The sequence below is a fragment of the Panthera leo genome, chromosome A3, assembly GCF_018350215.1.
Source record: "Panthera leo isolate Ple1 chromosome A3, P.leo_Ple1_pat1.1, whole genome shotgun sequence".
Classification (NCBI taxonomy): Eukaryota; Metazoa; Chordata; class Mammalia; order Carnivora; family Felidae; genus Panthera; species Panthera leo.
Genome location: NC_056681.1, coordinates 6,808,526 through 6,952,704, shown reverse-complemented (window position 1 = coordinate 6,952,704; position 144,179 = coordinate 6,808,526). Strand labels below are relative to the sequence as shown.

The 144,179-nt window shown below is 44.0% G+C and overlaps 1 protein-coding gene across 2 annotated transcripts; it reads right to left on the bottom strand.

Moving 5' to 3' along the window:
- Window positions 1–68,943: 68,943 nt before the first annotated feature.
- On the bottom strand, window positions 68,944–143,868 carry CBLN4 (cerebellin 4 precursor). 2 transcript variants are annotated; one of them, XM_042930622.1, is made up of 5 exons: window positions 143,578–143,868; window positions 140,367–140,483; window positions 138,402–138,537; window positions 81,999–82,106; window positions 68,944–69,025 (listed from the first exon to the last, which is right to left on the bottom strand). In XM_042930622.1, exons 1-4 carry the CDS (start codon window positions 143,866–143,868, stop codon window positions 82,021–82,023), a joined length of 630 nt encoding a protein of 209 aa, XP_042786556.1. In that variant the 3' UTR covers window positions 68,944–69,025; window positions 81,999–82,020. The 2 variants fall into 2 exon arrangements, with proteins under 2 accessions (XP_042786556.1, XP_042786557.1); XM_042930623.1 differs by lacking the exons at window positions 68,944–69,025; window positions 81,999–82,106 and having other exon boundaries at window positions 137,109–138,537.
- Between the last annotated feature and the right edge of the window lie 311 nt (window positions 143,869–144,179).

The window sequence follows — 144,179 nt, the reverse complement described above, 5'->3', positions numbered from 1 at the left end:
TCCCTTGACACCTTCAACAAATACCTAGGCGTTCTATACCACCCACTTGCCTTCCCATCCAATGACCTGAATGCACATGAGAGACAGCAGTGTCCTCTGTCCCCCACCCCCTTCAGTCATGCATGGTATAGTCACATGCTGAACTTTGTATCACCAGCAACTGCACCATCTTGAAAATAATCTCAATCCCCTGGGCCCCATTTTCTGACCATTTCCACCAGTCTTTCCAGCCCTGTTTCTCTAGTACTGCCACTACAACAATTCCCCAACCTACTGGGACATCAGCCCACCCACTCTGTCACTTTTTCATCATCCACCTTCACGTTCTCACTTCTCTCTTTGTCTAGGTGAGCTTCAACTGCCCCTCCCATGGCCTGTGGTCACTCACTTGCCACTTGCCAGACAAAGCCATACACAGGTTGGGATCCGCTCTGCACCTGAACCTGATCATTTAAGCAGGGCCACCACTCTGTGCCTCTCTCTCCTCACTCTGCACTCTGGCCGCCCCCATCCCTGGTCCTCTGAGAGTCACTCAAGTATCCCAAGCTTGTCCAGATAACAATCTTCACTCTTTCTGTTCCCTCTGCCTGGAGCATTCCAGCGTCCCAGCAGTTGTCCTCCTTTCCCTGGCTCAGCTTTGCATCCTTCAGGTCTCTGCTTTAATATCCTCCCTCTCTTTTAGTTCAACTTTATTGAGATGAAATTCACATAACATAAAACTAACCATTTTAAAGTGAATAATTCAGTGACACTTAGCTGACTGCATTCATAATGCTGTGCAACCACCACCTCTATGTAGTTGAAAAACATTTCCATCACTTCAAAAGGAAACCTTAATGTGCCATTAAGCATTCCCTCCTCATTTCTCCCAACCCCCTAGTCCCTGGCAAACCACCAATCTGTTCTCTGTCTCTGTGGGTTTGCCTATTCTGGAACACCTTTCCTTTTGATAGGCTTTCTCTAAAGATCTTTAGAAAACCACCCTCATACTTCTAGTCTCTGACATTCACTGTTTATCCTCAATAGAATATATCATTGTACAAAACTCTATTATTTACATACATGGCTGTCGTCCTCTCTAGGATGTGAGTTCCATGAAACAAACATTCTGCTTTGTTTACTTCTCTGTTCTCAATGCCTGTAACAGTGCTTAGCACATAGTAGGCTCTCAATAAATATTTGTCAAGTGAATAAAGACAATCCTATGAGGTAGTCTAGTAGTAACATTCTTTAGGCAGCAAATGGCAAAATTAAATTCAAACTAATTCAGGCCAAAAATAATTAAATAAATGAGTTAGTTATTGGCTCATTTACCAATTGTGAGAGTGTCTCATATAGGAGCAGATCATCCAGCAGAATAAAAGACTGAATACCCCCAGGAGTTTAGCAGTGTCTCTGTTTCTCTGTCTCTGTCTCTGCCTCTCTCACTTATCATCTCATCATCTCAGACAACTCTCTTCCCATGGATGGCATCCCAATGAATAGGGTATGCATTACCATTTACCATTATTATCCATCCATCCATCCATCCATCCATCCATCCAACTATTCACCCATTTATCATCCCATCAACTTATCCATCCATCCATCCATCCATCTTTCTATCCACTCAACAATTTATCAAAACCCACATCTATCTTTCAGCACTATTTTAAGTAATGTATGTGAAGCAATGACCAAGACTAAATCAGATGAGATGCTTTTCCTCCTACCACTAACATAAAATATGACAAACAAGGGGATGGGTGGGGGGGGGGAAGTGGATTCTGGGAAGGGGAGATAATGAAAACAGAGGACCCAGGGAAAAGCTTTGCTGTGTGTTTAAGGAACAGTGAGAAGGCAAGTGTGCCTAAAGTAACATCAGTAAGAGGGAGCCGGGTAGAGCATGTGGCCAGAGAAAAGGCATGGCGTAAGGTCACATAGGGCCATTTGGCTACTGTAAATATGCTGGATTTTATTTGGACTGAAATAAGAAGCCGGGGTAGGGTTTTAAGCAGAGTTATGACATTACCTGATTCACGTGTCAGGAGTTTTGTTCCAGCTGCTTTGATGAGAATGACACCACAGGTGGGCAAGAGTAGAAGTGAGAAGATCCACTAGGGGATGAAGGGAATGGTCCAGGGCAGATACAATGCCGCCTGGATGGATGCAGTACAAGCCACTAGTTGTGGATTTTTAACTCATTCAGACTGTACAGCCCATGAGATAGGTTGATGGACTGTCTACAAGGAATGGGATGGGGTCTGGGGCTAGAATAAAGAATTCCCTCAAGGTTTGTGCCTATGCAATGGAAAGGGGAAAAAATGTCACTTACTAAGAAGGGGTATCTGGGGAAGGAGGCTATTTGGTGGGGAATCCAGAGTTTAGATTCAGCCCCATTAAGTCTGAGATGCCTGATAATATCTAGAAGGCAGCTGAGGTCTAAATCTGGAACTCTGAGGACAGGCCAGGCCTTGGGACAGAAATTGGCTTTTTCAATAAAATGAAACAATATGTAGGGTAATTTTATACATGTAGGTCAGATCCTCTCATGTTTTAGCTCAACTTTGCAGTAGTTTCCCCTCTGACAGGGAATCCTGAGTCCTTAGAATGGCCTCCAGAGCCTGGCCCTTCTGAGACCCCATCTCCTCCACTCTCCCTCCACCCGAGTACCCAGACCTTCTGGATGTGTCAGAACCCCACCAGCCATGTTCCTGGCTCAGGCCTTCCCCTGGCCTCTTCCACCTGCCAAGTTCTCTCCTAGATAGCCTCTTGTTTCACCTCAGCAACACCTTTAAGTCTTTACCCTTTTCAATGAGGTCTATCAAGATCATTCTACCCCAGTTTGCAAACCACCCACTCCACCTACTCCAAAGCACTTACCATACCCTTCGTGCTAGCCTCCATCATTATTTATCAACCACCTATCTCTCCCCTTATATATTTCTTAACTCCACCCAGACAGAGACTTAGTTGGTTGTTCCACTGACCACTGTGTTGCCAATGCCTAGAATCAGGAACACTGGATGAATGTTTGGTGAATGAATGAGTGAAAGCACTGCTCTCTGAGTGTGACCTAGTTTGGCAAGGGCCTCATTTCCCTAAAGTTTTGGCCTCTTTCTAACCTGAGACGTCAGACTCAATAGTCCCTCCCAACTTGGACTTCCAAACTTAAGATTCAGAAGAGCAAAAGAGGAAAGGGAGTTTGGTGCTGGAGGCAAACCACCTTAGTTCAAACACGGTCTCCATCCATTAGCTATGTCTCCCTTTCTGAGCATGTATCTTTACCTGAAAGGTGGGGGAAATAATAATACCCAATTACATCAGGCAGGAACCAGTTAGAAAGACAGAAGCCATTCCAGGTACTTCCGTTGTAGGGATTTATCACAGGGAGTTGGTTATACTCCAGATCCACTAGGTCTTTTTGATGATAACACAATTGTCAAGGTCCCGACACATAGTCAGCACTCAAAAAACATAAGCTATGAATGCAAAAGTAAAAATAAAACATTGTCCCTTTCAGCTGGGGGGGGGGGTCTTTTGGTCATTTCTATTGTTGGACGCCTAAAAGAGCATTCTTTATAAAGTAAGGAAAGGGGAATAATAAGAATCCAATTAGAAATTGAAAGGGCCTATATTTATAAGAAGAAAGTTGAGGTGTGGAGTAGGGTAACAGTTGGTTGACTCATCCATTCTTTGTTTCCAAAAGAACACTAGTGAGAATTTCTACTTAAGACAGAAGAAAAAGAAAAGCCAATTTATGCTGTCAGAGTTAGCCATTATTTTAGTCCCACAGCCCCCCGGTGAGCATACGGTATTTTTATTGCTGGAGTTCATCACTAGTGCTTACTCAATAATTAGATAATCCCTATAGCAATCTATTGTAGTCATGTCTGAAAAGGGTTCCTTATTGCATCTCCACATATGTCAATAGCTTTCATAACCCATAAATCAGTAAGATATTGCTGGCATTAGAATTTTAAGCAATTAATGTTAATCAATATGAAAGCCCAAAAGATGGATGTGGTTGGGCTTTTTTCTTTCTCCATACAATGAAGACGCTGAAACTCTATTTATTTGAATTAGTTCATCAGCCTTTGAGATTTGTCATTAGCTGAAATGACAATGACTATCAAATCATCATCATCATTATCTGATAATTTTTCTACAAACCTAACTTTGCATAGCACTGTGAGAGACTTTGAGCACACCTGACATTGGAGTTCATGTTCATGTTAAATGCTAGTACAGAATGAAGTCTCAAGGGTGGGGATGGCTCCAAAACACCTTTTGGTATGCCAGTGTGGGAGACACTTGAAAGCACAGTGATTAGAGAGGCACCTGGGTGGCTCCGTTGGTTAAGCGTCTGACTTCAGATCAGGTCATGATCTCACAGTTGGTAGGTTCGAGCCCCACATTGGTCTCCACACTGATGGTGCAGAGCCTGCAAGGGGATTCTCTCTTCCTCTCTCTCTCTGCTCCTTCCCTACGTACACTCATGCTCTCTCCCTCTCAAAATAAATAAATAAACTTAAAAAAAATAAAAGCACAGTAATTAGCATTACTGCTTTGCACAGTCCTTTGGATTAAAATATAGATAAGAGTATAGAGAGATACCTTAGGCAGCGACTTGGTCCTGATCATGGAGGTGGGGAAAAGAAAATATAACCTACTACCGTTAAGTGATCTTGCAGATGGCAGTACCCTCTTATACAGATCTTCTGGAACAGGCATTGTGGTTTGCCTCCTGAGCATCTCCTGCATATTCTCCCTTCCTGTTAGGATCCTGACTTTGTTCAGATGTCCACCTCTCCTCCACGCAGGCCCTGTGCTCTGGGGCCAGATGATAACACTCAGCCTTCCAGGTGGACTTGATTGGTATAAGAGTTCCTCACTGGGGATTGGCTTAGAAATTGGCATGTGACCCAAATCTGGCCAATAAGACATGGAGTAGCATCTCTTGAGAGGCTTCTGTGTAGGGTTTTCTTGCTCCTAAGAAGTCATCAGAAGGGAGGAGAAAAGGTTCCCCTCTCCTAGATACTGTTTATCTAGATGTAATGCCTAAAGTTTGTGCAGCCACTTGCTGACAGTCTGTGCATAAATTCAGAAGGGAAGATGGCGAAAACAGAGCAATGGCAAGAAATGAGTTAACAAGCCATTTCTTTATTGTTTAAGCTGATTGGAGTTGGAGTTTATTTGCAGCCAGAGTGTCATTAGCCAAACTCTAAACTTCAGGGACAACTGTCACTTTATTAACCAGCATACCTTCTTGCTTTGTTTCTCCTATACTCGTTTTAGCCTCCCAATGAGAGCACAGACTTGATTTATTCAACTGAAAATATTAAAGCCAATTCAAACTTCAGGTCTTCCTTGAAAATGTCTTCAGATCTGCAAAACAATTGGCTCCTTCTGTGTTTTTAGAACAATAGTACCCACTTCAACCATAGCATAGTACGAATCACTATGTACTGAAATTATCCATCACCTGCCCCCAATACCAAAATACATTATATTTTGACATTTTTTGGAGGTCAGACATTGTCTCCCAGTCTCTGTTAGGCTATCAGGTATTCTCGCGGTCCCCATCACTTAGAAGGTTTTCAATAATCATTCATTAATGAGTAAATGAATGACAAACTTCTCACAGATATCTATAACTCTCTACAGACTCTCCCTCACCCTTGCTTTTCTTCTTACTTTACCTAGCACAACACCTACTATTTCTAATTATGCTTCCCTTCTCTACATAAAAAAGAGTTATTTTTACTTACATTTATTTAAATTTCCCTAAAACATCATGAAACGACACCCAAAATGTATGTGCTTCATTAAGTAAGCATCATTAGACCTCAAAAAACCCAGTGAAGGCCACCAATGTGCCCCCCAAAATTAAAACTGAGATGACTTAGGTCAGCATTTCTAATATTGCATCCCTCAGAAGAATTATCCTTTACGATGTGAACAGGAGCTTACAGAGCTCTATGGTCAGGTAATTTAGAAAATACTGTTTAAAAAATGTAAATAGTTTCTAAAGTGCAGAATTGCTCAGAGCTTCCTGTTTGCCAACATGCTCTGTGAATCTCTAAGACAGAGCTACGGTATGAGATTTCCCCAAAATGTATTTGAATACAGAATCAATGTTCCAAGCTACAGTTATTAAAATATCACCATGATTGTTAAAAACACACTTTGACATACATTGTTCTAGATTGAGTGAGCCCTGAATATTACATTCAGTCATTTTGTTATTTGAAGGAAGGTGAAAAATAAAAAAGAAATTGGAGGTAAGGTATATCTTTACACACAAAAACATCTTATATATTTTACATAGCTTCTTACTGTTATATGATTAAGCTTTAGTTGCACCTTTGAGAGAATCACAGAATCTTAGATCTGGGAGGGCATCTTAAGGATTGAACAGAAGACCGACTAGGACTATGTTGCATTCATGAACCCCTTTGAGAATCTAATGAAAACAGCAACCTTCATCCCAGAGAGATGTATCTACACACAAATAGTCACATAGAGTTCACAAACCTCTTGACAAATTCGTGGACCCAAGTACTAAACACCCTACCACCTAATCTGCCATGACCACTGTACTTATTGAAGAAACTATGGCCCCAAAGTCATATAGCTTTTGAGGTCAAAGCCAAGGTAAGAATTTAGGAATTCCAACAACCTCTTTGTTCATTTTTTAATTCTATCAGGCCCCAAGTCAGTTTTATATCATCATTGTTAGACTCTACCAGGCATACCTGATCTTCAAAACCTACCAATGGAGTTGACTAAATCTAGGTCAGGCGACACTGAAAACAGTGGGGCTGACTAGTGTTTTCCAAATACTTCGGACAGTTGCTCCCAGACTAACGTTCTACGAGTGCCATATTATGATTATGCCACCATTGCCATAATTCAAGTATTTTATACTCATTTCCAGCTAGCAAAGTAAATTAACAAGCATGTTCTGGACCTCCTATGGAATGCAAAGTACAAATGCATAAGGATTCAGAAACCTGACTTGGCTCGTAAATTCCAGAAAAGAAAAAACTAAGAAGTGTTCTTAGCATGCTTCTTTTTAAACAACTTCGATGACTTTCGCTGAAAAGAAATGCCTCATAAGCAGAAAATATTGCTGGTGATAATTACTACCAAAACTTTATTTATGTATATATAAAATAAATATATTTATATATATATTTATATATTTATATAATTATCATGTGTAGACATTAAGTGCTTTGATGTTTATGAAATGTTAGAGCTATGGACAATGTTATGAATGCAAATGAATGAAAATTGCATGCATTTACTCAAAATTTAAACCATAAAATTAATTTATTGAGCAGAACATAAGATGGCATTTTCCCATCATGGGCCGATATTCTGGTATTATCCTGGAATCCCAGCGCAGGGGGGAACTTCCCATGTAAATGCAATACCCTTTAAATGGAACTCAGTCCTGAGCTCACCTTGGCCGTGGCAACCTACATTTGCCTGTATACTGTGAACATCTATTAATGACTAACCATATGCCAGGCACCCAACTAACCACTGTACATCGAACCTTTCCACTGAATCTTCCAAACACCCAAAGGAAGTAGATATTTACCCGTCTGCTCTTACAGATATGAAAATGGAGATTCAGAAGGGTTCAACAACTTGCTTATGGCCACATGGCTAGTAAGTGTTGGAGCTGCGATTTGAACCCTTAGATGGCTCTAGATCCTAAGCTCCCAGCCATTACATACCTTGCCCTTTGGTAACCACTGGCAGTTCTATAACCAATGTTGCTAGGGCCAAATGCAAACCTTTGCTTCACATTTTTATTCCTCCTATCTTTGTTAGTATAATCAGGCATTTTAGCTGAAAGATTCTTTTCAAAAGCCAGCTATTACTGAATCTCCACTTTATTCAAATTCTTCATCCAATATTCATCAACCTCCGGGTTTTCTTCTATCATCCTCCCCTTCACCATACATTCGCATATATTATGAAGGACACCAAGCAAAGCAAAGTTGAGCAACATATGGCCCCTGCCCTCTAGAAACTTGGAATTCAGAGGAGAAAAAACAATTAAACTAATTAGGACAGCACAGCCTAAGATATCAGCACGTGGGCGCCGGATGACAGACGAGACTTAGCCACATCACACTGGTCTGTAGGACTGGGATCCTGGAGAAAGCGCTGCTGCCTGAGCAGAACTCTGAAAGATTCTGGGAATTTTCTGGATCAAGAACGGGTTGGGCCTGGGGGTGGGGAGGACAGGCACTGTAGGCAGAGGGACCAGTATATGTGGAGTTTAAACTAGCATGATGATTTCTCAAATTTTCAATAGTTCAGAATCTAGAGCAAACTGTTCTGTGACGCTTGGGGACCCTGGAAGTGTGGCTTGTATGCAGGAATAAGCCATCACCAAAGCCCTAAGGTGCTGCCCAGAAGTTCATGCTGAGTTCCAGCTTCCTTGGGAATGTCCTCTCTTTCTCTCTCTGTCTCTCTCTCTCTCTGTCTCTCTGACTTCTCTTTGTGTGTATGTGTGTGTATGTGTGTTGTGAGTGTGTGTGTGTGTGTGTGTGTGTGTGTGTGTGTGTGTGTGTTGTATGGGCTGGGAGGGAGGCAGTATATGTGTTGCTAAAAACTCTCCTGACCCTGTATCTTGCAGAGGACTCTGCACTATCCCATAAACTTCTGACATTTTCTTCCTTGTTAAGGAAAACCCAGGAAACCACTTTCATGGCACTCCATCCACCCTTTCAGCCATCACCTGTTCTCTTCTCCCTTCTGAAGAGAAACAGAAGGGATGAATGGAGCGTGACTATTACCAAATAAAGTATCCTAGGATCCAGAGGTCCCTTCCCGGACAGTACACGGAAAAGATTTCTCTAATATCCCTGTTCAAAATCCCTCTTTGTTGAGAAAGTACCTTCCCTTCTTTAATTTCAAATTTCTCCCAAAGGTCAGAGGGAAGCTGGCTCTTCAATGTCCCCAGTGAGACAAATGACTTGAAATTAGAAGTCGCTTGACATTAGAAGGTGTGCTACCAAAATAACACGAGCAGGTACAACACTCTGCCCACCCCCGTCCCCTTGGCTCCAACAGTTGTGACCCATCCCCAGGAATTTGGACACGCACGTTGGGTCCAGTCCCACGGACAAGCCGGCCACCCGCCCTGTGGGCAAGATCCAACAGACCACTGAAGAAACTCACACTCTGAAGGGCATTGTGGCACGTGTGTGTAACTTGCATGTATGAAAATGTGCATGTGGCACCTTCCATGTTCTGTCTCCATGTAGTCGACAATTTCTCTCTGTAGCTCTAACGAGATTGAGTTGGGCAAGCCCTCTTCCTACACATTCAGCCTTCTGGAAATGAAGCCTTCTATGGGGATAGAACAAAACACAGTTGCCCGCTTGAATGATTAAAAAAAAAAAAGTCAGGGCGCCTGAGTGGCTCCTTCAGTTAAGTGTTGGGCTCTTGGTTTCAGCTCAGGTCATGATCTCACATTTTGTAAGTTCAAGCCCCACATAGGGCTCTATGCTGACAGCACGGAGCCTGCTTGAAATTCTTTCTCTCCCTCTCTCTCTGTCCCACCCTCAAAAATAAATAAATAAACTTAAAAAAAAAAAAAAGGCCAAAAGGAAGGGAGGGTGGTCAAAATCTCATTCAGTCACACATGCCTATGGAAATTCTTCTGAGCATGGGCTCCCACTTTTCATGAGAATCTCAAAGGATTGGGTGTTCTCTACAAGGTTTAGAATCCCTGATTAAGAGATCTCTTTAGCGATGGGGAAAAAAAATTCTGCTACTTCAGAAGAAAGTGGATGTGCATATGTCCTCTCCCCTCGGATAGGCTCGATGCTAATTGCTCATTCAGGTATGAATCCCTTCCATCTGACACGGCGGCTGCTTTCTGATGTACCTGCAACTTTTGTGATTTTACTACCCATGCAAAGTGGCACTTGCCGCCTCCAGCAAAAGACACGAGCTATTTATTGCCTCATTTTACAGATGCTTCTGGAGATCGCATTTACCAATACAAATATCACAGCACTGTCTTTGGGTGTCACAAGCTGCCAAAGTGTAGCTCAAGCCAGAGCCTGATAACTCCATGCTAATGATGTGACGCGCATTCTGGGCTTCATTAGATGGGCCGAAGTGGAAGCTTGCGTGTAGCGGCCACGCCCTTTTGTCAATCTCTAAACAGGAATGTTTTAACTCCTGGTTTGCGATTTACGTCATAGTGTAGACAAGTGCAGCATTTTATTGCTGGAAACAAACTTCAACATCTACCCCTACAGTATGCAAAAAATTGCATAAGCAATTCTCTTTGGGATGGTGATGCACCCCGGAATAAACGTAATTTAGTCTTACCTGGGCATTCATCTCTCATTCCTTGGCAAAACGCGCGCGCCCGCGCACACACACGCACACGCACGCACACACTTGTAACTCTTGCTTTGTGCTGAGTTAGCTCTAGAAATACCTAACACTTTCCAGGGTTGCATGGCGCAGTCTGCCAGATGGGAGAATTAATGTAGCAACAAGCAGATATGCCGGGACCAGGCTACCTGGGAAATTGTGGCAAGCTACCTCACCTCCCTGTGCCTCAGTGTCCTCAGCTTTAAAATGGGGTAATCATGACTTCAGAGCGTTACATGAGGATTAAATTGAATTAATAGGTGTAGCTTCCTCAGACCAGAGCTTGCCACTCACATGGCTGTTTACAGGAAATCTCATAATTCTCTCTAAAATGGACAAAGACCAGTACGTACGTGACAGAGTGGCTGTGCAGGTAGGTGAGTTAGTACAAGCACATCATCTAGAAGGCTGTCCACACACGGGGAACACTGTGCAGCTCTGTGCTTTTACCACTGCACCTCCCCCAGGAGAGACACTGCTGTAAAACCCATGTTGAGGGGCGCCTGGGTGGCTCAGGATGTTGAGCGTCCGACCCTTGATTTTGGCTCAGGTCGTGATCTCACAGCTCATGAGACTGAGCCCTGAATCGGGCTCTGCGCTGACAGTAAAAAGCTTGCTTGGGATTCTCTCTCTGCCTTCCTCTCTCTTTCTCTCTCTCAAAATAAATAAGTAAGCTTAAAAAACAGTGTTGAAACTCATCTATCGTATGCACTCATAGATGCTGACGTTGTGGACTTATGTGCATTTTGGACTTTCATTTGTGGGGCGAAATATGACGCAGAGCGAAGGGGGAAAAGACGAAAGCTACGGAAAAGGGGTGAGAAAGAGGAAATATCAATAGAAGGGATGCTTTCTGAACTATCTTACGACTCATTAGTGAAAGTACTTTTTTCTGCTTTTCTGTTTTCTCCCTTCAGGGAGCTTGCTGTCCCTTAAGGCTGGTTTAAACTGTGCCCATAACCAAGCTTAATAACTATAACCAAGCTTAATAAAGAGATAGGAGATTCTCTTTTTATTATTTCTGGCCAGTGATGCCCAGGTTTAAACTAATTACCAGGAGGCCCAAGGTGCTCGTTCACTCACTTTTAAATAAAACTGCAACACTTCTACGTTCAGTTGGGAAGAAGTTTAAGGCATCTGGATTTGAAGAAGTGCTTCTAGCTAGGACCTGTCTTCGTCCGTAATTGTGCCGAAGTCTTATAATAATGATGATGGCAACAGCAACAGTGCAGCCAAGAGTCACTTGGAGTCCCCATCCCTCCAGGCTTAGGCAGGATTGTCAGATCCCAATCACAGCCCAGGGAAGCCCAAGGGAGCCTTGGTCTCCCCGATATGACTGCTAATGCCCATGGGATTTTGCTGTCCCGACCAGACTCCTGAGTCCATATGAGCCACCTCTAGTGAACCCAGAAGTCCATGCAGCATGTGGCCTCCACCAAAGGGCTCCTCCCTCTTCCTCAACCCTCCCAGACTCATACTCTCCTCTCTCTCTTTCAGGACCTCGTGTTTTCCATATCTCCTGCTAAGTGATATTGACCCCTTCTTAGCAGATTTGGTACTAGCTAAAACCCACCTTGAGCCGATGGCTACAACTTAGAGAATAAAAATACCCCTGATTTATTACAACACTGATAGATCTTATTCTTCAAGTTCTTACTACTAAGGTTTTCAGGTATTTGTCTAACCATCTGGTTTAAAGCTTCCAACAAAGCCACGGAATAGGTATTATTACTATTATCGTCCCCACTAACCTTTAGACCAACGGTTCTCAAGTGGGGGCAATTTTGCCCCTGACCAGGGGACATTTGGCAATGTCTGGATACATTTTTAGTTGTCACAAATGGGGGAGGGTGCTACTGGCATCAAATGGGTAGAGACCAGGGAAGCTTGAACATTCTACAGTGCATAGGATGGCCTCCCAGCTCCAAATGTCAAGTGCGAAGGTTGAGAAACCTTGCTTTATTCCAGCTACAAAGCCAAGCCTTAGGTTAGCTAATTTGCTCAAAGATGCGAGCATCAAAGGGCAAAGGCGGGGCTCTACCAGTCCAAAAGGTGTGTCAAAACTAGGCTTTCATCTAGGACACAAGCTTCCTCTTTTAGTTATCTATTGCTAAGTAACAATATCAGCAGAAACCTAACAGCTTAAAACAACACACATTTATTATTTCACAGTTTCTGTGGGCCAAGGGTGTGTACACAGCTTAGCTGGGTCCTCTGCTTTGGGTCTCAAGACTGTAATTCAGGTATCACCTAGGGCTGTGGTCCCATCTGAGGCTCGCCTGGGGAAAGATCAGCCTCCAAAGTCACTCAGTTTCTTATCAAAATTTATTTCCTTGCAGTTGTAGGGCTGAAGGCTACAGTTTATTGCCAGCCTTCAGGTGGAAGCCACCTTCAGTGTCCAGAGGCCACCCAAGTTCCTTGTCACATGGGGTCCCCCAACATGACCTCTTGCTTTCTCAAAGCTAGCAAGAGAGAGACCCCAGCATGGCAGACACTATAACCTTATATAATATAATCGTGAGCATTTCCAACCATGAACCACCTTTGCTGCACTCTGTTAGCTAGAAGCAACTCACGGGTCCCACACATACTAAAGGGGAGGAGCAGGAGGTGAGTATAGGACCATATTAAGAGTCTGACATTCATACCACTAATGGATTCATTACCTTGAAGGTAGTTTCTTTCAAGGGTAGTAATTTCATGGGCCATATCCCTGCAAATATCTCTATATCCATCTCATCCTTACATATGTGAACAAATATTTACACAGGCCTACTATGAGTGTGAGCGTCCAGCACTGGGGGCAGTGAGCATTCCTGATATCAGGTTAAGGCAAACACTACAAAGGTATTTCTGAAAGTCAACCTGATATGGCTTTTGGAGCACATCACTGAAATCCATACCCCCCCCCCCCACCACATTATGAAGGAGAAGGTCAATAGACTCTACTCTAAAAGGTGGTGGGGAGGGGGGGAGGAGAATTCAGACTATTCCATGATAGAAAAAACAATTGTGGTATCTCCTTAACTTTGAATGGCACTCAACTGTTCTCTCCTTTCAACCCTATTCTTCTGTCTGTCCTCCAAAACTTATCCCTCCATTCTACCTCTTACTTTTCCACCCAGACCCTTGCTGCACACCCATGCTGGGTTTCAGATACAGAGAGATCAGAAAACTCAAAACTAAAATTATTCCAATATTTGTCATATATATTAGAGCGTTTGGTTGCCAGCAGGAGAAATGCATTCTGGAAAAGCTTAACAAATAAGGAACGAAGGAAAAGAAGGCACCATCCCCAGCTCTGAGCAATACAGCAATGTAAGAAAAAAATCCTAGCACAATATAGGGTTTTGAAAGCTTCCCTTAGCCAATGTGGGGTAGGGGTGGCAGTGAAGGGTTATCCAAGACCTATCTCAGACTACTGTTTCACATGTTGGATTAACAACAAATCTTCACATCCCTTTGCTAGAGAGGTTACAGGCAAAATGTGTTTTGGTTCATTGTTTGTTTTATACCATACGGTTCTGTTTTGTTTCCCAATTTAGTTCTGGCTTTCTTATTAATGCTACTTGATCAAGACCTGTGGTAATTAACCTACCCTGTAGATCGGGTTTAATTTTAATTAAACAATCCTCTAACTCTCAACAGGCTAAATGTTTGTTTCTTCTGCAATTCTTATCACAAGGCAATTTTGTAGACCTTTATAGATTTTCCGAGAAATTGCTTTATCAATTTTTCCCTGCAGCCATACACCCAAGCTGACTTGTATTGCTAGCTGTTGCTTTAAATTAATTTTCTGTTTTTTTTCCACTTCTTTCTGTTGGGCTACTTAATCCCTACGTTAATTTCTTCACCTTCTGATTAACAATTAACCATGGTTATGGTCGGTTCCACGACTACAAAATTGGCCTTGTTGGCGTCCACATTTATCTTGCCTTAATGATCAAATGGGTTCTGTGTAAGATGTCTTATGATTTTTTTTTCTACACATCGGCTTTTCTATATTCAACCTGGGATCTAAAACTCAAGCTGTGCTCTCTTGCCTCTTACATCATCACCAGTAATAAAGATTTTACTGTCAGAACTTGGCTGACAAATTTGCAGGCTCTTTATTACTAGCAATGATGGACTATAAGAAGCAGAAAAAACACAGCTTGAATTTCATTCCCAGCTCAAATCTGCAAGGCTGGCATTTAGAAAAATTATCCTGTGATTTCATAAACCAAAATTTGTGGGTGAAAGTCAGAGAATTAATATAAAACTCCCCCCCCCCCCAATCTCCTTCCTAGATGGCTCTGGTAAAGTCATTGCACAGTGTGGATTTGGTCAAGCCTGCACCGAGAAAATAATACGTAGATAATGTGTGTGACTCCCTTTTATTTCAGTTACCTAGATAATTTAAGCTGGAGGAATTGGAAGGACAGAGCTATTGTCCTCTATGACAAGAATCGGTGCTGTTGTGTTCTAAGAGTACACATTACAGTGGAACGTTGGTGCTTCAGTGTAAACCCTTGCATTCTCTAGGCTAGAGGGTTCTATAGGAGTCCTTTTCCATCTCTGTAAATTATAGGTAACTAACAGCAAAGCAGAAAAACCCTTGTCTATATACATCACAATTCTGCCCTGTCCAGTAGAAGTTCGATTGACTTCCCTCCATTATGGAAGAAGCTCGTTTTGCCTCCCTTTACACATTCATTTCAACATTACTTTATTCCATTTGAATGCGTGCCTTTTAGACTACTCCACTGTGCCAATGATAAGATCCACCTAGTTTCCTCATTGATTGAGTTAAAAAGTTGCTAACGCATGTTCGTCTTATAGCTGACAATTGTGGTTTACTTTAATAGCTTTTTTTTTAATGTTTATTTTTGAGAGAGAGAGTACACGCAGGGGAGGGCCAGAGAGGGGGGACAGAGGATCTAAAGCAGGCTCTGTGCTAACAGCACACCCAAAATGGGGCTCGAACTCATGAGCCCCAAGGTCATTACCCAAGCCAAAGTCAGACGCTCACCTGACTGAGCCATCCAGGTGCCCCGTTTTTTAACGGCATTGAATCTCCATTGATAAACTCCCAAATTAGGGTGTATTCAAGTGGTAGGGTGAAGTACTTCTGTGAAATACTGTTGTAAAATAACATTGTGAAGGACTACTGTGAAATACTGTAAAACCTTGGATTGAGAATAACTTGTTCTGTAGGTGTCCCACAAGACAAGCAAACATTTCTAGTAAATTTTAACTTGATACATGAGCCATGTCTTGCAATACGCATAGTACAGGACACCAAAGGTCACATGATCCCAACTGAGCCAATGGTTCTTCTCTCTCTCGCTCGCTGCAGGATTGTGGGTGACCATCAATGCCAGGTCACATTTCCACGAAATCTTCAAAAGGAGGCAAAAGCAAGCGTCATCAGATAGGTTCCTTGTCAAAGTTGCGCGAAAAGAGAAAGATTCCATTGAGCCAACAGATCGCCGCGATTGGGTTAGTGATCGTGAAAGTCGTCCCACACAATAGCCCTCCTCTCTCTCGTCTCCTTCACACCAGCAGCAAAGATTTTCAATGGTAAGTGCAGGTTAATTTGTTTATTTTTTTCTCTATGGTTTATATTTTCTTTATTATCTTGCAGGATTCTGAAGTAGCACCATGAAGTGGTCCCTTGAGATAGTACTGTGATCTAATGCTATCAAGTAGTACCATTATGTAGCCCCATAAAGTAGTCTTGTGAAGTAACGCCAGAAGTGAGAGTCATATTCACATGGTTTCTAATTCCGGGTTTGTTCTTTGCTCTCTGCATAGTTTCTTAGGTGGATTATTTCCATTTTTCTAGTTTCATTACCTCGTGTGGAAAATGTGACTAGTAATGATACCCACTCTGTGGGTTCTCCTAGAGAATGATACAAATTATTACATATTTTGAGTGGGATTATTTATTGTGTTTATAATATCGATTATTCCCATATAGGCTTTCAAATATATTGACGTATTGCTTACACATAATCTCCAAAAATTGGCGCATTGCTTGAAAGTTCCAGTTGGACTTCTTGGACCCCATTCTTGAGTTTCTAATGTAGGGCCTCCGTCCCCTCAAAATAGTAACAACAATCTTCAGGAGTGATTTTTTTTTTTCATGAATGTGATGTCATAAAGACATAAATTTGTTGGCCCATTTTAATTGTTTACCTACATAAAATACATGTGTATATATGTAAAATTCTAGAATCAGACCAAGTTTTCTTCATCCTGTTTCTGACAAAGTAACAAGAATCCAAATATATTTTGTCAGCAAACTTAGAAGATATGACTGGAATCTTCACAGGAGGGAAAAACACAGAGAAAGGCTGCTGCCACGACACTTACTCAGCTCCCCCCTGGGGTAACACTTTCTGACGATGCAGCATAACCCACATCAAAAAGGCAAAAAAAGGGGGGGGGGGTACCAAAATATACCCCACAGTGTGGACATTGTTCATTCTGGCAATCCATATCTAGAGCCTCAAGGTTGTTTCTATGCTTTGAAGCTGGCATTCCTCTTTCAGGAAAATAGCCTTAAAAAAAAAAAATAGTCAGATACACAGACTTAGGTATAAGGGTATTTACCACAGAACAGTTTCTGGATGAAAAATCAGAGACAACCTTAATACCCAATATTATCCAGCTATCATAAGCCATCTTTTTCAAGAACTCTTTTTAATTTGGAAAATGCTCAGAATATAATATTACTTTTAAAAAGAATATCAAATCCTATGTGTTCTATGCTGCCAATTCGATAACATTTCACACGGATACACACCCCGAGCGTACGCACACGCATGTGTACATAAGCAGACAGAATGAAAGACTGGAAGAAACTGTCCAAAATATTTTTATAACGCTTATCTCTCAGTGGTGAGATCATGGGTGATGTTTCCATTTTTCCTTAAGCTATTACAGATTTCCCAAATTTTCAACAATGGGAATGTGCTACTATTACAGTCGGTAAAATAACCGTTACAACAACAGCAACAAGCTGCTAAATTGCAGAAGTTATACTTCTAAATTGCAGAAGTTTCCGTTGATAGCTGAGGACATCAGCTAAAAAGAGCAAGGAGAAGGTGGTCGCTATCATTATTGTGGCCGCCGGCATCACTGGGAGAGCCCCCATGAGCCATGTCACCAATGAGAGTTCACTTTTTGACTTTCGTTGGCCCGGGACTGACTTCAGGCAGGAGATTGGAATTAGGTAAAAACCGATTGTGACCCACTATTATTTTATTTGAATAGCCAGTACTCTGCCTTGTTCCCACCGTGATCATACTGTTCTTTCAACCTTGAGCCACCTTTAAAGGTGGACAGGTGCAAAATAGTCATTCTGCAACCATCAAAATGGTGTTAGAGGGGCGCCTGGGTGGCTCAGTCGGTTGAGCATCTGACTTCGGCTCAGGTCATGATCTCACGGTCCATGAGTTCGAGCCCCGCGTTGGTGAGTTCGAGCCCCGCGTCGGGCTCTGTGCTGACAGCTCAGAGCCTGGAGCCTGCTTCGGATTCTGTGTCTCCCTCTCTCTGCCCCTTCCCTGCTCATGCTCTGTCTCTATCTCTCAAAAATGAATACATGTTAAAAAAATTTTTTTAATGGTATTAGATTTTTGCATTCATATTTTAGTCTTACTTCTGATTTCTGACAAGACTGATGTTGACAGCTTTTAGGAGTTCATGTGCCTTCTCTCTCTCTCTCTCTCTCTCTCTCTCTCTCTCCACACACACACACACACACACACACACTACTACTACTACCAAGAATCCATTCTCAGAAAGCTAAAGTTTGCACATTTTAGGGGATTAATACAGTAAACTTGAAATTTTTATTAAACATCCTTCCTGCTAAAATGTACATTTATGTACAAAATAATTTTAATTGAGAAACTAATATTTTTTGCTGTGATAATAAAAATCATTTGGAAATAGAGATTTTCTTATGCCTATCACCACTACCAAGTAGAGCTATTATGTGTTCAGAAAGAAACAGAGCTTATTTGAAATATATACATGTATATTCATAGACATGTGTATATATATGTATATATATATTCATAGACACGTGTATATATATGTGTATATATATATATATACATATATATTTCCTTTTAGAAAGTCATTACTTTATTTACATAAATGAAAATATCCTTGTCATTGATAACTGTGATTAAGGATCCTTTTTCAGAGAAATAGTCTAACTCTTCCCACAAAGTGGTTCATCCAGTTCGACACACCTAATTGAACCTGACGTTTCCCACGTTCTGCGAGATGATATTAATCTAGTAGCTTCCTTCATCTCCTAGCTTGGTTTAAGGCAAAGAGTTTATTGACAGAGGCTGTGATTGGCATGCCTTTTGCTGACCAATTGCAATTTCCTCTCCTTGTAAACTCCATTTAGTGTTACAAAAACAATTCGAAGGTAGATTGTAGGTGCCAGCCTTTTCCTCTGACCTTTAAATCAAATTTAGAATTTCACAGGGTAGTATGCCTTCAAGAAAAATCTGTCAGCTTAATAAAGTGGAAATTTTCTGCAATGAATCTGCAATAAATTTCCACCATTCACAAAGAAAGGCAAGCTTTACTTATTGTTCTACAGTTCTGAACCACGTTAGGACAACTCTGAATAATGCAAGAAAGAAGGGGAGTGGCAGAAATCTAATGAGGGAAGAAAGACACACAGAGGGGAATAAGCGATAAAAGAAAAAAGAAGTATAAAGAGGCAAGACCAAAAAATGAATGAAAAGGGGGGGGGGGGAAGGGGGGGGTAAGGAAAAGCATTATTACGTTTTGTCTAGCTCTACCAAGGAGGACGAAATCATTAAAATCCTAAGACCTCCTGCTGGACATATGGAGAATTACAACTGCTCTAATCCCGGCTGGGTCTCTTTGTGTGTTTGTTGCAGCACACAATGACCTGATGGCTTATTCCACTTTCCAAACAAGTAAAGTTTCAAGCATTTGCTGAGCAAATCGAGACTATATAGTGTCTCTGTTATCAGAGGAAATCCTGGTGATTCCCATCAAAGAGGGTAATTACTTCTGGAGACATAAAGGCAGTAAGAAGTATTCCCTGATGTCAAAGTCTGGCTCATTCCGTTTTACCAAATCAATTGTCCCCTAGAACATGTTTCAACAAAGTGTTTTCTTCAGACTGAAGCATTCTTCCACTCTGAGAACAAGTTTCTAGACCAAATCGTTTACCTAACTATTAATGGAAGATGCATGAAAATCATGCCTGTTACCTCTTCTCTTTTTCATTTTCCACCACTGCTAATGATCATAATAATTAACCTTTTAGTGGACACTGATGATGACTTAAGTGCTGTCCACTTGACAGGAAGCATCTCATCTAATCTTCCAAGATGGGAGTTTCATTTACAGATGAAAGTCAGGCCCCCAAACCATTAATGGACTTGCCCAGACTCACACAGTAATTAAACTCATCTGTGGCTTGACCTTAGCTACTCTTTGCCACCCATTTATAACATCTGATTTATGATACCAACTTCTCATGCTTTGATCAACTACCCTAATATTCTCATTTGAAAATGTCTGTACTGGATACAAAAGTTAAATGAAAAATTAAGAGAAGGAACGAGAATTTCTTAAATTATTCACAAAAAAATAGTAAAACCGTAAAATCAACTTCCTCCTAACTATTGGTTATTGGACAATAACCTGAGAGTGCTGCTTTGGAAAATGGAAATAGCTTGAGTATAGGGCTTTGGAGAAAGGGGAGACATATATTTCGCTTAAGGCAGGACTTTAAATCAAATCCATTTGAGGTTATGAAGGAGAATGAATTAAAGAACGTGACAGTGAGATGTTTATAGTGCTGGTCGGTGACAGGTGAAAGGTGATTCCTTGATATACTTTTGCCAGTCTGTTTGCATTTTCCTTGACCATATTCTCTCCATGACCTTGAGCCGGCCACGTGGCCTCCAGTCTTGATGTTTTTGGTTATGCATCTGTCAAATAAAAATTAGTGCTCTATCCCTCTTTGCCCTATGTGGGGGCTAGAGTAATAATCCGAAAATAGCTCATAAATGAAAATCTTGATCTAAAAAAGCATTTGGAAAATCATTCCAAGTATATCTCTGCTCCTTGCCTACATCACCACCTCCTTAATCAAACCTGTCATCACCTCTCACTTGCTCTGTGCTGTAGCCTCCTAAATGCTCTTGATGACTCCATTCTTGTCTCCACCAAATGTGCTCTCCGTACTGTCACCGTGGTAATCTTTTTAAAGCACACCCACTGGACCCTCCAACTTAAAACACTCTAGTAGCAGGGTGCCTGGGTGGCTCAGTCAGTTGAGCGTCCGACTTCAGCTCAGGTCATGATCTCACAGTTCGTGAGTTCGAGCCCCGCGTCGGGCTCTGTGCTGACAGCTCGGAGCCTGGAGCCTGCTTTGGATTCTGTGTCTCCCTCTCTCTCTGCCCCCCACCCCTACCCTGCTCACACTCAGTCTATCTCTCTCAAAAATAAACATTAAAAAAAAAGAGCCAGAGTAACAGAACTCACAGGTTGATCCAGCCCCTCCTTGCCCCCTCTGATTTCTCTCCTATCTTGGGGGCCTTCTGGGTTTCTTTCCTTCTCCAACCTTCTCAGAGGCATTTGTCTCAGGGATGCTCTTCATCAGCCTTAGCACCTGGACAAACTGCCACTCATTCTTCAATACTGGGATGTTCACACATGAGGCTTAAAAAGAAATCCTGGCAGCACACCTGGGTGGCTCAGTTAAGCATCTGACTTCAGATCATGTCGTGATCTCACGGTTCATGAATCCGAGCCCCACATTGGGTTCCATGAGGACAGCTTAGAACCTGGAGCCTGCTTCAGATTCTATGTCTTCCTCTCTCTCTCTACCCCTCCCCTGCTCATTCTCTCTCTCTCTCTCTCTCTCTCTCTCTCTCTCAAAAGTAAATAAACATTTTTTAAAAATCATTAAAATAAAAAAGAAATCCTGACAAAGAAACATCACCTTAGGCTTTCTACACTAGCCCAATACTTAACCTTCCATAGCACTTGGCAAATAACCCTTAGTCATTTCCATTTATCCAACCTCAAACTCTGGACCATGAATGTATTTATGTAAATGAAAGAGTCTCAACATTGGGTGCAATCACTTGGGGGACATTATTAAAAACCAACAATAACCAAAAGCTCTACTCCCAAGGATTCTGACCCAATTAGCCTAGGATGGTGTCCAGATGTTTGCCTGAAGTTCACAGGTGAATGTACTGTGAAATCAGGACTGAGATCTCCCGACCAATAAGGAGAAAAAAAATCCAGGAAGAAACTGAATACACAAGTTGTTCTCTCCGAGAGGTCATCATTTCATGAGGTTGAATTATCAGCAAACATGGGATATATATATATTTGGTTCTACTGGGTACTTAGTCATATAATGGTCTACACTTAGTTGTATACCTTGTCCTATAAGATGAACTTAGAATAGATGAAGGAGTACAGCACAGACCAAACTGTAATCATCAGGTATCTCAGCCCACACAATAAGTTCATAAACACTGTAATTACAGTACTCCTGGAGAGCCAGGTTGATGAAGGAGTCCTGCTTAAAGGCGGTAGAGCAGGTGGGTGAGGCAAGCTCAACGCTACAAATAGTAAAAAGTTTACTTAAGCCCCAGGAAGATGGTGGTAAGACCACCTTGCCCTGCAGGGTCAACTAAAAGGCTCTGTATCCCATTTCTCTGACAAAGACAGCTCTGATCTGTTTTAAGTAATGCTCTTCGTGAAAATGCCAACTTGTATATTCACATGGAAAGCCATCCTTTTGAAGGCAGAAAAATTAGAAATATAGACAAATAGAAAGTTGGTAAAAGAAAGTATTGATGCAACGTGGCTATTGCAGTTAATTCCCTTCTCTGTGTAAATGCACGCTGTATGAATTTGAGTTAACACAGTACATAAAGCTTTATACCCTTTTGGAAAAATAAATCTAAATTGTATCAGGAGTATCTTCTTATCTCATCATATGTTTTAAGTAATATGGTTCTGTTAGATATATAATATCTGTTACATACACCTACACTTTTTATTGAACTATACTGATCATTGCCCATTTGGGTGGATTTCAATTTTTCACTTTTATAAGAATATAAAAATGTATGTAATTATTATTACACAGAATGACTGGGTTTGGGGAAACTAGTCATTCCAACATGATTTTCTGTAAACTTCATTTTTGTGTTCTCGATGTACCTGCAAACGACAGATCCACCTGTCACTCCAGGTGTTTTGATACATTAGGTCTGAGGTGGCGCCAGATAATCCGTAGTTTTTTGGTTAAGCGCCACAGGCGATTCTTATGCAGGTGACTCATAGCTTCTACTTGAGAAACATGTATCAGCCTTTTTAAAATTCTCACACATGTTGGCAAACGGTCTGTCAGAAAGATAACAACTTTTATTTCCTTGAGCAACGTACAATCTTTTAAAATTTCTGTGCTGATTTGATAAGCAATAAATGTGTGTGTTACTCTTTAATTTCCAGTGTCTTTGAATGCTAGCGAAGATAAAGGTTTTTATTTATTTTCTGGTCATTGTGTATATTCTTTTGTGAAATTCGATTTCTTTTCATAACCTTTGCCCGTTTTTTTCATTCAGATTTTCTTTACTTGTTTGTAGGAACTCTTTCCATATTAAAACCACTCCTGGGCTGAAAATATATTTTCCAGTTTCTCGTCTGAGCTTTAACTTTATGGTGTTTATTTCTTGCCCTACAGAAGTTCCAGGAGTCTACACAGGTATACTTCTGTACCTTTTGCTAAGCATTCATCAGATCTTCCTTCTGGTTTTCGATGTCATTGTTTTCACATGTTTTTATGTTGCTTTTTTGTTTTCGTTGTTATTATCGTTTGGGGTTTTTTTACTTAAAAAAATTTTTTTTTATTTTAAAGAGAGAGAGTGTGCATGCATGAGCAGGGGAGACGGACGGGGGAGACAGAGAGAGATCATCTTAAGCAGGTCTCCACCCTCAATGCAGGGCTCAATCCCCTGACCCTGGGAGCATGACCTGAGCTGAAGTCAAGAGTTGGACGCTCAACTGACTGAGCCACCCAGGCACCCCTTACTTTAACTTTTTACATCGTCTGGAATTTATTTTCATATAGAATATAAGGAAATAAACTTGTTTTTCAAGAGTTTCTGTTTTTTGCTAAGTATCCTTTTCATTTCTTGATATTGTAGGAGCCAAGGGCAGGCCACCTCAAAATGTGCCACTCTGGAAGACGGATTATTCGAAATAGAAGTTACAGCCTGTGTCATAAAAGAGACACCCTATGCAAGTAGAACACTCAGACTGTCCTCTGTCCCCCTGGGGGGGGGGGGGACATAATTAAATTTATATTAAATAAATATGTATGTATTTTATGTATATATTTTATGTATGTACATTTTAAATATGTATGTATTTGTATATACATTAAATAAAATAATAAATTATTTTATTTAATAAAATAAAAAAATTTATTTTTTATTGTGAAATTAAAAAAAAATAGGGAAAAATTTTGTGAAATAAATGTCCCATATGAAAAGTACCCTCCCTGTACCAGTAGGTAAGGAGCTATCCTTATAACCAAAAATAGGAAATTTAGAGCCAGGAAGGCTATCTAAACCATCTCTGTTACTTTTTGCTAATTTACTATCCCCAGCCCAAGTTCGATCTGGAATTTCTTACTAATTGAAGCTCCCAAAGTTAAGTTGTCACTGCCCTGTCAATTCCTCACAGATTTATTGTCTCCTTGTCTAAAAAGTAGAAAACCTAAGGGCACCTGGGTGGCTCAGTTGGTTAAAAGTAGAAAAGCTGCCTGCCTGGGTCATTTCTGTAGGTCTCAGTTTCATTATTGGGCCACAGGGCACATGGAATGAAACTTGCTGACTTTTATTCCTGTTAATCTGTCTCCTGTCAATTTAACTCTTAGTCCAGCTGGAAGAGTCTGAAGGGTGGAGGAAGAATTTTTCCTTCCCCGCACTAGCATATGGCACAGTCTTCTCTGACCAATACACCTTGTCATGTTCTTAGATGGGATGCAGTCAAAAGAAATCATACGATATTCAGAGGGAAGTCATGCTAATTCTCTTATCACGATTTTCCCCAACAGCACTAGGAAGGGATGACTCTTTACCTAATTCTGTCTCATGTCTCATTAACATTCATGAAAATACATCTTTAATTTTAGATGAACAACACATTTTCTTAGGGGAAAAAAAGCCTTCTTCCCAAATATGTGTCTGACAGCAAAAAACCTAAACTTGCCAAATTAAAAGGAACTCACTACTGTCTGGTGTAAAACATAGTCACTCTCTCGACACAGCACTGACTGCACAAGGAGGAAGCCAAGGAAGGACTAGAGATACCAGTGGTGGACCCAGTGGTGACAAGCCACAATGTGGAAGCTCAGCAGGCTGAGGAGAGTCCTGACAGAGACCACATGCCCTTCCCCAGAGGCCAGGGTGGAACATAACTAAACACCGATGTCCCCTCTACACACCCAGAGCTCAGGTCATCCAAGAGAGAAGGTGTGGATCATACACATGCTGACAGTGACTAAGCTTTACATCACACAGAGAAATAAGAAACTAAGAGTTGAGAAAGCATCGTTTACGAAAAAATTAAGGAAGTTACATGTTTCAACACCTGAATTGTATGATAGGTAAACGTTCCCAACAACCAGAGATATATGCTTCAGGTTGTTTTTCTACGTACAAGCAAAAATAACTTAAAAAAAAAAAAAATCCCACTTGTAAGAGCACTTGAAATGGCCCCTTCATCACTTATCTAATAATTGAGTCTATTTCTCTGATTTCCTTTCTTATCCATTGATCTCTGCATATCCTCTTGGTTCACAATCGCACTGTGTTAATTGCTATCATTTTATAAACACTTAAATAACTGGTAATGAATCTCCACCTAATTATGCTTCTTTTTTTAAGAAAATTTTTAAAATTTATTTATTTTGAGAGAGAATGAGTGGGGGAAGGGCAGAGAGAGAGAGAATCCCAAGTAGGCTCCGTGCTGTCAGCTTAGAGTCCAATTCAGGGCTCAAACTCATGAACCATGAGATCACGACCTGAGCCGAAACTAAGAGTCGGAAACTTAACCGAGCCACCCACGCACCCCTAACTTTGTTTATTTTTAAAAATCTCATCAATCTTCTGTATCACTTATTTTTTCAAGTGAACATTAGATTCTACTCTGTCAACTACAGAGGAAAAAAAGACATGAATTCCTCTGAGACTTTGATTAAAATTCTTTTAAAGCTACAAATTAATTTGGGAAGACTTCACATCTTTAGAAGACCGATATTTACCATCAAAAATATGGTTTGTTATGTGATAGTTAACTATATATGTCTCCATAAGGTTTTTCTTTATCTTGATTTTAAAAGTACACTTTTCTTTGAGGTGCTTTTGGGGGGGGGGACGGGGGTTGTAGTTTATTGCTAATGCAATTTAGTAAATTTTATTCTACATTTTACTGTTATATACAAAGATATTGACTTACATGTAATTACTTTATATTTAATCCTTTTTACTAAATACTCCTAATTCTTCTAATAATTTTTACATAGTTCTCAGAAGTTGTTTCTGTAGGCAAACAATAATACTTCATTTCTTGTTGTGGTACTAAGAGTCAAAAGTACATAGTTCATTGAAAAGAATGCAAACGACCCTTAAACAGATGAGGAATAAAAGGTTAACTTTGCTCGTGATAATGAGCTTATGTGTTATGCTACCATCCGCTCTTCACCTATCAGATAGGCAGAAAGTCAACCACTGACAATACAGGCTGTTGGTGAGGCTGTGGGGAGGAGGCTCTTTGAAAGGTGGGTAGTGAGATTATAAATGATTCGATCCCTCCAGCAAGGAATGTGGCAATATCTAGGAAGGGTGTGATTTTATCCTGTAACACAGAAATCCCACTTCTTAGAATCTATCTCAATTCATTGCCAAAACTGTGAAAAGAGTATGCAAAACTAGATAGATAGATAGATAGATAGATAGATAGATGATAGATAGACACATACATACATATGCACACACAAGACTATTCATTACTTTTGTTCTTGGACGCTTTCTAAAAATTACTTTTCAATTTGGTCAACAATTTCTTTTCTTCTCTCCTAATAATAAAAGCATGTAGAGAAAGAGACTGTTCTTGAAGAACAGCATTAGCTGTATCCCCCGAAATGTTTATCTCTTGTTTTATTGTCATTTTGTTCAGAGTCTTCAATTTCTTTGCAGGATCTTTCTTCATTTTTGCTAACCTGTGTATTTGAAAGTCTTCACATGTGAAATGTTATTTCTTCATTTTTGAAATTCAAATATTGTATTACCATTTGTCTAAATGACTTCATTTGATTCGGCATGATAACTGTAGATCCTTTTTTGATTTGAAAATTTTATAATTTTTTAGCTTAGTGAAGTTTCTGTCTTTTGTGTCTGACATTTGTATGCACCATGTTTGCGCTCTCTCTTCCCCTGGGGGGCTCAGGGCAGGCTGCCCCAGAATGTGCCATTTTGCCACTCAGATTATGTCTAAGCTGAAGATAATCAAGGTCCAACAGACTCAAGAAGAGCTTTTTATCTCCCCCTTAACTGCCTAAAAAAATTTAGATACAGAGTCTATACCAGGAGGAGAGCTATTACCAAACATAACCATTTTTTACATAAGAAAATAACTTTTTTTACATGGTGTGGCAAACACTGGTTCACCAAGCACTTCCTTTTTCCAACTTCCTGTGATTTGTCTTCATCGCTCTGAGACCCAGATCACTCCCTGCTTCTTCTTAGCTCCCACGACGGCTTCTCAGCTTCAATTCCCGGCTGTGGGGAGGCTCTCGTGACTTTGCAGGGCTCCCCGTTGGTATGTAATTAACTTCATTTTTTCCCCTGCTAATCTGTCTTATGTCAATTTAATTAGAAGGCCAGCCAAAGAATCTGAAAGGGAAGAAGGAAAAGTTTCCGTCTCCTCTACCTACAACTCTTGGTTCACAAATTTCCTCAAACTACCCTCCATACCTTGTTGTTTTGCTCAGCCTTTTTAAGTCTTGTTCTTTCTATTCAGAATTATGGGTGGATTTCTTGATTTGCTTTCTATGGGACAAATTCTCCTTTTGCAGTACACTGTCTCCATCTGAGTGCAATCTTTTTTTTTTTTTTTTTTTTTTTTTTAATTTTAGAGAGCAAGAGAGTGCACACAAGCAGGGGAGAAGAGCAGAGACAGAGAGAGAGAATCTTAAGCAGGCTCCACGCTCAGCATAGAGCCCACTGCGGGGCTCGATCCCACGACCTAGGGATTATAACCCGAGCCAAAATCAAGAGTTGGATTCTCTAACTGACTGAGCCACCCAGACACCCCAAACCTCGGTCATTATTTAAATGTCCAGGCAGACTTTTCCGGGGCAGATCAGTCCTTCTACCTGCTTATTATAACAGTGTAAATGTACTATTCTAGTGAATCTCCTTGAGAATGCAGCATTTTTCCCCAAAACTTCCTCCATTCTTATAGCCAATCTATGTCTTAAAGGGGCTTTTCCTCTGATGCTTCAGGGCTGTTCGTCGCTTAAAACTGGAAGATCTCATGTCCTCTTGAAAGACAAAGCTGTACCAGCTCTTAGTTTCCCCTAAAGGTCTTTTTCTGTCTCACCTACACCTTCTGAAGCATAAGCCTGTAGTTCTGTGTAACTGTCAGCTACTTATTTCCTGGAAACTGTATGATAGTTCTCTCAAGTATTTAAGTTCATTTCACCTGCACACTGTGCGGCTAAACGTATTCAAAATGTCTGACACACGTAGGGCCCTTTTCCAAGTTACCACACTGTTCCTATTTCTATCTTCAGTCAGTCAGATCCAGGGGACTCTAGAAGGACTGGAATTAAATTTCTTTTGTCACATGCTACCCAGAAGTTGACGGATGATGGGTAGTAATTTTGTATTTCAGAATCCACCACTGTATGTATATCCAATAAACGTATCAGCAATCACAAATTAAGAAAGAAGCAAACCCTTTGGGGACACAAGGACTGCGGAAGGAAGAGCACCCAGGCAGTCTCAGAACACACACCATCACGGAATTTTTAGGGTGATTTTAAAAGGAAGACTTTAGGGGCACGGGTGGCTCAGTCAGTTAAGCACTCGACTCTTGGTTTCAGCTTGGGTCATGATCTCACAGCTTGTGAGTCTGAGCCCCACATTAGGCTCTGTGCTGATAGCTCGGAGCCTGCTTCAAATTCTCCGTATCTCTCTCGTGCTGCCTCTGCCCCCTCCCCTCTTAAAATAAATAAAATAAAACATTTTTTAACTTAAAATAAAAGGAAGTTTCTATCATGGAGGTGGACTTTTCCCAATATGGAGCTTATTAAAATTTTTTCTTGCTACAGTCCATGAGAAAGAGGGAGAGAGAGAAGAGAAAAAGGAGAGGAAAGGAAAAGTCTGGAGAGGGTCTTTTTCAGAGCAGGTGCACAAGCAAGCCTCATCCTGTAAAGTGCTACAACTGTATGGATCCTAACAGCAGCCTGTGTTCATGGTAAAATTAACACAGTGGTATCATAATGATCGTTAACATTGCTAAGTTAGCCTCACCATGTGCCAACACCTGTTTTTAGGTATCATAAAATGCCTATAAGAATTTGTGTTCTTTGGGGCACCTGGGTGGCTCATTTGGTTAAGCCTGCCAACTCTTTCGGCTCAGGTCATGATCTTGTGGTCTGTAGGACTGACCCCTGAGCCAGGCTCTGCACTGTCAGCACAGAGCCTGCTTGGGATTCTCTCTCTCCCTCTCTCTCTCTGCCCCTCCCCTGCTCTCTCTCTCAAAATAAATGAATAAACTTAAAAAAAAATAATTTGTGTTCTTTGTCAATCCTTGAAATTCTCAGCCATCATCACTACTCTTCACATCCTCCCTCTGCTTTATAGTCTATGCATTTTTTCAAAATCCTGTGTCTTTTTTTTTTAATTTTTTTTTACCATTTATTTATTTTTGAGACAGAGAGAGACAGAGCATGAACGGGGGAGGGTCAGAGAGAGGGAGACACAGAATCTGAAACAGGCTCTAGGCTCTGAGCTGTCAGCACAGAGCCCGACGCGGGGCTTGAACTCACGGAGCGCGAGATCATGACCTGAGGTGAAGTCGGCCGCCTAACTGACTGAGCCACCCAGGCGCCCCCAAAATCCTGTGTCTTAAACCTTCTCTCTCCTTTTTCTCTCCCTCCTTACTATTATTATCAACGTCATCACCTGATCTTCTTTTTCTGGTCATCTTGTTCTTACCTCAGGTTTTTAAAATTTTTTTTCTTTAATGTCTCTAAATATTTTAAGTGCTGTTTCCTCATCTTTTTCCAATAATTCCATTATCTGAATGTATCAAGGCTATCATTTTGCTGATTCCTGCTGATGATGGCTTATTTCCTCATATATCTTATAATTTTGGATTGTGAGGTAATGTGTGGTAGGACTTTATCTAGGGTAGTGACTCTCAGCTGGGAACTTCTCCCCCCCACCCAGGGCATTTGGCATTTCTAGAGACAGTCTTGCTTATCAAAACTAGGTGCTAACAGGGGTGCCTGAGTGGCTCAGTCAGTTAACCATCCAACTTCGGCTCAGGTCATGATTTCATAGTTCGTGGGTTCGAGTCCCACATTGGGCTCTGTGCTGACAGCTCGGAACCTGGAGCCTGCTTCGGATTCTGTGTCTCCCTCTCTCTGCCCCTCCCCTCCCCTGTTCTCTCTCTCTCTCTCCCTCTCTCTCAAAAATAAAAAAAAAAATTTTAAAAAATGGGTGCTAATAGCATCTAGTAGGGGTAAAGACCAAGAATGCTGCTAAACACACTGTTTACCTAAGTCATGGACGAGGAGGAGAGACAAACAGGGGAAACAATCCAGAGGTTTTCAACAGCAGGAAGTTGCTGGCACACAAAGGATAGACCCTTGGAGGAGGTAGTGTTACCACAACCCAGAAGCTAGAACCATTAGGTAAAGGCCAGAAACACAAGAGGCACTGTTCTGGGGGGAACTCAGGCAACAGAGAGAGGGCTTCCCAGCCAGAAGCTGGAGTCATGGAAAATGGGAAAACTATCGTCTGAAAATGCCCCCTTGAGCAGGAGAGGGAGAGAAACACACTGGTTTCTCCTTTCTGCCCTCCAATTTTCTTTTAACTTTTTAAAAAAAAATTTAATGCTTTTTTAACTTATTTTTGAGGGAGAGAAAGACAGAGTGGGAGAAGGGGAGGGGCAGAAATAGAGGGAGACACAGAATCCAAAGCAGGCTCCAGGCCCTGAGCTGTCAGCACAGAGCCCAACGTGGGGCTTGAACTCATAAACTGCAAGATCATGACCTACCCGAAGTCAGAGGCTTAACTGACTGAGCCACCCAGGTACCCGTCTGCCCTCCAATTTTCTATAGATGCCTCTCATTGGTCAGACTAGCCACAAACCAGCTTTTAAGGGATCCCAAAGAAATGATTTTGAAGAGAAGCTTGGAGGAAATAGAGCCCAGAGCAACAGGTGATACCTACACAGTTGCCATAGCAACAGGGCCTGTGTCCATCTCTGTGGGGAACCCGCCTCTGGTTTTCAGATCCCTCTTTAGGGATTTCCTTTCTTCTTTTTTTTTTTCTAGTTCAGCCCAACATTAATAAGATGCTTGTTGCATATGTTTATCTACCTTTTCCAGTTGTCTCATAACAGGAGATTTTTTAAAATATCTTTTCTGCACTATTGTTAGAAGTTACAATAATGTTTTTTGACCTTTTAAGGGCAAAAGGTTTGCTAATATCTTAGGGAAAGACAGCTGATAATTTTTTTTTAATTTTTTTTTTTTTTAACATTTATTTATTTTTGAGACAGAGCATGAACGGGGGAGGGTCAGAGAGAGGGAGACACAGAATCTGAAACAGGCTCCAGGCTCTGAGCTAAGACAGCTGATAATTTAGAACAAAACTAAACTCTAGTCATTCCGGTATATAGTCAACAAATATTTATGTTATGCCTACCAGGTACCAGTTACTTTTCTAAGTTCTACTGAAATAATGAGGAACAAGATCCAATGTCTGACATCTATATGATAGATATAGATAGATAGATAGATCCACAGACACATGTATTTTTAGAATTGAATCAGCGTGCACTATCTCCTTACTTAGATGCAGCTAGGTATACAATATTCATCAACATACAGATATTCACACATTGAAGTGAATGTGTGAATCTGTATGTGGGTCTACATATGTGTGTATGTGGAAGTAAATAAGCAACTTGGTAGTAAATCGGGAGTAAACGGGTAGTAAATGATATAGAGCACATTGCCTATGGCAACACATCCTTTGTTTCTTCTCAAAACATTTTTTTATCATTTCATAAAGTCCTAGGTTTAATAAAAATTAGATATCATTAAGGGAATAGAGCTGAACTTCAGGAGTCGAGCGTTGGTTTACCAAACATCAGCTCTTACAAGACAAAAGCAAGTTTACATTTGTATCAAAATAAAAAGTAGCAACAAGCACATCAACAAACAACAAGACTAGGTTCTCTAGAGTTTTCCATGACTTCTGCCTGTTGACTGCCTTCCTGCCTTTCTACAATGGGTAACATTTCAGATTTCAAGTGACAAAGAAGTGATGGTTCAGGCCCTGGAGAATTTTAGGTTTAAAAAAAAGTCTAGGTTATTCACATTTGTATCTGTGTTTTTTTTTGGGGGGGGGAGGGGGTGTCTATTTTTAATCTCCTAACCAATCTCTAGAGAAAGGAGAAATGTCCAGAGATGAGGCTTCAAGGAGCAAGAAAAGCAAAGTGAGAAAACACCAAGGTAATTACCAATTGTGATTATCCAAATCTAACCTTAGAACCTTATTTCAAGTCATTTTTATCTTTAGCCATTGCAGTAAATGTGTTGTTGATATCAAAATAGCCTTTGAACCTCTAGCTAAGGTGTCCTAAGATGAGTAAGAACTCATCTCAAAGAAAAGGCATTGGTTCTCTCTTCGTGGAAAGGGGAGGGCAGCTCAGGCTTCAGGCTTTAATCAAGACCCATTATATTTATATTGAGGTCAATTTATTTCCTAACTAAGATGCAGACACACAAATAAACTCCCACTATTCTCATTCTTACGAACTTGGATTATGTTAAAGTTTTGCCAATGGGAGTGCGTGACCTACTTTGTAATTCGGTTACATACTTTTTATTCTCTCATAATGCGTATAGTTTTGGGGGGCTCAATTTAGGTGAAATGCAGTAACTCCTCCTTCAATTGTAAGACACAGGTAAAAATACACACAAAGTATTTTTAGATATCATTATGGATATTAGACAAAGTAACAAGTTAAAAGTGGAATTATTTTATGGTGGTGTTTGGATGATGTCTTGACAAGTATTCAATAGTTCAGATATCTTCAAAATCTTCCCTACATACTAAACAAATGTGAAGTCTTTGGTTATTTAATAGCTCACCATGGGATATTTTTTTCTTGTTATTTACCAGGTCTGGGGGAGACAGATAGTGACGGCAGAGATTTTGTCTTCATCTAAAACATTATCCATCAAAGACCAACATACTCTCTGAGAAAAGATGGAATTTCACACTGGCCCTGTATTTTAATAGAAAATGAGCTGGCATTTGCTCCTGTCAGCTAATGAAACAACTGGGGGCTTTTGGAGAATGAAAAATGGGTGATTAACAACTTCATCTGGAGACAAAGAAGATCTGCTCATCTCTTAAAGATGAGTTGACAATTCCTTATTTGGGAACTTTGTTCTGAATGCTCTGGAAGGAGCAGCGAGGAGAACCGCAAGTTTGTATGTCAGGGTGTTGTTATTGCTACTAGTAATTTTCCTTCGATAGATGGGAAAGACTAATGCCAGCGTCATGGAGAAATCGCTTTCATTCTCTTTCATATCATCATAAGAGTATTTCTATAAAATTCTTAGGGAGGGAGAAAAAAAAGAAAGTTTAAAGCCTGGCCATTCTGAAATGAAGCAGAGGAATTGGACTCGAAGGGGTAGACCAGTCGTCTTTCTGGATGGTATCCTGTCTCCAGAGTTAGATAATTGAATGTGATAAAGATTTTACCAGCCATGCTAAATAAATTATGAGACATAACACAACGGATTGTAAACCAGTCTTTAAAAATCATCATGTAGACAGTAAAACATAATGTTTAAGGTCACAGACAATGGTATCAGATAAACCAGGGTTCAAGTCCCCATCCTACTATTTAGCAGCTGCATTACCTTGAACAAGTTCACCTCTCCAGAAGTAATCATCTCAGAGTTGTTGTAGAAATTACAGGAGATAATGCACTTAAAAAGCTTGTCATAAGCCTGATAGTTGCTCAAAAATATTTATCACATGAATGAATGAATACTTAATAGATGTTTGTTCTTTTCATAATATTTTGAGCTAGAAATATATCCATGATATTGCTGAATTTTGTTTAAAAAATCATTTGCAGAACCACATATAATCTATAATTTCACATACACGAGTTCCCTGCATGTTTCTCTACATGTCTGTGTGCGCATGAGCTAAATGGAAGGATGTTAATGAAAACAACTGTTATTTTCATGCAATGATATTTCCAGTGCTTATCACTCACCACTTTGTATTTTTCTCTATATGCCATCTTATAGAAACTATTAAGCCGTATGTAAAAAATCAATATGCACCAGACAGGTTTAAACATTTATCTAAATATTCAGTAGATGAGGCTGAAGTCTTACTGGAGAAAGAGATTAGGAAGAAAAGAACATCGGGAGCAATTTATCTTTAGAGACCTCTTCCAAAGGTGAAAGATACAAAGGAGTGATCTCCCTGCTCATTGGGGCACAAAAGAAATTGTTTCACCATTCCTTTGCTGCCATACAACTGTCTTTTGAAGAGTGTCTCAGAGACTCCCATGTAATAAAGAAACATTTATTACCCATTTCAAATGACCTCTTAGAAAATCTCTGCTACTAGATAGCTGGGACAACTTAAACAAGAAAAATGAAGAGAGATCAGTTCCTCTTTGGCTTCTTATCAAACTGCGCCCTATCACTAAACAGCTTACTCACAAAGGGAATTCACAAGGGATAACCTGACATGCAATTCTGTGATGTAGGAAAAATCCACTGCCTGGACTGACATCCAGGTGAAACGGCTGTATGTTATATTCATGCATGTGAAGTCATTCATTGCCATTCACGTGATGATGAAACGTCCCCAGAGAGCCTTTCTGCTTTGGATTTTGTTGAATAAATTTCTTAGGATAGATCCAGGAAGGCATTAGAGGGAAAAGACTGACCAAGGAGGCTGGCATTGCCTGGTCTGGGACAGTGAGGGAGTTGGCCACCCCCCAGGAATCCATGGCCCTTACTGTGTGTCCATGATTCTCTACAAGCCTAAGTTTATGGGCTCAATCAGAGAGGCAGGATCCTCCCCAGCAGACCCATATTGACTTAGCTTCCATGCATCAGGATCACACCATGGGGGGGGGGGGGGGGGGGAGGGCAAAGGAAAACAATTTTCATAAAATAAGCATACATGTGTACAAGCGTGTAGAGTACCCATGCGAGAATATATAAAACCTGGAAACAGAACTAGCTTGGCAAAAGAAAGTCTTAACGGCAAGAATTGTGTTGTCCAATATCACAGCTACAGGAAGTTTTAAAATTAAAATTAATTAAAATTAAGAATTCAGTTCTTTAGTTGTACTAACCACATTCCGAATGTTCGGTTGTCTCCTGTGGCTCGTGGTGACTGTATTAAACAGCACCGAAATAGAACATTTCCATCACTCTGAAAAGTTCTATTAAACAGTACTGGGCAAGAGCCTACAGTATACTCTTTGACCTTTTAAATGATGTACTATGTGCATGTATTACTTATTCAAAAATTAAAATTATTACATATTTCAAAATTTCGAAGTAATAATGTTTTAATTGTTTTACATAATTTGTATTGAAAAGTTCAGAAGGACTTCTCCATTTTTCATTAGGGGCTACTAGGATTGCAAGCACATAACACCCTTAAATGGCCAAATTCAAAAATCCTATTATAGGTTGTTTTCCCTAGAGCAAATATAACAACTAAAAAAGAACTTAAGGCAAGCGTTAATTAAAATCATGAAGTACAAAGCCCTAGTTTTATTTCCAAGACTAATAATAAGCTGCTCTTTTAAAATTGATTTTTTTTTCTCCCGGGTACAGGAATCATATCACAGATGGAGGGTATAATGAGACAAGTGTCAGATGGTCTATGTTGAAGCTTCAGGTCCAACTGTGCACAGCATGGCTGCGGCAGTGACACTCACAGGTATGTGACACCCAGCTCTCTCCTCCCTGTTGTCTATATTAAGCAGAAAAGCCAAGTATTGGGTGAATAATGGCATTTGAAGTTTTGGTCTTTGTCAGCATTTACAGAAGCCCCAAATAGAAATACTGTGAAATCATCTTTGATGCTGCTTATGTTTGGGGGGGATGACATACTGATGAACAAAATTACTTTAAAAAATATATATTCAAAAAATATATTGAATGCTTAATACCTGTGAGGTTCTGTTCCAGGCCCCAGAGATGTAGCAGATAAAATCCCAGGCCTCAAGTTGCTTACTTTCTAAGCTACTCGACAGTCGATAAGCAAATAAGTAAAATAATAATAATAAACAAAAAAGAAACGCATGACAGATGGAAGGGACTGAGTGTGTTCTCAGAAGCATGCTAATTTACATAGGGTGGCTGTGGTGGGCAGAATACTGGTCTCCCAGAAACGGCTCACATCCTAATCCCAGAAATCTGTGAGTATGTGACCTGATAACAGTAAAAGAAACTTTGCAGGTGTGATTCGTTAAGGATCTGGCGGCTGAGGAGATTATCCTGGATGATCTGGGCTGACCTAACGTAATCACAGACGTCCAAAGAAGACGTGGAGAGACAGGATGTTGAGCTGATGTGATCGCAGGAAGGAACCGTGACAAAGGAATGTGAACAGTCTCTAGAAGCTGGAAAAAGGCAAGGCAACTAATTCTCCACCAGAGCCTCCGGAGGAAACAAAGATCTGCTGACACTTTGACTTGAGCCCAGTGAAAACCATTTTGCACTTTGACCTCCAGAAAGGGAAGATAATACACTTGTGTAGTTTTAGGTCACAAAACACTAATTTAGTGGCGATTTTCTAGGGCAGAAGAGGAAAGTAACACGGTGGCCATGGGTGGCTTCACTGAAAAGTTGACCTTTGGAAGAAGATCTAAGGAGGGTAGGGAGAGTCATGCAGAGGTCTGAGCAGAAAGCATTCCAGGCGGAGAGTCAGGAAGTGAAAATTCCCTGAGGCAAGGGCACATCTGGCATGTTGGAGGAGACTGGACTGCAGGGGGCAAGGGCAGAAGCAAGTCGGCCAGTTAGGGGGCTACTTTCATAATGCAAATGAGAGATGATGATGGCTTGGACAGGGGCAATGCAGAACGGTGGGTCTCTAGGTGTGTCTTACAAAGATCATTCCATTTATAAGGTCGAGAAGAGATTGTAAAGGGGACGAGTGAAGGGACCATGAGACAGTCAGGAAATTACTGCAATAATTTAGGCAAGACGTTAAGGTCCCTTGGACTTCCATCCAAGAGTTGATGGTTGACACTAGAATCTATTTTCAAAGGGGAGGGGGGCGGACAGAGTTTTCTGACACCTGTTAAGAATGAAAGTTATCCAGAGAGAAGTCTCACTCACAGTTTTGCCTTTTTCTTTATCACTTTCTGTAATCCTACACCCCAGGCTGGGAGACTCACTTTCAGGATCCATTTAAACAATCTACTAGATTACTTATAAAAAGGAAAGAGAAAGCTTGGATCAGTAAAATCAAGTCAGGTCCTCAAGTGGTATCCACAACCCCCTTTTCTTGTCACCTTTTGTCAGAACAATGGAAGAATAGAATTACAAGAGCCTGGGGGGTCAGCAGCTACAACAGAAAGGCCCCAAAACATACAAGTTATCTAGACCAGGCATGTCAAGCATGGGTTCCAGATACCTAAGAGATCATTGGGTTACAGGAACTGCCTTCAATATTTTAAAAATTCTTTTAGGAACTTTAAATAGAAGTCACATCTTGCACTGGTTGTCTGGTTTGGGTTACGTTATAGCCACTCCGTGTGGTCCAAATTATACGAATCAGTAAACAATTAACAAAAATAGGAAAATCAACTATTACTTAAGAAATTCAATGTGTTTTGAAAATTTTCTTTAAAACCATTGGGACTATAGGGAAATTAATACAGAGGGCACCCAGAGGGAATCTTTGGGACATACAGAGTTAGTTATTTTTGGCCCAGGTGATTATCCTGGCCCCCCACCCCCATAGCTTTTGTTCAGATGATAATTTCATACCCTTATCTCCTACCCACTGATCTAGCATAGTGGGCAATTGTGATTTGCCTTACCAGAATTCTCTCTAATTTTTTGAGGATCCTCTATATGGTTTCTCACAGGGGCTGTACATATACACAATGAAATATTATGCAGCCATAAAAAGGATGAGATCTTATCATTTGCAACAACATGGATGGAGCAAGAGGGTATTATACTAAGTGAAATGCATAGACTGAGAAAGGTAAAAACACCATATGATTCCACTCATGTGTAAAATCTAAAAATCAAAATCAGTGAACACATAAACAACAAAAAGCAGAATCAGATAAATACAGAGAACAAAATGATGGTTGCCCGAGAAAAGGGGGTCGGGGATGAGCAAAACAGGTGAAGCAGAGTGGGAGATACAGGCTTCCAATTATAGAATAAACAAGTCACAGGAATAAGAGGCACAGCATAGGGAACACCATCAACGATATTGTAATAGTGTTGTACGATGACAGATGGAAGCTACACTTATGGTGAGTAGAGCATAAGTAAATAGAAGTTGAATGACTGGTGCACACATGAAACTAATGTAACATTGTCAACTATACTCAAATAAAAGTTTGAGTATATAAAATGCATACCTTATATAGACTCGTATATATAAAAATACTAGTAGGAACTAGTACTAGGAATTACATGACCAGTTTTGGGTCCTTTTTCTTTAACTTACTTGCTGTGGAGTAAGCCACTTAGTGTTGGCAATTACATAAAAACTAATTTACTATCAAGGCTGTTAAGAGGAATAATTATATAAAGTCTCTGAGAACAATTTGAAATGTATAATCACACTATACAGAAACAAAGGAGCAAACTGAGATTATTATTGTCGGCTATTTTCCCGGTCCACTCTCTAATGAAAGCAAGTAGTGAAATTGAGTGCAAGAGTCAGCAAGGCGAGGTCCTTAAATAATTGAGAATTGTTGACTATAAATAATTATTTTGCTATTAAACCTTTAGACTATGTTTGGTGCATATACTCTAAAAGATGCGTGTCTTCCACCAACACTTTTTACCTCTGTGTACTGTGACCAACCCCGAAGAAATTCTGGGTGTGTGTGTGTGTGTGTGTTTCTCCTCCATTAAATTTGAACAGGACACAAGTCATTATGGACTCTCATCCATTATAGGACTATGTGAGCCTTTCAACATTTGCATATGAATAACTAAAAGAGATTTATGACTTTATCTTTGAACATAAAAAAGGTTTTGTTGCATAAATTACACTATTTCTAAGCCCATTCGGCTTTCTGTACTGCCTATCCATCTAGTATGCATGAGTTGGTCCCATGTTCCCATTGGGAAGGTGTTAAGTGAGTTACATGCTTTTTGGGGTGTTTGAATTACTGTATTCCTCAACTGGAGTTTGCTGACACAGTGTGAATAGGCAGGGCTCCCAAGACAGCAAGAGGAGCCTTGCTGAGTTCAGCATAACTTGGTTCCTTAAAAGCTGTAACCCAGGCCAATGATCTCCAACCACATAGTTGTAGTTCAAATGAAACGCAAATCACAAACATGCTTCCTGAACAACATGGGAGATGATGTATCACGGAGAGCTAGAGTAAAGTGTTATACTACATAAGGAGTTATGATTATTATCTCCATTTGCAAAAGTCACACCGAGTCCAAAATACCAATCTAGTTGTATGTGCCTCCAAAGACCACACGTTAAGCCATATTGTATGTTGCAAACTGCCCAAACTCTGAGACCTAATATTTGAAATAATTCTGTCCACAAGTACCCATCTTTCCCCCATCTCATTCATTCATATCTATTGGCACTGTTCTTTTTTTTTAATGTGGATTTATTTTAAATGTTTATCTTTTGAGAGAGACAAAGAGAGAGACAGACAGACAGACAGAATGCGAGCAAGGCAGGGGCAGAAAGAGAGGGAAGACACTGAATCTGAAGCAGGCTCCAGGCTCTGAGCTGTCAGCACAGAGCCCGATGTGGGGCTTGAACTTGTGAACACAAAATCATAACCTGAACTGAAGTCGGATGCTTAACCAACTGAGTCATGCAGCTGCCCTAATGTTGATTTATTTATTTTAAGAGGGGGTGGGGGGAGAGAGAGAATCCCAAGCAGGTTCCATGTTATCTGTGCAGAGCTCCTGGTTTGATCTCACAAACCATGAGATCATGATCTGAGCCGAAATCAAGAGTCAGAGGCTCAGCTAACTGAGCGATCCAGGAGCCCCTGGCACTGTTCCTTAAACACATCTTGATATCTAGAACCTTGAAAACTTGCCAGGTGTTCTGGTCCCTCTCCCAGTTATGACTTACCTGCTTCTTCCCTAAGCCTGGATCCAATGGTCCTGGTGAACTGCTTCCAATGCAGATACCACTCTACAGCTCTCCAGGTCCTTGAACCCCTGCCAGTCCTCCTGAGTCCAGCCCCAGCTGTGAGTAACATCATGTATGTGCTTGCATCCCATTTCTGAGCTAGCAAATATGGGCAAAGAATATGAAAAAATTGGGCTGAACAGGTCCCCTACAAATCTTTTTTCTCAGCAAGACCCACACGGGGCCACGGAAGTGGTGAAATACAATCCAGGTAATGACTAGAATGACCAGTCATTTTCAAACAAAATGACATCGTCTGAAACAAATGGCAAGTGTCATGGGACACTAGGACTGGCCTGGGCAAACAAACTATATGGTCACTGTAATGCTAACACCCTCAGCCATAGAGATTGGAGGTTGAAAGCAAGGATTTTGGACTCTGATCTCAGATTAGATCCCAGCAAGGCCATAGTATAAGTATGCGACCTTGACCATCTTGCTTACCCATTCTAAGACTCAATTTCCTTAACCATAAACTCTGGATAAAACAATACCAAGTCCTAGTATTGCAGTAAGGATTTTAAACATTAAAGAATATTTTATCATCCTATTTTATTTAACTGGCCTCCCTAGCATTGTTCAGGATAGTAACAAGTGAATCTATGTGCTGTTTCTTACCCTGGACATACACAGAGTTCCACATGGTCTTATGTAAAGTTTCTCTGTTGTAAACCAATCCTTGCATTGTTCTGAAGGGTAACTGCCCTTGTCCTGGTCTTATCTCCCAGAGTCCTGTGGAAGTGATCGCCCAGCCCATGACAGACAGCCTATAATAAAAGTACAACCATCCCTAAGACACTTCCAAATTTCTTTTCTTTTTAAGTTAAAGTATAGTGTTATATCAGCTAACATATAGGTTATATCAGTTTCAGGTGTACAATATAATGATTCAACAATTCTATATATTACTCAGGGCTCATCAAGGTAAGTGTATTCTTAATGTTCTTTATCTATTTCACTCATCCCCCCACTGCCCTCCCCTCTAACAACACCGGTTTGTCCTCTGTATTTAAGAGTGTTTTTGTTTCGGGGCACCTGGGCTTCTCAGTCGGTTAAGTGTCCAACTTCAGCTCAGATCTCACGGTTCATGGGTTCGAGCCCCGCGTCGGGCTCTGTGCTGATAGCTCCGAGCCTGGAGCCCGTGTCTGATTCTGTGTCTCCCTCTCTCTCTGCCCCTCCCCTGCTCACGCTGTCTCTCTCTGTCTCTCAAAAATAAATAAATGCAAAAAAAAATTTTTTTAAGTGTTCTTGTTTCTTTTTATCTTTGCTCATTTGCTTTGATTCTTAAATTCCCTCTGTGAGTGAAATCATAAAGTATTTGTCTTTCTCTGACTGACTTATTTCACTTAGCATAACACCCTCTAGATCCACCCAAGTTATTGCAAATGGCAAGATCTCATCCTTTTTATGGCTGAGTAATATTTCGCTGTGTGTGTGTGTGTGTGTGTGTGTGTGTGTGTGTGTGTCACACCTTCCTTATCCATTCATCTATCAATGAACATTTGGGTTGCTTCCATATCTTGGTTATTATAAATAATTCTGCAATAAACATAGGGATGCATACTATATATCTTTTTGAATTAGTGTTTGTTTTCTTTGAGTAAATACCTAGTAGTAGAATTGCTGGATCATATGGTAATTGTATTTTTAATTTTTTGAGGAAACTCCAAACTCTTTTGCCCAGTTGCTGTGCCAATTTGCATTCCCACCAACAGTGTACAAGAATTCCTTTTTCTCTACATCGTCACCAACACTTGTTACTTCTAGTCTGTTTGATTCTACCATTCTGACTTCCAAATCTTATGCAAATTCATCCAGTCATTGCTTTATAATACTGTAAAAGATAACAGGGATAAGAAACTGTATAATAATGGAATAACTTACGAAGAAAAGCTAACATGACTCTCAGCATACCATAAACGCTTAATACATAGTCACTTATCTAAGCATCACTCCAGTCACCTAACTTACAGAATGCACCAAGCTAAGAACTCGAGCTAAATATCTCTCTAAGATTTGGAAATATTGGCCACACTAAAAAGGATCAAGTTTACTAGAAATAAGTGTAAATTCCTTGAATAGTGTTCAAAAATTATCTATACCAGTATAAGATCTAGAGATTCAGCTTAGCAATGATTCACGGGAAGAAATCTTAAGCATCCTTATAGACCAACAGGGGAGGCAGGGAGCATGGTTGAATATAATGCATCACTGGTGCGTTCCTGCACATCTGTAGATTTCAACAGAGCAAAAAAGTAGTGTGGTCCATGAGCCATCAAAGCACACGGAATTTTATTCACTAGGTACAACACACCTTTGCAACAATTGAAGGTTTATTCATGCAACTGCAAAGAAATCTATGACATAGAAACAAATTTGGTGGGTCATCTGGATGGTGTAGAGTAAGGTATAGTTTGCTGAAAGTAGAGAAGTAAGAGAGACACTACCTTAATGTCATGCACAAATAAAAAATAAAAGATCATTTGGAAATGCAAAAAGCACTCTGCTTCTCAATTATGTAAGAGTATTTTCAGATTAGCAACAATTTCTATTCAGTCTGAGAAACAAAGAATAGGTCCCTTACAAATCTTTCCATGTGCAAGACCCATGTACTAGAGTGGCTGCTGATGGTGTGAGGCATCTTTCTGGGGTGATGAAATGTTCTGGAATCAGTTGGTGGTGATGATTGCACAACCTTGTAAATACCAGAAAAACCACTGAACCGTCCATGTCAAAGGGTGAGTTTCATGGTGTGTGGATTATAGGTCAATAAAATGATAATAATAATAATAATTAGTGGACAAAGAATGATCAGGAACAGGATACTTACAGGAGACTTCATAGGATCTCACCACAAGATGAGCATTTGCAAAAGAAAATTAGTAACAACAGTGGAGAAACCTACAGGAAACTATCTTAACTGAGTAATCAAAGTGCATATGACCAGTAATGGGAAGAAGTGATGCCATGTACCTCCTGATTCAAAGCTCTTGAGCCATAAGATGATTTACGTTGTTTTTCCAAAAACGCATAACCTGAGCCATCATGAGGAAATGTCAGAATGTCCCAAGTTGAGGGACATTCTACAAATAGCTTGTCAGCACATTTCAAAAGCATCACGATCAGGGTGCCTAGTGGCTCAGTCAGTTGAGCTTCTGACTCGGTTTTGGCTCAGGTCATGATCTCACGGTTCGTGAGTTCAAGCCCCACATTGGATTCTGTGCTGACAGTAGGGGGCCTGCTTGGGATTCTCTTTCTCTCCCTCACTCTGCACCTCCCTGGCCCACGCTCTCTCTCTCTCTCTCTTTCTCTCCCTCCATTTGCCACCCCCCCATTTGCTCATGTGCACACTCCCTCTCTCTCAAAATAATAAATAAACTTAAAAAAAAAAAGAAGTTAAAAATAATTGAAATTGTACAGCCAACCCCAAATATAAGAATTGCTACTATGGGGTTAAGTTCTGAGAGAATCCTGGACACGCTGTATTTTTTTAAGCAGATTCTGAACAACTAAATTTTGTTGCAATGACTCAAAGTAGAAGGGTCCGGGGTCACATGAGATCCCTATTTACTTACATATGTGTTCTTGAACACATTTCTTAATCTTTATTGGCCTCAGTGTCTTCATGTGTAAATTGGGAATGAGCAGACTATTTACCACTTAGAGTCGTTTTGAGGGTAATTTAGGTAACCTATACAGAGTGCTTAGCACAACAATAAGAGTTTGTAACCATTAGCTACCTCTACTATATCGATCAGTGAATACATCCAGCCTTATGCTAGTCACACAGAATTAAGAAAAAAATAATGCGACTTTCTCTTTTAAGAAACACTCATGTATTGAGGCATTCATAAACCCCAGTAGAGGGGAGGCGTAGTGCCAGACCCATGAGGGAAGTACTCATTGGCGTGCAGTTTCTTCTCCAGAAGATTATGGTCCTGGCTGCAAGTCAGGGGAAACCCCTACAGGGGAAAAGAGTATTTGCAAGAAAGAGAAGCTCAGTGAATGTTGCTGAACACAACCGGCGACTGGCTCACAACTGGACGTGGCGTCGCAAAGACTAAGCTTGGGATCACTAAAAGTACTCAAGCCACGGGTACTGTGCTCTTAGGGTTACAAACTGGGAATTCCTGCGGTAAGCAGGAGATTTGAAAATAGGACTGCTGAAAGTCTGTGTCTTGGGCAGCTTGAATGAAACATCCCAGACTGGGTGGCTTGTAAATAACAGAAATTTATTTCTCACGGTTGTGAAGGCTGGAGTCCCCGATCAGGGTACCAGCCAGGATCCAGTGAAGGTCCTCTTCTCAGCTCACAGCCAGTGCCTTCTCACGGTGTCCTGGTGTGGTGGAAGGACCCAGGGAGCTCCAAGCCTGTGCACGAGGGCTCCGCTCTCATGACCTAAGCACCTCCCAGAGGCTCCAACCGCAAATACCCTCAGACTGGGGGTTAGGATTTCAACATAAGAACTGGGGGAGGCAGACATTCAGACAGTCGCAGTCTGGAAGTGTACATCCTCTGTTCTTCTTCCGTCCTCATGGCCCCTCCCCGTGTCTTTCCATTCCTCCCTCCGCGTGGGCTGGAAAGACATACTCATCTCTAAGAATGAAATCTGATTAAATGTTCGTTGGGATCATCAGTGGAAACCAAGCAACATGGCCAAGACTGAGGCCCTACGTCCTCTCTCTGTTCTTGCCAACTTCATCCAGAGACCATCACTGTCTCTTTCAAGTGACTTTGGGCCCTGCAGGGGCTGGGTACATTACCCTATTCCCTGCCAGCTCTGCAGAGGGCCGGCGCTGTGCCTCCCTTCCGCCAACCACGCAGTTTGCCAGCAAATCTCCAAGCTGGGAAAAAGCACACACATCAAAAGACCCGCTGGGAGGTTTAGGAGCCAGACACAGACCAGAGGCACGATTGTAATTCAAGTCAAGACCACCAGCTCTATGCAAAGCTTTTGTGAGTGGCAACTGGCACACTCCTCGGGAGCATTTTGTGGTCTCTCCAAATGACACAGCCGCCAGGAGGTACCAAAGGCACTTCTGTGGACTTTCCCTTCACAGCAACCAGGAGGAGGGAACGTATTTCACTTACCCCCAAACCCAAACAGGTTTCCCCTCATTCTCCACTTCCTTTAGGGTTTCCTCCTACCCTGAGAAGCAGCAGGAGAATCCTGTCTGCTGGCATCTCCCCAAGGAGGGCACACACAATTAACAGTCTTGAGAAAACCCTCACTTCAAAGGCCTCATCCTCAAGAGGATCAGAGATGGAAATGCTTATGAGCAGAAGCTGGAACTGGGTGCCAGGGGCACTTGTTCCACAAATGGTTCCTTCTCCTGCAAACATGCCACCTGACTCCAAGGAGCCCATGGAGAGGACAGGCTGCAAAGAAAATTAACCCCTGAGCTCCCGGCTCCCCACCTAACTCCCCCCAACAAAGAGAGAGGATTCCGTGGACAAAGAGGAAACCACTTCAATGCCTTTTAGCTTCTTTAAAGGTTTTGTTTGCTTCTTTGTTTTTTTAATCAAGGAACCGGCTGGCCTCCAATTTGTGGAGATTTTATTTGCCATTTGGCATGCAATTTCTCCATTTATACTGATCTTTTGCCTATCCAAAAGGCAGGAACAGCTCAAGACACTCGCCGGACCATTCTGGGTTATTCCTTTACAAGAAGAAGTGGCTTCACTAAAATGTGGATGATCTGCCAGCACGATACTGCGTGGGGCACTTGAGTTACAGCAGATAGTACCTTTTTTCTCTTATTCTTGGGCAGGGTGAGTTAGTATTTGTTCATATAAACTAGGTAGCCTCCCTTAACATACAAGACATAAATCTTGGGTGAAGTATAATGCTATCCTTAAGCAGTTGGGAGGGTAGGAAAATACACATGTCATAAATCAATAATAACTCACTTAATTCTAATAACTCATTAAGTGAGTCATCATCTCTTTTATACTGCAGAAACTCTGTAAGGTGCCTATTATTCCCAAATGACGGGTGAAGAAGCTGGGCTTAAAAGATATTAAGCAACCTACCTATAAGGTGACACCAAGAATATGCAAAGAAAGCAGTCATCTAATTTTTAAAAAAATTTTTTAAATGTTTATTTACTTTTGAAAGAGAGACAGAGCACAAGTGGGAGAGGGGCAGAGAAAGAGGGAGACACAGAATCTGAAGCAGGCCCCAGGCTCTGAGCTGTCAGCACAGAGCCTGACGCGGGGCTCAAACTCACAGACTGCAAGATCACGACCTGAGCCGATCGGACACTTAACCAACTGAGCCACCTAGGTGCCTCAAGGTCCTCTAATTTTTTTTTTTTTTAATTTTTTTTAACGTTTATTTATTTTTGAGACAGAGAGAGACAGAGCATGAACAGGGGAGGTGCAGAGAGAGAGGGAGACACAGAATCTGAAACAGGCTCCAGGCTCTGAGCTGACAGCACAGAGCCCGACGCGGGGCTCGAACTCACGGACCGCGAGATCGTGACCTGAGCCGAAATCGGACGCTTAACCGACTGAGCCACCTAGGTGCCCCAAGGTCCTCTAATTTTTTTTTTTAATTTTTTTTAAATGTTTATTTATTTTTGAGACAGAGAGAGACAGAGCATGAACAGGGGAGGGGCAGAGAGAGAGGGAGACACAGAATCTGAAACAGGCTCCAGGCTCTGAGCGGTCAGCCCAGAGCCCGACGCGGGGCTCGAACTCACGGACCGTGAGATCATGACCTGAGCCGAAATCGGCCACTTAACCGACTGAGCCAACCAGGCGCCCCAAGGTCCTCTAATTTTTAAGCCAAAGAGAAAATACTCCCCAGATTAATACAGTTGACCCTTAAACAACATGGGTTTGAACTGCACAGATCCACTTATATGTGGATTTTTTTGCATAGATACAGTGTAGTACTGAAATGTTTTTTCTCTTTATTTTCTTAGTAACATTTTCTTTTCTCTAGCTTGCTTTATCATAAGAAATATATAATACACATAGCATACAAAATATGTGTCAATTGACTATGTTATCGGTAAGGCTTCCAGTCAACACTAGGCTATTAGTAGTAAAGTTTTGGGGGAGTCAAAAGTTTTACTGGGGTTTTCAACGGCACGGGGGGTTGGTGCCCCAACCCTTGCATTGTTCAAGGGTCAAGTGTAAAGTACAGTGAGAACCACAAAGAATAGAACCCAGAAACATGACTTTTCTAAAGTTTACAAGAGACCATTCTAGCCACTGAGACGTGGGAGATTTGCTGTACAACATCATCCCATCATTTCCACACCCACACCCAGTGTCCTAAGCTTCACAGAACCTGGTGTCAATTCACATTTTCTTTTCAAACATCCAAACGCTTGTTCTCCCCCTTCTTAGACCGTGAACCTCAGCCACAAAGGTTATCCTTCGACCCTGGAGGCGATCATCAAAGTCCACGTTGACGAATGTGACGATGATTGTGCCACCTCTGTTATCTCTTCAAATGGACTTCCCAGCCTTCCTAAAAATAAGTATTTGTGCAAATGCCTAGCAAATATATGTATTTGGCCACGGTGATTATTTCCAAGACGGCGGGATTTGGAGAAGAGAGAGACACAGGATGGTGAAGAACAAGGAGGTAAAGAGAGATTTTAACATTTTACTCTGAACCCTTTTTTTTGAGCCTCCTTTCTCATAAAAAATATTCCTATGATTTTGGGGTGCCCAGGTGGCTCAGTTGGTTGAGCACCCAACTTTTGATTTCGGCTCAGGTCATGATCTCACGGTTCGTGGGATCAGACACTACACCGGGCTCTGCGCTGTCAGCTTGAAGCCTGCTTGAGATTCTCTCTCCGCCCCGCTCTGCCCCTCCCAGTTCTCTTGCTCTCTCCCTCTCTCAAAATAAATAGATAAACATTTAAAACATATTCCTATGTTTTAATGTCACTTTTTAAATAAAGTAGAATAATTGATGGTAATCAGCAGTATAGAGAATAAGAATTTGTTGGGAGGGATTTAATCGAATATGCTCCAAATTCTGTCATGGGAAAAACTGTCTTCAGGAAGACAGTGAATCTCAGTAGTCCAGGTGTCAAAGGGTTTTTACCCCTGCAGTCGGTGTCACTGATCCAGAGTCCCTCCACTGGGCCTGGACACCTAACCTCCAGAGGCTTAGAGTGTTGGCTGCTAAATTATAGTTATTCCCTTTTCCGGAGAATTGCTCCCTGCCCAGGGGGAGCCTCCTGCCTTTCCAAGGAGGTTATTTTTATACCCATATCCCAGTCCCTGAAAGAGTAGATGCTGCTTAAAGCAGCAGAGAGCAGCCAATGCTTGAGTGACATGGGGGTTTGAATGTCCAGCCACCTAGTCTCAAGAAGACTAAGCCTGTGATGTGGTTCATCCTCCAAGCTGGGATCAGGTCGAGGCTCCAGTCCAGTTGTGACCAGCAGGGGAAATCCTTCCCCTGCTCCATCCTGCTTCCCTTGTTCCCCTTCTCCTTTGAGCACTCCCTCAAAAAGCCTTTCATGAGAATCCTTGTCTCAGGCTCTGCTTCTAAGGAATACAACCCAAGATGTCCCCATTCCCCCCACCAAATGGGGCCACACAGGCCAGAGAGTTTCACAAATGAATTCAATACACCTCAATGAACAGATAACTCCAAACCTATTTAAATTGTTCTAGAATGTACAGAAGGGGAAAAAACTACACATTCAAATCATTTTGTGAGGCCTTGACATCATTGATACCTACCTTTGACAAAGCACAATAAAACAACCAATTGATCTGACATATAAATATTAATGCCGAAGTTTTAAATGTAATTTTAACTACAAAGACAAAATTACCTATTGGAAGAATGTCTCACTATGCTCAAGTGAGATCATAACCTATTTCATTACCCCATTAGGTGGTCGGTGGCCACAAAACCTATGATATTCTAAACATTATAAAAAGATATTTGAGGAGCACCTGGGTGCCTCAGTGGTTAAGCAACCAACTCTTGGTTTTGGCTCAGGTCATGATCTCATGGTCTGAGACTGAGCCCCACATGGGGCTCTGTGCTGACAGCACGGAGCCTGCTTGGGATTCTCTCTCAATCCCTCTCTCTCTGCCCCTCCCCTACTTGCTCTCTCTTTCAAAATAAATAAATAAACATTAAAAAAAAGATATGTGAGTTCCATATTTATTCATTGTTTTAGGAACAGTGGACACTTAATAGAGATATGTAATGTAGATATAATAAAAACATCTAGAAAGTATAAAGGAAAAATAGACTTCATTTTAAAAGCAAAAAAAAAAAAAAAAGAAAGAAAAGATTTTTAAATACCAGCAAATAAATTTAATAAGAAATATATAGGATCTTTATAGAATATAGAAGGTATTAACTAATATAGAAGGTACTAATAAATAGAAAGATATTTGCTACTCTTTTCTAAAATAGTTCAATCTTATTTTAAAAAGTGAAATCTCAGGGGCGCCTGGGTGGCGCAGTCGGTTAAGCGTCCGACTTCAGCCAGGTCACGATCTCGCGGTCCATGAGTTCGAGCCCCGCGTCAGGCTCTGGGCTGATGGCTCGGAGCCTGGAGTCTGTTTCTGATTCTGTGTCTCCCTCTCTCTCTGCCCCTCCCCCGTTCATGCTCTGTCTCTCTCTGTCCCAAAAAAAAATAAAAATTAAAAAAAAAGTGAAATCTCCCTAAATTAAAGTATGAAAGTAATGTGGTCTCTATTAGAATCCCAAGAAGTCTATTTCACTGAGCTGTTTGAGGTTTTTTTAAGGAAGGGAACAAGGTCTCAGGGAAAAATAATGATACAAAAATAACCAGAAAAGCCCTGAAACGCAGAGAAAGTAGGTTGGCAGTATAAGACTCAAAAGACGAAACATTATAAAGTTAGAGTAGTTTAATGAGATAATGAATGCAAATTGCTTAACACAATGCCTGACACAAGAATGGAGAGAAAGATTAATGGAACAAAATTGAATGAAAAAAAAGAAACAAATACAGATGGAGATTTCGTTTACCATAAAGTTTGCATTTTAAATCAGTGGGGGAAGATGAATTATTCGATGAACAGATTTAGGATTCTTGCAAAGTTTTCTAAATATAAAATAAAATAAAACTGAATCTCGACATCATTTCTTTTATCAAAAGTCATCTCAGGGATATGAACAGTAAGAAATAAAATCTTAAAAGCGCTAGAAGAAAACACAGGAGTTTAAGAAATGAATTTTAGTTTCTAAGCAAGATCTTTCTAGTCTTGAAATAAGGACACTCTCCCTAATAAGTGGGTTTAGATGTGACTATTTAATTTCTTTCCTGTATTATCAAAAAGCAAATGACCAACAGAGTAGAAGTGTTTAAAATCCATATGACAAAATATTAGTTTCCCTACTATAAAAAGAACACAACTTAATTCATCAGCCCAATGTACAAAAGGGAGACAAAGCGGTAAACTGTTGTTTATGTGGGGGACAATATGACTTTTGAACACATATAAAGATACCCACATTCGTAACTTTAAAGATAATAGAAACGATCAATACATGCTGCCTGGGGAGCATACCAAATTAACAGACATTTTCAAAGCCTATTGCGCGAGTGAAGATCAGGGCAATCTCTCTGGAGGGAAGCTTTTGGCAACATTGATAAAAATATCGAATGCATTTACTGATGGTTCCAGAAATCCTTCTGCTGCGTATTTATCCTATAGACACAGCCCCTTTTTTGGCCAAAACACTTATGTACAAGGATGCTTATTTGTGGCACTGATTGTAAAAGACTGTGAACAATCTAAATGCCTCCTGGTAAGAAAACAGTTAAAACAAAAACAATCCATGTAAAGTTTACTTATTTAATCCACGCAGACAAAGGTTAAATAATTAAATGAATAAACCATACGCCATATAAGGGTTGTCAAAAAAGTTGCTGCAAAAGGTCCGGGAGTAAATATTTTAGGCTTTTCATGCAACATAGGCTCTGTCACAACTACTCCACTCTGCCATCACGTGAACAAATAGATGTGTCTGTGTGCGAATAAAACTTTATTCACAAAACTAGGTAGGAGACTGAATTTGGCCCTGGGGCCATAGTTTTCCTATTCCTGACTTAATGGATTTGTAGGTAAATAAATTATCTGTATTTTATGGATTTATTTATAAATCAATAAATCATCTATATTTGTTTATGGATCTATGGATACAAATATATAGATTACGTGTGCATTTATTTCTGAAAAGATATTCTGGAATTGTTTAAGTATACAAAATATATTATGTTGTATAGAGATGTTATGTATATGTGCCACATCACATATTTATTATATAATATACATATATGATTAAATAAGTAAATTATCCCTGCACAATAACACTCCGTAGCTGTGGGAAAGAATGAGGAAAGCTATGTACTGTGGTATAGAAAATCGCAAACATCAATTAAGGAGAAAAGGCAAGTGGCAGACTCATGAGAATAGTACGGTCCCATTTGTATTTAACAATTTATTTGTTTCATGCGATGTTTTGCAAATGATACAGAAGAAGCTGTGATTGTCTCTAGGGAGGGGACTGAGGGACTGGCTTTCTGGGGAAATAGAGAAAAATTCACTTCCCTTTTATATTCTTTCACACTGTTGGGTTTTTTTTCACCATATGTATATACAATTTTTGAACATAGAAAGGTATTTTTAAAAAAGAAAATACAATTTATGGAATGAGGCAGCAGAGTTTAGTAACATCACCTGGTTTGAAAGTTGGGCAGCTGGGATGGCCAGGATGGCCACGACAGTTATTTAAGTGTTGAAATATATCTAGGGGCGCCTGGGTGGCTCAGTCAGTTGAGCATCAACTCTTGATTTCGGCTCGTCATGACCTCACGGTTTGTGAAATGGAGCCCTGTATCAGGCTCTGTGCTGACAGCACAGAGCCTGCTTAACATTCTCTCTCCCCCGCTCTCTGCCCCTCCTCAGCTCACACTCTCTTGCTCTTTCAAAATAAACAAATAAACTTTCAAAGGAGTGGGGGGTGGGGGGGCGGGATATATCTAGGCCAGTTGATAAGTAACCATTGCTCTGAACACAAAGTTTCCCCTGCCAGCCAGGCCATCCTGGCCCTTCTTCAGGAACCACTCCTCCTAAACTCCCCATGATTCAGCAACTGTAAGTTCTTAGCAAAACTCATAACTTCCCCACATTTCTTTTCATTCATCAGTGAAATGTCTCCAGTAATACTTGGCCTACCGGGCCCTGGAGTATGAAATGAAGTAACATATCTAAAAGCACAGTACAAAATACAGAGCTCTAAGCTAACATAAGATAACTAACATCATTTTTTTGCACTTAGAGCCTGTCGGCAAAGATAATGTAAAGTATTTGTTCTAGGGACACAATCATTTTCTGCCATCCTGGCTCAAAACATCACCTTTCATTCATGCCTCTATTACAACGAGAATAATACCATTGTCTAGTTTTTTGAATATGTGTCAATTTCCTTTGCTATCTAGAATTCCGTGAGGACAGAAAATATGGCTCCTTTATTTGCACATGCTCAGGACCCAATACAATGGCTGATGTAGACTCGAGGTATGTTTGATGAATAAATACGTAGAACGGGAGCAAAGGAGCAAAATGAGAGAGACCTACAAAAAAGAAATTTGGTTTAGGTGTTAGGACTCTACTTCCCAATTGGTTCCTGAATAACTCAGTGACTTCATTCATAACAGCACTCTCAGGGTAAGAACGTGATGGGTGAAGCATCGTGTGAATCCGTTGATGGGATGCTAACGCATTTTTTTTTATTTGACAAATAATTGAGTGGCTACAGGAATCGAGGTGGGTACTAGGAATTCGATATGAGCAAAGCAGGCATTTCCCCATCGGTGTTTTGGAACTTGTGGTCTACGGGGTAAGTAGAATTTATGAAAACTATGGCACACGTGAGGGCATTTTTTTTTTTAATGGAAATAAGTCGTGTAAAGGAAATGAACACGGTTCTGTAAATGCATATAACAAAGAAGAGTCTTGTCAATGGCAGTGTATCTGGGGGGATTGTCAGGGAAGTCTCCCCTGGGGAAATCACACACGGGCTGAAGGCTGAAAAGAAGTGGTGACTAGGTCAGGAGAGGGTTCCATCTCTCTGTCCACAGGAAGTCCATGCAAAGGCCCTGTGGAGAAATAACGGTGCCTTTAAAGATACGGTGGGGCAGCATGGCCATGGCACATAGAGAGAAGATAAAGTCATGATGGGTTGATCTAGTAAGACACACCAAGGTCCACATCTTCCTGTTCTGGAGGCACACAGCCAGACTACATTCTCCAGCTTCCCTTGCAGTTGGGTGTGGCCAATGGGATGTGAAGGCAATGAGGTACCCCTAACCCTAAAGGAGCTACTGTCCTTCTTCCACATTTTTTCTCTCAACTGACCTGAGGGATGAAGATGATGAAGAAGCCCCACAGGAACAAGGAGCCTACCTTGGGTCCTCTAGGAAAACCATGAACCACCCTGTAATGTTTGCTTGGGCTTCTGTGTAAGTGAGAAACACACTTCTTTTGTGTTTGAACCATTATATATTTTTGAATCGATTTATTTCTTCTGCCCAGCCTACACTGCAAGAGAGAAGGCTGTGGACAAGATCATGCAGGGCTTTGTGGGTCACATTTAAGATGTCAGATCCCCTAAGAAATGAGGAGTCACTGAAGAGTTTTATCCAAGATGGCAAGCCTTGATGAAATGTATGTTTGAAAAAGATGGTTCTGGTCGCGCTATGAAGTGGTGCATTTCTCCAGTTTTCCATTTTACTTTGCCTGGCCAGCCCTGCGGTATATTGGGCAAGGAGGTGGAAAATAATCAGATACTTCAGAGCAAGACAGCATGTTGGAAATAATGGAATAAAAGTCATGAGTATGAGAAGACAGGTAGTATTGACGAAGGTCAGAACTGGCAAAAAAAAAAAAACCCTGGCATTTTCCAAGACAAAAAATTGAAACAAGAATGGTCACAACAGGCAAACAAGGCATAAAGCACTGATAGTAGGCTGTGGGGTTTGGAGGCAGGACACAGCGGGAACGTTCACGGCTTTATGATCTCAGGCATATCACCTCTACTGGGCCTTCAAGTTCCCCCATCTATGGAACAGGATGACAGAATTTGTGTTGCAGAATCGCCATGACAACACAATGAGGCAGTGACGTGGGTCGTTCCGTCCAGGTCCTGGCGTGGGGTCAGTGCTCATTCCTGCCGGCTGTCAGCAACATCCAGAGCCAGGTTGGGAGTGAAAGAGTTAAAAGGCCCAAACATTCAGATGGATTCCGAAGATTGAAATTGGAGGCAGATGATTAAATATTTTAGAAAACTGTCATCAAGAACTTGGTAGCCATGGAAACGAGAAGGATCATGATAGGGAAGTAGGAGAAAAGTCCATCCCACTCAGAAGTAAAGATCCTCTAACTTAGAAGCTCTTCCCTTCAGCACCACTGACTTTTTCCACCAGATAATCCTTGGCTGTGTGTGTTGAGAGGGTGGGTGTACTGTGCGTTGTGGGGTGTTCAGCAGCATCCCTGGCCTCTACCTGCCAGACACTAGGAGCACCCCCCTCCGTTGTGGCAACCAACAGTGGCTCTAGACATTGACATGCGTCCCCCCCCCTTTTGCTCATTCATTCGGTGAACGCTTTTCACTGAGGATATAAGAGGAATTACATGGATACATCCCACCGTCGTAGAACTCACATCCAAGAGTTTGCATTTTCTTTTCCCCGCAACTCAGCCACTGAGCTCGTAGATATAGTGTCACCAAAATATTTAGAGATAGGTGAGACGGATAGCCTACTTGAACAGAGTACTATTAGGTTTTGATTTTTCTTTCACCTCCTCATTGAAAAAAATACATTTTAAAAACTATTGCGGCACAAGTACCCAGACATATGTGATGTCAATTGCATTCCGGTTTTGTGTACATTTAAGACTGATCTCAAAATCAGAGATCTATGTCTGAGTCTTGGTGTCCAATTACTTCTGTGTGGCCTGATGTATCTGTCTTTTAAACTCCTGAATTTGTTTTCTATCCTGTATAACAAATTGCCACAAACTCAGCTGATTAAAACAACACCCACTTATTATCTTGTGGCTTTGTAGGTGCATGAGTCAGAAGTCTGGGCAAGTTCCACTGGGTTCTCTGCTTAGGGTCTTACCAGGCTGAGTTCCAGGTATTGACTGCCTGGGTTGTGCTCCCAGCGGGAGGCTCTGGGGGAGAATGCGCTTTTGGCTCATTCAGGTGGTTGGTGGCGCTCAGTTCCTTGTGGTTTAAGGACCTGAGATTCCATCAAACAGTTAGTAAGGGCTAAGTGTTGGCCAGGAGCTGTTCTCAGCTTCCAGCTGGTGCTTTCTGGTCATTACATGTGGTCCCTCCATCTCCAAAACAGGGTTGTGGTGGTGCCTTGAGTCCTCTTGGAGACTCTTGAGTATCTCTGACTTCCGCCATCAGCCAGTGAAAACACTCTAATTTTAGAGAACACACCTGATTGGCCAGACCTACCCAAACAATCTCATTATCTGCAGGGCAGCTGACTTGGGACCTTAATTCCATCTGCAAAATCTCTTCACAGCAGCATCTAGATTCATACTTGACCAGAGAACCTGGACATCGACTCCGGAAGCATCTTTGGAATTCTGCCTTCCACAGCCCTCTATAAAGTGGAGAGCGGGGCCCAGAAGAAGGCCCTGGGATTTCATAGTTTTCTTTTATGCCATCCCTTGCTTGAGGCTGGGGACCTGCCTGTTTCACTTCTGTGGGGACCTGCAGGCCACAAGAAGGGAGTGAGTGCTGTGCCTGGTAAAGACAACTTATTTTTGTATTTTTTATTTTAGAGAGAAACAGAGCGCCCAAGTGGAGGGGAGGGACAGAGGGAGAGAGAGAGAATCCCAAGCAGGCTCCACACTCAGCACAGGGCCCAACCCAGGGCTCAATCTCATGACCATAAGATCATGACCTGAGCCGAAATCAAGAGTTGGGACACTCAACCCACTGAACCACCCAGGCACCCTGGTAAAGAAAATTTAATCCTGACACCCATTTGTCCGAGAATCCTGAAAAGACTAAAGGTGTTGAATGGGGAGGGGAATTTACATATAATCAAATTTCATCATTCTTGTAACATGATTTAATATTCGTTTCCTCTTACTGGGGTTTGAATTTAGTTGCAACAGGTAGTGAAGTCTCCATGCTCTGCATTTGATTGTGACATCCCAGTTGTCACCAGGAGTTGGATTACAGGCTTCACAAAAGTGAGGGGGCAGAGATATTCTAATTTCATTTTTAATTATACAATAACAAAAGCTATTACGAACCAGGAAAGAATACCTTAAAATTAATTATCAGCCAAAATAAGATCCTCAGGAAGGCCTTTCAAAGCTTAATCAAGATAAAATGAAACGAACATAAAATTAAATTTAAAAAAAAAATCCTCTAAAAGATGAAGGAATTCAGAGAAGAACACGAAAAAAAAATAATTTATGGGAGACTAAGGGCTCTAAATTAGATACCTCTCTTGAAACATTGTCAAGGACATGTCTTACTTGAATTATGATCAAAAACCCATATCAATCTCCCTCCACTAGAAAAATAGGAAAGAATGACTCGAGTTCTCATCTACCTTCCAGGTATGACTCAATTCCCAATTCTATGACAATTTTCATGCTGTTTTTATAGAACACCAGAACAAATGAATGTCAACTTAGAAACAGAGAGCACAGCTCTCTTCACTCCAATCTTAGGAAGAGTCAAACATTTGAAGATTCTCTAGCTTTTAGGAAACACCACCAATCTCAAGGATAAAAATGCAGATGGGTTGTTCCAAACAGAAGAGTCCCTTCATGTCTTTAAAATGAAACTGGCATATGTCCCAAGGTGACATCACAACTCGTTTCTTTTGAATCAAGAGGGCATCTCTTAAAATGAAGGGACTCCTCCCAGGCTCACCAAATTACTCATTTTAGCACGTGATATAGCAAACATGTGTATTATTTGTTTGGTAATTCAGCTTTTGGGTGTATGTTTTGTCTTCTTCTCATAACAGCATTCTCCTTTCCAGTGGAGAAAATTTCCTCCTTTCTCTCAATCGTTTGGCTTGGGGGAGGGGACAGTGGACCCATTCCCAGTTAAAAAAAAAAAAAAAAAAAGGAAAAAGAAAAAAATACATATATAAAATCCACAATCAGAGCATTGGATGTCCTGGCCTCAGTGATTGGTTCAAGGATGAGTATGTGACATCAGTTAGGCCAATAAGACAGATATCTCCAACCTTTGCTAAAACTGTTTGTTCTACTATCTAGGTTTCTAATTGGCAGGTAAGTCTAGATCAGCTGGTATCACCCTTCCTCCAGGAAGAAGCATTTTTGGGAATGAAACCAATTAAAAAAAAAAAGGCAGAGTCAAGAGCTAGAAGGAGAAAAGGTCTTGGCACTATTATTTGGGCACCTGGATCCGGCTTTACCTGAAGCTATTCACACGTGTAATTTTCATTTACATCAGCAAGTAAATTTACTTTTTGCATTGGGCCAGTTTGAGCTGGTTTTCTGCCATGAAATCAAGAGTCATGACTAATCACTTTGTCTGGAAAGACTATCACAGCTGCTGTGTACTCTCAGCATTTTTTTGTTGTTATTTTGCCGCCTCTGCTTCCTCTATACTATGCAAATTCCCTTCCCGATGACTTTGTTTACTTTCTCCCACCAACCTGAAATGTCCTGTGCATTTCTCCTTTCTTACCTTTTTCATGGCCCAAATGAAGTCCCAACCTCCACAAGCCATCCTGATCTGCTCCTAACTCCTATTTCAAAAGTCTTCTACATTCTGTTGAAACCATCTTCTGTTGTTTACATGCCAGTCTGTCTGTTCTGTCCCCAGCTACCTTACAGGATCCTAGAATAAAACATTTCTCCATCAGTCTTCACAGTTTCAACACAATGTTCACCGCAAGCCTGCAGCATCTCTCATTTGGGTTGCTGATAACGCCTCTGGACTGAAGTCTCCATACCCTCTCCATCCTGCCCCTTTACCCTGTGCTCCCCCACAGCTGACAGACGCCCCCACTGAAAACCCTTTGGTGCATTTTGAATGCTCTGAGAGTCGTAGCCAAAGTCCTGAGAGTGATCTGCAAAGCTCTACAGGGTCTGGCCTCTGCCTAGCTCTCCACTTGCCCTCCCCACCCTCTCCTACCTTCTCTCTGCTCCAGTCACACTCAAAGTGCTCAGTGTCACCTCCCCACCATTGCTCCCCCATCACAGGGCAGAGCACGCTGTCCCCTTTTCCCTGAACACACACACCTCCCTTCTTTCCTAATTAACTCTTACTTATTCTTTAGACCTCAGCGCAATCTCCATTCCCTTGGGAAGAATGTCTATGACCCTGCTGATTAAATTACCTTTCACCATTACCATTATAAGCTCTCGTGACTCCGTGGCCTTTCCTTCACTGCATTTATCAAATTTGTCATTATCACATTAATATGTATATTCACATATATGACCACTTTGTCAGTGTCTTTCTCCTGCTCAAACATGAGCCCTATGAGATTAGGAACAATCTCACCATTATATCGCCAGCACCTGGCAAATACAACATCCTAATAGGCGCTTAATAAACACTGGCTTAATGAATGGAAGAATCACATGGTTGAGGCACGATAAATATTGCTGGCTGGATGGAAGGATAGACGGAAGGACATAGGAGGGGTGGACGCATGAAATTACTGTTAAGAGCACTTTTCTCCTCCAACTGTGACTGTTGTTTACATTTGGAAAGCTTAATAAAAATAAATAAAGCTCTTAAGAAATGATTGCTGACTCGTCTGGAAATACAAGCTCTTGGATGAGGCATGGCAGTCACAGAGCCCTAAACTGAGAGCGGGCCAACCTCTAAGACAATAGAAAACGTGCGAACCATGGGGAAGCTTTGAACAGTTGATAATTTTGCCCTGTGAGTGGCAGGCACCAAACATGTAATTTCGATGCCTTAGCACCCCGATTCTGTAACTGAGCTCCATGTTTGCTTTGGGCCAAAAGAACAGCTAGGCGGAGACTATTTATATATAATCACAGAGCCTTTTTTTGATGTAGATTTCTAGGGCACTAGAGTCATATTTTATTAATACAGGTTTCCTTTGTGTGAAGACTGGGAGGGTTTCACAGACACAAGGTATTTAAAGACTTTTTTATCATGCCTGTCTCTACCCAGGTGAGTCGGGCTATTGAAAAAAATAAAAGAAATAAGCAAAAGTAAAGCAAATTTCATTCTTACGTGTCATATCACCTGCTGATGGGTTTATGTGTATTAAAACACGCATCGATGATAACGATTTTGATGTCTTCAAATAAGTTTTTAGTTTCCCAGACAAAATGGAATGTAAGAAGGATGATAAGGAAAATAATTTAGCCGGTAAGAACTGTGGCAGGTACTTTCTGAGAGCTTTGTATGTATGGCTATATCATGGAATCTGCAAAACACCCCCAGAAGCCAGGTATTATGTTCTCAATTTAAGAGATAAGGAAAAAAAAAAAGGGTTAGAGAGGTTTAGAGATCTGTTCAAGGGCATTCAATAAGCAAGATGCAGAGCCAGGATTTGAACCCATTTTTGCATGTTTGAGCAAATCTCTGAGTATCTTGCCCTACTACATTGCCTCTCCGTCAAAGAGAGTCCCCAGGGGATCTCTGCCTGCCCTATCTAGGAGTCTAGAGTTTTATGGTTTCTGGAGAAATATTCACCAAACTAAAGGAAGCTATGAATTGCTGTTTCCCTGATGATAATAACCAGCTCTATGCTAACTGCTGTGGATAAATATATAGGACAAATCTTTGCCTTTGAGAAGCTCATAATCTAGAAGGTTCTGTTCCTAATGCAAGAGGAAGAATAACTTTGGGTTCATTGGATGGGGAGGGGGTGAAGGGGTAATCTAGAAGGTGACACAGGGCAGGCAGTATTGGGACGTCTTGGGGACCCTTCAGGAAATGGTGGTCCCAACACAAAACACTCTGAGAGCCACAGGGAGAAAATGCACCCTCCAAGTGAAAATTAACTGTGTGCATCCACTTTCCAGATGAGGTTGCCATGCACAAGGTCAGTTATAAAAACCATATCCTAGGTCACTGCAAGCCTTCCCTACCCACAAACATACAACCACTATGGTTCCCACCTATGGACTACACCAGAATCAACCAGGCACAACATCAAAAATAGATTCCTGGGGCTCCTCCCCCATAGGATTTTGTTGGTTAGATCTGAAGTGAAATCCTCGAACCTACACTTTTAACAAATATTCCCAAAAGATGGCCATACTAATGGACTGAATTTGGAATAAACGTTAAATTGGTAGAAGCTGACCATTATAAACCACCATAATATTTTGATTTAATTTTAAAAATCTCTTTGATTCTGGTCTTCCTAGCTTTCATTGATTTCATGTTATAGGTGTTATGTGGCTTCATGGAAGATTCCGGTCTCAAACAAACTGGACTGCACCACTTACTATCACAACTTTAGGGCAGGATACTTATCCTCTGGTTCTTTGTTTCATAGAAAGTGAGGGTAATAATGCCAGCCTCAAAGGGTTGCTTTGGAGTATTTAGTAAAACAAAGTTTATAAAGTGCCTAGAGCCCAGAAAATGTTCAATGAGAGCTTGCCAGATTTCAGACACTGTGCTCGGCATTGGGAAAACGGGAACAATAAGACATGGCCTTCATCTTAAAATATGCTCACAAGTCCACAGTGTGGATTCTTGGGATGTAATCCTCGTAAATCCACTGTGGGTGACAAGCAAGAGAAAGATTCTATTAGGAGGATAAAGCAGGAGCTAAACGAAAGCAAAAGCTTAACAACCAGACCTCAGACAGGAGGGAAAACAGAGAAACCTTGGGACTCTGAGAGCAGGAACCAATGGCCACTCATCTGGAGGATGCCAAACTCAACTTCTGTCCCGGTCCTTGCCTTCACTTGCTTAAGATTCAAATTCCGGAGAGACACTGATTGGCTGGGTTTGGGTAACATGCATGTTAAGCGACAGTACCACCAAGAACGCGTCGGTGGCAGAGAAAGACAGAGAGGCAGTTACCAGGAGAAGGAGATCTAGCTTCCAGGCAGACAAACCCACGTGTCCACCACAGACAGAGAGGGGGAGCGTGCACCAGTTGTTTTTGAATGAATTCTTTTCTCCAAACCCAGTGAAATCTTTTCTTTCAGCCACGTGCATGCAAAGCATGGAAGATTCACCTCATCAAAGAAGATGTACAGATGGCAAATACACATATGAAAAACCACTCCACAGCAGATGCCATCAGGGAATTGCATATGAAATCAACGAGATACCACCACACACCTATTAGAACAGCCAAAATCCAAAGCAGTGACACCACTAAAGGCTGGTGAAGCTGAGCAAACAGGAACTCTTGGTGGGCTGGTGGGAATGCAAAATGGCAGCCGCTTTGGAAGACAGTTGGCAGTTTGATACGGAGCTCACCACAGTCTCATCACGGGGTGCGGCAGTTGTGTTTCTTGGTACTTACCCAGATGAGCTGAAAAGCTATCTCCCTACAAAATTCTGCACACAAATGTTTACTGCAACTTTATCCATCATGGTCAAAACTTGGAAGCAACCAAGAAGTCCTTCAGTAGGCGAATGGAGGCACAAACCGTGATATAGCCGCACAATGCAGTATTATTCAGACACAAAAAAAGGAATGAGGTAAAGCCATGGAAACACATGGAGGAAGCTTAAATGCATATTTCTAGGTAAGGAAGTCAGAGTGCTATATGATTCCAAGTCTATGGCATTTGAGAAAAGCAAAACTGTAGAGCCAGTGCAAAGATCGTTGGTTGCCAGTGGTTAGAGGAGAAGGGAAAAAGAGAGGGATAATGAGCACAGCTCAGAGGATTTTTAGGGCAGTGAAAGTATTCTGTGATACTGTAATGGTGGATAGATGTCATTATACATTTGTCAAAATAGAATGTACAACTCTAAAAGTGAACCCTAATGTAAGCTATGGGCTTGAGTTAATAGTGATGGATCGATATTGGCTCACTGGTTTTAACAAATGCACCACATTAATGCAAGAGGCTAATAATAAAAGGGAAACTGAGGCAGGGAGAGGCAATATATGGAACTCACTTTCTGCTCAATTTTTTTTGTAACCCTAAAACTGCCTTACAAAATCCATTAATGTTTTAAAGAAGAGTAATACTTAAAATCTGTCCTGTCAGGGTCTGGGTGGCTCAGTCAGTTGGGCGTCGGACTTCGGCTTAGATCATGATCTCATGATCTCATGAGCCCACGATCATGATCTCATGATCTCATGAGCCCACGTAGGGCTCTGTGCTGACAGCTCAGGTCCTGGAGCCTGCTTCAGATTCTGTGTCTCCCTTTCCCTCTGCCCTTTCCCTGCTCGTGCTCTGTCTCTCTCTCTCTCTTTCAAAAATAAAACATTAAACATTAAAAAAATAAAATAAAATAAACTCTGTTATAGCAGACTATATGCTACATAAAACAAAATATGCATCACTGTTGTAGTGCTGTGGCCTAGAACACTACTCGGCTCACAGTAGGTGCTCAATGACTAAAGGCATGGCATATAAATGAATAAATGAGTCGAGGAATACTCATTCGGCGTTTCTGATAAGACCATTCTCAAAACTATAGATCCCCAATTCCTTAATATCCAGGAACAGGTTACAAAATTGCACAAGAGAAATACAGAAACTCAGCAAATTGTGAAAAAGTTGCCTCAAAACAAAACATGTCAAGCGAATATAGTGATGAGTTTTAACTACATTTGAAAATTATGCACAAATAAATATCTATGATCTAATTCTATTAAACTGTATCTATAGAGATTATATAGAAAATTGGAAATATGTGTAAATTATTTTCTGAAATTCCTTTTCTCTTTGGCACACTTTATAGCAATACATTTAATATACGTTGAGTAAATAGAGAAACCACAAACAGATTTTTGCCACTATAGCAGGTTAATATTATGTTAGAAAGCAGCTAATATAATATTAACTTGCATAGAGGTAAACATCTTTAGTTTTGCTGAGCACTTAGTATGAGAGATACAAAAGAGACAAAGACCAAGTCCTTTGTAGTGGGCAGGACTGGCCAGCGACATGGGTGGCTCAGATTCAGGGAGAAGAGAGACTCCAGGATAGGTTCTAGAAAATTCTTCAAGTGGTGACCATGGGTTTTGCTGATGGTCTGGCTGCAGCCGTGAGGGGAAGTGTTTTAGTTCCCTACCTGGACCAAGAGAACTCTTTTTGAACAGGTGCAGTTCACCTGGGGACCTCGGACTGTGGCTCGCAGAAAATTATCATCATACAACTTTTACCCACCATAATATTTTCAACTCCTGAAAACTACTGTCTCCTAAAAACAGGGATGTGCATCTATTGAGCACCTACTGTACGCCAGGCACTCAGCTGAACATGTTACATGTGAAACCAAACAAAAGGCTTCTGAAGGAGCTCCCAACTGGACAATGTTCAGCAAAAATGTAACAGTTATAAAGTAAACCAACCTAGTTCAAGTGTGAGCTGTCTATGCAATGGTATACCTTGGAGCCATTTTGAAAATAATGTGAAAGCTGTATGTAGGCTGATGTGCACAGAAGCTGCCACAGTGGCTGAATAAAAAAAGATGACAATACGTAATGATTTCACTTTTGTTAGACGTTTTGCACAATATAAATATACGCGTATATACGTACTCCTTGCATGTGTAGAAAAGCACTGGGAGGTGGCGTGTGACAAGGGAATTAACGGCGGCTATCTCTAGAGAGGCTTTTTAGTCTTTAATTTTTTGCTTGACGACAGTTTCTGAGTTTTAGATAATGAGCATGATTGTGTTATAATAAGGGGGTAAGTAAATGTGAAGAAACCCCTTACGGGAGAAATCAGTCAATCCAATCAAACTGTTAGCCAATTCATCATGGGGGAAAATTAAAGCAGCCAAATCAATGGGCATCATTTAGAGATAATGGGCTGCTCACTGATTTGACCAAATATTTTAAAGGTATTCCTTTGACATTTCATTCCAGTTGTGATGGATTATTTTTGTCACATTTTAACAAGCGCGTATGTATGTATTCAGCTTGTGTGCCAAGCACCATGCTAGAAAACAAGGGGACATGGCCTTCAGAATTCATGTGTTAGAGCGGACGTGTGCGTGTGTCCCCTCCCACTACTCGAATAGACAGGCAAACAGACCCATCTCCCACAGATGGCAACCAAATCACATATGAGAAATGAATGATGTGTTTAACATGCCTACATTTTCGTGAATGTGTCAGCAGAGATTCCTTTTTAATGAAAATGTTTTTTCTCAAATGTAAAATTATTTAATAAAATGCAAATAATACTTCGAAAATCCTAACAAAATCCGTAACAAAGAAAGTTGAGCTGCCTTGAAATCTACCATCCCCAGGCAACTATTGTTAATTAACTTTTTGGTGACCGTCTTGTTAGCTGGTTTTCGATATGGATTTGTTAACAACCAGCCATCTGTATTCACCTGGGACTGAGAGGTTTCCCTGGACGCGACAGGGCGTTCGGTACAAAAACAGGGACTATCCCAGGTAAAGTGGAACAGTCAGTCACCCTAGATGAGTGGGTGGATTTATAGTATCATCTCCACGTCGGCATAATAAAGCGTTTCATCTCATGGATTTGCCATGACTCATCTAAACAGTGCGTCGCTAATGGAGATTTAGATTGTTTCTAATTATAAGCCATTGTTTCTATTATAAACCATCTGTGATGAACATCCTTACACATCTATCTTTGCATCCTTGACAATGATCTGTTTGGGATTAATTTCTGGAAATGAAGTTGGTGAGTCCAAGAGGATGTACCTTTACAAAGTGATCCATACTACTAAACCCTTCTGTTCGAACATTTGACTAACTCCTACTTTTAACCAGTTGAACATGAGACTATTTCCCCCATATCCTTGTCAAATCTTGTTTTGCCCATCTTAAATCCTTTCCAATTTGATGGGCGATCTAGTTCAAATTCTTTTTTTTATGTTTATTTATTGATTTTTGAGAAAGAAGGGGAGAGAGCACAAGCAGGGGAGGGGCAGAGACAGAGGGAGACACAGAATCCGAAGCAGGCTCCGGGCTCTGAGCTGTCAGCACAGAGCCCGAAGCGGGGCTCGAACCCACAAACCGTGAGATCATGACCTGAGCCGAAGTTGGAAGCTTAACCCACTGAGCCAGCCTGGCGCCCCTCCGCTCAAATTTTTCATGCACGCATTCATCATATGGAGAAAGTATATTTTTCCATCAAAATAATCAAATGCTTTATTATGAAATATAATTTCACATTTGGTTTTAAAAAGGTCTATGGTGATATAATTTACATAGCACAAAAGTCACCTGTTTCACGAGTCCAAGTTGGTGAATTTTAGTACACTTAGAGTTGTCAGCCATCACCACGACCTCCTTTTAGGGCATTTCCGTCACCCTGAAAAGAAACTGTGTGCCGGTTTAACAGTCACTCCCCATTCCCTGTGTAACCAGAATCAGTCTCTGACTGCCTGTCTCAGAATTAGAATTGCCTAGTATAGCGTAGGGTGACCTGCCCTGGTTTACCCAGGACTGATGGATTCCCAGGGTCACAGGCTGTGCAGCTAAAACCAGGACAGTCCCACCCAAACCTGAAGTCAGTCACTCAACCACAGTGTTTTCCATAAACCCAATGTTCTGGCCTCCCTTCTCCTTCCCACGTTTCATCTGACCTCTGCCAACTGGAGTGGCATGATTTGGTGAGTCAGGGCAAAAACATCACTCAAAGGGAGAACCCAGGGAAATCAAGCTCTATGAAACATTCCGAGCCGAAGAGAATACAGCAACGAAGCACTCCGCAAAGAGCTCCTTCTGACTCAGAAACAACTGGCCGTCCCAGTGAAATCACTAGGACACAATGGTGATGCTTGTTATTGGATGTCCCTCACACGCAACCCGTTCGATGCAGCCATAATGTTGGGAAAGAGTCAGTACTGCAGCCGTACCAAGAACCGTGGAGAGGCAAGACGGGTATTGCAGGACTCTGGGAGAAGTAACTGCTGCATAATATGTGCCACGGGACTGCCCCGCATCCTCTCGTCTCCTCCTTTACCACCCCCAGCGGGTGGGTACCATTACTCCCATTTTACCAATAAGGAAACTCAGACCCGGGCAGATGAAATCCCCTGTCCAGGGCACAAAGCTGGGATCAGAGGCAGGATTCCACCCAAGTCCCAGCCCAGCACCAAAGCCTAGCTTCCCACCGTTACCCCACGGTCTCCCGGAAGCAGGGAGGACTAAAAAACCTAATTCGGAATGTAGGTAGGAATAACTCTCTCTGAATTTACATCCGTTTCTCAACAAAGACAGAAACATAAAACCACTGTGATTTTTGTACCCCCCAAATGTCTTCTCTCCATGAAAGAGTATTAAGTTGAAGGAGGGGAAGTGGGGGTGGGGGCTCAGGGATTTGCAAGTAATAGGGACGCCGATATAATTCAAAGTAAAACTGATTTAAATTTTTGCTAACATTTTTTATGTTTGCATATTTCACACTTACAGCATAACTTTAGTCTTATTTACAGTTTTGATTAAACCTATACTTTGGTACTTTACATAGTATATAAAAATATAGTTTTATGTAAATATTTCTCAGGGAGATCTGTAAAAGTGTCTCCTATAATTGATATGACATTTCAAAATACAGTCGGTGTTCCAGAATCAGATACATTTCCTGGGCCTAATGCTAGAAGGCACCTCACATTTATATTTACTAGTTTTTAATTACCTCATTATCTATAGTTGTGAGTATCTCTGATTTACCCAGACAAGAGATCTGGGGAGTAATATATTTGAAGTTACTGGATAATTTCCATTTATCTTTGCCTAAAACTTTTCTCCTTCTTAGAATAATGGGAGGGGAGAGAGAGAAAATCTCAGCCTTGTGCTCGTACCTCCAGTGGAGACAGATCCCTGTGAAACCTGCAAAACCTGGCTTGGCTGCAAAGTTGGAAACTATAGTTAATGTTAGGACTTACGGATTTAAAACCTACACCACTGAAAATAAATGCAAAGACATCCAATATGTCCAATGTAGCATTAGTAGATTTCACCGGTAACTATCACCATTTAAATGGTGGTGTGGGAGAACCACTTGAACATGGCTTACGTCTACTTTACCGGTATCTGAGAATGAGGAGGTGAGTCTACCGGCCATAAACAATCTGTGTTTCCTGGCATCATATGTTGTTGTCTTCTGAATGCTCTGGATTGCGGGCGGATAACTAGCAAATCATACGTTTCCGTTTTTTAAAGCCACAACGTTTGTAGTGAGTTGTTACAGCAGATGATCAGATTTGTGAAAGCAGAGAGACTGCTCGGGGACTACTGAAGTGGCTTGGCTGGAGATGCGATTAGTTTGGGCCAGAAAGTTGGTAGTGGGTTTACAGTCGGGCTTCTCAACCTTGGCACGTTGACATTTTGAGCCAGAATGCTGTCGTTGTAGGGAACTAACTGTCCTGTATCCTGCCAATCTTAAATCTTTTCCAATTTGAGAGGCAGTTTGGCTCAAATTCTCAACGCATGCACTCATCTTGTGGACAACGGATTCTTTTTCCTGGTTCCCACCTATTATAGCACCTCCCCACGGGGGTGAGAACCTAAAATGTCTCCAGATGTTGCTGAATATCCTCTGGTGGGCAAAACTGCCCTGGTTGAAGACTTCTGAGTTAGAACTGGACGGAACACAGAAAGATAGAATATGGTGGAATTAACAGGATGCGTTTTGTTTAACACCATGTTTTCAAAAATAAACAAAGAGTAGGGGCACCTGAGTGGCTCAGTGGGTTGAGCGCTGGACCTCAGCTCAGGGCACGATCTCAGGGTTTGTGAGTTCGAGCCCCACATCCTCTCGCTGTCAGCACAGAGCCTGCTTCGGATCTTCTGTCCCCCTCTGTTTGACCCTCCCCACTTGTGCTCTCCCCAAAATAAATAAGTATCAAAAATAAACAAAAGCAACTCTGTAATCAAGTTCTATTTTTTTTAAGTTCTAGAATCATTCTCCAAGACGTAATCAAGAGCCGTCTTCCTCTAACCTGCCCCATTCCTCATCGGCCCTTTCCCTCAGTCATAGCAACTGTTCTCACTGTCAGTTCTGCAACTACAGGGCAGCTTGTGTCCAGGGCACGCATGCGTTCACAGAGCATTTGCATGGGTCTCTCTAGGACCGAGAATGAAGAGTCCCGGAATGCGGGAAACAAAAAGAAAATTTCACAGGCTCAGATCAACCGTGATCTTCCCTTTGGTTCTCCTTTTATTTTTTCCTAAATAATAGCTTTATTGAGATGTAATTCACATATCATAAAATTCATCCTTTTAAAATATACAGCTGAGCAGTTTTTAGTACATCCACAAGGCCGTGCATCTATCACCACGATCTAATTCCAGAACATTTTTATCACCCCACAAAGAAACCTCATACGCGTTAGCAATCATATCCCCGTGCTCCTCTCCCTCCAGCCCTTGGAAGCCACAAGTCTATTTTCTGTCTCTATAGATTTTCCAGTTCTGGACATTTCACATAAATGGAAACATACAATAGGCAGTCTTCTGTGTGCGGCTTCTTTCATTTAGCATAAGGTGTTCAAGCTTCACCCACGTGGTAGCAGGTATCAGTACCTCATTCCCCTTTTGCAGCTGAATTGTTCTCTGCTGTCTGGACAGACCATATTGCTTATCCGTTCATCAGTCGATGGACGTCTGGGTCATATCCATTTCCCTTTGGTTCTTATTGGTGAGTTTGTCCCCTGACGTGATCGCGTGGACCGAGCCCCTTCGAGGTATAAACAAATTAAAACTTCCCAGCCTGACCTCTGTCTGAAGTAAAGGAAAAATTGATTCTTTGATTCAACATGTATTATTAAGCACCTAATACATGCCAGTTTTAGCGCTCTGCATTAGATCCTGGAAATACGATGATAATAAAACAAAACCTAGCCTTTGCTCTCAGATATTCCATCCCAGCAGGAGGAAACATGCCTGAGCAAACAGGGCAAGATGGAAACTCATTGATTCGACCTGCTGTTGAAGATCTACCACATGCAGGCACCTCGCCCAGGCTGTGTAGACGTGAATGGAGAAGAAACAGAATGTACATTTCCTACACTCACGTTTCCCCAGGGGAAGCTCACACACAATTATGGGAGTGAAGAGGCTTAGGGCAGGCCACCACAAACTATGACAAGGTAGCATATTGGTTATTTTAAATTCTTGTTCTTTTTTAAGTAGGCTTCCCGCCGAGCATGGAGCCTAACCCAGAGCCTGAACCAATGACCCCGAGATCAAGATCCCACGCTCGAGGTACCTGGGAGGCTCAGCTGGTTAAGCATCTTACTCTTGATTTCGGCTCAGGTCATGATCTCACGGTTTGTGAGTTTGAGACCCGCATCAGGCTCTCTGCTGTCAGCACAGAGCCCAATTTCGATCCTCTGTCTCCCCCCGCCACAAAATAAATAAACATTTAAAAAAGAAGAAGAAAGAATTTGACACTCATCCAACTGAGACACTCAGATACCCTGCACATTGATTATTTTAAATTAAGGTTACTTGAGAAACAGCTGGTGGAAGAAGGACACGCTGACCCTCCTCTCTGTCCCCCTAAAAACAGGAAATAAATCTCCCATGTGAGAGGTACCCTCCTTGCACCAGGGGGTAAAGGGACATCCTTATTGCCAGAGGTAGAGAATTCAGGGCCAAGAAGGCTATCTAAAGAAACCCTGCTCAGTTTCTGCACTAATTAGTACCTAAGCCTAAGTGTCTCTGTCTTATCAGTTCTTCACAAACTTATTTCTTTGTCTAAAACAGCCTGCTTTGGTTACTTCTTAGGCTCCGTATCTATGAGCCTTCCATGCGTGCAAAATTAAATTTGTGTTACTTTTTCTCCTGTGAGTCTTTGTGCGAATTTAATCACTAGACCAGCCAAAAGAACCACGAGAGCAGGGAAGACTTTTCTCCTCCCAGACAGCAGGTTGTGCGGAGGGCTAGAATAAGCGTCTGAGCTGCAATCTTTGGGAGAAGGCAGTAGGGAGAATAAAGAAAGGGAGAAGAGCCTTCAGAGAGGAGGAGCACTTTGAATTGGCTCATGCAGAGCCCTCACATCTGTGGAAGGAAGAGGGTTGGGAGCCCTCGTGTTGAAGAGCACAGGCCTCACCTCATCCCCACCAGCCTTAGTCTGGATCTAGGACTCCTTCCCCCTGGCTCATAGTCTTGCTTTTGTCCTGTGTCCCCTTTGGTGTCTGTCCCCTCCTACCCATCACCACCAAGTCTTCTGGCTCTCACGACGTGTCTCCTCTTTGATCTATCTGGACGTAGAAGGCTGCCAGGCTCACCAGACCTTAACCCTTCTCTTGTAACTGTCCCAGAATTGAACAGCCCGGGTGTTCCTTTGTTTGGGCGTAGCCTCACCTGGGTCCTCGGTGGGCAAGAAGGAGGCAGCCCTCACATCTCAGAGAGGAGGGGACCCAGGGGGCCACCCTAATCAAAGCCCTCGCACCCTCTACTTCTCCAGTACTGCCTAGGAAGCATGCTCTGGAGGCAGACATCCTGGCCCAGGATCCCAGCTCCATCAATGAGTTGGGCAAGTTAGTTAAGGCTCAGTGTTCTCACATGAAAAATGGAAATAAAATTTAATCCCTGGATACCTGTTCTAAATCAGATCATCTTAGGTAAACACCCCTCATGAGGCTGGCATACAGCAGGCACTTGATAAATGTTAGTGCTTAGTTCCTATTAAGCTTCCATAGCTTTTATGGGGTTATCTTTTTCAGTGTTTTTCATTTGTTTGTTTGTTTGTTTGTATTTGCTTTTTTGTTTTTGAGAGAGAGAGAGAGAGAGCATGCACAGGGGAGGGGCAGAAAGAGACAGACAGAGTCTGAAGCAGGCTCCAGGCTCTGAGCTGTCAGCACAGAGCCTGACATAGGGCCCCAAACCACGAACCGTGAAATCGTGACCTGAGCCCATCGGACACTTAGCCAACTGAGCCACCCAGGTGCCTCTGTTTCCATGGCTTTGAAACCCAGCACCAAGAAGCTACAGAGACTACATGGGCCTGAACATATTGAAAATAGTATCCCTTTCTTTTAGAACTCAAGACACAATCACTTTTTACAGGATAATATTTAGATGTTGTGGCAGCATTTAATCTTAATGATCTGTGGACACAAATAAATGAAGCTTAACAATCAAAGCAAATTGAGCCCCAGTGTGTATTCTATACTTGGGCATACTGTCGATTCATACAATCGACAAACAAACATACATACAAACGTGGCCAGCACCGACACCATTGCCCCCCACGTTCTCCTACAGCATTTCGGGTTTACAAAACACAGCCCGCCTCCTGCTTGATTTCCCAGGAGAGCAGGAGACCCAGGACCCCAGGGCCTGGATATTCTTAACATTCTCCTCCCCTGCCTGACCACAGTCCCTTTTGGAATATAGGTAACTAAAGAGCCATTCACGTGCCAAGGTGGAGTACTTCTCTCTCTATGACACTCAGTGCCTTCTGCTCCCCTGCCATGGCCCCTGTGGTGACCCTTTGGCCAATGAAGTACAGCTGGGCAGATGTGTGGCCCCTGAAGTCACACTGCATAGGTCCAGATTCTGGTTTGGCTTCGCCCAGCCAGGCAACTTTGTACAAGCTACCAACCTCTCTGTGCCTCAATTTCCTTACCTGCAAAATGGGGCAGTTTCAGAATATACTTTAAGTTTATTCATTTTGAGAGAGATAAAAAGCACAAGCTGGGGTGGGGCAGAGAAAGAGGAAAAAGCAAGAATCCCAAGCAGGCTCTGCACTGACCACGCAGAGCTCAATGCAGGGCTTGAACTTGCAAACCGTAAGGTTATGACCTGAACCAATAACAATAAACAGCAATAACCACAGCGCATAACCAATAAACAGCACACCACAATATACTTTGTTATTACATTCCTTCAGCGTTGACAGGGGGGTCGAACTAGACAACAGTGTGTAAGGACAGTGCTCAAATGTTAGCACTTCCTCTTTTCCCCACCCAAATTCCATCAGAGCCTAGAACAAGCCTTACAATGACACAGTCAACTCTCAATCACATATTCACAGCCTCTCTTTCCCTGATGATGAAGGGTCGGGGGCACTATCTGAAGCAGGATTTTCGTATCTCTCTAGAAATGTCTCAAGAGGAGCAATAAAGAAAGAAATGAATTCTTAGGAAGGAAGGAAGGAAGGAAGGAAGGAAGGAAGGAAGGAAGGAAGGAAAAATGAAGGAAAGAAGGAAAGAGAGAAAGAGAGAAAGAAAGAAAGAAAGAAAGAAAGAAAGAAAGAAAGAAGAAAGAAAGAAAGAAAAAAGAAAAGAAAGAACGAACATCTTTTGGGTTTCTGGAAATAATCTTCACCAATATTAGCAAAACAAGGCAGAGTTCATCCACACTCCATTCTTTAAGATGGTCAGGTTCCAAGCGGCTATGCAGTATTGGCGGGGGGAGGGCCCTAAATGCCATTCAAATTATCTGTCTTATTTATTTCAAGTCATACTGAAGTGAAAAATATTTTTACACAAAGCACAGTAATTTATGCAGCAACCGCCACATAATGATCAGGTTCAATAACAGATAATTATATAGAAAGTACTTAAGTGCTAACTATGTACTTTTAAAATGTTGCAAAAGTAGGTTCATAATTAAATTATAATTACAAGTAAAAATCAAGACAATGATTATTCCCTGAGAAATTTGCACATTTTTATTTCCAGGATTGCAGGCAGCTTCTCTCACACTCTGATTCATTTCTTTTGTTGGTAGTTCCTCTCCGATCCAACTCGTTTTGCATGATGGATTTCAAATTTAAAATTAACTAAAATTATCTTGCAGATTACTAATTACCATATACAGTGATTTCAATAGAATAGCTGGGTTGCCATTAAAAAGCAGTTTGTGAACATATGAGTTTGAAATTGTCTAAGATTTATAGTGAGGAGAGGGAGATTACTGGCTGATCATCTAATAGAAATTTAGCCACTAGCGGAAATTGAGAAAGCCCTAATACAAGTTATGAACTACTTATGGGGTTGGGGGCACATAGCCGTGAAAATGGCAAAGCTACAAACTTTCTAGAATTGTGTATCACTGAGAACTCGCCCATTTGCAAGTGAAAGAAACATACCCAACTGGCCAAAGGAAAGAGAGAGTGTGAGAGACAGAGAAACAGAGATAGAGACAGAAAGGAGGAGGGGGGAGGCAAGGAGGAGATGACCTACAGTAAGGGAGGGAGAGGGGAAGAGATTCATTGATTCATAAGGTCAAAAAGTTTAAGTATAACTTCACCCCAGGACTGCCTAGATCCAGAGTCTGAAATAATATCATTAGGGTTTAACTTCTTGCTCCGTGCAGCCCTCAACCCAGCATCCCTCTGCAGTCACTTTTCTCTCAGCCACGCACTCTCCACATGGTGGAAAAAGGCTGCCAGCAGCACTAGACTCACATCCTCAAAGCGGAAGAAGCCCATTGGAAGATGAAGGCTTCTTCCCCAAGAGTTTCAGCAAAAGTCTCAGGTCTTAATCTCACTGGTTCAAAGGAAGTAAGTCCCTTCCCTGGACCAATCTCTGCAGTAATCAGGGCAATGCTGTACTCTGATTGGCCAAATCTGGAGCTAAGGGGGAGTCATGCATTTATATGGTCATGAACTTACTAATATATAGGGGGTGAGATTCCTGAAGGAAAACTGAGCTGTTGCTTCCAGATGTAACAGGAAGAGATGACTGGATGCCTAATGCTCTCTGGATGAACAACCAACTGACCAGACTTTGTCCCCCTTCTCTACTCTGGCCCTGCATCTTAATTAGATGAAGGAACTTCCATGTCTGCTCATCTATTCCTTGTCCTAGAATGAGGACTCCCGTCATTCAGTCAAATCTAGGCATTTGATTTGACTCCTGTCAATCAGCCAACATATGCTTTACAACATGGGCCAGAGAAATTCTCTACATGCAGATCTGATCATGGTAGCATCTCTCCATCACCACCTCTAACCCTAACTTTTTGCTATTTGAACATATGAAAAGTAGAAGAAATAAAACAGTGAGCTTCCATAAATCATCACTTAGCTTCAGAAATTATAGCTATTTGCCAACTCGGTCTATAACCTCCATCCTCTGCATTTATTTATTTTTTTTTAACCAGAGAATTTTTTTTCAATATATGAAATTTATTGTCAAATTGGTTTCCATACAACACCCAGTGCTCATCCCAAAAGGTGCCCTCCTCAATACCCATCACCCACCCTCCCCTCCCTCCCACCCCCCATCAACCCTCAGTTTGTTCTCAGTTTTTAACAGTCTCTTATGCTTTTAACCAGAGAATTTTAAAGCAAATTCCCAGTATTCCCTTTCTCGGTTCTGTGGCTGGCCTAATAGTTAAATTGACACACAATAGACTAACAGGAAAAAAAAAACACCACATTTAATTTTGTATGTAGGGAAGCCCCACGAAGACATGAGAGGGTCCCTGAAGGTCAGGTAATTGAGGCTTATACACTATCCTGAACTAAGGAGGAGGGGGCAGGGGTCTGGAGGCTCAGGGGGAAGGGAAGACATTTCACAAGAAGATGAGAAGAGCAGATATTTGGTAAACAAATGTTTGCCAGGCCCTGCAGAGAAGCCTTCCTGATATGAAAAGTTCGTTTTGGTGATAGCTCACTTCCTGGTACAGGTCCCCCTGTGTCAATTCTTTTAGGCAGTAAGGGGGAAGTCTGAGTCGGCCTGGCCTTGATTGTCTTGAGCTCTGAGAAATCCACATGCCAAAGTGGGACATTCTGGGCCTGTGTAGCCTGAACCCCCTCCAAAGCTTCTCTAAAACGTGAGCTCTTGACCAGCATGCCGATTAGGCATTGAATCTTTTGTTCCGGAGAAGAAATACAAAGAGGGGGGTGGTGGTGGTGATTTTTCCTAAGTTTTCACTTTGAACTTAAAAAGATTTCGAGATTTCTTTTCAACAGACGACGATCTCCTTTCGTGTGATTCTCAGCCCCCCCTTCTTCGGGGCCAGTGGCATGACGTTCTGTTGTGTTCTCGTTAGACAGCAAATATTGCCAATGTAGAGTAGTCACAATAAATTACCAAACTGAAATGTAATTAAATATATGCGGGGCACCCAGTCACCCTCAACTGCTTCCCCACATGTTGATGTGGTGTAAAATGACTCTAGAGCAAGTTTTCTTGTAACAATTAACTAATCTGTTCATTTGTTTCCAGTTTATCCTAATTACAAAGCAGCATTACATGCCTTAGCCCAAACAGCAAACAACAGTATTAATGAGAGGATAATTCCTACAATTTGGGGAAGATTGTACAAACAAGTTGGAATGCCTGCTAAATCTCTACTCGTGTTCAAACACACTTCATCAGACTTATCAAAACAGCAAATCAAGCTACCACTTAAAAATAGTTCAGTTCAAGCAGCCATACTCATCAGAATATTCATTCGCTTTGAAGAATAACACTCAGTGCAATAGCTTTTAATCAGTTCTAGGACACTCTAACCTCGGGGGTTCTGGGCAAGCGATGTCTTTATTATGCTTCCATGAGATCACTGGGCTTCCCAATTGAATTTGAAATCCATTTGCTGCACAAAGATGTGTAAAGATCAAATGCCAGGTAATGTCCTCGGCCAAGAACAATTAGCAAACTCAGTTCTTTGCCACTTCTTTTATCAAGGAGAATCATTGGTCTGCTTTAAGGGATATGTTCAGTCTCTATGAAGATCGCTTGACCGCTTCGGTGGGCAGGAGCAGATTCTACGTGTTCAGAAATCCCTAAGAATGAGTGACCTACACAGAGTTCATGACAAGGAATCAAACCCAACCACCATTTCCGTGAGCAGACATATTAAATAGGTTCATAAAGAATAATTTCAGGGATCAGAGCAAAATTGATTTACATTTATTAAACATCAAAATTAAGAAAATAGAAAAAAAACAAAGCTATCCTCCAAGCCACGGACTAAGTTGTTTTACCTGTGTGCTCTCACTCTACCTTTAAACCAACAGAGATCGGTACTATTGTTATCTACACTTAACAAATCAGACCAGGGGTCAGACAACCACAGCCCATGGTCTGAATCTGGCCCACCAACTATTTACCTTTATATTTTAAATAAAACTTTATTGTAACACAGCCACGTTCATTCCCTTACGTATTGCCCAGGACAGCTTTCTCCGTCTGAGGGCAGACCTGAATAGCTGAGGGAGAGCCCATCTGGCTCACAAAGCCTAAGATGTTTATTACCTGGCCCTTTACAGAAAAGTGTGCCAAATCCTAGACTATGCGTAGGAGGCTCAGAAGAGAAGACATAAATTACAAAGTGGCTTCAGGTCTACAGAGACATGATGCGAAATTAAGACAGCGGTAATTTTGTTTGCTTAATGCAGAGATCTGGGGGTTTTTTTTGTGTTTTTTTTTTTTTTTTTTTTTTTTTTTGGGACAGAGAGAGACAGAGCATGAATGGGGGAGGGGCAGAGAGAGAGAGGGAGACACAGAATCGGAAACAGGCTCCAGGCTCCGAGCCATCAGCCCAGAGCCTGATGCGGGGCTCGAACTCACGGACAGCCCAGAGCCTGACGCGGGGCTCGAACTCACGGACCGCGAGATCGTGACCTGGCTGAAGTCGGACGCTTAACCGACTGCGCCACCCAGGCGCCCCGAGATCTGGGTTTTTAAGGCCAGTGAGGGCAGGGAGACTTCAGATTCCCAAAAGCTATTTTGAAATCTCTGACTCTTCTCTCCCCACTGCACTGGGGAGCTTCATCCACACGAATCTGTCCAAACCCCCTGGCACCTTTCCCAACTTCTTGCCAGGCTTTCTCACCAAACTCCGGAGCTGGTGATTTGATGATCTGCTCTCTGACTCTTATTTCCTCACTTGGCTTCTTCAACTTGGCGTCTTTTCTGCTACTGACTCAGTCTCTCATCTCCCAGCGGGACCGTGACTCCAGTTTCAGTCTGCGCACCAAATTTTGGCCACCAGCCTGAGAACGCTCTCGTTACTGCCCTTGGCCTGCCCTTGGCTTCTTCCTCCCCATCTTGGTGCTGACGGCTCAGATGGCCACCACCGCACCACGAGAGTCCACGTCGAACACCAATTACAGAGACGTGTTTTTCAGTGTATTTTTTTTTAAAGTATTCTTTTTTTTTTTTTAATTTTTTTTTTTAATGTTTATTTATTTTTGAGACAGAGAGAGACAGAGCATGAACGGGGGAGGGTCAGAGAGAGAGGGAGACACAGAATCTGAAATAGGCTCCAGGCTCTGAGGTGTCAGCACAGAGCCCGACGCGGGGCTTGAACTCACAGACCGCGAGATCATGACCTGAGCCGAAGTCGGCCGCTCAACCGACTGAGCCACCCAGGCGCCCCATCAGTGTATTTTTTAAAAAGAAGCTTAAATTTTATAAGTGCCTTCCCTGGCTGACCATGCTCTGATGGCAATCACATCGATTTTGTCCCACCTAGATGCTTGCACACCATGCCCTTCTGCATGGTACTCAACAACCACATAATACTCAAAAGGAGATGGGAGTTGGCTAAGGGACAGAGACCAGCCATGTGTAGTAACCTTGAGACTCACTGCTTAAACATGACTCAATGACAAATCCTCCTGTTCAAGACCTGCTGTGACTTTATAGACATTATGCTGTTGTTGTTCCAACTTCCTCTTTTAGCCAGCCCTCCACTTACAACTCTCAGAACCTTTAGTCTGGGGATTACGTCCTCCTCCCTTGCCCTAACACTTCCGCATCTTGGTGTTCTCTCGAAGTGTAAATTGTTGACCTCCTAAATCATCTACTCACAGAAGCCCTAACTTCCTCACCATACATCTTGAGAGAACAGGTCTTCTCTTTTCAGCCACTGGTATATTAGGAAAGGAGAAAATCATGGGTTCAAATCCTTCTGGAATAAAAAGGCCATGTCTCCCTTCATCTTTTATCATAGAGGACCGCATACAGAAACCTTGAACAACTCCACTTTACAAACAATGCAAGAAATTTTCAAGGACGAGTCTGATATTACATGATTTTTTGCCACTTATGCTTAATGGCTTCACAACCTACCCAGTGGAAGGGGAAACACCACTAGTCCTGTCCTGAGACAGGACGCTTGCTCCCTGAATCCGTTGCCCATGAGAGTGATGAGTTGGTGATAGCAGGGTGGTAGTATGCCCCCAACAGCTATCATAGTGCCTGGCACCTAACAGGTGTTCAAAAACTACATATACAACAAATGAGTGAATGTAGTAGGAATCCAAATGGAAGCTTTGGCTTCAGAGCTAAGACATAGAACATGGATCAACTCTAAGGCCCATTGGTATGGCAATGACTACAGAAACTGTGGCATTGCTCACGGTATAGACTGTGGAGCTGTTTAAAGAAATGGGAGATGTATAGTAGGTCTACATAATAATAGACCATACAGAAGAGGTAACTCACATATACACATATATTATTACTTTTCCTCGGTCTATAATTGAGTGGGGGAATAGAACATAAGTTCTAGGACATGAATGGCATGATGACATATATATAAACACAAAAATTTTTAATTCTATATAATTTTCTATGTAACGTATATGTACACAGATAACATCTAGAGGTGTATTCTTAACAACAGTTACCTCTTAAGGAGGGGGAGAGTGGGTCAAAGGAGACAAGCTTTATATGTCATGTTTTATTTGTTATATAGAGAACATTTGTCTTCCTTAGGCAATTAAAATCACTTTTGAAAGAGCAGTAAATGGCGGGCACCTGGGTGGCTCAGTAGGTTAAGCGTCCAACTCTTGGTTCCAGCTCAGGTCTTGATCTCACGTTTCGTGAGCCTGAGCCCCACATCTGGCTCCGCACGGTCAGTGCTTGGGATTCTCTGCCTCCCTCCCCCCCCCCAAATAAATAAATAAACAAACAAACAAACAAATAAACAAACCTTAAAAAGCAGTCAATGGGAGATGATCACACAGGCCTCTCTGGTTCAGCTCCATTATCAGGAGCCCTGCTATCAATAGGCAAAGACAGAGCTGCCCCATACAAAGCCCCTATCTGTGCTCAGCCTTCCCAGAGCCTCTCTGATCTTTCCCTCCGGCTCACTCACTCCTCCCAAGCCTCTTGCTCTGCCGAGTGTCTCTCATTTCTATCCCACCGACTCATGCCAGCTCCCGCTCGCCCTCTCTGCCCACCCCTGTCTGTCTACACACACCCCCAGGATCCCAGTACCCAATCCCGCAAAGCTTCCGGAAGCCATTAACCCAAGGGGAGGGTATGTGGTTCTAACAACACCATGCACATGGCGAGACCAAAATGTGAGCAACGGTGATTTGCTAAAACCTAAAAAGCACTGAGTTCCTTTTCTAGGTATTTATTTTCATGCATTATCCCACTTAATCTTGACGACGACCTCTTGAGTCATTCCTATTAGCACCGCCGCTTTGCAGAGGAGGAAACTGATCACAAGGTGACAGGATCTGTTAACTAGCAAAGTAGGCTTTCAAATCCACGCAATCTCACTCCAGCGTCTTTGCCCTTGACCATCACCATTTCGCACTGTGCCGGTCCCAAGAAGAAGCAGAAGCTAAGGCAGGAACCCGCAGGACAGGCGTGCGGGGCAGAGGTCAGATGCGTCACGTTGAGCCACAGTAAAAGAGACGATTTGGAAGCTAGATTGAGAAAGAGCAAAAAAAAAAAAAAAAAAAAAAAAAAAAAAAAGAGCTACACTAAGGTGTTTGGATGTTGCGTATTAGCAAAGTGAAGCCACGAAAGGCTTATGAATCAGGTGGTATTATAAATCCTGTGCTTCAGGAAGATTAACCTGGTACAACGGATTGGAGAAGAGACACAGAAAGAGACCATTTGGAAGTCCTCTATTAAAGTAGCCCAAGCATGACGTGATAAGGGCTTAAACTTGCTGGCAGAAAGAAAGGATGAGTTTGAGATTACGTAAAAAGAGCACCTTTCCTCCGTATTTTGTCCATTCAGTCTTTATGTTGCAAGTTTGTATTTTTCCTCCAACGGTACACAAAGCTACCCACCTACCCCCCCCACCCCTCCCCCCTCCCCCACTGCTTTTGGAATTTGCTCCAATCCTAAATCCCTTCCACTATATTCAAACTTTGCCGTGCTTAACATTAAGCTGTGGTGCAGTCATATATTACGATGCCTGAGAAATATTCTCAAGGGCTCCAGTGCAAAAGGAAGTTGGTGATTCAGAGCAGGGAGCATTAAGGTTGATTACCTAATAATTTACTACAGTGAGTGCATCTGGAGACATTTTGATTTTCACTAATTGTGGTGTTAAACAAAGTAAACAACACTTTGTTCATCTTGCAGCTGTGGAAATGTGTCAAGGGGAACCTTTCCTGTGATTTATAACCCCTTGGTTTACCCTTGAGCACGGGCCACTTGATGGGAAGTTGGAAAGACCAGTGGTTTTGCAGGCTCCATGGATTGGTTTAGTAAAGATTTCCCTTAATGTGACTGTAAGCTGCCCAGCCTTTGCTCCACCGCCGGCTGTGACATTCAGAGAAACCAGGCACGAGCAATGCTAATGTGATTCGATGAGTCTTGGAGCATCTGTTGTTAGTACGATCACCCTCTGTGCATATGGGGGAAGGTTTAAGAAGGAGGGTGGGATGGGAACGCTAGAACAGGAACAGTTAGAATAAAATGGTCCAAGCGTCCTCCTCTCCATCTAACGAGAGATGATCAGTACTACTCTAGGAATTAGTGGGTGACTTAAATGTGATACCTCATTTCTATGGGGGCATCTGAGAGTTTTGCAAACCCAACACCCTTCCTACTTCCCTTGATTTTTCTCTTACCAAATTCACTTTTCGTCTTCTCTCAGCCTGAATAATTTGAATGGGGACTGACTCCCCATCTCTGGCTTCAAAGACAGACATTTGACCTCAACTTGGCCACAATGAGTCAGTTTGAGGGTGCACACGTCACCCGATCCAGACCAATTGAGCCAAATAAGGCCCAACTTAAGTTACCTTATTTTACTTTTCAGCAAAAGAGGAATGTTCAGTCTAAATTACTAAAAGAATTGGACACCAGATCAGAACAGACAGCAGCCACATCACCACCACAAGAGGAAACCTCAGTTAAGGAAGTCAACCAGAGGAACGCCCGATTAAGGAGGCCAACCAGAGGAACCCAGACCGAGGCCCTGAAAGGAGGAAGATTGGGTTCTTATGACAGAGTTTCTGGATCCAACCATACCTGAAGCTAGAATATACTGAAACTCTGTGTTTCATAAACCAATAAATTAACTTCTGTGCTCATGAAAGTCGAAGCAAGGCTTTTGGAACTCGTAGCCTGCAGAGTTCTGGTACTTTAAGCAAAGCTTTAACATAGTTTGTGATAGATTAGACGGCACATAAAACTACTTCTTACCACTGAAGGCTCCGATACTCAGCCCAATTCTAAAGCCATGTTTATTTTCCAGATTGAAATAGCAGAGGTCCACGGAAAGGGGATCCATTTCCTAGTTTCTGATGTGGTTCAAAATCAAACAAATGCTCCTAATTTAGATCACCTCTTTGAAATAATAGAAAGGCCCAAAGGTGTTTAAAGTAGCAGTAATCTGGGGAGAGGGGAGTAGATTACAAGCAACAAAGGATCTTGGCCTTTGGTCAGATGCCTGGTGATCTAGAGGCCATTCTGTCCTGGCAATGTCAGCCTAGCCATTGCTAGTACAGAATTTAATCTCCTCCAGGACGGGTACTTTGTTCATTTATGCCGTCATAGTATAAAGTTTCACACATTCCATTTCTTACCTTTCAGAGCTCATTCCTGTCGTCAGCTCTGTACAATAACCCATAAGACACACATCCTCTGACCACGGTAGTATTTGGAGCTCCACTTTCCAGATGAGGAAGCCAAAGCTGTAAGAGATGAAGTGAACAACAAAGTTTCATGCCATGCCCCAATCATTTGCTCAGCCATTTGCTTACTTACCACCAGCCCCCGCCCGGGACAACTATTTAGCCTTTTGGAATCTCTCATCCCTCATCCCTGGTATTACCATGACAACATTCCCCACCTCACTAGCTCCTGCAGTTTTAAAGATGATGGTGGATATAAACATATCTGACACCAAGCCCCGATACAAAGGAAGAGTCTAGCAATGCTTGTTAACTTGGAATCTGTGGGCATGAATCAAACACCTGAGATGAAAAAAGTGTTGACTGGAAAGTTCTTCCTGGAAGACCTCATGTGATACACACTAGAAGTGTGTCAAGAATATTCTAGGTGGCCTGTTGGCATCAGCAAAAAATCAGAAGTGATCAAAAGATCTGCCCATAGACAGACACAGCAAAGTAAGCACACTCCCATGCTACAGAATTCTACCAAGCAACTAAATAAAAAGTTAGGCAATGCAGGGGTGCCTGGGTGGCTCAGTTGGTTAAGCATCTGACTTCGGCTTGGGTCGTGATGTTGTGATTGTAAGTTCGAGCCCCACATCAGGCTCTGTGCTGGCAGCTCAGAGCCTGGAGCCTGCTTCAGATTCTGTCTCTCTCTCTCTCTCTCTCTCTCTCTCCCTCCCTCTCTCTCTGCCCCTCCCTTGCTCATGCTCTGTCTCTCTCTCTCTCTCTCTCTCTCAAAAATGAATAAACTTAAAAACAAAATTTAAAAAACGTTAGGCAATGCAGTACACCCTGACACAGCAAGATCTAGAAGACATATTTTTGAGCAAGAAAAAAATAGTGACAAGTATATGCACAAAAGAATAAGCAACACAGATTTGCAAAAGACATGCCTGTCTCCTTCCAAAGAATATACACGGAAATGCACTTGAAGAAAGGTTTGCAAGAACACGCACAACACCAATGTTTCAAGTACTAAATTGAGTGCAAGGGTCAAAAAAAAAGAAGCCAGTCCTATCTACTATATTTTAATTCTTAACAAAGAAAATCTGACCGTGAATTACTGAGGCAACTAAAAATTAACAACAAGGAAACACTTGAGGAGGTGGAAAGTAACCTCAGGTTGTTTCTAGCTAAAGATCACCTCCTTGATCTACACAGCTCTAAAATAACTAAGAATAAATAGGAAAAAGACACATCCAACCACTTGCTGAGATCAAAAACAAAAGGGTGAGAAACAAGCTGATTGACTGAATTCTTTTCGCTTTAAAATTTTCATTTTATTTTATTATTATTGTTGTTGTTGTTGCTTTGAGCTGGCTGTGTCCCATATACACAGTGCAATTATCTTTCCTCAAAATATCATCACTCAGTGGAATGATCTCACCACGTGAAAAACAGGTTTGGCACAATCGTTGCATATTGTTGGGAAATTATCATCAACTTTCTTTTCTCTCGAAAAAAATTTTTTCACAATGACACTGATGAGTTCTGTTGTTTTCCATACAATACTTTAACCCAGTTTAAATCTATAGTCTGCATGAAGTCCTTGAAGAGTGACATTAATGGAGGAAATATCCTTATAAGACAGAGCACTGAATCCAAAATACGATTCTGCAGGACTTACCCCACGTGAACAAGTGCAGATTCCCCCAGCGCACCCCAAGCAACTTGCTCTTAGCTGCCCCGCACATACCCCTGCTGTGCGGTGTATGAGTTTCTACTCTCATAAACCCTGCTTCTGGAGCCCCAAATCACATGGGCCAGTTTGTAGAAGGGGCTCCAAACCCACATGGCAGTTTATTCTCTCCTCTTGCCTGACTCTGCCCATTCTACTGGCTTTGGATACCATGTTTTGGCTGCACAAATGTATTTCTTTAGTCCAAATCCCCTTTCCTGAGTCTTCCGTTCATATGCCCATGGCTTCTTTGGCACCTTTACTTGGATGATACGTGTGTATCTCAAACTTAACACGTTCAGAGTGTGAACTGTGATTTTTCTCTCTCCTAAATCTCTCCTTGTTTCCCTTATCTTAGTAAGTGGCCCCAACATCTAAAAGGTGAGAGTCATCTCTGACTTCACGGTGTCCCCTATGTATCGCCCACATTCACAGGCCCTACTGGGTTGACCTCCAAAGTGTCTCTCAAATCAATCTGCTTTCCTTCTTCTGCACTATCACCAGGAGGGAGTGAGCCACCACTGCCTCTCACCTGGTCTAGGGCCATCCCTCCCCACCTTCTTCCCATTCATCCTTGCCCCCCTCTTTCATACGATGTCACTCCTCAGGAGCTCCCCTCTACTTGCTAGATGGGATGCTACCTGATTCATGAATCGTTTAATACAGCCAATTAGATCTTCAAGCGAAAAGAAAAAACAGAACAAAACACAGTATCACTCCTCTGCTTCTAATCTCCTCGAAGACTTCCCACTACACCTACCTTAAAACCCCAGCTCCTCACTGGAGGCAGCAGGACGAGAGCCTGTATAAATCCCAGACCGCAACATACATCCTGGTCCCTGACGTCAGCACACTGTAATCTATAATGTTCTCGAAACAATCTCTTTCCCTGGATTTTTACATCCCTGGTTCTTTTTTGCCCTTCCCTATCACCTCCACATAGAGCCTTCCACAATGCCCTTTAAAATTTTTTTTTAATTTTGTTAATCTTTATTTTTGAGAGAGAGAGACAGCGCGTGAGCGGGGGGAGGAACAGAGAGAGAGGGAGACACAGAATCCGAAGCAGGCTCCAGGCTCTGAGCTGTCAGCACAGAGCCCAACGCGGGGCTTGAACCCACGGACCGCGAGATCATGACCTGAGCCGAAGTCAGACACGCAACTGACTGAGCCCCCCAGGTGCCCCACAACCACACCCTTTAAACTAGGCTCCACCTGTTGGAAAAACCACTTTGTTTCCTTCGTACCACCAGTCACAAACTTTATTTACACTACCCTCGTGTTTATTTCCTCATTATCCATCGCTCCCACAAGAGCAGGAATCTTCTCTAGCTTATTTATGGCCGTAGACCCACTGCCAACCTGACCCAGAGTTGAGATGCAAATAATAGTTTGTGGAATAAATGACTCAGAAACCCATTTATGGAGTCCGGGGCTATGTGTTCAACACTTTGACGGGGGGCAGGGGGGAGGAAGTACTTTATAAAAGGCGTAGAGTTAAAAGCCTCATCTCTGCCCTTAAGTATGGTGTATTCTATTGACGAGACAAAATCTACACAGTGAAAAGGTGAAGCCAACAACATAAGCCAGCAGATGCTTGAATATTCAATTAAGTCTTAAATTTTATGCTTTTCATCATGTGGAGTTGGCCAGAGGAACTTCTGGCAGAGCAGGACATACAAACACTATACTCACAAATAAAAGGGGTAAAGTCACAAAAGTTGGAGAGGTGAGAAATAATGAGCTCTGGGGTACTGAGGAACAGTTTTATGGAGGAGGCTGAATTTATACCAACCTAAGACAGGTCAGAATTAGTGGGAACTACTCAAAACCACCTAGAGCTATAGCCTGATGGTCCTGGAGTAATGTAAAAAATAAAGAGCCCCTTCGCCTACCAAATAGCAAGACATTTTATTCTCTCTCCGGTATCTCCCGTACCGTGGAGTTCTGGCAACTTCCCAAGTCAACGCAGAACTAGAATGCTGTCTAAGACTTCTTTAGCTCTCCCAAACTCCCAAGTCCCTTGCCCCCACCCACCATGCCTGCATGGTCCCCTGCTCCCCAACCCAGTGGCTGACTCAATTGTACTATTTTCTTTTTTTTTTTTATTTTTTATCATTTATTTATTTTTGAGATAGAGAGAAACAGAGCACAAGCAGGGGAGGGGCAGAGAGAGAGAGAGACACACACACACAGAATCCAAAGCAGGTTCCAGGCTCTGAGCTGTCAGCACAGAGCCCGACGCAGGGTTTGAACCCACAAACTGTGAGATCATGACCTTAACTGAAGTCGGACACTCAACCAAACTGAACTGCCCAGGCGCCCCTATTTTCTTGAGGCTGAAGAGAGGGAAGGAAACCCTCTCCTGAGAAACAGTCGGCTGCCATCTCTGCCTTTTGTCTGGAGGGTTCTCCTCTCTCATCTTGCCCCTGCCAGCTCTAGCCAGTTTTGGATCATTGGCCTCTTTCCATAAGTAGTGACGAGTTGGGACTTGGCAAGACAGCGAGGACCCTACACTAAACCTCAGGAATCTTCCCAGCTAGAGGCAAACACATGTTCTCCATCTTCCCCACCTCGTTCACCTAGGGCTGTGACTGGTCCGAGATCCAAGGTCTTGCCTAACAGATGGATCCTGATGCAAAGTAACTTGGAAGGAATGGGAAAACATAAGCAAATAAGAAATGCACATGTTTCACCAATCAACTATTTCTCTTAATAATAATTCCAGGAACCAATGGGGGAGGGAGCAAAGTTCAAACGTCGTCTATCTCTTCTGAGTCCACAGCTAAAATTCTTTCCATACTAGGCCCTCATGTGATTAATAAGAATACAGATCAAGAAATCAAGGCGTATTCCAAATGAAGAGAGGGAGAAAGCTTGGATTGAGGGAGAAAGCTCTACATTTGGTGTGCTCAAAAGACAGTAAGGGGCAAAGTCGGCTCCAAAATGTCCATACAGGAAAAGTGGCAATTTGGTTGGAAGGGTGTACAAGAGGAACGGACGTCAGCCGTATCTGCATGGAAAGCGCACGGCTGTGACTCAGACCACTTGCTTCTTTAGGCTGGCGGGACTGTGGGAAATTACAGAAGGGACTGAATTTCCCTCCAGCCACCTCATGGCACTACCACTGATGAAGAGACAAGAGACAGGTGTAACCAAACTGAGGATGCCCACTGGAGTAGTGCGAAGGGAGGGCTGGAGACCCCAGGCAGAGGACAAGACAAGAACAGGTGAAGGCCTGGAATAGGGTGGGAACAGTGGGAAGGAGAGGGAAGATCCAGGATGCCTTCCAGGGGGGAATTCAAGAAGACGCAGTGACTGGATGCATTTTGGAGATGACGGAGACGAGCGAGTCAGAAATTCTCCAAGGCTGCGGGCTTGGCAGCCTGAGTGTATGTCAGGGAAGTCAAGAGGAGATACGAGGTTTGGGGAGCAGAGTGGTGAATTTGTTTCTCCACCTGCTAAATTTGAGGTAACAGCAGGATATACAGGTGAAAATGTCCAGTATATTATTAGAGATATAGGAGCCAGGTCCAAACAGAGTGCCTGGGATTTGTTAAAACAACACAGGCTGAAAAACTCACCTAAAACACACAGACACTGCAGTGCTTGGCTGAAGCCTCTGAAGCTTGCAAATTGTTCTCGGTTCTTTGCGATGCCCTGAATTATAGATATATAGCCCCCAAGGCTTGTGACACCCAGGTCTTTCTAAACAAATAGCTATGAGTGCAAAGATTCAAAGGGTCAAGAAATGTATAGGAAATCTTCCAGTTCAGTCTGAGTTTGGGGCATCTGCCTCCTACCTATATGATTCTTACCATATCTGGCTACTGCTATATATCTATCCATAGCAACAGAGCACCTGTTTACTGTTACTAATTTTTCATCTTTTTGTAAATCAGTAGTGGATTTTTTTTTTACCTAAATAAATTTAATTTACAAAGCAGTACTACTGTGAGTGAAAAAAATAGCATCATTTTTTATTAATAGAATACAATTGTAAAAATAGAACTAATGGGAAGGAAGACATTTGATTCAGCTGCTTGCTAACCGTTGTGGTGGGCATTTGCCATTTTTTGCATACATGGCCTCTGAAAGTTCTTCCTTTATGGGGAAGTCCAAACTATAGGGCCTTGACTTCCAAAATGGGTGCTGAAGAAGCTCACAGCGTCCTCTCCCCATCCCCAGGCAAGTGACTTAGACTTAGCCAGTCAGATGCTCTCGCTCATGACCTTGAAACTTCAAAGGAAGGAATCAAGGACGAAGGGATAGTCATAATGAATTCACACTGAGGGATCCAAACAAGGGTGCAAGGTTCAGTGCAAATATCACCCACATGCCCGTGTAGCCCATTTCCATTGTGTTTTCTTCCTTAATTTCTCAGATTTCTTGGACTTCCTTTGGTTGCAGAGATGGTGAGTTGGAAAGTGTCACCCCCAAAAAATCATGTCCACTCAGAACCTCAGAATGTTTTGTTATTTGCGAACATGACCTTGCAGGTGAATTTGCCTAAAGGTCATTAGAGGAAATCCTGGGTTTGGGGTGGGCTCTAAATCCAATGCTTGTCATCTCTATAAGAGAGAGGACACCCAGAGACACGCAGAGAAGACAACGGGAAGGTAGTGGCAAAGACTGATGTGTTGACAAAGCTAAGGAACGTCAGAAGCCACTAGAAGCTGGACGAGGCAAGAAATGGTTCTCCCTAAGGGCTTTGGAGGGAGTGTGACCCTGCTGTCACCTTGATTTCAGATTTCTGGCATCCAGAACTCTAAGAGAATAAATCTCTGCTGTTTTAAGCCACCAAGTTTACGGCAGGCCTGGGAAACTAACACACTGGGTTTGGGGATGTGTCTTCCGATTATATGGATTTCCATATATCTGAACTATGCCTTGGATGAAAACATATATTCATCCTGTTGATAATTAGCATTTTTCTGGCCTTTGGGCCCTCACCTTCTGGGAGTCACCCAATTTATTTTTGGAAGTGGCTTTTGTTGTTTGCAACCAAGGAAAGTGTTTTGCAACCACTTCCAAAGTGTATAAGCCTGGGATCCATTTCTTGCTAAAACGAAAGGAGCAACAGTTAAAGAGTAGTTGTAGTAGAACAGCACCAAATTTGACTTTCTCCTTGGGGCAACTGGAAAGACTGAAAGAATCTGAAAAGCAAATCTGTGATTTGGTATTATTTGGTGCCACATCTCTTTTCTGCTCCAATATGTCTCACGACTTGGGAAATACCAACTGAGTAAATGCCCCAACTTCACAAATAGCGTGAATCTTGGTAAGGCAAAATAAAAGGGCTTGTCTATAATCCTACCGATAAGCCAGGAGGAGAGCCAAGCCCTTGACCCTGTTCTATATTGTCTCATTCAACACCCCACCCCACACTTTTACTACACTATGCATATCTTCTTAGGGTTTCTATTAACTGTATTTTCAGCTTCGGTAAACTTCATGCTCTATCATCTGCCCTTCATGCAAATAGAGTGAGGATACACCTTGCTCTAGAAAACTCTAGAATATGTCCGAGCTACCTTGCCTTGGCCTCCAGCTGCCCTCCATCAACTAGGGTGCTTTTCAAATGCAAGCCAACCAACCTAGAGTCTCTTACCCCCGTGCTCATTAGGCTCTCATACTCCGGACCAGTATCCACCTGCCCTGATCATCCCAGGGCCAGTACCAAACAACCCCATTCCCCAGGGCCCACCAAGATCATTCAAACCAGCCAGTCCTAACACATTTATCCTGCCTGGTCTGTTGGTTCCCTCAGAAACCACAGGAAAGGCTCTTGCCACACTTCCCCCTTTCTCCTTCCGCGTCTGACCAGCCTCAGTGTTTTCCAGTGTGGCTCCCTCCTCCTGGGGACTGTGAGTAACAAACTATCTTTTCAAGGGTAGTCGTGTCCCCATCTGTTGGTCTCGACTCCATCTCAAATTTTCTATTAGTACACTATATTTTAAGACAAGACTCTCAGGAAGGAAGTGTATGCCTTCAGCTGCCATTAACTGGGACAATTCTGATAACCTTGAACAGCATCAGGGTCGAGCACGATGACATTTACTTCATTTACTATTGTCCCATTCTCACAGGAGATAAAGAATGTCCGGTGCATTCTTCAACACCATGCATTAGTACTAAAGTAAAAGCTTGTGAGGGAGGCAGCATAGCTCTGGAGGTGGCCTGCATGGTTTCAACCCAACCTTCACAAACAACTGGTTGTGGCAACTTGATCAACAGTTAACCCCTCTAGTTCTGATTTTTCCCCTCTCTAAAATATCAGTACCACCCTCACAGGGTTCTTATGAGGACTGTAGGACCCCATGAAATTAAAGTGCATAGGACATGCCAGGGAAAGAGTAAAGAAGGGCTCACTAGAAACTCCTAACTAGACCAATCAGTAACTCCAATTAATGCACATCAGAAAAGATGTCCCCAAATCCCACAATTATGGTGGCTTGCACTTGGTGGGAACTGAAAAGCTATTTGTCTATTGCCCAAAAAGAACTCATCTACTGCATTGACCATTTATTGAGTACCTTCAACATACCTTCCAATATACCTATGCCTGGCATAGACAATGAACATATAAAAATAATTAAGTTCATTCTACTCCTTCTAAAGTATTCCAAACCTAGACTACTTCCAATGTAGGAGCCAAGAAAAGAATTCCCTTGATTGGAAGAGAATCTCACCTTTCAAAAAGGAAAAAAAAAAATAAATGATTTCATTGAGTTTTATCTTTTGTACTCACCCAGAAATCATGATTTGTTAATGGCTCATGAGAAAGCACTCCAGCCCATGTCACCAGACCATAGAAATCATGGTGACCTAGCAACAGCACAGCTACCTTATGTCCAGTCAAAGGTTCCAATAACTCATGATAACTCTGTAATGGCTTAACATCCAGGTCTGAAAAGAAAGGCTATTTTCCTGGAACCATTTACAGAAGCATTCTTCAAAAGTGATTCATTCTTGGTTGGAACTCTTTGGCATGTTTGGGGATCATTTATCAAGTGTGTTTACAACAAAGGTCTCTCTCCACACTTAGGATGTGGGGAAACAGCCCCTAACACAATAAAAATAATTCTAACCACCAAAGCAAGCAGACAGAGACTCTGGACAGTCAGCTATAGGTCAAAGCAGACAAAGTGAACATGAAGAAGCGGGGCTTACGCCAGGGCTCCAGGGATGATCTTGTTCTTCAAAGAAGCACGTTGCCTAGTTGCTCACTGCTGCTGAAAATCCCACCATTACAGCCCCATGAGAGTTCTGTTAGCTCTCTGCTTTGATCCTAATTAAAATGCAGAATCTGAAGGCTGCTGTTGAGAGACAACGCCCCATGAGCCTCTTGCATTTATTCATGTCTTGTGACTGCTGTTGTAATAGGCTATTCTTTCAAGGATTGTGTCCAGCCAACAGCCTTGGAAGAGAGGGATGGTGTCTCCTTGTAGAGCAATGGGCACGTGTGCTGTTCAAAACAATAAAGCTAATGGATCTCTCTGGGGCAAAGATTTGGGTTTCCTAAACTTAAGATTTCTCCCTTGTAACCCAGCCCATAATCCGTGGCACATGCAGGCATCACCTGACCCTCTTTGTGGTACCCTGTGGGAACTTACACTCGGAGAGCAAGCACAAATCCTGAGACTCTGGCTACTGCCATTGCTGTGAGTAGTAAATGGTCCTTTGTCTCTGACCCAGGACTCTTGTGTCTTCAACAACATCTGTAAACTGTAAAGTCCTTAACACCTGCTGTATCATTCATGTTTCTTTATCAGTTGGAAGCTGGCTTTCAGGGGCATCTCTGTCAGCCTCTCCTCACATTTATAATATAAATAAAATGATATGCTTGCTATCTAGATAAGGTTCAGGACAAGTTACCTCAAGTCCTTTTTCAGGCAAGCTTCCTAAGTCCCTCTCACGTAGAAACTCATAGGGCCACCATTTCATGTAACTCAGCTACCCCAAACTGGGAGAAAGTTGAGACTGCTAAAGGCCCAGCAATCAGGAGAGAAGGAGCAGAGAATGAGAAGTGACAGAAAGTCTTCCAATTCTTGGCAGTTTTGTCAAAAGCCAACCCTGCCAAATATTATTATTTAATTCAAAGTCGTGATCGGTTCCAACACTCAGTTTACGAATGCATCTTTAGTAAGAGTAAAGAATAAAGAAAAACTCAAAATCTTTTGTATCCTGTATTTGTTTATTTCAGACCAATCTAATTGTCGTAATTAATTACCATGCTTAAATATTCTACTGGGATGCCAGGGGCTGCCAAACTACAGCGCACTGATGAGATCCAGCCCACTGCCAGTTTTCATAAAGATTTATTGGAACACAGCACACTCACTCATTTATCATCGGCTATGGCCGCTTTTGTGCTACAATGGCAGAAGTGAGTAGTCGAAGCAGGAACCAGATGGCCCGCAAAGCCTAAAGTATTTGCTGTCTGATCCTTTATAAAAGAAGTTTACTGACCCCTGGTAAACCCAAACTTTCTTCAGGTGCCCTTTCTACCTGAGTTACTTTCACAAATAACAAAGCTGGTTCCCAACACCCCAATCTTTCCCCCTCTCCTGGAGTATTCCAGGTCCTCCCCCAGCTCTGTACATTTGCAGATAATATTCCCTCTGCCTAGAATTTTCCTTTAGTTTTAAACGTTTATTTATTTTGAGAGAAAGAGAGCACAGGAGGGGCAGAGAGAGAATTCCAAGCAGGCTCCACGCTGACAGTGCAGAGCCCAACATGGGACTCGATCCCACAAACTGTGAGATCATGATCTGAGCAGAAATCAAGAGTAGGACGCTTACCCGGCTGAGTCACTCAGGCGCCCCACCGCCTAGAATTGTCTTTATCAGAGCAGACCTCTCACCCCACTCCCTTTTCACCATCTACAGAAGCCCACCCTCCTCAGGACTCAGGCAGAGTGTGGTGCTGGATCCTGCGTCCCACCAGCGTCACTCCTCTGCAGGAGCCCCAGGGTGGCATCCAGGCTGAGTGCAGGCCTCTCCCTGCCACCGTGAGGTCAGGCCAGAGCTCGCCTCCGGCACCGCCGCCGCCTCGTGCGCAGCCCTGACTCACTCCAGTTCTGCCTCGTGGCGACTGCACACGCCTCCCGCTTTCCTGCTTGCACACATCGCCCCTCCAGAAAGGCCTTTTCTCACCACCCTTTCTGACCTCCCCCACCGCCCAACTGCATTCCATCAAAATACTCCATTTCCTTCTCGGCAACGATCATCAGGCCCAATTGTCTTGTTCCTCTCTTCATCTGGCTGATTTTTCTGTCTCTTTTCACTAAAATAGAAGATCTGCAGGAGGCAAGAGCCCTACCTGTGTGTGGACATTTTCCCGGTGCCTAGAACACCGTCTGGATTCAATATACAGTAAAACCTTGGATTGCAAGTAACTCGTCCTGTGAGGCTTCTGCAAGACGAGCGAACAGTTGTAATAAATTTCAACTTGATAAACGAGTGATGTCTGGCAATACGAGTAGTACGTGATGCTGAATGTCACATGATCACAACTGAGCCAATGGTTCCTCCCTCTCCCTCCCTCTCCCTCCCCCCCCCACTCTCTCTCTCTCACTGCGGGATTGTGGGTGACCATCTCCCATGCTCAGATGTTCAGTCTCAGGTCATGATGTTTGGCAGAAATCAGTGATTTTTCAGAACTTTGGAAGGTGCCCACAACTGGCTAAGGTATTTTTTGTCACTTCCAAGCACCTGTGAACTGTCCTCTGCTTTTCCAGACAAGAGTGAGCCTAGGAATGCTTTGCTTCATGCCGGGTCAGGCTGCCTACAGACCTAGACCCTTTCCTCTGCTGCCTTATTGCCAGTCACATTGCATACAGTACATGACAAGAGTTTATTAATAATACTGTACTATAGTCAACATCCGTGTGAGTGTATACAGTGGCCCCCATGCAGAAAAAGGTTCCATCGAGCCAATGGACAGCAGTGACTCCGTTAGTGATCGTGAAAATCGTCCTACACAATAACCCTCCTCTCTCTTGTCTCCCTCGCACCAGCCATGAAGGTTTTCAAAGGGAGGCGCAGGTTAATTTGTTTATTTTTCTTTATATGTTGTATTTGTTAAATTATTTTGCATTATATTACAGCATTGTAATCATTTTTATATGAATAGTTTTGGGCTGTGGAACGAATCATCTGAGTTTCCATTATCCCTTTACGGGGAAATTCGTTTTGAGATACAAAGGCTTTGGATTACAAGCGTGTTTCCGGAACGAATTATGCTCGCAAACCAAGGTTTTACTGTGTATCTGTTGGTGGAGTAGGCAAATGTCTCTCAGTGCGTGGATGCAAGTTTGAAGGGAGGCCCAGAGCTGCTGGTCAGGGAGGCAGGACCTAATCTATGGCGCTGACAAGATTCACTTTCACGCCTGGATGGCATCGAGCTGGCATAATGCTGTGCCTCCCAACCTTGGCTGCACAGTGTAATCAAATGAGCAACGAATAAATAAACAAACAAACAAGACCTGAGCCCCTCCCTCTCCCCCTAGAGATCAGAATTAAATTGACATTGAATTTTTGCAAGGGTTCCTGCAATCATAATGCACCGCAGAGGGTCAGCACCACTCTACCTCACTTGGTACGCAGGAAGGAGAACAGACCCCCAACGCGGGGATTAGAGAGGCTTGTGTTACACAAATGAGAAAATGAGCAAGGCGGGAGGGAGGGAGGAAAAACAAGGACATGCGTGGCCCCGTGATGACGGTGTATCTGGAGTCAAAGGCCTGTGACTAGCCCATCTCGGGGCACCTGTAGCCAGAGACAGGCAGAAAGACCGACGGGCACAGAGATCGGACTTGAAAGGAATACAGATGGCCGGCCAACACACCAACGTATGCTCAACATCACAGCGATCACAAAGTCAGCCGCCAGGTGCCTTCTTTTTTTTCCTATCAAGTTGGAAATTTAACAATTAAATTTTTCTAATTTTAAAATCTTGAACATTGCTGCATAATACTGGCAGTACCCAGGGCTGGTGGAGAGGTGAAGAGATAGACACCCGCAATCCGTGACCTTCCTGAGTGAGGTTTAGAGGGCGGCCTCCAAGACCCCGGTTCACGGTGACAGGGCGTAACCCCCAAGGTCCCTTCATGGCACAGATTCCATGGCTCCAGCCACACCGACTGCCGTGCTGTTTTGCGAAGCGTCAAGGTCCTTGGGGCTCACACCTTGGGTCTCTGTATCAGCTGTTCCCTCCACCTGCAATATCCCACAAGGAATGGCGTAACGGTCCTGCTAAAATGCCCTTCCTTTAGAGAGGTGTCCCTGACCAGGCCATCTAAAGGGAGCCACCCCCATCGCTGGCCCCTGACTGGCCCTTATTTTGCTTTGCCCCACTTATCACCACTCCTGTTAAGTCCCACCTACTGTCCACCCACATAATATTTGCAGCCCCGTAGATGGAGGCTGGGGGCAGGGCTCACCCAGTAGGTATGCTGAAGGCTCAGAACGCAGCTTGCAACTTCACAGGGAGTCAGACAGTCAGATGAATGAGGGACTGTTTTGTTCAGAGCTGCATCCTTAATATTGAGAAAACTGTGTGGCACAAAATAGAAACTCCCTAAATACATTTGGAAGGAAGGAGGGAAAAGGGAAAGGAAGAAAGGGAGGGAAGCAAATAGACTCGGGCCACTTCTCTGAGCATGACACTCAGCAGGAGGGAAAACGAAAAGGCATCCGTGCAAGATGAAACGGGGAAAGAAGCACCAGGAGAGAAACACACGACGCAGGGCAGGGGCGTGGGGGGCGACGCGAGATCACAGCCACCGTTCCACCAGGGTCCCTCATCTCTGGGCGCGAGCCTTTGACCACCAGCCACGTACAGCTGACCCTACTCGGGTCAGTGAGTGAACAAACAACCGTGTGAGGACCTCCAAAGGGCCCCATGCCTCAAGGTCTCCCTTATGCGTAGAACACATAGGACTGATGGAGCAAGGCTCCCCAGTCACCATGTTTAACTGACGACTGACACCCGGAAACTGCCACCCCAAATACCGGCGATCCCAGCAGGGCGTTTCATAGCAGAACGGTAAAAAGCATGAACGCCGAGGTTCCCTCTCACCAGGCATGACAGCTTGGGCGGGTCTCTACATTCAGAGCCTCAGTTTCCTCATCTATAAAATGGGATGATAAGAATTATTATTGTCCCTCCCTCATGGAAGTGATAACGGGTGAAGGAGTGCTTATTTGTAAAACACATAGAATCGTGCCTGAGACACAGGAACCACCACGCATGGCGACTTGGGGATGGAACCGCCACGGGTCACCTGTCCCCTCTCCCATGACACCGTGTAATAATTATAGCTAATCTCTAGTATGTCCTCCCTATTAGCCAGACATGGCCCTAAGCCCTTTACATGCATTATTTTAGTTAAGCCTGATAAGCCTCAGCGGGTAGTTATTGCCATTTCGAACTAGTAAGTGAGGAATAGCAAAGAAAGACTCGTCTAAGATCACACGGCAGACAAGTCTCAAAGCCAGTGTTTAAGCTCACTCGGTTCTGGCTTTAGATCCATATGCCAGTAAGTCAGTGAATGAACAGACCCAAAGAAAGCAGCGCATCGGGAAACTGCCAGGCCAACCCTGAGCGGGGAGGGAAACATTAATGGCCCCGGTGCACCCCTCCCTTAGGACAGCTGGTTTTATATAACAACCTCGAACATGGTTACACACTTTTAAAAAATTGAAATTATTCCCCAGGGCACTTCAGCTGAACCTTCTCTTCAACTCCTTTATTAACACATAATAAAACACCAAACCTAGATATTAAAGCCTCGCAGAAACGCCTCCCTCAGTCCGCCACTTGCGTGCACGCTGTCCCTGGCAGGTTCACGGATTTCTGTGCCCGATGTTACGGGGGAGATGCTAACAAAGGCAGGCCCAACCCAGCCGATGTTCATCAATGAAAGGTGATTTATTAGAAAAAAAAAAAAGAGAGAGAGAGAGAGAGAGAGACAACAACCAGCTTCCAAGAGATGGCCCTGGCAACCGAATTTGCAATTAAAGCTGAACTGTGCAATCTTTGCATTTAAAGGGAAATCGATGGCATTGATTGAGTCCAATAAGGCAGCCACATATGAACGCATTACAGATCTGCCGGCCGCGAAACATGGTTTTGAAATAAAACATATAAAAATCGCTGTGAGCATTTTATGGCCAAACATGATAACTGGGTTACCCGATGGGGAAGCTAAAAAGTGCTCATTTTATCAGGGGAATGGGGTGCAAACACTTTGAATGCGGTCTTTGCTGGCGTTCTTTGCTCTGTAGTCGCCTCTGCTGCCAGTAATTTGCTGGAGGGTTTATTTAACAGGGAGGATTTGAATGGATTCTCACTCCCTTTCCTGGGGTTGCACACAGCAGTGGATTAAGTTAGTGCCAAAACCTTAAAAGACTCCAACCAAGGTAATCAGTTTAGGGGGATTTAGGCCACATGGGCTCCAGATCTGGTTTTGCAAGGCAATTGTAAGTCTCCAGTCAGCTGGGTTTGAGAATTACACCTCTTTTCACTGGGAGGAAATTTAGTAGTGACAGGAAGGCTGGCAGACTGGGGAATTATCTTCCAACGTTAGCAGCATCGTTGCGGGCGGCACTGAATTTCAGTCTTAATAGTTTTATCAGTCTTTGGGAGGTGGAATCTCAGTAATTAAAGGGCCATCCAGCTCCCCAGCCCCAGCATACACGGGGATATTTACACGTGTCAGTTGCTATAAATTATACAGGAAGAAAGTGCTGAGGCCACGTTGAGTATGTTGCAAGAACATCTATTCAAAGAAACTGGTTTTTTACAAGTAATGCGTCAACCCAGACACGAGCAAAAAGCTGCTTGGAAAATAGTCATTCTCAACCGGCACAGTTTTGGGGTTTTTTTTTTGTTTTTTGGTTTTTGGGGGTTTTTTTGTTTGTTTTTTTAAGGGAGCCCCTGGAAAGCCTCAGAGAAGAAGCGATTTTCCATGTGACAGACTAAGATGGAATTTCAGGTTTAACTTAGTTACGTGGGGCTGTGGGGCTTTTCTGTTGCTTATGGCTTCATAATATAACCTGGCGATATTTTCATCCCATTACTAAGGTTTCCATTAAATCTGATGCAGGGAAAAAGAGAAGCCTCACAAGAACTGAAGAAAACACAGGTAATTTTCATATCTCTAAACGAAAGTGATGTGGGATGAAAACCATAAGCTGCAAATAATTCCCAGGGATCCTGGTTGAATTGATCTCTCGAGTTGAGCAAAACTACAAATACAAACTAAACTAAACAATGAGAAAGAAGTCTATAAACCTAGGAGCTAAAGCTTCGCTTTGATTTTGTTGCTTTTTAAAACACGGAAGCCCATTTATTCACTCCACAAATATTTTGGGCGCACCTACTATGTGTCAGATACAACTCATAATACTGAGGGTAGAGCAGTGGACAAAACGGACACAAATCGCTGATATCCTGAAGCTTACGCGCTGCAGGAAAAGCCGATACGCAACTAACAAGGACAGCATGTCAGTATTTAGATAAAGCCACAGGCTGCAGCCAGCACACATCTGTGAATTACACGAAGGTGCCCCGCTCTGGGTGAATCAATTAGAAAAAGATGTCCCTCCCTCCCCCTCCGGACATACAGAAGTGCACGAAAGGCAGAGTGCAGGCTGGAGTCCAACCTCCCTCAGGCGTCCTCTTTTATGGAGCACATAGCTAGCAGCTGGCATCACAGCGCTTACAGGTGGTCAGGAAAACCTTTTGAAACGATATCGGACATGGATGAGGAAGCAAGTCATTCTGATATCTGAGGGAACAGTGTTATAGGCAGAAGGAACAGCAGGTGCAAAGGTCCTGAGGCAGCATGCCCCACGGGTTCACGGTAGAACAAAGAGGCAGAGGGGCTAAGTGGACCAGTCATATCTCCTTCATCAAGAACTCTAAATAAGACCCAGGTACTTTCCTTTTAGGACGTATGAGACCTAGCTGGCTGCTGCAGACCGGCTTTGAAGAGACGTCTTGTTCTTTGATGATCGGATATTAAGTAAAAAAAAAAAAAAAAAAAAATTTTTTTAAACTTGTGTGGTCTTGTTTCTACATGACACACCAGGAATCCTGACCTGATCTTGAACATTCATTCGACAAACACATTCTGAATATTTACTACGAACAAAGTTCTCTGCCAGGCGATGAGTAAAAACCTGAACACTGCTCTCATGACACCTGTAGGCCAGCACGTGGGGGAAGTGTAAACAAGCAGAAATTGTAAATGATAGACACTGTTAAAGGCTAGAAGAGAAGCAGCATGTGTGGGTTGCAGAAAGCAGGGAGGCACGGAGGGGGGCACCCACTTGATACAGGAAAGGCTACACTGATGATGCATTCTTGAGAAAGTGGGGTGAGGGAGGCGATCCCGGACATACAGAGGAGCAAAGGTGCTTAAGTGGGAAAAACCTTGATCTGTTGGAAGAACAGAGAGAAATCCAGCAGGGCCAGAAATACGCATGGAGAGGAGAGACACTGGAACAGAGGCAGATCTCGGTGGCCCTTGCAACTTCTGGGAAGGATCCTGCAGCACTCTGCTGTGTGCAGTGGGTCATAGGAAGCCACGGGGGTAGTAAGCAAGGGAGGAGGGCGATCTGATCTTTTCATGCTGCCACACACTTGATCCTCCCTGGGGAAGAGCTTCCCAAGTACTTTAGTCCGTTCAGGCTGCTATAACAACAACAAAAAAAACCCACAAAGTGGCTTAAACGAGACACTGATTTCTCATAATCCTGAGAGAAAGTCCCTGAGCAATGTGCCCGTAGATTCGGCCCTTAGCCAAGACCCTCTTCTAGGTTAGTAGACAATCATCTTCTCATTGTGTCTTCACATGGCAGGGGGCAGAGAGAGAAGCCCCAGTCTGACTGGGACCGTCCAACTTCATGCCTTTTGCCCCTACCTAATCGTGAAAAGTATCCTCTTTCCCTGCCCACAGTTTGCACACAGAAAATAACATGGTTCCCCACATACAAAGGACATGTCTCATCAAGTCCAATGCAGAGTTTCCCTCCAGCCTTGGAATAAGTTACTGTTTCTTTAGTTGAGCCCCGGATAACGTAGCAGCTCGCATTCAGTGGCCAGGCTGTATGAAATACATAGAGTATTAAGTTCTAGAATGATTGTATGAGATACTTGAAGATGATAAAACAGACTGGGAGCAAAGGAGATGAAGTTCTTCCATTGCATGCTGATTCCAGGCAGAAATGCATTCGTTAGAATTTCTGGCTATATCAGCTGCGTGATTTAAATCGTTTCTCTCTCTCTCTCTCTTGCTATGTCTATCTCTCTCTCCCCTCCTCTCACCACCCGCCCCCAAGGAGAGCTCATAGTTGAATTCTGGAAGGCTAACTGTTAATACGAGGAGACCAAACCACAGCTGTCTCATGAGGCTGTGAGATTATTCATGAGAAACGCTTGGTACAGTTTCTGGCATATAGGAAGATTTCGGGGGAAACTATTGTTTTTGTCATCATTATACGTTTGAATTATTTTCCTGGCTTAAATAGGAACCAATTTCTCATCACAGTTAGCAGCTCTTGCTCTATTTAGATATGGGTATATGTAATTTTTTCCAAACAGGATTCTTTTGGGTAAGAGCAGAGTAAAGATAGAATGACTGAGACTAATCTCAAAAGAATTATAATTTACAAGGATAGGGGTTTGGGGGTCGTTGTTTGGTTTTTGGGTTGGTTTTTGTTTGTTTTGGTTGGAAATGGCATTCCAAGCAAAAGAAACAGCAAGAGCAGAGAGAGAGAAGAATGAAAATTTGTGCACTGCAGGAAATGGCTAGTATTTCTAGCGTGGCAAGGGCATGTGAATCATGGAGAAGGATGGCTGGAGACAGGATCAGAAAGAGTGGCAGGGAGCATCTTGCAAAGATCATTGAATGCCAGGCGACAGAGTCTGAATTTCAACCAATGGGCACTGGGGAAACTTTGAAGGTTTTCAATGCAATGGAGCAACATAGTCAGTTGCATTGTTTGATAAACAAAGTTATAAGAGAAAGTTAAGAGATGTCAGCAGAGGGTAAGACTGGACGCGGGGAGACTCGGCCGGGTGGCCACTGCCCTAAACTGGGAGAGAGGTAACTGGCCAAACCATAAAGGTAGAGACCCGGAAAGAGAGAAACTCACTCATTTCTCATGCACATAATGTTCGCCTGTGCCTTCCATTCGCTCCTGCCTCACTTTGACCCCCTTTCCCATCTCATCTTGCATTTGAAGAGATGGCCAAGTCTGATCCAAAGTGAAAAATGGAAAAGTCTAAACACGTTTCCTCTTATCACATGTATTGATATGATAACAACGGCCATTATGCAATAGTGTTCTCTGTGTGTCTAGTGCTATTGTGAGTGGTTTTTTTTTACATCTTGATGATCACATTTGTTGAAACAGTTGGAAAAAAATGAAAATGCCTTTTAGCTTAAGAATTGTTGAGTTATCTGCGAATCAACTCATTTCAGGAGTGGAAGAATCCTGGATCATTTCTTAATGTCAAAATGTATGCAGGGTTCTCTTCTGTGTCTTCTGCATTTGAAGAGGCAACCAAAGTCTCCTACCTTCCATCCACGATAAATTCTTTGTTTCAGCCAACTCTTCATGGGGCGCGGCTAGTATGACCATCTCCACAGAGAGCATTGGAATATTCCATTTTGTTGATTTATATATCTCTTCATATGTTTCCTCATCAATTTCTCTAGTAGTCACAGTTTCTTCCACGTCTCCCAGTATCATATTTAAACAGTGATCATAAGCATGGAATCTGCCTCGAAACGCTCTGTCATTTCTCATTTTCACATAAATTCGCTCATCCAGGCTGGGCCTGATGAGATCCAAGGGCTCTTCTACGGTGTTGGTGGTTTGTTACTGGTCCACTCCACGTTTCCAACCCCATAAGTGCTTTATTTTTATTATCTGATTCAATCCTTATGATGATTCTATGACATATGCATTATTATTATTCCCGTTTTGCAGATAAGAGCACTGAGGCACAAGATCATGCATTGAGTAAGAGGGAGACCAGGATTCAACTCTAACTCCAGAACCTGCCCTCTTAATGTTCCCCCTCCCACTTTCTGATGTAAAGAGTTCAGTCTGGACAGCTTATTGTTGAGCACATACATGGTACTGGTGAGGGACAGGCATGGTACGGTATTCCGCATCTCCAAGCAGGAAAAAATCTACTTTCAAGACAATGTTATTTTCAAGGGCACAAATCAGTCTCTACAATTTCTTTTTAAGGAATTATCTCTAGTAAATCCATTTAAAAATGGTTTGTCTTCTGCCTTGAAACTGGTTTATTCTATCAAGAACACAACAAGGAGCAAAGACGGGAGAAGGTATCAATGCTTTGTTGTCATTTTTTTATTTGGGGGATGATCGGTCCAGGTCCTCTGATGGAGACGTCTCTCTCAACATCCCTTGGACAAGAACTCAGATTTTCCCACACCAAAATCTTTCCGGTGCCAAGAGCAGACTTTTCCTCCAAATCCCAGCTCTTTTCGCCACCTTTCCTTCTCCATGCCCTTGAGCCCATCAGGTCTCCAGGACTACAATGACCGTCCAGCTTTTGTGCTGTTTACAATGGCTGCCCCCTCTCCCTAAAACGTATAGTATGCGCACATCACAATGGACATAGTAAACGAGAGTCAGGCTGGGTCGCCTGGCTGGCTCGGTCGGGATCTCAGGGTTGTGAGTTCAAACCCCACGTGGGGTGTAGAGATTACTTCAATGAATAAAAAACTCAAAAACAAACAAAACAAAAAACAAGACCAGGCTGAAAGGAACAGATGAACAACTAACTCTGTTTTTTGCCCCCAGGTGGTTCTATAAAAAGCCTCCACATCACTCGTGTCTTCTTGGGCATAGCTGAGCGTGTATGCATAGATCCACGAATCCCAGTGGTTTCAGGACATACACTTTGCGTGTCTTGGGACCTGTCATGCCGGGGTGCCTGGGTGACTCAGTTGGTTAAGCATCCGATTCTTATTTTTGGCTCAAGCCATGGTGAGGTCAAGCCCCTCATCGGGCTCCTCACTGACAGTGGGGAGCTTGCTTGGGATTCTCTGTCTCTCCCTCCCTCTCTCTCTCTCTCTCTCTCTCTCTCTCTGCCCCTCCCCACTCGTGTGCACTCTGTCTCTCAAAAGAAATAAATAAACTTAAAAAAAAAAACTGTAATACCAAGATGAAGACAGAGGTGTGGGGGGTGGGGGGTGGGGGTGAGGGTTACAGCTCTACTTCCTACCAAAGCTAAAAGATTCTTGAATGGCCATATATAAACCCCATCCTAGTATAGTGCTCTAACCTTTATCATCATAAACATAATTTTCTGCCTTGCTTGCCATTCAGAACCTGAGTTAACTCACTGAGTTTAACTATGTTCTACCTTAGTTTTGTCCCAACAGTCTAGAAGCTTCATGTAGTCATTCAAGAAATGTTTATTTGTCTCCTAGTATGTCCCAGCTGGTATAGGACTCCAGAAATCTAGAGGTGAGCAAAACAGGTGCACGTTCTGCCCTTCCTGGAGCCTGTGGTCTATTGGGGGGGTGGGTGGGAGGGGACAATTATAATGAGGGAAATACGTAAGTTGTTACACAATTAATCTGCAATGTTCTGCTCTCTGGATTTCCGCTGGTTTTGCATCTCTAGTGGCCATTCTCTCTTTGCTAAAGCAGCACTTCCTCTTCTGTCCACCCCCTCATAGGTGACGTGGTGTGGTAGGCTGAGCCCACCCTGCCCAGGCTCTTGGGTGACACACACATTCTAGGCGTTGCCATGAGCCTCCGTGGTCAGTTCCCAAATGAGCAGGTGGCACATGTCCGTCCAGTGACAAGACTATTGCGGGAACCACTGGAGCAGAGCTGCTCCACTCAAGGCCTCTCTGAAATCTGGACCAGGCTGAGGCTGATAAACATCTAGACGAAAGAAGCTGGGACACTGGACATAGATGGAGCCTTTGCGACACCTGAATCCAGCTGTGCCTGTCATGCTCCCTTATCTCCTCAGTTGGGTGGGTCAAGAAGACATCTTTCTTTTCTTTTCTTTCTCTTCTTTCTTTTTCCTTTCTTTCTTTCTTCCTTCCTTTCTTTCTTTTGTTCTTTCCTTCTTTCTTTCCTTCCTTTCTTTTCTTCCCTTCTTTCTCTTTCTTTCTGTCTTCCCTTCTTTCTTTCTGTTTTCTTTCTTTCCTTCATTCCTTCACTCCTTCCTTCCTTCCTTTCCTTCCTTTCCTTCTTTCTTTCCTTCTTTTTGCTGAAGTCAATTTGATTGGGTTTCTTGAACTTGCAATAAAAACATACCCTGATTGGGGAGCCTGGGTGGCTCAGTTGGTTGAGCATCCCACACTTGATTTCAGCTCAGGTCCTGATCTCAAGGTCATGAGATCAAGCCCCACATGGGGCTCCACACTGAGCATGGAACCTGCTTGAGATTCTCTCTCTCTCTCTCTCTCTCTCTCTCTCTCAGCCCCCCTACTAGAGCTCTCTCTCTACAAAAAAAAAAAAAAACAAAACAAAACAGCAACAACAACAAAAAGCCACCCTGATTAAACAGAGCCACAGGAGATGGTGCAGGATAACAATGAGATCATATAACACAAAACTGGGTCTTATCCACAGCTGTGTGAAACTCTTCCATGTGAGTGGCAGCGAGCCAGCTGTGGAGGGGACAGACCGGAGGTTTGGGGACCATGACTTGACTAATTCACGACTCTCTCCCCAGTGCCTTCCACAGAGCATGTATTTAATACCTATCAGTGGAGTGAACAGGAGAATAGAGTATGAAATACCAGTTAGTCTCTTATTCCCACTTAGACCAGTTTACTACAGCCACAGCAATTCTGCATAACAAACCACTGACCATTTATTCTCACAGGGTTGTGGGTCAGGGCTCTGCAAGGTGACTCTGCCAACTGCTGACCTCAGCTGAGCTCACTCACACATGTACAACCAGCAGAACAAAACTGGAATCGATGAATTGGAATCGATGACCAGCTTGGCTCCCTTCTAATGCGCCTCCTCCTCCACCTGGACCAGCAGGCCAGCCCAGGGACATCAAGTTCATGCTGATGGCTGAGGCACAAAATGGCCAGTCAAGCATTTCTTAGGACTTTGATCACGCCGTGACCACTATTAGCCAAAGCAGATAACACAAACCAACCCAAGGCCCAGGGACAGAGAAATGTATTTTATCCCTTTTAGAGAAAAGGATGGTGAGGCTGTTGCAAAATGCATGAATACAGGGGTGAAATGAAGCATTGGAGCCCTTCGTGCAACTGGCCACAGCAGCTTAACCTTCTCAGTTCTCTCCACTTGACTCCAAGCTCAGACAAGTTAGACGTATAATCCAGATATTAACATTTTAGAGTTTACTGTCAAGGCAATAGTGCCTCCTAAAAACAATCGGAGAAGCTCCCGGGTGAGAGGTTGCTCAACAGCAATCTTCCGGCAAGAAAAACTAGATGTGAGACTGAGTGGGCCGTGGTTTCCAGCCAGTTTTCCGGGACGTCTATCGTGTGATCGTTTGCTGGTAGCTCCGTATAACTTTACAGCAAATCGCATGCCTGAAATCCAACCACAGAAAACACAGCGTCTGTTATCTTTCTGCTGTTGCCAGAAAGCAACAAGTCTGAGTTATCAGGATTCTAGCAGAGAACAGCCCATTCAAGGGAGTAATGGAAGACAGAACAGGAGGGAGGCTATTTACAAAACCGTGGGCAGAGTTTTCAGAAACGACAAAAGATAGTGATCGCACGCAGGCGCTGGGCGGGGAGGGGGGTGGGGGTGGGGGCTGTACCACCTTACGGTGCAAATAAAGGAAGCTGTCAGCAGACCCACCAAAACCTTTAGTTGTGGGGGAAAGGCCACCTGACAGAAGCTGGAAGAAAAAGATGAAAAGATGGAAGAGAAAGAAAACAAAGAAACAGTCCCATTTTTCTTTTCTTTTTGACCCCCCCAATCTCCTACAAGCATATCTTTTAGCCGTACCCACCCAGAAGCCAGAGCTTAAAGGGAGTCCAGGTGATGGATTCTGCGGAGGTTATCATCCTGGGGCACAGGGCCAAAGGAGAAGGGGGGGATTAATCTGGAATGTCGGAGAATATCCAAGCCATTTATGTATAGTTCTAATAGAACCATTGTTCTTTGATTTATCTGTACGTTATTCATCTGAAGTGGTCAATAGCGATAGTTACCAAACATCCCTGGCTTTCTGCCTCGTAAGTGCATGACATGATTGCACTGTTTTGTCTCCTGATATGAGTGGGCCCGAGGGATTACTCTTTGGCCACAGAACAGAGATGGAAGTAATGTGAGGCCCTTTGGAACCAATTACTTATTCACTAGGTGAAGACCCTTCAAAACTCTCCGTTTCCTTTGCTATAGTTACCAACAACATTCCAGATAATGGCTGTTGCACAGAAGGGAGTCCCCAGGAAAGATGATAATCCAGTCACACATCAATGGATATGTAGAATAAATAAGAAAGAGACCAGTACAGGGGTGCCTGGGTGGCTCAGTCGGTTGAGCATCCAACTCTTGATTTTGGCTCAGGTCATGATCCCAGGGTGGTGGGACCAAGCTCTGCACTGACACCACCCTGAGCGTGGGACCTGCTTAAGATTCTCTCTCTCTCTCTTTCCCTCTGCTCCTCTCCCCTGCTCACACTCCTTCTCTCTCAGATGAAATTTTTAAATTTTTTAAAAAAGAAGCAATAAACTGGTATGATTTAAGCCACTGAGATTTTGGGGTTGTTTGTTAATACGGCGTGATATGGCCCCATCTGACTGATATGGCCCCATCTAGAACCATACAACCCTAGTTGTTGGGTGAAGAAAGCATTCCGGGAAATTTACATTTGACATTTAGCCAGATGGTAGTTAATGAGAACCCCCCGTATGCAAAGCACTGTGCTTTGAGGTGCAAAGATAAAATGAGTTAACTCCTATCTTCCAGATGCTTTCTGATTGCCAGATTCATTTCTTAAAGTAAGAACGTACAAGGCATTTATTACGCATGTGGTGGTAAGACTCTATGGTGGGTGCCATAAGCCAGACCTGCCGTCCACATCCTTATGTGATCCCTGTCTTAGCATGCAGGCAAGATCTGTGAATTGCTTTTCACCAAGAGAATGTGACAATAGTGACAAGATGGTGTGATTACATGGACAAAATTACATTGTTGAAGACTGCAATGCCCATTCTGGGAAGAGACCATCTCCCTTGCTGACGTCCATGAAGCGTACATTCATTTCTAGGGGTGTCCGTGTGTCAAAGCACTATGTAAGGGTGGCCTCCGGTCAACAACTAGCCGGGAGCTGAGGTTAGTGTCCAGCTGATGGCCAGAAAGAAGCTGAATTCTGCTAACAACCCAAAACCTAAATTTGTAGGTGTATCCTTCCCCGGTCAAACCTTCAGATGAAAATGCAGTCCTGCCTGACACCTTGACTGCAGCCTTGCAGAGGACCTAGCTAGGCAGTACCTACAGAAACTGTGAGATGAGAACTGTGAGCTGTTTTAGGCTACAACGTTTGAGGTGATTTGTGACACAGCAGTAGATAGCTAACAGACTCACCACAGACCATGTAGACGCTTCACATGCATCATCTCATTAGTCCTCACACGCAGACTATGGAGTGCGTGCTATTATCACTGTATTCGTTGTATAGGTAAGGAAGGGACCTGAGGACTAGAGAATTTATTCTACTCAGCCAAGGTCGCAAGGCCAGTGAGTGGAAGTCAGGATCCAAACAGGATCCAAACAGATCCAAACAGGATCTGCAACGATGCAGAGCCCATACTCTTGATCTGCTCTGTGCTGCTTGCCCATCCTGTACTTTTGATCTTGCCATCGTCCTGCTCAAAATCCCTCCGCTGAGAGCAATGGTTTCCACCACCCACGAGGTGTCAGGGACTCACAAGATGTAATAGCCAACACTTTCATAGCACTCACTGTATGCCCTGCATGTCATGTGCCATACTTCATTTAATCCTCTCTGCAACCTTGTGATGAAGGTAATGTCCCCCCCACATTTGTCAGATAAGGACAGAGAGGTTCAGAGGAACTAAGTGATATACCGAGCATCACCAGGTGGTAAACAGAGGAGTTGGGAACCAAACCCAAGCACTCTGGCCCCTGAGACCATCTTCTCAACCACTATGTATAATCTACTACCTCTAAGTTGTAATTAGAATCCCGAAGTTAGGGAATGATTAATTTGCTCAAAAGAAATCAGATGGGTCCATCCCTATGAAAAGTCATCCTGACTCACTTGCCTTCCGATATGCTCCCTTGAATGGAAGACAAAGGTGTGCAGTCACATCAGATCATGCAAAAGCCTGGCTCTTCCCATAGGGAAGAGTTGCATAGATGAATATCATCCATCAACTATGTCAGGACAGAAGAAGTTTATGAACCACTGACCCAGAAATCCCGTATCTCTCAGCCTTGCATTCAAGGTGCTCCGTGGCTCAGCCATGGTCAGTAACCCCCACTTTAATGCTTACAATTCCCTCTTCGTGGAATCCACACTCCCGCTAAGCCAAACTTGTGACACAGGCCCCATGAAACCCCTGTTCATACTTGGTTCTTCCTCCCTCCTCTTGTCATCACATGTCCAAAACTTCCCAGCATTCAAGGGCCATCTGAAATTCCCATCCTCTTGGAATCATTTTTAACGTCCTTGCCTCAAAGCCTTTGCCGTCCATGTTCAATTTGGAAGGAAATCTTTTCTTCTCTAAATTCCCATCCCATCTTGTTTGTACTTTCATGATATGCTTGCTGTCCTCTGCCTTGTGTTATAGTTATCTATACACAAGCCATGATGACAATGACAATTACAACTAATTCTTTCTGCATGAGTAGTCCACATTAAGCACAGTGCTGAGTGCTTTCACACATCTTTTTACTTAAAGACACTCCTCTAATGGGTAATGTTATTACCCCCCAATTGCCAAGCAACCCTCACACTTGGACATAAAAGGGATGATGCTTGAAGAAAGAAAAAGAAACTTTTCCCTCAAGTTTACTGTTCAATAGAATTCTAGAACGTTCAGCCCTGATGGCATCACTCCATCCTTTGCACAACAAAGGCACAGAATGAGGCTCTTCCATTTACTGCCTGAGCTGACCCTTCCCCCTGAAGGAAAGGGGAGCCTGTTAGGATGCTGTGGGAGTGGGGCTGACCCTCTCTTCTCTCATATCACTATGAGTTCAAGCACAGATTTCAGTCAAGAGTGAACAAGTGCATCCTGATTTTTCAATCTGACAGTACTATTTGTGGGAATTGAACCTCAACATCTTTGGGGAACTTAATGATCTTTCATCCTGAACTAGGGGGCATCTGTGCTTTCTGGATACAACACTGTTATATATTAAGTATACAGTAATACTTATAGCTACCATATTTTGAGTTGAACATATTATAGGTACCTTTTAACCCCTTAAAAAAATGACACAGCTAGTGCATAGAGATAGGGCCTCCAGAATCCAAAACGTGCAACCAGAACATTACAGGACAACCAGTTATAAAGTAAAGTAAGTAAACCTCCGTAGAGCGTGTATTTTGTCTCACCACCAGGATAAAGATTAATATCCTTCCCTGCAAAATCCATTTGATTTTCACATGAGTTAAATGCTCATTCTGTTCATTTTACAGGAAGGAAGAAGGTACAAATCAAAGAAGTTAAAGATTTTGCCCAAGGTCAGATAATCAAGACCAAGTGGGAGAGGTATTTGAACCCAGCATTATCTAACACCAAATCCCGTGTTCTTAACCGCAGTATTGAGGGCGGTGGGATACATGCAGGTGGGCGGCTGGATCACTGCATTTGATGTCTTAGTAAACTGCTTTCGGAAAAAAGAACCAAAGAAACAACAAGCACTCCGTGTCCCTTTTAAAACAATTAAATATTTTTAAAAAGTGTTTTAATTCCAGCAAAATTAATATACACTGTTATTTTAGTTTCAAGTGTACAGTACAGTGATTTGTCAATTCCATACATGGCTCAGTGCTCATCATGCTAAAACAAGTTTTAATCAAATAGTAGGACATACATACATGATAAAAAGTAAAATTATTAACTGTACTATTGTCACACTGAAAAGATTACATTTTGCAAACAAATCCTTACCTTACAGAAAGCCATCCTAGAATATGTATAAACAAAATGGAATTGGCTTCAGAAGATTATGGGTGGGGGAGATTTAGCGGGAACAGAGATGAGACAAGATTGGTAATGAACGAATATTGCCGAGGCAGAGCGATGGCTACATTGGGATTCATTACAGGGTCCTTTTTGCATGTGTTTAATATTTTTCCATACTAAACAATTCTCCTGAAATAAAATAAAGAGACGTATAGAAGAAGAAGGTAAACTCTCCTCCTCCTCTCACCCCAAATCAGGTCCCTAGCTCCTTTTCCCAAAACAATCCCTGTTGTTTCTGGTCTATTCATCCAGAAATTTCCGTTTGTATACAAATGAATATATCCATTTGCAAATGGAACCAGCTAACTCTTAGCTCTTCCTTTGCTTTTCTCCCTGACCAGGCATCTCCCTGAAACCGGGCACCCCAATTTCAGTAGGCTCCCTGCTTCCCCATCCTTCTTGCCACACTGTCTTCTTCTGTCTTCTTCATTTCCTTCATGGCAAAGAACATCTACACTTGAGGGCACAATGATTTACTTAGATTTTTTTTTTTAATTGTGGTCAAGTTCACATAACATATAATTTGCCATTTTAAAGTGTACAAGTGGCATTTAGGGCATTCAGTGCTGTGAATGTAGCTCTGTCTAGTTCCAAAACATTTTCATCACCCCAAAAGGAAGCCCTGTACCCATTAAGCAGACGCTGCCCATTCTCCCCTCCACCCCCTGGCAACCCCCGGTCTCCTTTATGTGCCTGCGCATTTACCTATTCTGGATACGAATGGGGTCATACAACATGGGCCCTTTTGTGTCTGGCTTCTTTCACGCAGCATCACGTTTTCAACGTTCACCCACGTGGTAGCGTGGTATTCCATGGTGTGGACAGACCATGCTTTATTTAGCCATTCATCAGCTGATGGGCTGGGTTGCTCCCACCTTTTGGCTATCGCGAATACTGCTGCTAGGAACATTCACGTACGAGTTTTTGTATGAATCCCGTTTTCAGCTATTTGGGGGGCATATACCAAGGAAAGGAATTATCTTGTTTATCTGCTTCTATAGCCTACTTATCTTACGTGTGGTTCCCCTACCAGACTGTAAGCCCCAGGAGATCAGGGCTTTCATGGGCTTCGGTTACCTTGGCCCCCTCAGCGAGCAGCACAAGCTCTTATTCACAGGGCAGCACACAAATATTTGCTCAAAGAAATGAATGAATCAGTCCAGGAAGCCAACCGGAGCACGATACACAAATCACCGTATTCACTCTAGAGCTGCATGGTGCGATCCCTTGCATAGACTCGCCATGATGCCTTCCAGTGTGGACTTGATCAGGTGCCTGCAGGGCCCCACATCCTTCAGTGGGTCCCGCCTTACTCAGAGTTAGAGCCACATCCCTAACAACGGCCTGCATGGGGGTTATGTGGCCGGTCCCCTCCACAGCCTCCCCCGCCAATCCTGCTGGCCCATCTCCTGGCCTTCTCCACTCTGGCCATACTGATATCATTACTGGTCTTCAATGCTAAGCGTGTTCCTACCTCGGGGCCTTCCCTCTGTCTGGAGAGCCCTTCTACCAGAACCCACGGTTCCCTCTGTGACCCCCTTCAAGCATTCGCTCATGCTTGATCTTCTGAGACAGCCACACTCACTACGACTGTCCACACACACACACACACACACACACAGGCACTCAGTTCCCCTCCTCACTGTTTCCATAGCACTTAGCCTCAGGAAACCATTGTTTTTGTTTAATGTCCGTATCAACCCACCTGAACAGAAGCCGCGTGAGGGCACAAACTTTTGTCTGTTTTGACCATTTCCGCCCTGCACGTAGTAGGTCCTTGGCACGTACCCGTTGCGTGAACAAAGAAACCAATGAACAACGCCCTTCTGACAGCACCCCATATTCGAACCGGTGTGGAGGATTCCTCTCACCTGCACTGACCTGGGCATCCGACCTAAGGCCAATTCGCCTTCTGAATTCCAGACCAGGCTGTCACCTAGCAGGGCCCAGCACAGACTAACTCCCCTGTCTCTGAGATGCTGAAATTAACCTTGGACCTTTGATGGCCCTCTGGCTTGTCTGCCCCAGCCCGTGCAGCCTTCTCCACCATCAGTGGGGCAATTTGCAAAACGTTCCTCCTAGGCAGAGTTAAGGGTAGGTCACTGACAGACCTACACGAAAGCTGGGGAGTGACTGTGGCTGGAGTGTTCTGCCCCCCCCCCCCCCCGCCACACACACACACATTCCATGCGCGTAGACAGCAGCAACATAACATGCATGGATAATGCCTCTCTCCATAGTGATCTGAGCTCTCAGACAACTTAAATTACAACGTTAACCACAGGGCTTTCTGTTAAGTGTTCTCTGGGCCCTGGAGTCAGAGGCACATGGTTCAAATCCAAATCGGGTGGCCACAAATACATCATTAACCTCGCTAAGCCTCACTTGCCACATCTACAAAACAGGGATGATAACTGTATCCACCTCACAGGGATAAAATGGGGCTCGAGTGAGAGAATTTATGTGAGATACACAGCCCTGACCCTGGCTCACATCTGGGGCTCATTCACTGCCCTCGTATTTATTAAGCACCACACATGTACGAAGCAGTGTGCTGTTTTATCCGCTCAGTGTCGTGGCACATGTAGACAGTCCCAGTGTTCCTGGAGCATCCCCTTACTGGGGGAGACAGTCTTAATTTTACAAGTATTTGTGTGACCATGAGATTAAAAAGTCAAATAAATACTTTGAAGAGAAGCACTCACGTTCTGGCAGACCGCGTATTCTAATCGAGCGCAAGTGATCAGAGAAGGCTTCCTGGAGGAGGTGACTAGTTAGGTAACTGAGTGGAGAGGGATGGGAAAGCAGGGGGAAGCATGGTGCACTTGTCCTGCTTTCCCCAGGGCTTTCCTGCTTTTAGCACTGGGGGTCCCAGAGCCTGGGAAACCCTTCGGTCCCAGAAAACTGAGACATCTGGTGGCTCTGGGTCAGCAGAATGGCAGGTGGAAAGCCCCTGAGTCAGAACGGAGTGAGTCCCATTTCAGGAACTAATTGAGAGCAAGCGTGGCTGGAACACAGGGATGCGTGAAGGTGACACAGGAAAGTTGCCTTCAGATGCTCTTGTGCCATGTTGAGGAATTTATTCTTGATCCAGTGAAGCGACGGGGAGCTTGGACAAGTTTTAAGCAGGGAGACGATGTGAGCCAAGGTGGGATTTTGTAAAGCTGACCCCAGCTGCTGTGTGGAGAATGGACTGGAAGATACTGGAGGCGAGAGAGCGGGTTATCGACTCAATAGACGCTGGTTCTTGTTCAAGCCATTACTGTTATTTCAGAGTGGGGAGAGCCACCTCTCACCAATGCAGTTGTCCAGTTTGGATTTTGGGTGTTTGGAGGCCGATGGGTGCATCTGAGGCGTAGCCACGGCGGCCACGGAAGTAGGCTCTGCGTTTCCACCACGTGAACTTCCAAAGAATGAGGAGCAAAGACTGAATTCTGCTTAGAGTCAGGTCAGCAATAATAGAGTTCCCCGTTGTGAAGGACTGAATTCAGCCGAAAATTTAATTTTTTAAATAAATAGAACAGAAAGGTCAAAATACTGCTAGCAGAAATGGGGATCTGAAATTGGAAATTGCTCAGAAATGTCTTTTACTTCCTCCCTGCTCTATTAATGACTTTTCCAAACTCCCTCCCAAAGGAATTTCTTAGATATGCTAATGTCATTCCCTTTCTCTAAAACATCAGGTCAAATAGTGCTATTGAAAAGGCCCTGATAGAAGATACACTTGGAAATCACCTGTGATTAGCAGTTTTATTTAAAGTAAAACGAAAACGAACCGTCCCTCTGTCCCCACAGATTCCAGTGGCAAAAACCAAGACGGTTTGCCACCTAGGTTCTGATCTAGCTTGTCCCTTCTGCCTGGACCGTCCCCGCCTCCTGCCTCTCCCCTCCCAAGTCCCTACTCCTGGCTGGCTGACCTACGCTTCCTTTAGGAAGCAGATTAAACACCACTTCCTCCAGGAAGCTGTCCCCAACCCCCCAGGCCAGATTGGGGACCCTTCCGAGACCACCTGGACATCCACATTTCCCCTCACAGAACACGTATCCAGCCCGAGTCTTGTTAGCTTAATCCTCCCTCTTCCCCCATCAGACTAGAGGCAGGGACTATGTGCACATTTGCACCAACTATGAAGCAAGAGCGCGGAACAAAGCCCGCCGTGGAAGGACACACAGCGAGTACGCGCTGTGTGTTGAACGACCATTCGTTGGTGCCTTGTCCTCGAGGCACTGTAGTATCTGACATGCTCTATGAACACCACCGAATTCCATCTGATGCCCTCGACAGCTCCACGAAGTGGATATACAACCAGTTAACAGACCGAGAAACTGAGAGCCAGGAGTTCGACACATTTATGCGAGTGGCGCTGCTAATGAATGGCTGGGCTGGGATTCAAATCGAGCGTGCGACTCCAAATGCTACGTGTTCAACCATTTCACCAGCGACTCACAGCACGAGAACAGGAGGATATAAATGCACAACATGTTGTGATTTAAGGAAAACTTTTTTGTTGTTGTTTCCTCTTTTTAACCGCACTGAACTCTTCCAGCCTATGGTGCCGTCCTCCCCCCGGCACAGAACCAAACCTGAAAGGGAAGCCAGAGATCAAGCCGTGCTGGTTTCTCAAGACCGGGCTCTACCTGCCCTCACAGAAAAAGCTATTTGTAGTTACGGATTTGAAACCCAGGTGACAATTGCGGATAACCGATGCCCTCCCCGATCAGCTACGCAGAACAATGATGGGAGAAGGGAAGACACTGTGTGGGTCTGGGGGAAGCGAGGCGAGTCAGGCACCTGGGTGCAGCGGGAAGGTGAGACTTGCCCTCGGGGCTCGGCGAGGGCAGGGGGGCAGCTCTGGGAGGCAAAGCACCTCCGTGCGCGCCCCAGGCACCTGGCCACTTGCTGCACACTCCCTCCAGCCCTCGCAGAGAGCTGGGATCCTTGATGTGGACCTTAAAAAGGGTGGCGCCGGCAGAGAGAGGCCGAGAGAAGATGCGGAGGAAACCAGCACACCTGTCCAAGGGGGGAGCCGCCACCAGGAAACGCCGAAGAGGCCGGCGAGGGACAGAAGTGATGGGAGCTGGCGGGCCGGCCGGCTTCTCACCACCGCGTGGCGGGCGGGCGGGGCCCAGCTGACCATCCAGCCTGCAACCAGGAGACGTGAAAGCATTCTCAGCAGCTGGGCACTCCCAGACAGCACTGCTTTCCCGCGTGCCACAGTGCCACATCCCAGCAACGCCTCGCCCACAGCAGTAAGACCAAAGAAGGAAATCCCGGGCCGCTAGCGGGATGGCGGGGGGGGGGGGGGGGGGGGGGGGGGGGGGGGGGGGGGGGGGGGGCGTCAGGCACCGGGAGGAGGAGGCCAGGTTTCAATGTACCCTCTAGCGCCTGACGCTGGGGCCACCGATAGGCACCGCTCCACACGACCCTAGTCCCATAGGACGCTGAAGACGTACGGTGGGGCCCGTGGTTTAAATGTTTAGTAGGAGATGCAGTTACATCAGACTAAAGGTGAGTTTCCAGGTCATTTCACAGGCGAGCGAATTTTGTCAATCCGCCGAGGGTGGGGGGAGGAACACGTTGTGTCCCTAATTTATGTGGCTGCGGAACGCTAAGAAGTTTCTGGTCCAGAAATCTCATAACGGCAGCTGCACGCGATGTGTTAAATCTGTCCACAGGAGCTTTGAACACTTGTGAACGGGATACCGGTATTTACAAATCAAGAGGCTTCATCAAACTAATAAATCCAGGGGCGCCTGGGTGGCTCAGTTGGTTGAGTGTCCAACTTCAGCTCAGGTCGCCTCACTACTTGTGGGTTCGAGCCCCATATTCCGGCTCTGTGCTGACGGCTCGGAGCCTGGAGCCTGCTTCGGATTCTCTCCCTCTCTCTCTCTCTGCCCCTCCCCTGCTTGTGCAGTCACTCTCTCAAAAACAAAGAAACGTTTTAAATAAAATAAAGTTAAATAAATAAATCCGGATGTCTAACACTTCTTGAGAAAAATCAGAGGATCTGAACAGAAATTCAACATTCCTAGAAGGCAGCCTCCCCCTTCGATGGCATGAAGGCCCAGGTAGCCGGGCCACCGCGGTCCTAACGCTCCCCATCGCTAACCACAGTCAAAGGTCCACTTCCCTTTGTCACTGTGCGTGTTCTGCTGCTTTTTATTATAGTGAGAGATTTTTCTCTGCAGCCGTGCTCCTAGCAGGGGGCAGAAAATGAAAGAGGCTGAGTGAGCCCAATTTTTCTTATGTCCAGGCTTTGCCTTCCATATTTGTGTCACCTGCCTGGCCCCAGGACCCCAGATTGGCCTTGGTCTGTTCTGCTGGGATTGGCACTCCGTGGGCCACACTTTGCAAGGGATGGACTGCTCACTGCTGTAACATCAAGGCTGCATAATGTGACGGTGACCTCTTAACCTAACCCCACTGAAGCCGGTCAAGGGGTTCTCCACCCAGCATGCTCTGTGTTATACACTGAATTAGGTCCCTCCCCCGAAATTCATATCCCCAGGGTGCCTGTATTTGGATACATGGCCTTTAAGGTGGTAGTTAAGATCAAATGAGGTCAGAGCGTGGGGCTCTAATCCAAAAAAGACTGGTGTCCTTATAAGACTAGGAAGGGGCCGGGGGGGTGGGGTGGGGGGGCACATGCACAGAGAAATGGCCGGGAGGAGAGGCGCGTGTGCAGAGAAAAGGCCCTGCGAGGGCACAGCAAGATGGGAGCCATCTGCAAGGTAAGGAGAGAGCCCTCAGGCACCCACATCTTCAGCATCCAGCCTCCGGACTGTGAGAACATCAGTGTCTATGGTTTAAGCCACCCAGCGTGTGCTACTTTGTCGTGACAGCCCCAGACGACGCGGGCAGCATCCTTCCTCGGGAACACACTATGTCACCACGTCTCTCAGACGACCTCCGGCTTCTCGGTAACCTCTTCACACTCCTAGGATCTGACCCCGGCAACCCCCCTCCTTTCCAGAAGCCACACCGTTCAGGGTCCTCCACTCCGCCTGGGCCGTACAGCCCCAGAGCTGGGCTCCAGGGAGCCAGGGTCGTTGCAAACCACTTGCAGGATCCCTGCTCCAAGGCAGGGCTGGGAAAAACCGCTCCCTCAGATGAAGTCTCTAAGAACGACCTCCTTTCCTTGGCTCACTGCGGGCCCAACGTTTCACGAAGACGAGTCCGTCACTCCCTGGGGCCGTCTCTCTCCAGGGGAAGGTGCTGGGTCTCCTCCCACCCTTGATCTTGAACTGCTCTGCCCTGCTCTGGGCACCCCGAGTGGCTGGTTCGGTGCTTACACACAAGCAGTGGCCAGTAAGTAGATAAGACCATGCCCCTCGTTTTCACCGCCACGTCCCTGTGCCCAGCAGATTTTGGTATCTGGTGCAATGTAACACATGTATGTTGAATTCATAAATGTTGCTCGTTCAGCAAGAATTATTGAAGCAGAACAACGAAAAGCCACTTGAATGATAGCAGAGCGGCTTTTAGGAGTAGCCGTATCCTGGGCTCTATGACTTGCCAGCTGGGGAGATCTGGGCGTCACTTACGCTCCGCGAGCCTCAGCCTCCTCATCTGAGAAATGGGCGTAGTAACAGTGGCCATTTCCCAGGGCCGCGTGACGATTAAGGTAGCACACACAAGCGCTTAGCACAGGTCTGGTTTCTAATTAGCATGCAAATGGCATTTGTTACACAATCCCTGTTTTCTTCCCCGGGGGCCAAATTTGGGGGATTCTTTCCCCTCCTTCTTCTCTTCCTTCCTGCCTGATCCTGGGCTCAGCCCAAAAGGTGAGCACTGGACATGTGGGTGCAGAGCCCCTACTCTCTAAACGTGTATTCAGTTAGCAAATAACTGAGGGAGTAAAAACATCCACTTCAAAAGTAGTGTGTTATATTTCTAGTATGAACATGGGAACTTTCAGATAGTCACTGACTAAATAAACAAATTCCATTCCCAGAATTTACTGCTGCCACTGAAATTGACCTCTGTTGTCTTTGTCCCTCTCTTGGGGGTAATCACACCCCTTCGCCCTGGGGAGCCACCCCTACCGCACTCCCAGCCCACGGAGTCGGGCAGGGCTGACCCCTCCCCTCCACAGCTGGGAGAAGGGTGGCTCGTGCCAGTCAGAATAATCCCATCCCACTGGCCATAATGATTAGCTCACTCTGTATTCCTCAGCTCAGCTAATCCAAATGAAGTGAATCCCTAAAGCCCAAGGATGTTCTTTAAAAGAGAAACTCTCTTTCCCTGCTGGAGATGAGCCAGAGGTGGCAGACAGGTGGAGGATGGAACCTAACACTGGGGCCACCATAAGAGAGCCTTACACTAAAAGCAAGAATATGCAGCTAGAACCAAGAGGTGGAGAAAAGAGTCCTGGATCCAGCCTTACCTGAGGCTATCACCCCACAAGCTTTTTAGCTTCTCTTTTTAAGCTTTTTAAATTTTTAAAAGTTTTTTTGAGCTGGCTTTTCTTTAAATGTTTATTGGCTTAGTTTTGAAAGAGAGAGCACAAGTGGAAGAGGGACAGAGAGAGAGAGAGAGGAGGGGGGAAACAGAGAATTCAAAGCAGGCTCTGAGCCCTCAGTGCAGAGCCTGATGTGAGGCTCAGACTCACAAACCTGGAGATCATAACCTGAGCCAAAGTCAGACGCTCAACCGGCTGAGCCACACAGGGCCCCAACGTAGCTTTTTTCCCCCTTTTTTTTCTTTTTTAAATTAAACCAGTTTGATTAGGATTTCTATCGCCAGGAATTCAAATGGTGCTAATAGGGCAGTCTTAAGTCACCTTTGGTTCAGGCAGTATACAAAACAAAAGTCAAAAACATTGATGTAAACGCTTAATCACACAAAACAGCTACCATTTTGAACACCTACTATGTGACAACCCCTAGGCCAGGCCCTTCACACACCTTGGCATCATTTCTTGAAACAGCTCTGGAATACCCATACCATAAAAACTTTTAGCTCTCTGATAAACCCTATGATCCTTCTTTTTTTAAGTAAGATAAAAACACCCAAATTCCCAATATCCAACTCTTTCCCTTGGTCTCTTAAAATGAATCTTGTGTCTCGGTTACTGTTTTTTTGTGTCAGGGGGGAAGAAAAACATACCTACAAGAGAACCTCCACACAAATCAATCTTTATTCCATTTCACAGCCTGCAAGATTTTCCAGATATTCCAAAGGTCTCCTTCCCTGAGTGAAATATTACATTTATTTAATAAAGCAGGTAGAATTTACTATCTGGGCACGGGTAAGCACTTTTTACTTTTCACAAGATAGATGACAGCTGCTGGCAGGCTTTTTTCTCCCTCCATTTTTGCTTCCCCCCCCCCCCCTCACTTTTGCTACGGCTGCACCACTTTACCGATCACAACTGAATTACCAAACTGAGCCAGAGAAAGATTGTCCCTATGGGGGTACTGTGTAGGTTGCAGGCTTTATTTTCTTTTAAAGACGACTTTGAAGAATTAGAAATAAATGTTAGCAACTGTGGTTTTCAGTGACGCTGACTTATTGCTTTGGGGAGGCTTAACAACCCCACACACACAACACACACACACACACACACACACACACACCCCACCACCACCACCACCACCACACTTGTAAGCTGAATCTGCCAGGGACAGGAGGTGGGAAACGGGGTGGGGCCGGAGGGGCGGGGAGCGGACGGTAAGTACTCTAAGCATTGCCAGCCAAAATCGGCCACAGAAAAACAAAGGCTAAGCCAGTAGATTTCTATCCCTTGGCTTAAAACTGGGAAAGAGTCAGCGCTTTAAATAGAGTTTGCCTGTGGAGGAGAGAAAGCAGCTGGGAAAGAGAGAAAAGTGGTTTGTTTTCATTTGCTGCCAACAGGACAGAAGGTGAGGGTTTCTCTCTCGACATTTTCACCCACAAGTTGGGCAGCCGCCAGTTTACTGTTTGGCTGAAAAACTCCAATTAAAAATGCATGACTTTGGTCTTCTGGAGAGGAGGGGCAAAAAGTCAATGCTCGGTTGTACAAACACTCCAGGCAGCAGAAGTGAACTGAGGAATCTCATTACCTCCCCTACCAACCATGGCTTGGGAACGAACACCCACAAATGCTGGCGGGGAATGGGGCAGATCAGAGTCGACTTCCACAGCCCTGACACCTCGTATGATTTCATCGTGGGCCCCCAAACGACGATTTCAGAAAAGGCCACTTCAGGTGCCTGATAAGCCATTTTCCAGCCCAAATAATTCTCCCGCTTACTCATCTGCACACACACATGTACGCAAACATGCGCACGCGTCTTGCCCCTGGTCATGACTTAGAATATCTGGAGGCATTTGCTTCATCTCAAATCTATTCACGCTTTTATCAACCCTGGGCAACAGCGGTATTGGTCTTTGTTCATTTCTCTATCCCCAGGACTCAGTGGTTTGGTGAATATTTTATTTGTTGGGTTAAAGGGTAGATGAGTAAAGAAGCAGCAAAACACTCAATTTCCTCTACTTTCCATCTTACGAGTATCTAACGTTCCTCAGAAGCAACCTCCTTGTCCTCCTCTTTACATCCCCCATAAGATTCCTTCCGCAAAGCTGTAGCGATCAGTGGAGACTGCTTGATGATTTTATAAAAGGAACAGATATTGGAAATAAATCTCCTCCCCAGACCCCTTTTGCACAGCACAGCCCTCCTGAGATGGCTGCCCCTCCAGAAAGCAATCACGCTGACCCCCCCCCCCATGTTCTTATCCTGAACAATTCCACTCTGCACCCAAACTTGCATTTCTGCTTTCATTCAAAGTAACCTGGACCCAGAGGCTATGAACCATTGACTACCCTGTGAGTCTAACCCCTCATGCCAGTGGCTTATCAACATATTTCTTCTGACCATCCAGGATTCTGTTCCTGGGTGATGATTTCGTAAATGAAATTTCATCAATTGGTAACTTTTAAGTTTCAATGCTCAAACTCAATGCCCGCAAAGTGTAAGGATGCTTCGGATTCCCTTTGTTGACCTGGAATCTCAGATCAGCTTTATTATGCCAGTTACCACTACCCTGGAATCCATCAGAATTCCCTTTTGCTCGTGTACCTTGGATGCAGACAGTTTCCTAAAATCTCTGCTGATTGTTATTTATTTTCTTTATGAATCAATTATTTTTCTTTATTAGTATCTCCCAATAACCCCCCACCTGCTGGCATTCTCTCATGTCATCCCATCTTTTGAGGGAGGGCCAGATCAATCACTTGCCTTTGATGAATGGCAAAAATGATGGGATGTCACTCCTGAGATCAGATTTCAAAACCTGTGACTCTCCTCTTCTGGACAGTCTCTCTGCTCCCATCTCAGATTGCACACTTTGATGACGCTGCCTCGTCGGCAGGCCCACACAACAGAGAATGGAAGGCGGCCTTCCGCCAACCGCCTGCAAGGAACTGAGGCTTGTAGCCCGCCAGTCCTCGAGGAAAGGAATCCTTCCAACAAGCACATGAATGAGTTCAGACATGGGTTCTTCCACAGTGGAGCCTTCAGATGTGACCATGGACTCAGGTGACACCCGCGGGCAGCCAGCTGAGCTACTCTGAGCCAGAGGCACCTAGTGAAGCTGTGTTCACCCTCCTGACCTGCAGAAACTGTCAGATAAAGTATGTGCGTCGTTCTAAGCCACTAGTGGAGAGTCTGAACCACTGACAGGTGGACGTTGAGTCCCATGAGACAAATCACAGGTAACTGCTCACCAGGCCTAGACTACCTTACTGAAACTCTAAGACACTCTAAACACCCGGGTGGCTCAGTCGATTAAGCGTCCAACTCCAGATCAGATCATCATCTCCCGGTTCACAGGTTCGGGCCTCGCGTCGGGCGCTGTGCCGACGGCTCGGAGCCCGGAGGCTGCTTCGGATTCCGTGTCTCCCTCTCTCTCTGCCCCTCCTTTGTTCATGCTGTCTCTTAAAAATGAATAAACGTTAAACAAAAAGAGAAAGAAACACTAAGCAACCAAGATGACAATCTCTGGACTATCTTCCTGTGACTGCCTTAGGTACACCCTGATTTTTCTGGATTTCATTTAAGCCGCTAGCCTTTCGTAGCTGTGGAGCTGCAGCCGTGACAATGGCCACGGCTCCCCCTGCCAGATGGACCCTCACCTCCAAGTGGCCGAGCTGCCTGGATCACTTCGCCACTTCCTACAAATAAGCGGAAGCCTTCGTCCTCCAAGAGTTCTGCACAACTAATGTTCTGAGCGGCCACGTCTAGTGGGAAAACCCCATTTGGGAAATTCATTTGTCAGTCACTATACCCACCAGCTCCAAAGCAGCCGTACAAAGCTAGCCCCTAAATATTTCAGTTTCTCATCATGAGAGAGGAGGTCTGCCTGAGCTCTTCAGAAAGCAGCATTCAGACCCCTCCTGCGGGGAAGGGTTTGCTTCAGGAGACGCACAGGCAACAGACTTCCGCTCTCAACCCCTTCAGGCCCTGCCTCAACTGCAGACAGTAGCCTTGCTGAGGCCACGCGCATCCTCCCCTCCGAGCAAGGACGTGTGGGTGTGTGGAGGGCCTGGCCGTTTGGCCCAGTGCGGGACTCTGACGGGCAGCGTTTGCTCCGACGCTGCCCCCTGGCCTGCCCAAAGCTTTGTGGGTCCGCACCTCAGTTTGACTTCTCCCTCTGCTCGGTCCTGCTTCCTCTCCCTTCCTTTCCATGTTGACCTCTCTACAGTATTTTCTGTCTCAGCACCCACTTCCTGTGAACCCCAGCGGTGACATCACTGTGAGAGACCCTACTGAAAACCTGACCCTCAGGATAGTGTGTAAACGAGCCCAGCATCGCATCTACGTCCATTTCTGTCTCCGCGTGTGTGGTTCTCTCCCCTATTTTCTGGCTTCCCTTTGTCTTCTCGAGATGGTGACCTCCACCAGAGCAGGAACTGTCTCCCTGCCCCCCATGCCTTGTACTCCAAGTGCCGCCCAAGGACCAGCGACATCAACTGTCAATTAGCAGATCTTACCCGCAGGGTGGAACCTCAGACTCCACCCTGGACCGACGGGGTAGGAGATGACACATGAAGACCACGCAGAAGGTGACGAGCGCCGTTGTCTTAACAGAGAACCTGCCCACAGCTGCTAGCACCTGCCTGAGCTCATGGGACACGTGCAGACCTAGTCCTGCTGACTGAGTTTGCCTGAGGTGTGGGGTGAGAAAGGCTGAGGAGGGGGATGGGGGTCTCCGGGTTCTGACCCCACTGGTTACGAAATGGGAATCTTTCATTTTGGAGAAAAGGCACGGGGTCCTCAGAGGATGAAGGTGACAGAACCACCCAGCTGTGAGGGAGCGTTCCCGGAGCAGTTTCTCCCTCAGCTGCGACCTTGCCGCCCTCACACCTAAACGGAGCATCTCTACCATCACACAGGCCTCGTCGCATTCATCCGTACTCCCCCCACCCCCACCCCCGCCCCGTCCAGGCCCTTGAAACGTCAGATACGTAAATAAGCGAATCAATCAAAGAAACCTGAGAAGATTCAAAGCCAGAGAGTTGGCCCAACAGGCCACTTGCATGAGGTGTGGCCACGTGGCCTGTGACCCACGGCAGGTGAAGGATGACCTAGGAAGTCCTCACTTGGACACAGCATGGAGACAGAGATGTGTGGGGAGCCGCGGGTCAGCCTCCCAAGAGGGATTTTAGTGAGCCGGCTGTACTCTGCCATTTTGATAATCACAGAAATTCGGGGAGGAAAGGAGAGGCTTGGTCACCCAGCCCATCGCCTGCCTGTTCTGAACGCGTCTCTGGCGCATGTTCGGGACACTTCGGTGGCACTGCCGGTTGACATGCTTGTTCCATGGCTACGGAAAATTGGGGGTCAGTTCACGCTTGCTCCTTTGCTCCCCTCTCCTCCAAAGGTCATAATCCAGATTCTGCTCTGCTCAATTGCAAACTATTTCTTGCAAGCGGAACGTGTTATTATGAAGAAAAACGTCGTGGGTTTTTCTTCTCGTTGTTGTTTAAACGCTGCTTCGCTGGGATCGTCTAGGGCACGCAACAGCAACAAAACAGGAATCTCAAACGAGTACACATCAGGTGTTTTCTGCTGCTCAAGCTCCATGCCCAACACAGGTCAGTAGGGGGGACTGTGTTGATCACGACTGAAGTCCTGGACTGAGGAAGACAGTTCCACATGTTCTTCTCACGGTCACCAGAGGAAAGAGACAGGAACAAAGCACATTGCACACGGGCTTTGAAAGTGTCGTCATGGAAGTGACACCATCACTCTGCTCTCGTTTCACTGGCATGTCGCCTGGCCATACACTTACCATGTGGGCTCCCCATGTGCCTGGAAGGGGGGAGAACCAGAAATATTTTGTGCGGCAAGAATGATTGCCACAGGGAAGAAATCTACTGCCAATGCTAAATGGCCAACCTCATTCTCAAAGGCCACCTGACAATTAGAACATGACCCCATGAAAGTGGACAAATACCTCTAGCATACCGTCAATCAGTGATAGAGAGTCCCTACTACGCCAAGACTTGAAGTGACAAAAGAAACAAAGTCACTCAATGATGGTAGTTACATTCAAAACAGGGAGACAGGCAAAGAAAAAAGCACACAAATAAACCATATGACAACAGTGTTGCAAAACAAATATACAAGACAGGTTGTAGGTGTGCTTGTGTGTGTGTGTGTGTGTGTGTGTGTGTGTGTGATGGGCCAGGGCATTACTGATCCCCAAGCAGAGTGGAAAAGACATCCACATGGACGGGTGACCTGCTTTGGGATGTTGTACGCCCACGTGGATGAGGAGAGAATTCACACAGGGGAAGCAACCCTATGGCAGGTGTGCAGGTGGGGTGAGGAAGGTTTCCACGCTGGTGCCAGGAGGGGAGGCATGAGATGCTGGATCCCCCACGGAGGAAACGACAGCATCCACGCAGGGGAAGGGACAATGGTAGAAAACGGAGATCGGTTACATTCAGAGGGATGGATCAGCAAGTAAATTAAGAACCACCTGAGCCGGGTTCTTCGCTTTCAGAGAAGTGATGTTCAAATGTGGAACCTCCAATTTCTGAATGAAATCCGTGTGTTGGACAGGAATCAGAGATTCTTGGGATACACTCACATCTTTGACAGATGGACAGATGATGGATGGACGGATAGATTTGTGTTTGTGTGTGTCACACATATTCCCTAGCTTGTCCATTGAGAATGTGTGGGAACACAGGCACCAGCGGTAAGCACACCCAGCTCCCAGATCTTGGCTTCTAAGTACCAATATCCACTAAAAGGAACCAGAGCCTTGGAGAAAGTGCTGGGGAAGAAAAAGTACAAGAGTCTGCAACATCTTTTTGTGCAAGAACGTGCTCAAAGAATGATAGAAACATGTTCTAAAAGAAAAGAATCTGAAACCAAACTGAAGGAGCTCCCTCTGACCAAACTGAAGATGATTGAAACCAGGAGTCCACACAAGTAGAGACTAACAGTTCGGTGCTAAGTGGGATACTTACGTGGTCTCAAAGCTCCTCCCCATCAAATCCCTCTTACTTCCAAAGCGGAAAAAAGTAACCACAGTGGACAAGTCTGGCAGACAGACTGTAATGTGACAATCAGAATGACATCATCAATGAGAAGAAGAAATTAAATCGTGTGATGCAGGGCAGAAACGCTTCTGGAATAACCCTGGTGAAGATGTGTAACCTGAATCCAATCGTGAGGAGGCATCAGACAAACCCAAAGTGAGGGACACGTGACAGAATAAAGCATTGGCCTGTCGACCTCAAAAGTGTGCAGGCTGCAAAGAGCCAGCCACAGACTCAAGAGACATTAGGGACCAACGGCGTCTGACGGGACACGGTGACAGAATGCAACACAGGCTTTTGACCTGGAACCTCTTGCTATAGAGGGCATTATGGGGACCGCTGGTGACACTTGAACAGGATCTCAGGATGGCAGTAACGCATCGGTATTAATTTCCTGACTTTTACGGTTCTATGATAGCCACACAGAAGAATTTCCTCATTTGTAAGAAATAAACACTAACGTGTTTGGGGATAAGGGGGCATACTCTCAAATGACTCAGGAAAAAGAATTCAGCACTGTATGTACAACTTGCTAAAATTTTTATTGCTTCAACAGAACAAAAAAGATTCGAGGTGATACTAAAAAGAAAAGATATTAATGAAATATATATTAAGAGAACAAGAAAGTTGCAGAGCTGAATGGTAAGGCCCTATTTTTTTTTTTTTTTAAATGAATGCATGCACAAACGTCTGCGATGTTAACAGTGATCATCTCTGGGCAGTAAGATTAGGTCTAGAATTCTTGTTGTTCCTCTGAACCACCTGAAATTCGCTACCACGAGCAGGTGTTCCCTCCGTGCAGAGCTAGTGCTGCAGGAGGCGATGGGCTTGGTTGTTCTCGGTGCTTGTCTGGGTTCTCCCAGCGCCTCGATTCTTCAGCAACCGCCTCGCAGAGCTGGTGGCTTCGCACAGGCAGCGGGAGGAGGCCAGAGGGGGACTCTCCACATCTGGAAGTGCTCCAGGTACCCCCCCAGGGGAAGCCCCTGAACGCGTAACCTCACAATTAGTAAAATGCTGCGGGCACCACCAGCATTAGTCCCCGGCAGCCCAGAGCGACATTCTTGGCTCCCCTCAGAGCAATTGAAGGCTTGTACGCATTCAGCAAGAATCTCCGGTGCCTGGGGAGCCAGGAGGTTGGGTGCTCTCTCGGGGCCTCCCTTTAGCCTGTTCCCCACGGCTGAAGGCGGAGAACTGCTACCGAGCTTCCCCTCCCCTCCTACCGCTCGCCCTGAGGCCTGGGGAGAAAGGCATTGGGCTGCTGTCCCCAGACTGCAGCCCCAGCCTTGCACCCTGCTGCCCACACATCACACTCCACCAGCACCAAGAGGCTTCGGCAAGTTTGTAACGATTCTGACCCAAAATGTGGAGCACATATTTTTATGATTTTTATTTTTTTTAATTTAATATTTTTGAGAGAGAGAGAGAGAGAGAGAGAGAGAGCATAAGGGGGGGAGGGGCAGAGAGAGAGGGAGACACAGAATCCGAAGCAGGCTCCAGGCTCCGAGCTGTCAGCACAGAGCCCGACGCAGGGCTCGAACCCACGGACCACGAGAACGTGACCTGAGCGGAGGTTGGATGCTTAACCGAGTGAGCCACCCAGGCGCCCCTATTTTTATGAATTTTAAATAAAAACATGGGTGAAAGTAGAGTTCTTGTCTGGCACTGAATGATGGCAATATTCGAAACGTCACTCCAGGGCATCTCTAAAATCTAACGGGTCACTGGAGTCACCTGGACAAACTGAAAAACGGGACAGATTTGTGGGCTCCAACCCCTATCCTACAGACCCCAATAAATCAGAGATGCTAGTGGGGTCAGCAGGAAGCCCTAGAATAGTTTGCTGGGGTTTTTAGGGGTTTGTTTGGCTGGTTTTGGTTTTTTTGTTTTTTCAGGAGGCTCCACGCCCAGCATGGAGCCCAACACGGAGCTCGAACTCACAACACTAATGTCAAGACCCGAACCGAGATCAAGAGGCGGATGCTCAACCGACTGAGCCATCCAGGTGCCCTGACCTTTCTGTTTTTACCCATCACCTGCAGCATCGTCTGAAAATTTGTTAAGCAAACAGGCATTAATTGGATAATTCAGGGAACACGAGGGAAAATGAAGCTGCCATGAAAATGACGGAGAGCAGACTCTTTAGGTTGGGAATTTAAAAAGCAACTTCTCACTTTGAGACTCCCCCATTTGGGGCAAACTTAGTGGCTGCATGTAAAACACAATGTTTATGTGGATCCTGAGAAACTTAACAGAAACCCATGGGGCAGGGGAAGGAAAAAAAAAAAAGAGGTTAGAGTGGGATAGAGCCAAAGCAGAAGAGACTCTTAAAAACTGAGAACAAACTGAGGGTTGATGGGGGGTGGGAGGGAGGGGAGGGTGGGTGATGGGCACTGAAGAGGGCATCTTTTGGGATGAGCACTGGGTGTTGTATGGAAACTAATTTGACGATAAATTTCATATATTAAAAATAATAATAATAATAAAATAAAAGACAATGACTGGGGTGCCTGGGGGGCTCAGTCAGTTAAGCATCTGGCTTCAGCTCAGGTCATGATCTCACGGTTTGTGAGTTCGAGCCCTGCGTCGGGCTCGGTGCTGACAGCTCAGGGCCTGGATCCCGCTTCAGATTCTGTGTCTCCCTCTCTCTCTGCCCCTCCCTTGCTCACGCTCTGTGCTCTGTCTCTCTCTCAAAGATAAGTAAACATTAAAAAAAATTTTTTTAAGACAATGAGCAATGATCTGTCAGACCTTCTAAATTACAGTCTTAAGAACAATCTTCACATTAGCGTGGTGCTTTGTGGTTTGTAAAGCCCCAGGATGTATTTTCATTTAACTACTCAAAAGGTATTAGAGAAACAAGCAGCAGCAGAATCCCCTGTGGCGTTGGTCAAAAATGCAGATTTCCAGAGCCCTCCTCACTAAGGCTTAATGAATCAGGAATTTTGAGGATAGGGGAAGACATCACAATATTTTTAAAAAGAATCCCAAGGGGCTCTTGCAACAAGGTTCAAAAACACCTGAAGGGCATTCTAACCCTCTTACGTAGGCAAGGCAGACAGGACCGGTCACATGCCCAAGGTCACTGCATCCCTCTTTCCAAGAGCCTGCAAAGCCACAGGGAAAAATAATTCCTCGTGGATGGGCTGGAGGCAGGTCCCAGAAAACCTTCCTGGCACTCTTCAGCTTCATCAGTAACAGAAAGGACAGAAGACCAGACACCGACCAAGGGAGGTAAGGAAGCGGATTCCCTCTAACCCAGCATGAGCCAGACTCTTCTAGAAGTTACGTTCCCCTGGAAAGCCTTTTAGTTGCACCCCGGGAACTATTTCGGAAAGCAGGGCTCTCCACAGGGACTAACACTTCATCATTTCTGTTCTGTGAGCCCAGACTCTGGCAGGAGGAAGAGACACGTGTGCACATAGTAGGAAGCACAGCGGGAGTCCCAAAGCTCAGAACCGGGTCAGGAAGTCGGAGAGATGGGCGCACAGTCACGTGAATTGTGTCCAGACCGCCTGCACACCCAGGCTCGCTCCACGGGCTGGGCACACGCCAGCGGCGGGAGAAGATTTTGACAATGTGAACACACTCCTTCCCTCCTCTTCTCTTCTTTCCCTCCTGCACCTGTCAAGCAGGTTGTTCACTGTTTCCTCGCCTCCTTAAGAGAAGAAGGTGGCAGAAAACAAATAGACTGGGGCGCCTGGGTGGCTCTGTCGGTTAAGCCTCCGACTTCAGCTCAGGTCATCATTTCGCGATCCGTGAGTTCGAGCCCCACGTCGGGCTCTGTGCTGACAGCTCAGAGCCTGGAGCCTGTGTCCGATTCTGTGTCTCACTTTCTCTCTGCCCCTCCCCCATGCACACTCTCTCTCTCTCAAAAAATAAACATTCTTTTAAGAATTTTAATTAAAAAAAAAAAAAAAAATAGACCAGGAGACTCTGGGCCACCTCAGCCAAATCAACACGGCCCTCGGGCCAAGTAGGCCTCTCCCCACCCACAATCCGTAAGGCCCTGGACTATTACCCAAATCCACGGCCAATGAGCTGAGCAAGAAAAAAATGAGAAATTTTCTACTAGCCACTCAAAATTGGGGGGAGGGGAGTTCTTGGAGGCAGAAATAAAGTTGAGTTATAGAAGATTTTCAAAGATTTTTGTTTTCCTTGCAAACCTAAATTTACAGATTCGTATTTAACCTGCGACACTTTCAAGGAAGCTGTGCTTATTGGCTCACAAGAGGAAGGCTGGTTCTGGGTGTCAGTGGGGATTTCCCATGGGCTGCAGCGGACCAGAGACCTGAGTTCCAAACTGACACGTAAGCAGGGAGGGGTACCGGGTCATCTAACCCAGACGCTGTGGTTTGTAGGCCTGATGCCCTGACTTCTCAGAACCAAAGACAGTCTTTAGAAATAAGGTACGATGGACAGATTTAGGAAAGAAAGCCACTTCCTTCTCTCTAGGCTACCACTAACCAGGTACTTTCATGCAAATTCAGTAAAGGACCTCCTCGTTAAAGATATTTTCATGTGTCAGAAGATTGTTGTAATGTGCTTATTTTGTTAGAATAACAGGATAGAAGTGGCACACTCCTGAGATAGTGCAGTGTACAACTCCCACAACTGTACAGGGCACCTCTGTATCATTCTTCATTTTAAGCAAGGTTTGACTCTGAAAGTACATTATGGTGAAAGCAGTAATGAGGTCACCCAGATCATTTCAAAACACACATCGTTAGTGTTTATGGAGCCTAGCACCACGTTCTGATTTCCAGATTGCAGGATTTCCACCCTGAAAGTGAAGAAGCGTTTATAAAGAGGTTTGGAACTTGTAGGAACGATGAAAGAGCAGATTCTAAGTTTACAGAATGTGGGGCACACAGTAGGTACCCAATACGTATGTGATTGTTTAATCAACTTAAAAAAAAAAATGGAGGGGCACTTGGGTGGCTCAGTTGGCTAAGCATCCGACTTCAGCTTAGGTCATGATCTCTTGGCCAGGAGTTCGAGCCCCACGTTGGCCTCTGTGCTGACAGCTCAGAGCCTGGAACCTGCTTTGGATTCTGTGTCTCCCTCTCTCTCTGCCCCTCCCCCACTCGCTCTGCCCCTCCCCCTCTCGCACTCTCTCTCACTCTCAAAAATGAATAAATGTTAAAAAAATTTTTTTTTTTTAAATGGAGGTGTCCAAACTCTGAGAGAAGGTTCTTGCCTTATTTCCTTTCTAACAGACGGGGCCTCTCACTCTCAGAAAGTCACGGATGACTTTGTGATTCTTGCCAACTTCAACTCATGACATTGTGCCAATCTCTGACAGTAAAGGAGGACCTGATATTTTTGCCTTTAATCTTTAACAACCAAGTCAGCCAAAGAAAAGAAAATCTTGCAAAACAGGACTTTTTAAATGGCTTTTGGGCTCCACAGTTCCCTGTACAGATGCTTGTAAAATATTGTCTTGTCTTCTTGGGAGAGGGGACACGGGCAAAGTCCTACATCCCCAGAGACAAACCCCAGGCGCTTCTGGTGCTGCGGCTAAATCTTGAAGCCTCCCATCCTGAGACTCTGTCCTCAGGCAGGGAGATGGATGTGGCTTCCTTCCAAGCTCAGAAACAGCTTCCCTGAATTACTGAAATGTGGGGCGTTCCTCTCCCTGGAGAGAAGTTACCAGACTCCTTCGACAGCACTTTTTCCTTCCAATCAGGCTGGCCAAGAAATGGAAGGGCAGAATCTAGTACGCTTTCGGAGCCCGCGGATCACAATGTCACCCTAATGAAGAGAAGCGGGTATCTTTGCCGGTGAGACAGCATCCTTTTACCTGCCGAGAACTGACCTCAGCACTCAGAGAGAAAAAGCAAGAAAAAGAAACAAAACAGGGGCGCCCGGGTGGCTCAGTCGGTTGAGCGTCCAACTTCGGCTCAGGTCACGATCTCGCGGTCCGTGAGTTCGAGCCCCGCGTCGGGCTCTGGGCTGACGGCCTGGAGCCTGCTTCCGATTCTGTGTCTCCTTCTCTCTCTGCCCCTCCCCCGTTCATGCTCTGTCTCTCTCTGTCTCAAAAATAAATAAACGTTAAAAAAAATAAAAAAAAAGAAACAAAACAAAACTTGAACAGAAACCGGAACCAACTTTACTCCTTCTCACTCAGCTGTCATTCATGTTAGATATCAATGAACTTTTAGCATTCTTTTTTCCTAGCTTTTTATTGAATTGGTTTTTATCCCAGTGTATTAGTTCTTTGATGGAATGCTTCTTATGCCAGTTGTTCCATTTTTTTTTTTTTTTTTACGTGGGGGGAGGCATGACACTTTTTCCACTGTGATGTTAACATCGCTAACACTCAAAGGAAAAGCCGAGCTATTTGAGAAGAAACACTCGTGACTGTTTATTTCTAAATAGCTAAGGAGCTTGGAAGGAAAACAGCTTACAAAGGGAGCTGGGTCCATTTGTGTAAACACAGAAAAGGCTCAAAGCCCCCCAGCCCCATCCTGAACGCTGAATTGTGCAGACTGGCCATCGTTCTTGGCCAAATGGGATAACTGCCCGGTCAAAGCAGTGGGCTACAGACTATACCACGACGAAACAAAACAAACCACAACACGACAGCAGTGGGGCGTTCCTCTATCACCTCTAATCTGCCTGCACAGGGCCCTTCTTTGGGAGTCCCTCAACCTTCCCCAGGAACAGGCACACCGATGCCCTCTAGGGTTTCCTGGAAAGTCAGAGGGTCAAACTTTATGTTCTCCAGGAAACCCCAGGGGGAAATAAAGACTTCCTTAGTTCGTATAATGTGTTTCTCATCGTAAATACCACCAATTGGTCCTAAAAATTGTTAAGGGAGACTTCTGCCCTGGGATGCATTTTAAGTGTACTGAATGGCCTACTAGAAATTACTGTTGTCGTTGAGTCTTCTGAGCACATTCTCCCTCTCTCTCTCTCTGACACACACACACACACACACACACACAGACACACACATACACACACCCTTTACTCAACTGAGCAGTGTCCTCTGAAGTCAAATGCCAACTGTACTCAGATAAAGGCATTGCAATCCCTGGAGAAGGCTCACTTCAATTACAACGAAAAGCACAATGTAACTACATCTTTATTTCAGGACAAATGCTCACAAAATGAGGAATGTCACTAAGGATTTTCCGTCTTCACGAGACAGCCACTTTCTGTGGGCGACTTACCTTCGTTTGCGCGCGAGGGTCTCCCACATCTTGGCTCCAGGTAAAGCTTCCTGTAGGTCCTTCCTCTGCACGAACGGGCAGCAATCCCGGGAGCCTTTGCCCCACCCCAGAACAAGAGTCCCATATTCACCCGCATGAAAGCGTCTGGCGAGCTGCCTTCAGCTCACTGCGTTGTAAGAAGGAGGATGACAGGAGCGTTTGTACTTCCGGGTCACTGCAAGGAGCTACCCTGCACCCAAGACGCACCGAGGTTAGGGAATCACCTGAGGACTTCGTTCAGCTGCAGCTGCCTGAGGCCCAGCCCACGAGAGTCTGGTGCAGGTGGCCCTGGGGTTTCCTCCAAGATCGAGCTTCATAAACTCTACTGCGCCTAAAAGCCACGGGGCAGGGCAAGAAGGACCTTTTTAAAAATGCACATTCCGACTCAGGAGGTCTGGGGTGAGTCTAAACCCCACCTGGGGCTTCTAACAAGCCCCCAGGTGATGTGGATGCCACTGGGCCACAGACCACACTTTGAGTGACAAGGCTTTAAGAAACAGCCGTGGAAGGTCTCGCCATTCGGCGTCTGGTACCAGAGCCGGGACCATCAGCATCATCTGAGAGCTTGCTGGAAAGGCAGTTTCAGGCCCCACCCCAGACCCACTGTGTCGGAATCGACATTTCTATCAAGATTCCCAGATGATCCTTATGTACATTAGTTGGAAAAGCTGACTTAAAAGAACTTCAAGATCAAATTCACAAAGGTGTTGTCTGTGGAGAGGTCGGGGTGGGGACGGGCAAAAAAAACCCCACATCGTTTTTATTCTAAGGCATGTGAAACCCATATTAAAGGTAGGCCTGCAATAGACAGGACAGTGAAACCTATTTAATTTTTTTAATGTTTTTTTAAATTTTTTTTCTTTTTTTTTAATGTTTATTTACCTTTGAGATATATAGAGAGGGAGACACACAGAGTGTGAGTGGGGGAGGGGCAGAGAGGGAGGGAGACACAGAATCCAAAGCAGGTTCCAGACTCGGCACGGGCAGCACAGAGCCTGACGTGGGGCTCGAACCCACAAGCCGCGAGATCGTGACCTGAGCTGAAGTCGGACACTTAACCGACTGAGCCACCCAAGTGCCCCCAAGAAACCTCTTTTAGAAAGCAACTTCTTAAATCCCGCGCCCCCCCCCCCAAAGAAAACCACTTAGCCCAAGAATTCCACTTAAGCTCCCCCTCTCTGAACGTGAACTGTTATCAGATGCTGTCACCTTTCTCTTCTGCTCATCACTTTGCCATGGTCATTAGGTCAACCAACTTGAGGACCTTGCTATAACCAGTGGATTACCATTGTTCTGGGGACAGGTGGTTTAACAAAGTGGGTTGTTTAACAAATGTGGGTTGACAAAGCCAAGTGCCCTCAGTCAGAAGGTGAGATGGAACCACATGTTTATAGCACTGTGGCTCCTTGTGGGGATTCTGCGTCTGATGTTTAGGGAGCTCTGAAAAGGGCAGGTGTCATCACTTCAAATCCAGCACCTACCAAAGCGTGTGACGCATTAGAAGGATAACTTCGGGGCACCTGGGTGCCTCAGTCGGTTAAGCGTCCGACTTTGGCTCAGGTTATGATCTCACGATTCGTAAGTTCGAGCCCCACGTCGGGCTCTGAGCTGACAGCTCAGAGCCTGGAGCCTGCTTCCGATTCTGTGTCTCCCACTCTCTGTCTCTGCCCCTGCCCCGCTCGCACTGTCTCTTTCTCTCTCTCAAAAGTAAATACACATTAAAGTAATTTTTTTAAATAAAAAAAAAGAAGGATAATCTCAACATTAGTTGAAGAGATTTATTTCAAGATACAAAGCAGGAACTTGCTAAAAGGGAGAGGCCAAAAGAAGAAACGCGGCTATTTTGATTTCCAGAAACCAAAAGGAAAGGGGAAAACAGACTTACTTCAAAAACAGAGAAAGAAAGGAAGAAAGAAAGATTTTAATTACATAATCATGTCCCAACAGAATCTGTGGTCACGGGGAGTACCCGAAAAGAAGCTGGAATCAGTGAGACCCTACACACTAGCTCTTTATTTCCTCCAGTTTTGTTTTCTTGGGATTCTGTTAGGGAGAAAACGCTGGCTGCAGACAATTGCTTGCGTTTGTCGATCAATAGATCAAGGAACAGTCAAAGGAGATCGGGAGGAACAGTGCTGGCATTGATGAATGTGGACAGGGCCAATGCAAATCCTGTGTTCAATTAGCATTTTTGTGGACCGAGCAATTTCTGAAAACTGTTTTCAAGTCATAGGATATGCAGAGAAGCATCCGGTGCCATTTCTGGAAGTACTTCTGATGCCTTCGACCCATCCCACTCGTGCTCAATCTTTGACCCTTCACCATGCCAACAGTAACGTCCGCCTTCTGGCCTACTTGCTTCTTGGCTGTGTTAGGGCTTAAAGCGTTAGTAGTAACAGTCAGCCCTTACTTGAGCTTCCTTACAGAGCACCAGGCACTGCACAAGTCTCAGTAAATTCCCACAACAATGTGTTGTTTACAAATGAAATAACGAAAGCTCAGAGAGGTGAGGAAACTGGCCCAAGGTCACACAGCTGGTAAGTGAAAGTTGTAGAATTCCATCCAATGTCTGTCCAAAATCTACGCTCCCCGGACTAAATCATTCTGTCCCTTCTGTTCCCTCACTTCAATCTTACCTTTCCAGCCATGATGTCTGGGTAGCTCTAATTAGCTAGACCCACTTTGGAATAAGAACCTAAGGCTTTCATTCTGACCACATTAATCAGACGTCTGACCTCCCCACTGGGGCTCCTGCCTGTTACAGGTGCCTTCCCACACTTGATGGCCACAGCTTCAGTGCCTTTTTTTTTTAAATTTTTTAATGTTTACTTATTTTTGAGAGAGAGAAAGACTGTGAAAAGCGGGGGAAGGGTGGAGAGAGAGAGAGCAAAATCCGAAGCAGACTCCAGGCTCTGAGCTGTTAGCACACAGCCCAGTGCGAGGCTCGAACCCATGAACCTCAAGATCATGACCTCAGCTGAAGTGGGATGCTTAACCAACTGAGCCACCCGGGTGCCCCTGTGTGCCTTTTTATATTAATTTTTTCTGGGAGGTTTTGAATGGATTTTGCATTCCAAAATATCTACACTGGAGCTTAGGAATTACAGTCAAGCCCTTTGCCGATGTTCTTTTCTGTTCAGAAAACTCTAGAAAAATCAGAGCAAGCCCCAAAGGATGGCCACAAGCATGTTTATAAAGACACTTATACGTTGGTCTATTTTGTTTAAGCATCACCTTTTCTCTGGTCCATCATAGGCGTCTATTACTAATGCAAATACCCTTGAGCCATTTTGCCAAAACAATGACTAATAGCATATTTATTCAAGTATAAACCAGTCCGTTGCAAGGTACAGACGCAGCCCTGAACACAGAGAGCCAGGGGGAAGGTTACGTTAGAGCAGGTGTATTTCAGAGGATGCCACACGTCCCCAGATGGAAGTCCCCTGTGCAGTATTGTGTTCTTACACAGCACAGTCACAAAGGAGGAAAGCTTCTGACTGGAAGCCAGCTGAAGAGTAACTTGCCAAGCAAAACACTGAGGATCCAATGCCAACATCTCCAGTTAATTCTTCTTGAGGAAGGAGGAGAGTCTCCCCGGGATGAATGAATATTTTGACTTGGTGATTAATCACAATTATGCTGGAAAACCTGCCCGTGTGTTTTCTCTCACAGGGTCCTCGGACACCTTCCTCGCTGCCACCGTCTACAAAAGGGGCCCTTTTAATTGCTTTAATTGAGAAAAGACCAGGAAATGGAGCCAGATCTCCAGATGAGACATCTATAATAATAGTCCCTCCGCAAAAGACACCGTAATATTCCATCTGTCTCTTAGTGTTGTGAAAGGGGCGGAACTTTCCCCCAAGTCTTCCCGTTGAGTGGTCTTCAGCCTCCTCACCACGCACTCACTCACGGAGCACTCTGACGAGATTTTAGCAAATTTTCTCAACTTGACTACCTAATGGTAAGTCCATTCCGAAAGAAGAGTTTACTAAGTCCATCGATTCTCTTTTGGCAGGCTGACAACTCCTGGATTTGAATGGATTAAACCCGGGAAAGATTTCCTATGCCAATTCAGAGGACACTCCCCCCAGATTCAGAAAGCTTTTCTTAAAAACTCCCAGAAAAGGGCGCCTGGGTGGCTCAGTCAGTTAAGCGTCTGACTTCGGCTCAGGTCATGATCTCATGGTCTGTGAGTTCGAGCCCCGCGTCGGGCTCTGTGCCGACAGCTCGGAGCCTGGAGCCTGCTTCGGATTCTGTGTCTCCCTCTCTCTGCCCCTCCCCTCCTCATGCTTTGTGTCTCTCTGTCTCTCAATAATAAATAAACGTTAAAAAAAAAAAAAAAAAAACTCCCAGAAAAAGAAATGATAGGGGGGAAGGAAAGAAGGGTTGGTGAGAAAGAGGAAGTAAAGCACATAGAATACATATTTCCCGAGCCAAAAGGACAAAACAATTCGGCTAACGTATATTGACCTTTATTCTATGACAGAGACATAAGTAATTTTGTGAGTTCATATGACCTGTACAAAAGACAAAATAAGATATTGCACTAAGTTTAGATATGGGATATTTGGATGTAATATTAGCTAAACAGATAAATATATACAATTTAAGGAATTAAGGCAAAACCAGATGATACTTCCAAACACAACAGAAGGCTTGAAAAATAGGTATAATTAAAAACAGGGGCATCCCATCTCCAGTTAATAAAGTGGTCAGGTCTAAGGGAAAAAAATCCCTCAGGTTTTTAATAAAGTGGTTATTATCAATCATGGTAATTCAAGCTGAGCAAGAAAGTATAAGATTTCCCAGGGAGGAGGGCGATCTGGTGGAGGTTCTGGGGGCTGAGCACTTAGAACTCGGGGAAGCAACTTTTTTCCTTGTCAGATTTATGATCTATTCTTCCTATTAGAAAATATAATTTGGAAAATATGACTCTTTCACATATATAATTAAAATACAACTATGAAGCATTCTTTTTTGTTAAGGGAAGTCATGTTGGTGATCTCACAGGGTAAATTTGCGGGCAAGCCATTCGTTACCCTATTGGTAGAGAAGACACAAAGCCAGTCACTGAAAAAAGCAATTCCCAGTTACCTTAAGAGAACAAAAGAGACGAGTTCCAAAGAATAAAAACAAGTGTAATCAATATATCAACACAGCATACAATTCTTTGGCAGTATCATACTAACCGTTGATTGCACTCAGAACTTGAGAGTTTTCTCATTCTTAAGACCCGCTCGCCAGTCTTTTAGAAACAAAGAAAGAAAACGCCACATCTGCAACGAATTCAGTGATTCCAGGAAATTAAATTCAGAATGAACCTTGCAGACAGCTTTTAAACTGTTAACACTTGAGCACAGATAGGTATTGTCTGCTGTGAGTCCCCATCCAAGTATACTGAAACACACACACACACAAATCATCTGCGAGACTGTGTATCAGTTCGGACAGGCCTAGGATCCTTAAAGAGAATCCATATTCACCCATGAGAAACCAATAAAAGACGTCAATCCGATGATGAGGAAATGATCTTCCAACAACTCAGGGGTGGGCCTCCCCTCCCCTGGATCAACATCGCGGAGAGATCAAATCCTATAGGGGAAACACCAGAAAGCCAGAGAACGTGGAATACTGCCAGCCTCCAACCAAGTTACCTTTCTCCAGTTTTAGGTAAACTTTATCCTCCTTATCCAGGTAGAGGAGCACCCCATTAGTGGCAGCTTCGCGGGTAACATCTTTGTCCCCAGCAAAGGCAGATATTACCGGCTTTCCATTTAACATCAGGTTAACCTACGAGAAGAAAAAAAAACCCAAATCACTGAAAACATCTGCCGGGGGTAATGAAAAATACCTAAGATGAAAGACCTGGTAAAACAGCTGATGTTCAGTAAATTCATCCTGGCTGTGGCGGCTACGCACTTAGTAGGTCCACTGAGCTGCTTTTTTTTTTTAATTAAAATAACTTTTAACTTCTCCCATAGAAATTTCCTGAGATGCCTCCAAAAGGATACCACCCATGGAGAGCGGCCTAGCCTCGCGGAAACTGGCCTCCCTTCAACACATAACTTAAGCTTGTGGTCTTATTTACTTGTCATATTCGATAAGAACCTTCCGGTAACGAAGCAAGCCTGAGGCTTCCCAGTATATTAGTAAAAAGAAGCCCAGTGTCCTTGGCTCTGATGAACCCAGATACAGCAAGATTCTACCAGCCTCCTTTCAAGTTACTAGTCAGCTAGTAAATGAACAGTGCCACAGTTCATTTAAAATTATGGAATGTGTGTGTGTGTGTGTGGGGGGGGGGGGGGGGTTCTTTTTCTGTTTGCCCTGATAATGTGTATTAAAAAATCGTGATCGGGGAGCCCGAGTGGCTCAGCCGGCTAAGCATCTGACTCTTGATTTCGGCTCAGGTCATGATCTCACAGTTCTTGAGTTCAAGCCCACGTTGAGCTCTGTGCTGACAACAGTGAGCCTGCTTGGGATTCTCTCCCTCCCTCTCTCTGCCCCTCTCCTGCTCGCTCTCACTCTCTCTCTCAAAATAAATAAATAAACGTAAAAACGATAGTGATCACCACTACCACTGAAGATTTTAATGATGGGTAATTAGCAAAGAATCAATAATTCATAAATTCATCATTATTATCAAATAATAAACTCAAAATGTGTTCACGTTTCTCCCCACTACAATTTTTATTATGCTGTTTTAAATATTACATACATTTCTAAATATTGGGGCTTGGGAAAAGCTTTTCCACGCTAGTAAATTTGTTTACTAAATATTCGTTCCTTTTGTGTTTAAAAAAAAAAAGCACTTTAATGAAATCTGTGGATGATAAATGTATCCATTCACTAGGATATGTAAAAGTGGGAGAAGAATTTGTAATCTATCATTCACCTGGCGACGGTATACAACACAAACATCGAGTGTATGATAAAAAGAATACTAGAATTCCACAGACATGCATCGGTGCCATTGGGTGTTAGTATATTTGGGTATCATAGGCTAGGCTTTGAGTGTAAGGTCAAGCCTATATCCTGAGAAAGCACAACACAAAATATGTTGCTCACTGTGGAAGTGAAATCTGTAACAATTTCCTAGCATCAGAGTAACTGAGGATAAACTCTTTAAAACATACGCAGAGAACACCCTTTGTAAAAAGTATATTGAGTAGTTTGCTGCTTCACAGATTTGTTTTCAATGGTTAACTGTATCTCATGCAGTTTAACAATAAAAGCGAATTTGTTTCATGTAATATATGCTTGTAAGGCTCCGCTAGTCTTACAACTTTCTTCAGATTCATTTTTGCATATGGGTTAACTGAAGTCGGGATCTTATAAAGTGATTTGTGTCACTGAGTTTTTACCAAGCCACGTTTTTTAAGTGGTTGGTTGTTAGGACGGTAATAAATTCAATTGTTTATTTTTCTATATGTTTCTTGTCATAACCTTAATGGATGCTATAAAGAAGAAAACTGGAAATTAACTGTTTTGAAAATAAACCATAAAGATGGTTGTTTATTTTTACAATGAAAACACATCTTGAGATAAACGCTTAAATACATAACCACTGCCAATAAACACTGTTGCTTGGGGGAAGAGAGGGAACAGGTCAAAACACATACCTGGATTGTTTGGCTCTGGTAGACTTTAATTACGTGAAAGCTGAAACTGTAAATTCCTTTTCTTGGTGCTACAAAGACAGACTCCAGGGTGAAAAAGTTACCCACATTTACTAGGATCTACAAATAAAAAATAATTAAGAACAGTAAATTATTACAATATTCTCTTCCGTAACTAAGACAAGCTTCCTTCCTTCCTTCCTCCCTCCCTTTCTCTCTCCCTCTTCCTCTCTCTCTCTCTCTCTCCTTCTTTATTTCTTTCACAAGTAGCTTAAGAAACCATACAGAATAAAACACCGTGTTCTACTTCTTTCCTCTTTAGTGACTTGGAAAATAGATTTGTGTAATGGAAAGTTCTTCTGTCTTTTAAATGGTAGAGGAAAAAAAAAAAAATAAAGTAACTGCTTTGCATTCATGCCTCAATTTCCAGCGAGGCCTGATGGCTCTGGAAACATCTAGATAACATGTGAGGGCTTATAAATATTAGCTTTACCTTGAGAGTCAGAGAAAAGGCATCTGCCCTGTATTTATATTCCCATCCTCTACAAGCCTTTGCAATGTCCAGAGATGACGTTTTCAAGACAGCCAATCGGCATCCATGGGCTCTCTGCAGTCATTCCTGGGCACATCACACAGAGGCCTGGGCACTCCCTCCACCATGTGACAGAATCCATGATACTGAGTAGCGCACAGACTGATCTGAATGCCTGGCCCTCCCCTGAGCCTCTGCCAAACCTCTCCCAAGATCCATGGCCATTTTTTCATTGCTGTGCCATCTAGGCCTTAATTACAATATTTTGGCAATGACTCAGCCTTTGCAGGCTGCCAAAAAGTGGGGCACGAATAAAGACAGGCTGTGAAATAGGTGGCCTTCTTCTGTTCCTGCCAGTGTTATCCATTATCCTCTTATCAATCACCCGGTCTCTGCTTAAACTTCAAGGATCAAAAATGAAAAGTAACAGAAGGCGCTGTTTCCTAAGAAAGCAACAATGCACTTTGTATTCCAAGACATGCAGCCTGTTTCTACTGGTTATGAAATTAACTCTGAATCTCAAGAAGTGACCTCTGTACACCAAATTTGCAAAGGTCACATAAGGAAGTCCCTTCCTATGGGAAAGCGAGTGGGAACGTTTGGGGCTGGGAAGTTGTAAAATAACTGGGGTTTAATCTAATTCTCTCCAAGAAATAAATCTATAACTGGCATCCCCCAAAATCAGATGTCCCTATAAAGAGACACTTCTACTGTATCAGTGGCCACCAGCAATGCTATATTCCTGCCAATATTAAGCCTTCTGCATAACTCCCGAAAAATATACCATCCCCTCTAAGCAATGCACCAGAATATAGTAACAGGTCAAGCAGACGCGCCAGGCTCAACCCTTGGCTTAAAACACATGTATGTGTGTAATTTTATTCTGAGATTTCACTTTCTTCCAAGTAACCATCAGATTTCTTCCTCTGACCTGACGATCAATGAGCTTCCAATAACCAATCGCCACTGTGCCACACTCCCCAACAGAGATGTTGCAAAGATTTTTTTCAAGCACATTGAAGATAATTTGAGGTACTTAGTGGGGACTTCCTGAATCAGATACAAGTAGCATAATTCATCAGCAGTAATGGAAATGGCTGATTAGTGTTGACTACACATAAGGCTGGATGTTGACTCTACGTTGTAATTAGAGCATCCAGGCACATAGAGATCCATAACTAAATGTGTCTTGTGGTCTCTACGATGCATGGCTCTCCAAAAAGAAGAACAAACCATTCTCCTCTTCTAATTGATGGAAAGGTCACGGAAAAGAATGCACCGTTCAGCGTATTATACGGTGTCCTGTCCGCAATCGTCCAACATTTAATTAAATGCATTGAAATATAACCCAGGGCTGTGCTAGACTTTATTTCCATCAAGATGGAAAATACTGCACCAAAACCCCTAAGGGACTGCTTAATTCTTTAAAAATTATAGCTATCTGAGAGTAAGCCCCAGAGAAGCATTCTCTGTCTGGCCAGCTGGAGAGTGCATTACTTAGGAACAATTAAGTAAGGAATGGAAATGTCACCTCATCCCTTCCCAGACGCATGTTGCAGCAGCATTTAACCTGTGCTCCTACACATCCGACTTCGCATACAACTGTGAACTACACAAGTGCCTCTGGAACTAAAAAGACTCTGGGTGCTGTTAGGGTTGAAATTACAACCCGGAGTCAGTTTTCAGTTTTAGGATTCCTTAGGGAACCTAGGCTGATGCCCGGTGGTGGGGGGGGGGGGGGGGGGGTTCTCATCAGCCAAACCCCAGAGCTCCCGGTGGCTAAACAGAAGCCACAGATTTCATCAGTTCCTCCCCACCTCCTGCCCTCAACCCCACAGTCTGTCTTTCCCTGCGAATTTGCAATTCTCAGAAAGGACAGGAGCAGAGGCAGGAGCAGCGGTTTCCCAGCGCTTCCCAACGGGAGCTCCCCGCAGCCGCCCTTCCTTCCTCTCCTTTCCTCCACAACTTTTCTCCAAGTACCACAGGAAGGCTTTCGGCTGCAGAGGCGCCTGCAACGTCTGTGTGTGTGTGTGGGGGGGGGGGGGGGATCCTGCCCGCGGAAAGGTGGGCGAGATCTGACCCACGCCAGCGCTGCCCACCCTCTCCGGCCACGTGCGAGATCCATGCAGAGAATGTGGACCCGCGAAGCTCTCTTTGGGGAGAAGCTTCTTCAGCTGCGGGGAAACCAATCATTCATCCGGAGACCGCGAGGGTGCCGCGGGAACCGCCTCCGCGGCACCTGCAGAGGAGTCTGAGCGGGGGTCGGGGGGGTGGGGGTGGGGGTGGGGGGCGGCAGGCTCTGGCCAAGAGATTGCGGGGTCCGGGGACCAGGCTCCCGCCGGCTCCTATGGACCTGTTGCTGTGAAAAGTCGTCCTGAGCTCTGTCTCTCCTTGCTGGGCTCAGCGCTCCCAGCCTCTCTCCCGCTGTCCCAGCCGCCTCCTCCAGAGGCCAGGAGGGAATGCGGGCGGGGGCGGTGGTGGGAGAGACAGAAGTTTCAGACCCAGGCGCATCCGGAGAGCCGAGTGCCGAAACGATCTCCCACATCCCAGTCAGATCAACTTGAGCCTGAGCAGGCAGCCCCCGGTCCGGGCTGCCGGGAGCTCGCCCCCCGCCCCGCCCCGCCCCGTCCTCCGCCACCGTGCAAACACACACCCGGCACCCGGCCTCCCTCGGGGTCTGACCTGATCGAAGTAAATGATGCGCGTCTTGTTGCTCATCTCGGACGGCTCGTGGTTGGTGCTCCGCACCGCCGAGAAGGCGACCTTGGAGTTGGCCGCCCGGACCGAGATCCCCAGAGGCGAGGAAGAGGAGCCCTTGGAGTCCGTGGCCGGGTTCGAGTCGCACACCACCAGACACTTGCCCTCCAGCACGATAGGCTCCGTGTCGTTCTGCGCCCAGACGGGCAGCCCCGGCAGGGTGAGGGCGAGCAGCACGGCCGGTACCACGGACAGCGCCCGGCGCCCGGAGCCCATGGTGAGCCGCGTGAGCCGGCCGCAGCCCGCCGGCGCCTCCGCTCGCGCGCTTCGCCTCCTACCCCGGGACCCCGGCGCTCGGGAAGACGCCCGCGGCTAGACCCACAGCGCTGCAGGGACGGCGGCGGCGGCGGCGGCGCGCACACTTCCCCCAATTCTGTGGTCTGGAGTCAAAGGCTCCGCTCGCGCTCTCTCGCTGGCTCCGTTACCTTTGTCCTTTAAGGAGCTCATGCAGAACCCCCTACCCCACCCTCCTCCGCCCAAGAATCAGCCCTACCTGGGGCCCCCGCACCCACCCTGGCTCCTGGACA

Bases quoted from the DNA above. Each gene is read 5' to 3' on its own strand.
- CBLN4 (XM_042930622.1), bottom strand. From the start codon at position 143,868: ATGGGCTCCGGGCGCCGGGCGCTGTCCGTGGTACCGGCCGTGCTGCTC. The intron at 140,484-143,577 runs GTCAGACCCCGA...TTTTATTTGTAG, and splicing joins GCATCATTTACTTCGATCAG to ATCCTAGTAAATGTGGGTAA. The intron at 82,107-138,401 runs GTAACTTGGTTG...CATCTCTTACAG, and splicing joins TTACCTAAAACTGGAGAAAG to CTTTGGCTTCCTCATCTGGA.